General features: G+C 47.6%; 1 protein-coding gene across 2 annotated transcripts; it reads right to left on the bottom strand.

Annotated features, from left to right (window-relative positions):
- Nucleotides 1-32,947: 32,947 nt before the first annotated feature.
- Nucleotides 32,948-127,077, bottom strand: SOBP (sine oculis binding protein homolog). 2 transcript variants are annotated; one of them, XM_032185052.1, is made up of 7 exons: nt 126,924-127,077; nt 117,952-118,090; nt 115,931-116,116; nt 105,915-106,066; nt 71,404-71,499; nt 45,771-47,725; nt 32,948-33,010 (listed from the first exon to the last, which is right to left on the bottom strand). In XM_032185052.1, exons 1-6 carry the CDS (start codon nt 127,017-127,019, stop codon nt 45,773-45,775), a joined length of 2,622 nt encoding a protein of 873 aa, XP_032040943.1. In that variant the 5' UTR covers nt 127,020-127,077; the 3' UTR covers nt 32,948-33,010; nt 45,771-45,772. The 2 variants fall into 2 exon arrangements, with proteins under 2 accessions (XP_032040943.1, XP_032040944.1); XM_032185053.1 differs by lacking the exon at nt 71,404-71,499.
- Nucleotides 127,078-129,081: the final 2,004 nt, after the last annotated feature.

Here is a 129,081-nt window from a genome sequence, read left to right as displayed (position 1 = left end):
ACACAGCGATGGTGTATGCTGAGGACTGCTGGCAGACAAACCGAGGGTCCTGCACCTGCTGCGGGGCCACCGCTGGGTGCCAGCTCCACCACCGGTGCTCAAGGCATTGGGGAAAGGGCGGCCTTTGGTCCTCTGTCTTCTGATGGGAACGACCCTGTGTCTTGCACTATCATCCGGAAAACTTGAATTCTGCAGTTTGAAAATGAAAAGGAAAAAAAAAATATAGAAAAGAACAAAAAACAAGAAAAGAAAAAGAAAAAGAAAGAAACAGTAAAAAAAAAAAAAAAAAAATTAAAATGGAAAAAAAAAAAAGGAAAAAATAAAAAAAAAAAGTGGGATTGAGGGATTTTTTTTTTGCAGCCGAAGTACTTTTTCCCACTAGAGGGAGCAGCCCTAACAGACTTGGGGCTGGAGCTCAGATGACACGGTGCTTTCTGTCTGATGAGCTTTGACCATCACAACTCTCCCAGCCAGCACATCTCCAAATACTGACAAGGAATCGCAGGCTCCCAGCAGGATGAGCCGTCGCCGTTTACAGATAATTATTTCAAGAAAAGCCCAAATGCAGAAAGCATTTCTGACAGGATGTTTCCCGTTAAGCCGAAGAGGGGGTGGATGGCTCCCATGGTGTCTGGCGTGCTCAGCTGTCGTCTCCCTTCCTTGCTGGCTGACGTATGGTTTTTGGCACTCTTTTAAGAAAAAGCAGAATTTCTGTTTTTGGTCTCGTTTGTGCTTTTGCAAAGCGAGGGAGCTGGGTGGGAGCGTTCCCCACGAGGAGCTGGCAAGGCACGGCACATCTCTGTGCTTGTGGGCAGGTCCGGGGCAGATGCTGTAGGGTCAGTGCCTGACTGCATTGCTGCAGAGGGCAATGCACGCTTGCTTTCAGCACATATGCAGATTTTCCTGGCTTTAAGTCTCAAGTGGATTCAAAGTAATGCCCTCCTGCCTCTTAGTGAAATCTAAAAGGTGCTTGTTGATATTCTGTGCAGCCAGGCCAGGAGAAGGACAGGTCGAAGGCCAAGGAGGCAATCTGTGGGGTGGGTAAGCCCTCATCTTTATCCTCCACAAGTAGAGATTATGAAGGGACACATCCATATGGTTTAAAGGCTTGGTGCATGACAAGCAGTGGTGGCAAATGTTTGTTGGTCATGCAGGTTATTTTAGAGCACACCTCAGCCGAACTGGGGAAAGGAGGCCTAATAATATGCAAGGTGTTAAACCATCTGAGGCTGTTTATGAATATTACCAAAAATACTCATGGATTACAATTCAATTTGATGCATGTTGCTAGAATACAGCTCGTAAAAAGGTACCAGTTCAGGACCTAATTATGAAAATCCTTGCAGCCTGCACATGTTTGCAGGATGGGAATTGGAAATCGGACCGGTTTTCAGCAAATCTTGTCTCCATGTCAAAACAACTCCCAGATGAGCAGCTCAACAAGTGTGCTAAATGAAAAGTCATGTATTACCCAGTGACGCCATACACTGAACCCTAAACGTGCTGATTCTTGGGACCCCCACCTGCATCTCTTTGTGTCCATGTGGCACGGAGTGGACATCTGTTCAGTCAGATATCTGGCTGAGACAGAAGCCACTTCACATCAACATGAAAACCATGCAGTTTCTTTTCCACTCTTTTATTTATGCATTTTATTAATGCACATTTTATTATATTTTCCTGGAGAGTCTGTAACCTCACCTTTTGTTCTGAGAGTGGAAAAAAAAATCAAAGCTACATAATTTCCTGAAAAAGAGCCATTCCCATTCAGCTCTGTGTCTCACCCATCTTCTATCCTCCACCTTCCCACTGCGAGGCCCGGTAACACCTAGGCAGTATTCCTAGATTCCTCAGTGGCAACGATGCTCATACATGTAATGTGCTGATGTAGTTTTCATGTATGTACCTAACGCATACGGTCAGTGGTGCTATCTCGTTTGATATGAACCTTCTCGGCATGACAGGACTGTCCAGGCCATGATATTTATTGCGCTGCCTTTTACAGGGGAGGTGTTTAGGGACTTCATTTTACACGTGAGTAAAGTTTATAAACGAAATCCCTCGCTGTGTGGTTTTTTGTTTTTTTTTTTCCACCAAAAGGCAGTTAGGGGGCAAACATTACTGCAGTAATATTGCTACTAATAATCATTGTTTCTCTTTCGAGCCTTGCCAAGGAGGGTGGTTGAGCTGTGCAGTGTGTCAGGCCATTTCCTAGGAACGAGCTCTCGAGAGTCAGAAGAGGCATGTCACCCGCCTCTCGATTAGCTGCTATTTTAGACGTTGCTGGTACAAAATTGCTTTGCTTGCTTTCCTCTTCAGAGCTCTCACTTCAGCCTGCCTCCAACCAAGCTGTATTTCTGAACTCCTGCAAACAGGTGGGTGGATGTGCCTGCCCCCAGGTGTGCGCTGCATGCCCCTGGTTTCTGCTTTTGGGCACTCACAGCTGGAGCAGGAGGCACTTCGCTTGCTTTAAGCAATCTCAGTACTTCGTGGGCATCTGCTTTAAAAAAAAAGAAAACACAAAACACACAAAATACGAGCAAATTCAAGGGGTTTGAGGAGAGCTCTTCCCTTGTTGAGGTTCCTGTTGCAAAGCACGAGGAGCAGCAGGGCTGCTGGTCCCAGGCAGAGCTGCTTCTCCCACCCACCCTCGCACGGACCCGCTGTCACAGCCTCTTCTCCCACGCTGACAAATGCCTCCCTCCCCTGCCAGCCTTCGCTGAGCTTCCAGAGATGCCCATGGGAACGCTTCCACTGCTCTGAGCCCACTTTCTTGCTCGAGGAGCACGGCGGCCTTTGCAGCGCTAGCAGCTCGGCTCAGCATGATTAATGCAGCCAGGCACCCTTGAGACTGGCATGTAAAGCATCACTCTGGGCTGTTATTGCCCTTAAATTGATTGCCGGATTTCTATAGGTTGTCAGCAGTCCTCAAGAGTCACACATCTTTCTTTCTGAGGGGAAGGATGGCTGCTAAGTGGGACATTATTAGCAAAAATAGCAATAATCAGCAAAAGAATAAGAAAATGGACGATGAACTTTAGGGACGAACAATTCCCTTGTGGGGTTAGCAGCAGGGGTATAAACAAATCCCCTGGTGCTTTTAGCACTGTTTCTGCAAGGCAAGATGGATGTGACAGCATGGGAGCGTGGCTTTGGAGAGGCAGAGGCTGGAAAGCAGGGCCAGAACTCCAGCAACACATCTTCCCTTCCCTTCCCTTCCCTTCCCTTCCCTTCCCTTCCCTTCCCTTCCCTTCCCTTCCCTTCCCTTCCCTTCCCTTCCCTTCCCTTCCCTTCCCTTCCCTTCCCTTCCCTTCCCTTCCCTTCCCTTCCCTTCCCTTCCCTTCCCTCAAGGAAGATCCATCCCTACACAGATTTTGTCTCTGCTTTCCACCTACCCACCCCTCTGAGCTGGTGTCAGAGGATTGCTCTGCTGGCTCATGCTGCTTCCCCATCAACAGGCTTGGGGTTGCTACGGAAATAGTTCATTACAGGCACTTTGGGGTAAAAATCCAGGGAAACGTCAGGTCAGCAAGAGCCTCTCCCCCCTTCCAAGCGTTTCTGCGTGTAAAGCCTTAACACGACAGCTCCGGAGCAGGTCCCACGCACTGCTGCTCCCCTGCCACTGGTAACTGAGCTGGCTGGAGCCGTGCGGATTTTGCTTCTCACACCAAGAAATGCAGCCCTAAATTTGCACCCTTCCACCTGAGAAAGCAGGCGAGGCTGCGCGCACGTTGCCTCTTGCGATAGTCACACGCTGCCTTCTAATCCGTGGTCCCTTCATGGACAATTGGAAACCCATTCCCTTGGAAATGGCAAATTCTGCTCGAGAAAGAGCCGCTTTCATTCGCTGCCACGAGTTAAATATTGTGGAAACATGTCTGCTAACAATTTGCTTTGTGTAATTTGTACTAATGCTAATAAGCAACAGCTGCGACGCTTCCTGCTGTAAATTCTTTTGTGGCTGCAGTGGTATTATCACATATGTACTTCGCAAGTACGACGGGCTCTAGCGCAGCTCGCGTCTTCTGGCACCGGCTCCGGCGAATCCCCTCGCCTCGGGATTACAGCTCGGGGGACGGGAATTTACGGCCTCGCCTCCCGTTGTTCCCCGAGCCCCAGCTCCCTGCCAGGTGCCTGAATCCGAAGGGACAGGGTGAGCATGGGGCGGTCTGAGGGATTGATGTCCCCCCCAGCAGCCAGATTTAACAGGGTTTGGGCATAGAGGTGCTGGTCAGAGGCTAAATGTGGAAGAAATAAAGATTTGCTTAAGGAAGAGAAAGAAGTGATGGTGTGCGATGCCCTGCCGCCACAAGGCTTCAGCTGAAACGTAAGAATCTTTCAACTTAAGCTCGAGAAAAAATGTTTCCCTCATTCACAATGCTAAATAAAGCACGTTAGGCCAAATCCAGGTCCCACCGAGGTCCACGCAAGTTTTCCTCTTGGATTCCTAAGGGCTTGGCTCACAAAGCAAGTCAAGCAATCCTTGTCCTGCTCCCGGGAGCTCTGCGAGCTTCCTGGTGGAGAGCTCTTCCAGCTGCACGCCGACCTGATCCCGACACTTTCTCCTGTTCGTTTTGGGTTGGAGCTGCAGGTTTCGCCGTGCGTGGTTTGGGTTTCCCGCCCAGCAGCAGAGCAAAGCGCCGAGGATCGCAGCCGTGCTGCTCGGCAGAAACTCGGCCCGGCCGGAGCATGACTTCACTGAGCGATTTCCACAAGTTCTCGAGGCGAAGCCCTCGGTGGGATTTAAAAACGAAACTTTTCGAAATCAACCCCGCTGACCTACGATTATTTGGCTCCTTTAGCATCTGCGGCACTTCATCATGCTTCAAACAGCTGAGTCTCCTGGTGGTGCCACAGCCCAGCGGGGCCGGCTGACGGGACTGCGGGAAGGTCTCCATCTCTGGCTGCACAGCCTTGCTCCTCCTGCCAAAAAGCAGCGTTTGAGGCTGGCCGGGGGGGGTATCTGTGTGTCTGTGCGTGTGGCTGTGTGGCTGTGCACGTTGCCTGCCCGGCTGCATGGGCAGGCCGTGGAGAGAGTGAAGGAAAAGCACAGTGGAGCAGCCAGGAAGGACGGGCTTCAGAAATGGGCAAGTCCCAGGCTTCAGCGGTGTTCCCCTGTGGTTTGTGCCCTTTTCCAGGGCACGTATAGAAAGAGGAAACCTTTTCCTGAGTAGAGAAGTATGTCTTTATTAGCCATGGTTCTCCCTCGGTGATATAAAGGACTGGGACCGTGCTGTCCTCTTCTTTCTGAGCACGCAATGCAGGCAACCAACGTCCTGTCTAGATCTCTAAAAGGATGGGGAATAGGAAAAAAAAATGCACCCCAATAAATACAGAGATGAGGACATTTCCAAATGGAGCCGTTTCACAGCTTTCAGTGTCTTTCAGGTGAAACATGGGAGAAGGGGTGGGGAAAGGGCTTTTGAGCTGCAGTGAATCCAAGCCAGTGAAAGGCTAGTGATTAATTTTATTCCTCACTTTGATGGTTTCCTGATCTGTAATGTGTTTTATGGCCCTGAGCATTTGCTGTAGTGGCAGTATTGTGAATTGATCCATGTGTCCAGGTTCCACTGAAACCAAATGACTGTTTCTAAAACCTATCCATCTTCCTCATGGCACTGCTAATATGTTCTAGCATCCAGAAGGCTTCTGACCAGCTTGGCATGAGACAGTATTAAAAGAAAAAGATCTTTTTTTGATTTCCTTTGTGGCACAAAGGCTTCAGAAAGCAGCTATAGTCATGGCTGTTTAGCAGGTTAATATTTACCAGCTTTTCCTTTTATGCCCCTTAGAAATCTTGTAGTAAAAGAAAGCCTCTTGTTTATACAGTCTGTGTGCCTACAGGAAGGCAATCTAAATTCCAGTCTTCCACTGACACTGTTGTAAATTCAGCAGACTTGTTCCACATCTTTACCAGTGTCAATGAGGTCTGTGTCCGACACTAAAACAGCTCAACTATAGGCACGTTAGGCTGCTGTTCTCAGAAGTTACTACGGGTATTTGTGTTACAGAGGTGTGCAGAGATCGTGCCTCGTGCTGTGCAGATGGATTAGGAGGGACTCAGCCTGCCACTGAGGGACAAAAGGGACAACCTAAGGGGAAGGGTCTCCTAGAGGCAGTTTTCCTTCCCTTTTGCAGATAAAAGCAGATAGAAGTCAATGGCATGAATTACCTCTCAGACACACATGGTAAAAATAGAGGAAAAATGGTAAAAATAGAGGAAAATGAAGCAAAACTTCCCATGAAGGGGAACCTTATTGCCTCCTTCCCAACACTGTTAATCACCTTTGGTGAAGCCAGAAGTCTGATCCCAGACCTTCTGGTCTGAATCTAGTGCCTTAAACACAAGACCATCCACTCTCACCACATCCCAGCCTTCCTCTCTGTGCTGTCCACATCTGACTTGCTCCTCACATAGCCCTTGCCTACAGCTTCTTTATGTACCTACATGGGCTTTTAAAGGTCAGATAGTCCCTCATTCTTCTCCCTCTTAATCATCCTCTGCCCTCTAGTCCTTTCCCCTGAAACTTCTCAGCCCTTTCCCTTCCCATTCCACCACTGCAGTTACATTCAGTTTTTTTTTCTCCTCAGTTCCTCTCTGGCAAGATCTCTTCTTCTCTCCCTTCCTTTCCATCTTTCAGGGACCACAAATGTGTCTCCTTCACCCCTTTTGCACCACCTTATGGCTCTTCTCTGCTCTTCCATTCTCAGATTTGTTTCCCCTCTCTTTCTCCGTAGTTTTCTGCAACCCTTGCTTTCCTTTCAACCAAGTGCCCTTTACTAGTACCAGTTTTTTAATCTTTGAATTAGGTTGTCTGTATTTTTTTTTAACCCCGTCTTTATTTTGCACAAAAAGCTTTCCACTGCTTTCCTTCACCAGCACGAAAGGCACTTTTCGGGGATGGTTTTTAACCAGTTGGCTGATTCCTATTTGCAATAAATACCTCATTAAAGGCTCAGCACTTTTACACAGGGTGGGTGCAGTTCTCCCCTCTTCCTTCCATCTTTCCCTTGATGTCCAAGCAGCTAAAATGCTCATAGGTTGGAAGGGACCTGGCTGCACTGTTCGGTGGGATGAATCCTCAGCTCCTGCCCCGTTGCTGATGCATGTGGAAGCCAAGCCTGGCCCCACGCATGGCACACCATTAGGCAGGTGCAGGCAACCAGCGTGCCAAGCTCAGAGCCACCAGCATCATTCCCGTGGTCTGGAGAGGGGCCAGCTTGCCATCCGCCTGGATTGGAGAGTTGCTTGGAAAGAAGAGGTGCCCACTGCCAACCATAAGGACAGCAGGAGGTGGGAAAGAGCCACCCAGCTGGAAGAAGAAGGGGAGCGGTGTTGGCCAGCTGGGAGGCGGAGGTGGGACAGATGAAATCAGCAGTGAGGGAAGGCCGTGCTCGTAAGCCGACATCAAGCGGGCACTGCAATGTGTGCAGCATCATCCTTCATCCCGAAATACGTGCAGTAACGCAGGGCCGATTCACACGTGGATGCACAAGTGCGAGTCTAGAGTAATGGCTGTAGCTTCTGTGGGGCTACTGCATACTTCTACCAGTGGGAATGAGATCAGGTTTTGGCTCTAGGGCTCTGTTTCCAAACAGTGTGAAGGATGAGAGCATAACAGCTCTCTTCCAGCTGGAAAGGGGCAGCCTTAAGTCAGGCCACAGAGCAGCGCAAGTCCCGCTCACACTTCTTTTTTAATGGTGCTCCGAGCTCCCTTCCAGTTCCTCAGCTTTAGCTTCCAAGGCTAGTGAAGCATGCAGAGGTTTTTTTTTAATGTATGCACAGCTATCAGTTTTTCTATTGCTAATTGGGCTCAAAGTGTGTTAGCTTTGATTTTTAATATGATCTGTAATTTGCTAGATAAGCCTCGGTTTCTGCAGCAGCTGGATAAGCAGGGCTGCTTTCATGGCATCTTGCAGGTATTTTTACAATCTTGGACTTTTTAACCTATCTGCTCTATACTAATCTTGTCCCCCTCGAATGGTGAATGACATCTCTTTCATGGGACTGTACAACCTTCAGAAAAGGGCATCGCACATCAAGCAAATACATAAAGCTGTTTTATTTTCTTCATGCCAGGGAGAAAAAAAAAATAATCTGAATATACAAACAATTTATTTATAATCAAGGGTTCAAACACACACTGCCTTTCACTCAGCCACCCCCAAACTTATTACAGTCCATACCGCTTAATACTGACACAGACAACGTCTCCACACCTCACATCATTCGAAAAATGCGTTTGTGACTGCTCTCATCCAAACCCCACAGGAGCTAGCAGGAGCCCGTCCAGCATGCGGCACAGGCTTCTCCTCCGTGACTGCTCTCCAAGCAGAGAAATCAGCTGGCATGCACTCGCTCACCAGGCTTCCTTCCTCTGCCAGTGTGTATATGAGAAGAGAATGTAAATAGCGAGATTTCCTCTTTAATAAAAATGTGCTGTAGTGATAAGATTACGGGCTTGAATGCTGTTGACTGCGGTCTTAGTCCCGTGGCTCAGTGTCAGGTCTGTATAAGGCAGATTTATTTTGGAAGTCCGTGGCTGGGATTCTTCCGCGTGGTTTCATCATGCTGCCTGGTTTTGCTCCACACCAGTGCCACCAGGCTCCAGCTCTTCCCGACGGCAAAAGGCAGCTGGGTTTATCCCACCAGCAGCGGCACTGTGCTAATGTATGACATGAGTGATGCTGTCTGGGACTCCAGTGGAAAGAAAAGTCTGTGTCCACAGCCCGCTGGTGGTGCCTCCTGCCCCATCTGCAAAGCACAGCACCATCCACCTTCTCAGGGCGTTTTGCTCCTGTCCTGCTGTGTAAACCTGCCCAGGCTGCTGCTTCTCTCACGCGAATGTAAATCCAGCCAATCCCTACCAGAGTCAGTCAGGATTTCTCTATTTTACACACTTTTGCCTTAGTACTGATTTGGTTTGCTTTCTTTCAATCAGAGAGAAACAAAAAAAGCGTCTTATCGGATGGATGCTTTGGGGTCCCAGTCCAGCCGTGCAGCTCAGTGACATTTAATGCCAAGCACACACCTGCACATCACTGACCTCAGTGTGTCTTGAGCTTTGCTCCAAGTTGGCCACTTGACGTGCTTTTCTGAGCCTAAGCAATTTCTGATTCTGTGAAGCCTTTGTAATTCTTTCACTTAATGCTCGTTCTGCTACCCATTCATTTTACTTAGCACAATATTCTAGCATTCATTTATTTTGCCGTTATTGTCAGGAGGAGCTAAATAATTGGGGATTACAGAAACAGCTTATATGCCTGTGACTTTTCCTAATGCGAGTCTTCTCCATTTTCAATCAAGAACAGTTACTAAAGATGATACACAAGATATATGGTTGATTATACCAGGGTTACCATATGATGCTAACAATAATCAGGGAAAAGACATCTGCCCCTTAGTTCTACTTACTTAAAAAACAAAGCAAGTCCTTTAATACTTTGCTATTTATCAGCTATTAAAACCTCCCCTAATAAATAATCTCCAACAGTGAACATTATATTATACTGAATAGCTCTCTATTCACTTTGCAAATATGCAAACAATGGAGAGCTGAGGTGAAATGAATGTGGAGTTTATGGATAAGAAAAACACAAGAATAAAATGTGTGGAGCCCTAGAGCAGCACGCTTTTGACAAGCAGCATATTAGTATTACTCTCAGCCCACTTTAAAGGGTTTTATTGAAGTGATTTGTCTTCAGCAGTGGAGGTGTGTGCCTTTCTATGTGTATGTACATGCAGGTCTGATGTACGTGCACAGATAATGCACCTGCCCACCGTGTGTACATGTCATACACATTCACACATCCAAACAAAATGGTAACTGTCGAGTTAGCATGTTCTGTATCGGTGGGTCCAATTTATCCATTCTTAACACACTCAGTGTCTAAGTACATACACAACCATTTTGCAAGCATAGTGTCAAACTGTGATTCTTCTATTATTTCTACAGGCATTTTTTTTTTTAATTATTTGTAACTTACTCCTTCCAGTGGATTCTCCATCACTATATAGAGGCATGTTTTAATGTATAGCTGTAAATTGACAGTTCTGTGTGCTGTATGCTACTGTTTGCATCGTAATTAAACTGAGTATTACTGGACTTAACATACTTAATTTTGTACAACAGACTTTTGCTTGGGTTTCACAATTTGATGCAGTATGTTTAAGAATGTAGAATAGAGGGGGACCGGCTATGATAAAGCAAGGATGTCCCATACTTTCAGACTTATGTTTCATAGAAAAAGCCAGTACTTTCTTTTAGTATTGCAAAATTATTTCTGTATTTTTAATAAAGATTTGGATTTACTTGGTTCTATGTATGCTTTATCTAATAAACTGTATTTTTTAAATAAGTGCCTGGTCTCAGTCTTTACACATGTATTATGCTTATGGACACACAAAGCATTTTTACCTACCAAATTCCCTGTGGCTGAGTCTGCAGCTCTGCTAATGCCAGAATTACCTCCTACCCTGGCCAGTGCAGAGCTAATCTCACATCTTTTATTCACATTTCTCTGCTATGCAAATAAGAGATGGCTACTGAGGTGTCAGCTTGTTGATAAATCTCCACTGTGATACATTAGCATCAGTGCTCATTTGCAGGGCAAGCAGTTCCTTTGGTTCTCTGCTGAATTAAGGGTAGGGTGTCAATTTGAAGCAAGGGTGCAGCACGCAGGCAGATGCCTAGTCCCACAGGCTGCATCTACATGGGCAGACCCTGCTCTCATTTATGCTGATATAAAACTGAAGTGGCTCAGCTGAAGTCATTACTGTTATTCTGGATTTGCACTGGGGAGAAAACAAGAACAAAATTTGTCCCAAGACCGTAATATTTCAAGGTTGATCTGCCCACTTTACACACTGGCAGCTAGTGGAATACTCTAGCAATGTCTCAATAAAAAGCCTGAAAAAGAGCCAAAAAAATCTCAGCTCAACTACTATTAAAAAACTTCCCCTAGAAAATAAGAAATGTTTTCCCTGTTATGTAGAGTCAGCTCTAGCTATCCAAGAAATACATTGCAGTGAATGATTCCCCTCTTTTTTGCCCTTTAATTACACTTTCCTCTATGATGCTATCAACACTACAGCATGATGAAGTTTCCCTTGAAGTCAATTTGCCATCCATGTCACTGAAAGCGAGAACAGGCCACTGGATAATAATCTTTGGGCCCTATCTTCTTATTACTCTCCGTAATCGGGTAGAAATCAGCTGCAAAAAGTGGCATTATTGAAAGGGTAGCTGCACGTATCCAAGAAATGATAGCAAAGAAAAGTGGGTTCAGGTCACCCCTTGATTTCTGGCCCCTCTTTATGAACCCTGAATATAAGGTAAACTCCAAAAAATGTTTTGAAGTTGTCTTTCCTTTCACCATTCCTTTCTGTGCTGAGACCAAAGATGAAGCCTTGTGAGGTAGGTGCTGCTGCTCATCCCCAGCTGGGGCTTCTCGCTTGTGCCTCCACTCAGGGCACAAGAGAAAGAGCAGGAAAGAACATGTCCCAGTGATGAGCAGCAAAAGGCCTCAAAGATGTCAGCACAAAGTCCTGGGCCAGCTCCTGCCCATGGCCACAGTGTCCCCTCCCCTGCCATGATGCCACATGGATGGGCAGCGGATTGCTGCGCTAGGCCCCAGCTGGTACATCAGGCCTGGCCTCAGTCACACACCTCCCTCGTGGCCCTAAACAACACTTGGGCTCTTCTGGCTATGAGAAATTTGCCTTTTTTTTCACCAGACTGCTCTTTTATCTCCAGACTTTAAAGCCAGAAGGAAGGTTTCCTTCAGACTGGATATAAGCAGGAGCTGTCTGAAGTCACTCAGAGCCTGGCTTCTAAGGTGAAGCGATTCAACTTCAGAGTTGGTTTATGTGCCTGCAAAGTGCTCGGTCCTCTTGGTTTGCAGCTCAGGCACCGTCTGTAATAAATATTGGAGGGAAAAAGCTTCTTCCTTTGATTGTAAGAAGCCTATGGAGTAGACTGGACTTCGGGAAGATCACTGAGGAAGATGGGCCGTGCAGCAGTTTCCTTTGCTCTTCTCTCTGAAGCTCCCAGCCAGGGCTCACATCCCAGCTCCATTAAAAATCACACAGGGAAATAAGACATCAGTATTCCTGCCCTGCCCAGCTCACAGGATAGGAGTTACCCTTCAGGCAATGGATGAAAAAATACATATCTACACGTATATATTAAAACATACACATACGTGCATATACATATACACATATATATAAACACCATGTGCCTGTGCTTGTAGTCCAAAGGAAACAAAAGATCTGTAAGCACTTTATTATTGCTATGTATAGCAGGCTCTTTTCTCTCTCAAATCACTCGGTGTGATGCCAGCAGTAGCCTGACTGTCCTTTCCCATATGAGAGGATGCTCCGTACAGGATCAGTCAGTCATTTGCTCATGTAGCTGCCCACCTCTCCCACCTCTGTCAGGAACCTACTCTCCAAAAAACCAGATATGGGAGGTGATCAGGTTTTATGTAGCCCCCATGGGACAAAATTGAGCTGCTCTGTACCAGGGGCATCTCAGCCTGTTCAGGTCTCTGCAAGGAAAGCCTGCCCACCTCTCCGGTCATCACGTACACTGAACGTGTCCAGGAAGGCTCTTCATTTGCCTGTGTGTTGAGGAAAACTTCTGGTCAGAAATATGTCCAGGCAAGGTGAGTGATTAAGCTGGAAAAAGCTGTTGAGAGACAGGAGTGGCTTCCCATGCCCTTGACTCACTCTGCACATCCATGAGAAGAATCAGAGAGATTTAGCGGGGATTTACTTTGGAGGCAGCGATACACACTTTCCCAACCCCATAAATGATTCCAAGATCCATCTGTGTGAGAGCTGTTGAGGGAAGAAAAAAGCACCCCCCATTCATGCCCTGGCAATGAGACTGGTCCTAATGAACACATCTATCTGACAATGCCATCTTGATGGCACACATGCCACCGACGGCTGAGCAGGACTTTCCTTACCAGCTGTTTATACACCACAGTGACATCTGGCACAGAAGCTCGGAGGAAGAACAGACATATCCCTCGTGCACTCGCTCAATGCCCTGTTAGTGCCGAAAGAGCGTGAAGGAGAAAGAGGCATCCTCAGCAGGGATGGAGAGCTGGGTCTGAGGGACGGGGTGGGTGGGAGGCAGGGACAAAACCCCAGAGATAAATCAGAAGCTGGGAAATGCTGCAGGGCACGAAGCCCTGCCAGGCTGCAGACAAACACGCGCCCCCATGCCGCCGTGCCGGCGACAGCCTCCCCAAGCGGGGCTGGGGGCCAGGAGTGCAGATAACCCCCGGCACCTTGGTGCCACTCCAGCACACCCTGCTCCTCAGCAGACCCTCTCCTGGCTTTCCATGGGCCCCACACCTTTCTTTCCCATTTCTCAACCTCTCTCCTGCGTTCATTTTTATCCCTGTCTCCTCCAACAGACTGGAGCTCTTTGTTCGAAAATAAACCATCTTTTGAAATACCGTTACTTCTCTCCTTGAACTTTTCCCTGTGAATGACTTGACATTAAGCTGATAGTTGCTCTTAACTAATTGTTAACCTATTAGTTGAGACCATAAAAATTATTGAAAGGCCAAGGCTAAAGCTGTTTAAATGAGAAATATTTCTACAGAACTCCCCCGAGATGAAATAAAAAAGCTCCTGCCGACAGAGCGGCTGCCAGTTTCAGACTAACGGGCTTGAAGATGATGTTTTGCTAACAGCAGTTAATCAGTAAATTCCCATTACTAATAAGGCCATCACTCTTGGCTGAAGCCACAAATTACATGTTATGTTTCTCAGTGCTGAAGATAAAGAGTTCTTTAAATTTTGCATCTGCAAATGTAATGTTTAGCACAAAACGCTATCAGGAAAAACAAGAGGAAAATTGAAAAAGTGTCATATACATTCAGCATCAATTTACTTCTCTGTCACTGAAATTACATATCTTTTTTATTCCAGTATTTATTGCCATCTTGCAATTTATATTTAGGAGGGGAATGGAAACCTAGAGGGCTGAGCTTGATCTCAGGCACACTGCTGCTGCATGACAGCCATCAGATAAAAAAGTGAGAGCAGAACATGGACCAGCCGCTTAGGACAAAATTAAAAAGGAAACAACCCCAAAGTTTCATTATAATGTTGCATCTTGATTGTCTGCCAGATCTTTCACTCGCTTACACTGCTGCAAGCCTGGCTTCCTTCCACTGATGCAATAGACATTCCAGATTTCAACTCTCTGACTAGAGAGCTGAATTTTTGCTGTAAGTGTCCAAAGAAGAGTAAAAGAATGTGCTTTATTATGGTTAGAAAGCTGCAGGGACTCCTTGATTACCAGTCCCTTTGGAATTGCTTTCCTCATCCCAGACACAGCTGAATTCAGAGTCCAGCCAGGTGCTCAGAAATGGAAGTTGAAAAGTGCCAATAGCAAACTAGACAGTTGTTGTTTTTTTCCCAGTATGAAGTGCTCTTTATCTGCATTCCTAGAGACATCTATACAAAAGTCAGCTGCTGCAGGCAAAGCTCCTCCCTCCCGTGCCACACGGTCTTTGTGGGGACCCAGCAGCCTCATCTCACCTCTCCATACGAAAGCCTGCTGCCTTTGCACCCTGGTACCCTGCTACTACCTTCAGCAGCATCCCCAGACTTATTTGTCTGTCAGAGAGAGCAGAATTTTGCCCTGCTGTCTTAGACCTGCATAGAAATGAGTGCACACATACAGGCAGACACACGCCAGCAGCAGCAACCACGGATGAACACAATGTCCGTGCATGTTGGCCTGGCTGTGGAGCAAATAGTTCAGCCTCCACGCTGAGCATAGGTGGGCGCAATCCTGCAGCCCCTGGCATTGGTGCTGATGGTTGGTTCCCTTCTTGGTGCTACCAAGGTTGTGCTCAGGACCTGACAGCCTGTTTGCCTCCAAGGCTGGGGGGCAGACCCTTTCTGGAGCACAGACAGAGCCACGGTCCCCCAGGGAAGGAGAGATGGTGTAATGGCGTGCAGGCAGCAGACAGGAAACACCGTGCTTCAGTCCAAGGGAAGCTTATTCCCTCACTGGGAAAAAGCTGAAAGACAGCAGTTATTTTGATGGAGAAGCTTATGTGGCCCAGGAGAATACCGAACACGTTGCATGTGCCGCCATGCCCTTGCCAGCAAGCGGCGTCCGTCAGAAGTTGAGAAGGGCTCAGCACCAGGGGGCCAGAGCCTGCTACCACAGCGCCTTCTGAATTCCCGGTGCTGAGTTTTCTTGGCACTGAAGAGCTTGCCTGTGAATTTCTCAGTCAAGATGATGCCGGCTGGTGATGTCTGGTGTTTTCTTCTCCACTTTCTTTTCTGTTAACACATCTTCTGCTTTCTCTAGTACGTCTTAGAGCTATGTACAGTTTCCTTTTGGGTGGAACTGTGTGTTTTTTGGCCGTGCTCTACTTTCTACATTTTCTGCACATATTTTCCCTCTTTTGCTAGCACCTCTGTATCCTTCCTTCACTTAGCCATTAACATTGTTGAAATCACGACTTTCCTCTCCCTCACTCCCCCTAGCTAGATAAACAGCTTGGTTCTTCTCTTACACCTTTGTATTTTCCACCAGAAAATCCCTTCAAAGTGGATCTTTCTCTCACAATCCGTGTCTAGGAAACAGGATCTCAGCTGAGAGACTTCTCCCTCAAACCGGGACATGCTGACAGGCATGAAGGTCAAGTTCCAGGTCTAGAAAGCTGAGAACTCCTTTTCTGCTGCAGCTGTACAGCATGAAAGGGTACGTGTAGCCTCAGGGCAGGCCAGTGACCTCCACTGCAACTGGTCCCTGAGAAGTGGGGCTACCTGCTTATCCTAAGAGATGAACAGATGCTGAGATCCTTCCAGTTTTACCTACAGAGTCCTCATACTGACACAACCCCCTGTCTGTGAGGGATTCAGCCTTGCCCTTGTCATGACTGATGTCTCCATTGCCATGAACAGCTACTACTGCATTAGGGACACAGGTCCCGAACTGTGATCCTCAGAACTTTCTCCACAAAATAAGCATCCTTCTGGCCTCTCTTGTCTGCAGGGCCTGGTCTGGCAGGGATTTTTTAAACTTTCTCTTGGCAGACGTAGATTTGAATCACGGGGGCTAAGATTTATTCTGGTTCATTCCACACTTCAGCTAGTGATCTAGCCACCAACCTGCCAAATAAAAGACCCGCCACCATGGCACCAGGTTGTCTTTTGAAAGGACTGAGCTCCTCTGAGGTTTTGAACAGGCAGGCTTTAGCCCTTGGTTCGAGAGGCTTAGGGCTGTGAATCTTAATTCAAATAGAGCACCTCCTTCAGCTTATAGAGCTCATCCACCCTGGAGGGGCATAACATTTAAGACGAGCCCATAACATTTCCTATCAGCAAGCTCCAGGTGATCTCTTCCTTCGTAGACCCACAAATTAAGGGGCTCTGGGGCCTTGTGCAGTGACCAGGAACATAAAGTCGGATCTTAAAATTTTCAGTGCTGTTATGAAATGGGTCGTTTACAAATCTCCTCCTAAGTAGTTAACATAGTCAGCTAAGCCTGGTGTGAGCTGGGAGAAAGTCCTCATCTGAAAACAACAAAACCGCAGTGGATTGGGGGTGTGGGGGAGGCAGGAAGGGGATAGTTTTGCTGTAGTCTTTTTCTTTTCTAAATTTCCATATCCCAATTTTCCGTTTCCACATGTGAAGCCGTCTATCTCCTGTGTTTTAATTATCCAATTTGAAGCATTTTGACTCGGTCTTGATTTTATTGACTTAGGTGTTTTTGTTGGCTCCACCACCAATCATCAGCGGGGACTGGGAATGGATCCTTCACAGCCAAAACCATATCCCGTTACTGCCCGAGTGCAAGAAGCATCACCAATAGCTACGAGCAGCAGGGGTCTTCTATCTCCTCCAAAGAAAAACGACCCGAAACAGGACGCAAACATCCAAGCCAATGTGTTATATAAGAAAAAAAAAAAATCCATTAGAGTGAATGGATTACTCCGGGTTTCCTTTAGCGGTTACTGGAAATGTTAATGAGATCACTGGCTGTTTCTTTTGCAGAGAACTGTGAAGTGTGGGATTTCAAATCTGAGCTGGTTTATGGTAAGCCAACTGTATCGCTCCATATAACTGCATGGACGTAGAACTGAGACCCTTGTTTAGCTCAGAGCAACCTCAGATGAACAATCCGGGGAACAGACTCCCCAGTTTAAGAAGTAAACTGAATTAAAAAGCGTGATGAATTGCTACAGATTATTTAGCGTCAGACTTCTCTGCTTTGCACACTTATCAGAATAATCAAAGCACCTACACTTGGTGCTAATAAAAACTCTATTAACGTTAATTGATTTTTAGATTGTAAATTTATTACCTAGAGTTTCGTGCTACATGGCCATGCAACATAATAAATAATATCCTACTGTCTGTGAACCATGTACAGTTCTGAATAGATGCTGGCACAAGGAGGATACTGCAATTTCTAACCCCATCCCCACAGGGCCCATAACAGTAGAGGTCCCTGAAACCTCATGGGATCGATGCTCAGGTGACAAAAATGGTCACTAGGCTGAACGCAAAGGTGCTGGTCACAGGAACCACTAAGCCTGCTGTGTGTCTGTGAGGAGTTTCAGGTCACAGAGCCAGTGCCAAGCCTGAAGCCATGGAGAAGGAGCTGAGGGAGTTGGCAGAGGAAGCCACGGGCAGGCAGCACTGGCCGAATATGCCTGGAGCTGAAGGAAAGGACACAGCAAAAAAGACCAAGTGAAAGTCAGCTGGACCTGTTCAAATAAAGAATAAAAAATAAAATACTGCATATTCATCCAAATTGTAAATTGTCACTCATTTCTGAGGTTGCAATAGTTCTGTTTGCTTTTATTAAATTTTGCTTTCTTAAATTATCACCTCTGCCTGTATGCTGCCATTTCAAAAAGAGCTGAATCCTTTTTTTTTTTCTTCTTCTCCCTCATTTTTTTTTGCTCCAACCTTCCAAAAACAACCCTTCACCTTTGGGTAGAGAGGCGGCCTGGAAAATTTCAGCCTGCTAGGTGAAACTTTTGGATGGCCAGGAGCGAGTGAAAACAGGGAGATATAACATAATGGAAACACTTTGGCAGCCTCAGCTGTGGCTGTCACTAACACTCCAGCCCTAATGAAAACTTTCCTGAAGCAAGGCTGGGGTGGACGCATTAACCCAATGAGGGCCTTTCTCATCCTCCCCACTATTTAACGGAGGACTGAGCCCCCCAGGACCGCACATGGGGCACACTGGTGACCCTCCTATACCTGTGTCAGCCTCCAGCTCCATCACTGGTGGCTCCAGGCTGGTGGGAGGCAGCGTCCACCTCCTTACAGCCACCCAGCTGCTTCGTGGACACAGCGTTAATCTGCCTGGGTTGAGCTTTCTCCTACGTGCACCACGTTGGATGGGGCCTACACGTGTAAATCAGAAGGTTATTTCTCCCCAGAGCTTAGCCTAGGAGGTGAAGCGGCCTGGCTGTGAAGATTTGCCCAAGACAAGAGCTCTCCGCGTTCCTGGTTTGCAGAGGACCTGGCCTGGTGTTCCCTGAGCACCAGCAGCGCCGCTCTGGACAGCTTCCCTGGACCCGCTGCCCCGTCACCCGCCAAGTTTCCATGGAAAGGACACTCAGCCTCGCCTGGCAGGAGACACAGAAGCCGTGCGCTAAGCTGTTGGACTCCCGGCAGGGCCAGAAGCCCAGACAAATAACCCCGTCACACTCTGTCACCCTGTCGGGTTGTCCTCCCTCACAGGGCAGCACCAGCAGGGTCAAGAGCATGAACCCAAACGCAGGTCCCCAGCCAAGCGGGGAAGGCCCCAGGAAGGCCTGTCATGGCTCTGCCACAGACACAGCCACCCCGGCCGAGGAGACAGAGCCTCTTGGTGCACCCTTGGCCCCCAAGAGCTCTGTGTTTGCTTGACATGACCAACAGCCCTTTCTGGAAAGGGTTCATCTGCAGGGTCGGCTGGTTTGCAACATGAAGAGCCAAAATCTGCTTTGATTTTGAAATCTTCTTTCTTATAATGTATCTAATTATCTCATAATGCGCATATTTCATGAGAGACCTCAGGGTTGTGGTTCTGAAGAGAATTATCAGGCTTCCCTGCTCATAAGGTGCTGGAGAGGTGAAAGACTGTTGCCAGCACTCAAGGGATGGGTTTAGGCAGCTGCCGTATGAACATGCTGACCATCCTTCCCTCTTGTGGGATCTCTCCTCTACCTACACATTGCACAGGGCCCCATTACCAATCTTCGGAGACCACTGCAGGAAAACCATGGTTTTCCTGTAGTGAGTAGGCATGTCAGTGCTGTCCCAGCTAAAGTGGATGCCCTGTGTCTACCCCAAGCCCTATTTTCCAAAAGTATCTGGCCATGCTCTGGGCCTGTACCACCACAAAACATGGAGCAGCAAAGGTGATTTTGCTCTGCCTGCATCCAGAGCCAGCCAAAAGCCAGGCAGCCATAGAGCAGGGCATATAATTTCAAGGCCAGTGCTGGACTACATGGCCTCGTGGGTTTGGGTTAGTTTAGTGACAGGATGATGCTCACATACTGCTGCCCATAGGGTGTCCCACACTGCACTGCCCTCCTGTAGAGCTCAGTCATGAGCTTGGACTTCCTAGCACTAAGAGTAATAAGCCTTAAGATGCCTGAGGGGTAAAACAAAGCTGGGGTAGGTATGCACGGCCCTGAGCTGAATGAGGGCTGAGCAGCTGTGACCCCATAGTTCTGGTCTCGGAACCTTCAGAACATCAAACTTTGTGCCAGCTTTGTGGGCCAAAAGGGCTGCAGGGCAGGCAAAGAAAAATCTGCACAAACACCACAGCCTTGGGGCAACCACCGAGGGCAAAGAAAAAGCAGGTCTGGTAGCTATCAAAATGCCCTCTTGTCACTGGCCTGGAAGCGATGCACGCAGTCCCAAACCCTGTCAATGAGAGGCAGAGCAGGAGGAAAAACTGTCCTTTTGCCCATGGGCAACAGTGAGGCCTGAGCTTGCTTGGCATCTCATATTTTCATGTCTGCATGTACAGTATGTACAGCTGTATAACTCTTGCATCTCCATAAACGGATGAGTATGGATCTATATCTACATACATAGATTTTTTTTGGTAACTATCCATCAGGATTGAGTCAGATTGAGTCAGATTTTCAGTTGTTAATTTTGCTCTGGAAATGCAATTGTTCATTGATTTGGGAAAGAACAATAAAAAATGATCATTTTTGAGTTTCTCCTCCTCTCAAACGCAGGTTTCTGGCCCCACACCTGGAGTCAACACAAGCAGTTGACTTTGCATCCAGCGTGACTGAGGCATGGGAAAGAATCTGTAAAGGATCTTCTAACAGCAAATCTGCCACCGGTGGAGAAAGTTTCTATTGTGTCAGAAGCTGCCTGACACAAGGCTTCTGCCTCGTCCCCTTCCCTTAGCATTTCAGCCTCCCTCCTACAAATTCCTGACTCTCCCAGGATGAACCAAATAGCAAGAGCAACCTTTGCAGAGCTACTCCCGTTCATGGCTAGAAGCTTCCAGGAGGGGTTAGGAACAAGCAACTGCAGCTGCTGGCAGAGATTAGAGGGAAATTTAAAACGATAATAAAAGTTATCATTCGTGAAATTATAACTGGTTAGTGTTTAGCAAACCTACCCATGATTTGGATGACACTAATATTGAAAACAGGTATATCAGTGGTGGCATGTCCCTGGGAAAACACTACATCTGAGCACAAAGGCCCTTAGAGGTTCAGTTCACAACATCTCCCTGACACACAGGTATCAGGCCACTCACAGGCCTAGATATATGAAGCAATTGAAAGGACACATACTGTAATTACTGCGATATACAGATATGCACATTTCAACCTTCGCTTCAGAGCAATAAATCTTTGTTAGGTAGATAAATCTCTGGCTGGTAAAAGAAGACTCTTGCAGCTGCTTTCTGTAAAGCAAATGTGCTCTCACATTAACGAGCCTTAACAGTGAATAGTTCCATTAATTTTGTTGGGGTCCCTTGCAAAAGAAAAGATGCTAAGGTTTCTCCTTTGGAAGAAATCTGACCAGGACACATTTTGCCAATGTATTTCGGGTATATTGTCAGTAAAATTACTAAATTCTCCAAACTGAGGGTCCATGACTCTCACAGAAATGCCAAAAAATGAGTGTAAGTACCTTCAGGGCTTAATACCACATAGGTACAGGATTGAATTGCTCTGGTTTTGTCTCATGCAAGTGGTTGTCCTACCCACAAAGAATTGCCTAGAACCTCCAAGCCCATTTCAAACCATAACACCTTTCTGACTGTCACTCACTGGGAGCATCAGAAGGCGCAAAGACCACGAATATATCCAGATGTTTTGCCAGTCACAACCAGCTAACAGCTGGCTAGTGCTCTGGAAAACATAACTCTGAATGTTCTTCCCGGTGGAGACACGTGTCACCCTTTTAAAAATTCCTCTGGCACCAAAGTCCTGTGGCAATAGATTTTTCAGGTTTAGATGCAAGGCTAAAAAACCCCTTGTACTGATTTTTAATTTCTTTCTGCCATTGTTTCATGCTTCTTTGTAGTTACACCCCTTCACGTCTCCCTTTGCATGGAAGCCTGCTCATGCTTCCAATCATTTTTGTTACTCATTTTGTTATCCACTTATTTCTCCCACGTTTATGGTCAGGTGAGCAGCTCTAGCTCAAAAACAGCACAGTCATACTTTTTTCTAGTATTCCTTTGCCAGTTCACATGTAGTGGATGACATTTATCTTACACTGTGCCAACGAGCTCTTTGGAGCTAGAATTGCCTTTCCTTACTGTTTGGACAGTCTGTGACCAACCCTGAGGGGCTTTGTCATCTGTAGAGGTTATTTAGGCAAAATAAGTAATTAACCATTAATAAGCCAAATAAGTCTTACCAAACTCAGCAGTGCTTAAGTTAAACTTAGCAAGGTTCAGGAAGATCAGTGGCTTGTAGGATTGACTTCTTTTGCTCTGAAGCACTTTCCCCAATTAAGCCACAGTTCAAAAGAGGCTGTGGGATTTGGATCATTATACGTGACACTTCTTGGGAGTTCTGAGGAAAGGGCCAGAGGGAATAGTCCCTTCTCTCACTTGAGCAATGAGGTGACTCCCCTGGAAACCACTCCTTTTAGTGCCCTATTAGTATTCTGACATATCGTTCATCCTATTAAAAATTACCTTGTCACCCGTGCCTTTACTAACTGTCATCAGCACAGATGGGGCATTAGCAGGCAATTCGTTAGCTCGGCCCTGTCTGAAGCTATTTCACAGCTGCTGAGGAAGGGTGTGTTCGATATAGGACAGAGCCTGCCCTAGAAATATAAAGATGCACAGACCTTTGCCTGTGTGACCATGCAAATGGTCATGATGCTATTTTCCTTATGGTTGTGCCCAGAGCAAGATCAGATGGGTTTCTCCCCTTAGCCAGAAGAAAGTTTCCTACACTCAATTTAGGTTAATTCTGATCCTAAAATGAAGTTTATTCTATTTGTTTAAGTTAGTGGTGTTTTGTACATCCTGTCTGACATGGGACATGCTACAAGAAGGCATATTTATACATCTTTTTTTGTTGTTAATTATTTGGTTTCTACGGTGTATATATTCTGCAGGAAATCTACATGTAGCTCTTTATTTGGGACAAGGAAACTTCATTAGTGAGGCCTTCTTTAAGCACAAATACCTCAGAGAACAGAGTAAAAAGCATGGACACAGAAGTCTGACCCAGAGTCAAATGAATGGGAATGAATGGAAAATCCTGGAAACCTTACTGTTAACTGCAATGTGGCCTCCTCTGCCAAAAGCATCATCTCTGCTCTCTAGGTGTCACAGGCCATACACAGGGGAAGCAGCTATCATCCTCTTGTCTGCAAGCTTAAGACGAAAGGAGAACCATGGAGAAATCATCTCGAAATTATGTGGGACTAACAGATATAATAATAATAATAATAAAAAAAAACCTTCATCATATGCAAAGGATTCTTTGGATCTGGTAATATTGCTCAGATTGGAACTGCTTCCTTGGAAATGTACTGTTTTCCAGGGCTGACGTTTCCCAATGCAGACAAAGCATTTTCTGAGGCACTGCTCAGCCGGTCGTAATCCTGCAAAGGGGCAGCCACGGGTTTACTCACAGCAGAGCTGCATGTCAATCTGGAACGAACTCTAGAGTTCATAAAGAACAGCTAAGAAATCTGTTTCCTGCTCCTTACCTAGGGAACAAGGAACACTACTTTGGGACCTGGCTCCTCTCTAGACATCATAAATAACTACACATAGCAGGGGGAAAAAATTTCCATGAGTTAGGCACATACTTTAGGAATAAGTAAATCATTCTGTTGTTTCCTGTCTTCTACCAATAAAAGGGGACTTATTTTAAGTATTATGCATGCTGTTCTACAACAGAGCCGCTACATTTTTACAAAATACCGGAGTAGTTTTAGCAAAGTCCACCAGCACGCTGGTTCCAGGCTTGCTGGAGCTGCCAGATCCTGTGTGCTGGCTTCCCAGCAGGGAGTCACAGCCTGGAGAACAGAAGACTAGAGGATTGCCCACGGGAATGAGAGGGATCAGATGGCTGGGCCCTCGGTGTGAGATCATTTATTTGGAGATCGTGTGTGCTGTTTGAGCAGCCCAGCAAGAAATTCACCTGCTCACCGCGGGTGGAAAGCTCTGCAGCCCCGCAGTGGTGGTGGGGCTTCACTGAAGGGGGCCACCTGACACAGTGCGATTTCAGAACAACGTGGCAGCACTGGTCTTAGGGGTTTGTAGTGGCATTTCTGCTCCTAAATTGTACAGATCCAGCGTCCCACCCGCTGGCCCCCCGGAGCCGGCCTGGCCGAGGCCTCGCACCCCGGGGAGGCGCCGCCCGGCTCGGCCCGCGGCTGACATCTTGTGGCTGCCGGGCTGCATGTGGCGGCGGCTGCCCCGGGAGTGGGATACGATTTTACCAAAAAAATTATAAAAATAGATCTCGGTGGGGCCAGATCTACAGCTTCAGGCTTTCTCCCTGCTTTTTGTGCAGACCGCAGGAGCGAGCAGCAGAGCCTGGCGGAGCAGGCTGGCAGCGGAGGGGACGCGATGAAGCCGGGTGGCTGCCAGGCTGCGGGGTGAAGCTGTGGAGGGGCCTCATCAGATTTTGCTCATGCAGCGTTTCATTAAAGGACTTTGCACACATCAAAATGATGGAGCATAGGCCAGCGCGTTGGCTCCGCAGGCTAATTAGTCTCTCAGACCTTCTGCTCCTCTGGAAGTCCCAGCCCTGCTGGGCAGGATGGGGCTTTGTGCTGCTCGTGTCGAGTGGCCAGGTTCCACATCTGTGGTGCTGGTATTTCGCCGGTCTGCAGGGCTCTCGCTTGGCCTATAAACCGCAAACATCTGCTGGGGTTATGGTCGGCTTGTTGGCGGGTTTCAGCAGGGGTGGTGACCTGCTGTACGGAGTCGATCAGTTCTGGAAGAGCAAACTGGATGCGATGTGGAGGAGTTTGGGAGAGCAGGGAAAGCTCTCAGCCAGTCCAAAATAAAAACTAGGTGAAAAAAAAAAAAGAAGAAGAAAAAAGAGCCGTAGAAATAGTAAAATGCTGCGGCTTGATATTGCAATGTCCTTGGTGTTTCCCATGCACACTCTCCCTTGACAGCTAGATATTATTTTTAAATGTGTGTTGACAATTGAGCAGGGTACTTTATCAACCCAATAAGATAAACAAAAATCTAGAGTCACTTAAGAGGAAGTAAATTATGAGAAGAAAATGTGCCTCATGCCTGCACTGATAAAGTACCCTTAATTTGATTTAGTCAGGGAATAGTTTATTTTAAAGTGATATAATAGCAATTAATTCACCATAATAGCCTTGATCACAGTGACGTCTTCTGCTATTAATGCAGATGTCATGTGCATCTCGGAGAAATGTCACCCTAGTTCGGCAGGCTGAGGAAGGAAATGTGTAAAAGAAAAGACTGTTCTCCATCGCAGAACAATCCCACTAACCTTTCCCTCTCGTAGCTGTGGATTGACACAGAGGTAAATGAAGGCAGGACTGGGCTGTCAAACACTCAGTGTGCACCTTTGTTCCTTTAAGAGTAAAGTCCCTGACACCGCTCTGATTCACCTCCCTCCCATACCAGATCAGACTCTTTCCAAAAATGTCGACGGATTTGTGCTAGCTGAGAGGAGATCTGGCCTTTCTTCGGTGAAACATGCACAGTTCTTGCCATATAAATTCAGTTTAGATGCAGTCGTTTGGGTGAACTGTAGAAGATACTTATCCCTCCAGTTATTCTATAGTCTCACTGAGCATTTATTTCCAGGGCAAGTAGGGCAGTACATGCCGAGAAGGAGTGATGGAGCACAACTCAGTGAAAATAATACGCTGGGCCTGATCTGGACCCATTTCTGCTGGCAAAACAGACTCTTTGTTCAGGAACTTCGTCCAGTTGGGATTATTCGACAAATGGAAGTGTTTTGTAGTGCAACCTTGTAAACTACTCAGGGATTTCAAAAATAAACAAATACAAGAAAAGGGCCTGTGGCTGATCCTCAGCGCCTGGTATTTTCTCGAGTGAGTGGACGGCAGAAGACAGATCTCTTTTCTCGTGGTTATGAACCCTGCCATTTCAGGGATGTCACTCACTGGACCGCATTGTAAAAAAACATTTAGTGAAGTCTCCCCTTGGGTTTGCATTCCTGAAGAAAGCCACAGCAGCCCGGAGCACAACTCACATCGACCAAACAGCTTTCTGAGCCCCTGCCCATCCTGCTGGGAGAGCTCCTCAAGGGCACCCATGCAGCCAGCCTTCCCCAGACCCCTGCTCTCCCTGGGACCCCCAAAGATCCCGGCCAGCATACCCGCTGGTGTGTGTCCCTCTCAGAAACACTCAGGGGGGGCTGGACAGCAGCAAGGTGAGGAGACTTCTGTAAAAAAACAGCCTGCCAGCCCATGAACTTGATGGAGGGTGGAAATCATGTGTTGTTATTATTTTTTTTAATCAACCGTTGTGAGTCTTAGAGTGAGAATAAAATTTTCTATTAAGTTGGGTATGATGGAAAGGTTATCACTTTCTATCAAATTCTCCTGGATTTTCCTGTGAGAGCAAATGTGCCTGACTGATAGTGCAGGCTATCAGACACGAGGAAAATTATCTAATTTATAGCCAGTATCGAGAAAGCCACCAACAGCAGAATAAAATAGTTCTCCATATGGTATCGTAAAGCTTCCAAAAACTATAGTTAAAGAAAACAACAATGCTGGTAGACAAATTCCTCTTTTGTGTATAAAGTAAAGGGTTACAGCAACAAAGCAGGTAAAGGCTGAGAAGAAGGAACAACATCTTTGTTGTCCTCTATGAATTTATGGCTTTTGCGCACAGGATTACAAGTATTAGATGCATCTTTGTGCTAACAGGGCTCATGTTTTGAAGTACAAGAAAACTCTACAGTTACATTCTGTGGAGGCTTCGGGACACAGTTTGCCAAATGGAAAAACATTTGGAGGTTTGGAAAAATCTTGCACATAAATTACTAAAGGCACGAAGCGCCTGAAAGATGGATGAAATCAGAAGCCAAGGAAAAGCAGTGTGTGTGCCAAGGAACAAAAAAAAACATGTAATGATTTCTTTTAATGACTCTCCTGCAAAATGGAGAGCAAGCTTCCAGGGCATGTCATATTCTCATAAAAGCAGCTTGCCTGGGTGATGAGAAATACCCTGTAAGTGGTCAGACCAAGACCCAATTTTTCATCCTTTCTGCACGTAGCTCTCCATTGATTATGTTAAGTGCTACCCACTGGTTAAAAACACAGAAAGCTCATTGTCTCTGCCTGTGGCAAAGGGCAGCTACACACTTGTTAATTTCCTGATTTATGACACCCTATAGAAGAAATTGAAAGTGGGCACATGGCAGGGGGAGGCGAGGGGGGAGCGCTATTAAAACAGAAGGAGATCAGGAAGTTTGTGATAAAGGAAAGGCAGGCTCTCGCCTGACATGTAATCTCTCTTTTGGCTTGGAGTAAACCTGCTCCTTCAAGGCTATGCCATCAGCAGGGTCCGGCTCAAGTTTCACCACTAAATCTGAGTCAACAATCTCTAATCTGGACACTGGGCTCGGGATCCAGGCTCAAGTTGCACTTGGAAGCAGACAACAGGGACATGGGAAGGTGGGGGCCGGGGGGAGTGGGCAGGGGAGGAAAAAGACAATCTTTGTTTCTCATTTGATTGTCCACACAAGGCTGAACTGAGGTCATGTGTCTTTTTTTTTATTATTATTTTTCTTTTTTCTTTTTCTTTTTGTGTCATCTACCAGATAAAACTTCGCACCTCTCTGGCCTGGAAATTGCCTTCCTGACACTTACATTAAGTACAGAAGATATATGCCCGAGAATGGGGGCCGTAAGTTTGTGGAGCAGCTCAGATTTGGAGTTCTTTTCATCTTCCTGACATGCGACACCGCCACACGAGCTGCCTGCAGTGGGGTTGCTATGCAGATATACAATTTCTGAAAAGTTACACCAGGAAAACTAAAACCTACCGATGGATTTAGCATTTCACAAAGAAGCAGGGTAAAATGTGTAGCAGTTAGACTAAAAAGCTAAAAAAAAAAAAAAAAAGAAAGAAAAGAAAAAAAGGTGAACTTTGAGGAAAACAATCTCTCTACGAAAGGATCAATAAGTGTAAAAGGATCGTGTTGCATTCCCAGCCTTTTGGGTTAATCCAGCTACTGTATATGATAAAGGAGACACTGTGCAACAATGGCAGGAACAGAAAGAAGGGGGAAATACTCGGGTACGATTCCCCTAATTCCATCCTCTTCCCTCCTCTTTGTCGCTGCCTTGCGATGGTTTTATTTTGAAAAATAAAGACTAGAATAAAAAATATGTTGTCTGAGGCTTCGAGCCAAAAATGTGCCAGCACTTTCCCTTCCCACCCCACTCCCCCCCCAAACTCCTTAGGCCAAAAGCCTTAACAAAAGCTGTTTTCTGTTTGGAAGATCTCTGGGTCCTTCACTCTCTTTCCTAACCCCTAACACAGGAAATGATTTTCTAATTCACGTTATTAAGGAATTCGACTCACGCTCCCCCTTCTCTCCCTGGATGCCGCCCGACGAGCAGCCTGCGGCCTGGCACCCGGCCTCGCCGACCCTTTTGTGTCAGCTCCTCTACCTGACCCTGCCGTAAATCATCCCCTCGGAGCTTTCCAGCAGGCACGCAGCCGCCAGCAATCCCCAGCATCCAGGGCTTATGCTCGTTCCTACAGAGATACCCATAAACTAGGCAGAAGGATGCTCCCGACTGCCCCCAAAACGCTACATCCCATGTCCCGGTGGGCAGGCTGGGAGAGATTATAGCTCATCAGTCCTGGCCTGGGACATGGGGATGGGTAAGGGACTCTCTCAATGCCTTTCTTGGAAAACTGTTTCAGGAGAGCAGCAGGTGAAGTGGCTGGGACACTCACCTGCTCCAGCTGGTAGGGAGAGACACCAGGGAACGGCTTCAGGAAAAGAGAAAGTCAGCGGCCTAAGGTACTCTTTTTGCCTTGTGGCTCGGCCAGTTTCTCACAGTATCACTGAAGTTGAAGCCCTGACAGGCCTTGACTTGGCCAAAAAAAGGCTGAGGAGCAGCCCTGTGTTGGAGACCCCCATCTCGGAGGTGCAAACATCAAGCTCGAGACGTCTGAGCAGTCAGTATGGAGCAGATTCAGCTCCACTTCTGATTCCTTCATGACTCTCGGCATGTGGAGGCTGCCCCAGTTCCTCATTCCTGGCCTCCCAGATCCCAAACAGAGCCAGGTTGGGGTGGGAGGGGAAAGCAGAGCAGCCCAAGGGCTGCCTCTTTGCTGAATCCAACCTCTAAATCCAGAGCTGCTCCAGGGGAAGCAACCTGCGCCGACCGGCACGGGCGAATCTGCTCCGAGTTCGAGCACCGCGTGTTTGTCATAGTTGTTATTAAATGATGCCTTTACATATTCCAGGCCTATTTTTAAAACAAAGGCAATGAAGTTAGGGCATCCAGTTCTATATATGGACACTCCAAATGGCACTGAAATGCCTCGTGCATGTGTTTGGCTGAGTGTTGATTTGGGTGTCCAAATAAGGGCCTCAGAATGGGATATCGGACTTGGATAAGCATCCTCGTGAATTTGGCATGGGGTGCCTATTTGAACAAAGCAAATTTATTTCCATCATTTAGCACGGAAAAAGCATTAAATCCTTTCATTTTTATGGGACCTTCTTATTCACAGAATTGGGCTAACCACATACTGAAGTGTGTAGCAGCTCGGGAAAAAAAAAAATAAAAAAAAAATGAAGCCCTCAAACCCATCTAAGACAACACCAGGGGTAATTAATGCAGTGTTTGCAGCATGCAGACCCCCTCTTATCGCAAGGGCAAGACTCCCGCTGACAGCAAGAATTCAGTGCCAGCAGAAGGACCGGGGCGGCTTGCTTGCAGCACGCTCCCCCTCTGCCCAGCAGCAGGAGGGGAGGCACACAAGGCTGGCTGCTGGGGACCTGAGGCAAAGCTGCCTCCTCTGCTCACGAGCACAGCCTCTGCGCCTGCAAACTGCACGTGTGCAATAGCTGGAGCCATTTCTGCTGCAGGCAGGAACCTTCCCGTGTATCTCCCCGTGCACTGGGATTTTCTTTGGCTCCTTGGTGGTGAGTTCTCCAGGAAAAGGCTTGGCTCGATCTTTACGTCTTAGTCCACAATAAATAATGTCAGCAGCGAGCGAGCAGCATTCTGCATCCCTTTGCTGGGCTCCTGTTAATTGCAAGGGACCTTCTCACATCCTTTGTGTAATTCCACTCGTTTTGTTGGCATTATGCAAGGGACGGATTTGGCCTACAAAATAAAGCAGGTTTCTTTTGCATAATGTATCATACCATTTGGTCCGCATTTCGCTGAAGGTTTATGTGTACTTGGAGATTTCTCCACAGATACGCAGCTGTAGATATTTTTAAAATAGCAAACAATGAACTGATTCAACGGAGTCAGGCGTTCAGATTCTGGGTTCTGGGGAAAGTCGTTCGAAAAGCACAATGCAGGCAAATTTTCAGGGAAGCTCAGGTAAGTTTGCGATCAGATGAAACGCACGCAGCCAGCTTCAGCCTAGGTTGCTTTCTCTACCTCTTTATGGTTTTTGACAAGCTGATTCCATTTCTGGAAAAAGCGGCTCACGAGAGAGAAAGATTTCTCTAAAGAGTCTGTTGTTTTTCAGAGGAGTGAAAATGTGTGCTAACAATTCTGGACCACTGACAAAAGCAAAATCAATACACACGGCCTTCATTTTACAGCCAAGTTCAGATGAATAAATAGAGATGTAGCAAGCTGTTTACTAGGAAGACAAGCTCTGCTCTGCACGCCCTTCCAAGCAGGCGTGCTTATGCTGTTGTTGTTTTCCTTACATGAGTGGGTAATGAAATCAGTCAGAAAGTTACGCAGCTCACCGGACATCTCAACCTCCTCCATCAGCAGCGCCGGCCAAGAGCTGGGAAGCAAACAGCCTTCTGCAAGGCAGCTCGGGGCCTGCAAATACATTGCTGTTGCAGAGTTTGGGGGCATTTGGGAGGAGTTCGGCGCTTGGAAGAGCCTAGGCTTGATTTCAGGGGGAGCTGATGCATTAAAAACCCCTCTCTCCTTACAAAAGGCACATGGAGCACACTCCATACACCGGCCCCATATGCATGGGTGTCAGCAAATTTGCACAAATCCCCTTGAAATGAGCAGAGATGCAGCCAGAGCACCCATATGGGGCTCTTCTGTAAGATCAGGGCCTACCCCTGCACTGCTAAGTGCATTGGTGTTTGTTTTTTTTTTGTTTGTTTGTTTGTTTTCCCTACACCTGGAACATTGCAGAAGCTGAGAGATGATGAGAGAGGAGCAAACGTGGAAGGGACATAGACACAGACCCCAGGAACACTTCCACATATGTTTCTGAGACTTCAGAGTGAATTTTGCTTGATCTGGGACCAGGCAGGTAGAGGAGTGAATAACTGCATGCACCAAAAAAAAAGAAAAAAAAAAAAAGAAAATAATAATAATAAAACAACAGCACATTTAAGTGCATTTTTTTTTTCTTGGAGATTTATTTTGTTTTAATAAATCTGACACCAGTCAGGGAGAGAGAAAATTGTTGCAAGCCCAAAAGGAAAGCAGAGCACACTGAGGGTGCTTCAGTTTCTTGCTCTCTTGAAGATGTTTCATCAGTACCTCTTTGAACTCTCTCCCTAGACTCAGGAGCTGTTGGATTCCCCCCCTGCCCCCTTTTTTTTTTTTTTTTTTTTTTTTTTTTTTTTTTTTTTTTTAAAAAGCGAGCTTGCTCGCCCGGTGTGTTTTCCAAGCTTTCACAGCTCTAATAAATAAGGAGCACCTGTAAAACAGTAGCTTGACTTAAGTGAATCTGTACAAAGGAAAATATAGAAATACAGTATATACATAGTGCTCATAGTGCACCATCGCTACAAGGCTCTGGTTCGACTGACTCGGATCCCCTGCTCCCAGCACCGCTGAAACCATCAGAGACACTGCTCCTGCAAATTGCTCCTCACTTCCCCGCAGCAGCCTTATAGAAAAGGTGTGCTCTGAACACTCGAGAGTGAACAATTGCTTTATTCGAGTTAGTAAACAGTTACACTGAATCACAAGGTGATCTGATTTTTTTTTTTGATTTTTTTTTTTAGTTTTTTATTTTTTTGTACTTTTTTGTGTGGATTTTTTTAGTTTTTTTGTTGCTTTTTTGTTTTGTTTTGTTTCTTTTTTGTTTTGTTTTGTTTTTGTTTTGTATTTGTCAGAATGGGATACTCCACGACTCTCTTACCAATTCAGTGCCAGTATAACATGCTCTAGTGTACTTTTGGACTCTTGGCTACAACTGTACAAGTGCACACAAGTAAATTCTACCCTGTTATCCTCCACCCACTGATTGAGGATCGAATTGCACATTTCTCTTAACCATGACAGGAGAAAGCAAACAGTGAAACAGAATCATGGGGGATCTTTCTCACTTTACCCTTGTTTTCATTGGTTTGTCCATACCATTCTAATTATCATGAAAGGGCTATGCATATGGAGAGATTGTCTCACTGCCTTCCTGGATCACTGAAAACCATCAGGGTTGAAATTTCATCCAAGTCTTTCGTGACGCCCAGCAAATATTCCCCTCAGATTATTTTACACCTTGAGGGAATTTTGGTCTTTAGTTCAACACTCTTGCTCTGTTCCCAAATGGGGCGCTATTTAGGGGAATTTAAAGAGAAAGCTGAGAAGAATAAACATTTACTGAGTTCTCTTGGCATTCAGTCTCTGAAAAACCACAGTATAAACTATTCATGCTGCTTCTTACATCTGTCAAATCAAAAATTAAAAGCCATAAAAGTGTAACACTGAAAATATGGCATTAGAAAGGATAAAGGTGGCCTTTGTAAAAATAACAAGGAAAGTATATTAGCCAATAAAATATTCTAACTCTTCATTTAAAAGTGCATCATGGGTAGGACAGAGATGACTCTGAAGCGTTGCTACTCCAGTATTACCCCTTTCCCCCATCAAAACTTGAATAGGTCCAAAACCATACAATGCAAATCACGATTCTTAGTGTAGCAGCAAAACCACAGCAGTTTTTCGAAAAAAAAAAAAAAAATCCATATCACTGTCCAGTCTCAAATATCTGAACTTTGAAGTCAGGGAGGGAAAAAGTACCTATGTTGGTCCATGTGGTTTTTGAAACCAGGGTGAAAAATCCCCGCAGCAAGAAACCAAGAGGAGAAAGCGTTCCTTGGAGGAGAAGAGGGGGTGGTCGCAGGAATGCTGAGCACACTGTGTGGGTCCATGATGTGCTGTCTTCTGGGTCAAAGGCACCCGTGGGACTGAGGCTTCCTCAGAGGGACTTCGTGATGGGAAGCTGCTTTATTTGCTTGACTTTTAGCCAGAGGGGATGGTGAGCGGACCAGCTGGTGTCATTCAGTGGAGTGACGTGGTTTGCTCTGCTCCCTTTCTCCATGCAAGGTACCCTGTCGGTGAGCATTCCTGCGAAGCAGAAAAGGAGAGAGGGTCAGTGCCAGTGGGATGGGATTCATCACAGGCAGGGGGGGCATTGCCTGAGCTCACACAGCCCCACCGCTTCCACCTTTGCTCTGCCTCTCGCTGCAAGGGCCATCGGTATGTGATGCCGCCCTCGCAGTGAGGTGGCTGGAAGGGAGAATGCAGAAATCCCTGCGATAAAAAGCTGTAAATTGATATAATAATAGTCCATTCTCTGGGTTTTGTAGAGCTCGTTTCATCCTACAAGACCACGGGTGAATAATAATACCTCACGGTTATGTAGTAGATCTCACTGTGCTTTACAGAACCTGGAGGTATCACTGTCTGCTCTGCACAGGTAGGGAAGTGGACTTGGAGGAGGAAAACACATTTGGACCAGGGATGGCGATGGGACGGGGAACAGAGCCTGCCTTGCAGCTCACTTGTTTTGCCATTAGACCTGAGTGGCTCCCAGAAATCCAGATTTCCCCCAATGCTTTCAAGGCAGATGAAAACAGCACTTCAAAAATTAAAACTGCAGCTTATTCCAATTCTTCCCGTGCTTTTAAAGCTGTCTGTAGTGCAGTCCAAGTGGCAGGGAGCTGGGCTGATATTTCACCTAGGGCCCCTCAAATAACAAGTGGGGTTTCCCTTCTGCCTTCTTGGTGTGCTCAGCCCTGCGCAGAGCAGGCCGAGGGGAGGCCTCATGGCGGCCTGCAGCTCCCTCACGAGGGGAGCGGAGGGGCAGGCGCTGAGCTCTGCTCCTTGGGGACAGCGACAGGACCTGAGGGAATGGCATGGAGCTGGGTCAGGGAAGGGTCAGGCTGGGGGTTAGGGAAAGGGTCTGCACCCAGAAGGTGCTCGGGCACTGGGACAGGCTCCCCAGGGCAGTGGTCATGACACTGAGGAGGATTCAGTGGTCCTTGTGGATCCCTTCCAACCCAGGATGTTCTGTGCTTCTCATGCAAATACCCATCTCCCAGTAAGAGAGCTAATTCCTCACAGGTACTGTCCATGCTACTCATTCTAAACAAAGATGTCCCTCTTGGCCTTTCCCCTACTCATACAGCTGAAAGCCGTATGCTCAAGACAGCAAAACCCAGCTGGGGTGAGGGAGGTTGGTCTGAAGCCCCCATGATCTCCTTGGTCCTCATTTATTTAGGACACGAAGGGGACACATCCCCCAGCAGTTATTCAGACAGCCCCTTGTGAAGCCAGCTGGCGCTTTGACTGGGTGAACAACAGTGGAGCCAACACTACTTCACGGACTTGAGCCCTTCAGAAAGCTGCCTGATAGCTCCCCTAAAATAATGTAAGCATTGCCAGTGGTGAAGGCCAAGACCATGAAAATCTTTGGAATAATGTTTTAAAAAAATCATCTTCTCATCAGTCTAACGGAGCTAAAACACCGTGGTTTTAAATTCCTCATGGCTTGGTTTATCTAGGGGCTACTGGGTAACATGCCATGGCCTCTTCTCCTGCTTCCCTCGTCACTTGGCCACGCAGACTGTTTGCAGCAACTGTCTTCTCTCTCTACAAAGGTTGCTTTGGTCTCTGTCACCTTGGATGGGATCCGCTGTTCCCTAAAGCCTCAGACTGAAACTCAAGTACTATCAGCCTTAATGTTGGTGCTGGGTCACATTTTCCTTCTCAGTCTGCTCCCTGATCTCCCTTGCACACTGACTCCTCTCATCACTGTGCCTGTATTCCCCTGCCAAATCTCCTCCCTTCTCAAAGCAGAGGCTGGAAGGCACTTTGACTGTGTTGACCAGCATAAACGCCCAGAGCATGGAGACCACTCTATCTAGGTTAAGGAATAACACTTGGGCTTTAGGGCACTGTGCCCAGAGGGATGTGCAGCTCTGTGCACAGAGAGTGCTAAGGGGAAGAACTAGACTGAGCATTGGGATGTATCCACTTCCTGAGTACTCCCCATAAAGCACATTACTGCTTTCTGTCACTTTTTGGCTTGAAATCGTGCTCGGAGATTAACTAAAAAGGAAAGCAGAGAACACAAAATTTGCAGCCTCTCTATGAACCCTCACTCTGCACTTCAGGTATTTTGCCTGTTCCTTTCTTAACATGCATCAGTGAAAACGGATTTCCATCCCGCACTAATCAGTCTCAAATGGCAAGGCATAGTGCAGGATGATAAGCGGTTTGGGAAGGAGGGCATGAAGATGTTCCCGAGTTCTCGATGCTTTCTGCTTGGAGCAGTCAGCTGGCTTTTTAAGGCCTGTCTGCCTTCCTCTCCTGCAGATAGAGTGCAGCTTGGAGCAGCATCTTCCCTATTGATTGGTTCACGTGACAGTCATTGTGTTCGATGAATGCATCTTCATAGCAATCAAGTGACAGAACAAAAATCCATATCAGGCATCGCATGCAGAGTTTTATAAAGAAACGAGAACATACTAGTCATCACCACTTCACAGTCAGATGCTTTACACCTCGTGCCAACACCAGAGTGCATGACCAGCACAATAAAATCAGCTATTTATATCTCTCCCCCCCCCCAAACAAATTACTTTTTAGGAGAAAAACATATGCTCTTCACCCCAGTTGAACTTGCACCCAACACACAGCAGAGAGTGCTGATCAGATAGAAAGATTGTGTCAGCTACAAAAGACAATTTTTTGGTAATTATAAAGGCATGAAGTCGATCTTATGTGAGTTGCCCTGAGGTGGACACACTGGTTTTTGCACACTAAGCAGGATGGTGTTGACCTGGGGATGGAAAACCACCCAGAAGTCAGAGGTGTAGTCCTAACCCCACAAGGCCTTATGGAAAAGAGGACAGAAGGAGAACAAGCAGGAAGGCCACGCCGGCAGCACGCTCCTTCAGGCAGCGACAGCAGCCAGAGAGCTGCTTCCATCATGTCCCACCTCCTCAGAGGGCCATGCCACTGACACGGCTTTGCACACACACACACGTACACTCACTGAGTCTTTTTCCATTTGTGCTCCCCCCCTCATTCTGCGCTCCATTGAACATTTCTGTCTCCGGACCCGCATCATATTGTTCAGGAAAGAAATAGACGCTGGGTGGGGAGGGGTGAGGCAGCCGTTGATGTGGGCTGGCGTGGCAGAGTTTCCGTCATTTAGCACAGCAGTTAATTCACCCGGACAATGAATGTTGATGTGCTAGAAGAGGCCTAGTTCATCTGGGACATGCATGGCCTTGGAGAAAAGGCACTGCAATTATTTTCTCAGGGAAACTGCTCTGGAAATAAACCACAAGAGTGCAGCTAAAGTCAGCATGGGAGCAAGCTCAGCCCTGGAAACACTCTGGAGTCATCTGTTACTTGTAATAGTTCTATAATTTATTCTTTTTCTTTTTTTATTCTTTTTTTTTTTTTTTTTTTTTTTTTTAGCAATTCTTAAAGCAGTTCAAGCTTCTTCATTAAAGCCTTCCCCTTTGAATACTTGATGATTTATCTTTCCATGAAATAACTGAAGGGATGCCACATTGCAAAAGTCAGGGAAGTCCGGGGAGGCCTCTAGCACAAATGGAAGAACAGCTCGACTCCTTAGACACCATCCCTCAATTTTGGGGGTAGCAGAAGGCCTGCTATGTACCGGCTTCTGCTTTCCTGCACCTACTCCTTGAAAAGCCTCCAGGGAAATTTCACTGGCTCATGTCTACGTTTGGCCCTTGCTGGCACATCGAGTATCTTCTCTCACCGAACTCATTCGAAGAATGTTAAACTGAACCCTCAAACTAGCCTGTGACATTAGGAACAGGGATGGATGTCACCATGCCCTCGTGAAGTAGCAAGGAAATGTAGGAAATCCAGTTCCAGGGACTTTTTTATGCTACTGCACAGCCTAGATGAAACACACATCTTAAAAAGAGGAAGCAAAGGAATCATCACTGTGGAGAGACCCTGAGAGTGACCAAGCAGATGTCGGCTCCACTCTCCTGAATTCACGAGGCAGCTGGTGGCACTGAGGAGAGATGAGACAGAAATCTGGCCTTCTGCCACATTGGTAACAATCATTCCAAACCTTCCCCAAAACATGAGTACAATCTTGGTCTGGGCAAGCACACAGCTCTTTTTCATAGCCACTGGAATTAGGATTCCTTAAACTTAGCAGGTTAAAATGGCACATCCTCTCCCCATCAGGTCTGTGTATTCCTAGGTAAAACAGAGCTCACCAGGAGCTCCTCCTCCGGCATCTTCACCTTCTGTTTCCACATCACTGGTGTCCTTGTCCTCCTTCCCAAACTCAGAGGTGCTCCAGAGCAGGTGCTACCTTAGATGCTCCAAACCATACCTGGGGAGAGCCTCTCTATCCACCAGCCAAGGTGGGTAGAGGGAGATACCAGTCTTGGTGGGCTAAACTGAACATTTGGGTTCGATTCCCCATGTTTCAGCATCAGTGCTGCCATCAGGTTTCCTTGCCATCGTCATCCTTCCATACCAGTCACCTACACCACTTTCTACTGCTCATAGCAGCAATTTCCCCAGAACCTCTGTAAATATTTTCTTCATATAAAGTTTAAAAAAAAAAAACTATTAAAAAAAAAAGAAGGAAAACCAAATCCAGACACTTTCTCCTCTCCTTTCCTGAAAACAAGCAACCACAGTGATGTGATAACCCTTCTTTAAGTCTCTGAGTTTGCCCAACTCAGAATAGAAACTTAAACTTGAATTTCAGCAGCCTCCCGTGCGTGGGTCCAAACCACCAGGCTTTTGGCTATTCTAAGGTGCTTCTCAATTTTCTTCAAGCATCATTTTAGTGAAATGTGTTGGCCTCCCCTACCGGGAAGCGAGCAGTGTTTCCCAGGAATGACCCCTCTGACCATCCCTACCCAAGACATGGATGTCTGTGGGGCCAGGGGCTGCAGCCCTCATGCTGCCACGCTGGGGCAGGACCAGGGAGGTGGTGATGGGAGAGAAAGCAAGAAGGGCTCAGCGCCAACCAGCAGCAGGACCTGGGTGCAGGAACATCAGCCTGTCCTGGGGGTGGCAGAGCTGCTGGGCATAGGAGAGGCCGGGTGGGGAGCTGTATCACGCAGCACGGATGCTGCAGTTTCCCCCTGATATTCATGGCCCCATCCTGACTCTTTTCAGCCTAAGCAAGAGCAGGTGCAGACTCACCCAAGGGCAAGAGGGGAGTGCTGAGGTATCCAAAACACCAGGCAGATTATACTGTGGAGGAAGGAAGGGGAAAAACTCGCACAGAACACAGCAGGAGCAAGTGGGAGAGAGCTGGCATCCACCCCAGTGCAGTGCCAGGCACCCCAGGGCATCTCCTGTCCCCAGCACTGCTGGCCACCCAACAAACTGCATCAGACCCAACTGGTGTTTCAGATTTTTACCTGTTCCCCACCTCCTCCTCAACCCCAGGGAAACAGAAACATTTCCGCCACCGAGGTAACTCGTCCAGCAATAATTGGTAAGCTGCTTCAAATAAAACAGAAGTGACATTTTAATTGTACTTTGAAAGTTAGGGTCAGAATTCAAATCTGCAGTGACCTCATCTTTTCTTTTACACGAGCCTTCCAGCATCTCTCAATTGGAGAATTCCTGTGGAAAAGTGTATTTTTTTAATTTTTTTCTCCCCCTTTGAATAAGAAACTTAGAAGTGGCAGCGCAAGTGGTTCACGAAAGCTTATAAATATTTGGAGCATAAGCAGGCAGCGGATCATAATGACACCAAGTCCTGCATTTTACCACGTGGCCTCCAAATAAATCGCTAAAAATTGCTCTAACCATAGGTTTAAATATCAATCGGCCGATGATGGGATGCAGATCTTTCCAGAGAGGTTGCAACTTGATAGTTGTTTTATTCTGCACTACCCAATCCCTATTTTTTAAATTTTTTATTTTTTGGGGGGGGGCAGAGGGGAGGAGGTGGAGAGAAGTGGAGGGAAGACACTTTACATTACACAGCCTGAAGTCCAAACCCAGGGCTGGAAGAGGGAGTGCAGCAGAGGCTGGGGGTGTCCTCTCCGCGAGCGCAGCTCAGCCTCTTTGCCTCTAGATAATTTGTTGTTGGAGGCTGGCTCAAATTGAAGACAGTAATGCTTCAGAAACACTTGGAAAAGCAAGCCAGCTGCAGGGAGGATATCGTTACAAATTGAGACACATGTTGTACAGGAATCCCATTCTTTTCAAATACCAGAATCGTGTCTGGGGAAGTAAAGCCATGCAAATGAGTCAGAGACAGAACCTCATTCTGTAGCGTGCTGAGAGCCTTCAGCTTTCATTAGGGGCACCAAGAGCTGAGTGCACCAAATACTTCACAGGATCAAGCCCAGGCATTTAATTAGCTGTTAATTTCACGGCAGAAGCAAATGCTGAGTATGTGAGGGTTTTGTAAAATGCTGGAGTTTGCTTTGATTCACATCTCTCATGAGATGATCGCACACACTTCCAAACACAACCTCTGGTCCCCGGAGTGAAATGCAGCTCCTTATCAAGACAGTGTAAACATGTTAAGGTCACAGCTCAGGTAAGGCTCAGCTGTGAGGCCTCAATTGATGGAGACACCCAGCAATGTGCTGAACTCCCCTGTTTTGCCATAGGAGACCTAAAAAATAGACAAGGAGGGACTCAGCAAGTAATCTGAAAATAAATAATAATTAAGAAAATCTTGCTTGGCATGATCTTGATTTCCTCCTGATTTCTTGCTCAAGCAGCTGTGCTTCTGCTTTTCTTGATTCTCCCATAGCTTTTTGAACAGGAATTCATATTTTTTCTTAAACTCTACTGCTCACTGCTTGATTACGTCCAGCTCTTTCACAACCACCGTCCTCAAAAGTGTTTTGCTCCATTCTAATCCACTTTCAGGTATTGCTCATGATACTGAGAAACAGTTTGCAAGCTCTTCACGGTTCTTCAGCTCTGAAGCTGGCCATTGTTGTCTTAAGGTTGAGCTTCTCAAAGGCAGTGGGGTGCTTAGCTCCTCACCAGATTTCAGTGGCAATCAGACACATGCTGTCCAGGATCTTGTTCTCTTAATGTAAAGGCAATCTTATTATATTTTTACAAGGGTGTCGTCTGTTTTACTGTGATCTTTGTTGTTATATACTCTATATTCAACCACGAATTGTACTTTTTTTCCTCATAAACTTTCCATACACCACTGACTTTGATAGCTAACGGCACAAGAACACACTGATGGCGAGCCTGAGCCTCCCCCTACACCCATTTTACACCTCACACTTTTGAATCCCGCCAAGTTTGCTTTGCGTTGACTTAAATGAGAGGAACATTAGCCCTTAGAAAAGATCTGATGGTTCTGGTCAGTGGGACTTGAACATGAGCCAGCAGAGTGCCCTAGAAGCCAGGAGGGCCACCCGTACCCTGGTACAGCACTGCTACCTGGTCGAGGGAGGGGATGGTCTTGCTCTGCTCTGTGCTGGTGCGGGCTCACCTCAAGTGTGTGTGCTGTTTTGGGCACTACAGTATAAGAAGGACATAAAACTCTCTGAGAGTGTCCAAAGGAGGGCTACAAAGTGGTGAAGAACCTGGAGGGGAAGACCTATGAAGAGTGGCTGAGGTGCCTTGGTGTGCGCAGCCCCATGCAGAGCAGGCTGAGGGGAGGCCTCATGGCGGCCTGCAGCTCCCTCACGAGGGGAGGGGAGCAGAGGGGCAGGCGCTGAGCTCTGCTCTCTGGGGACAGCGACAGGACCCGAGGGGACGGCATGGAGCTGGGACAGGGGAGGGTCAGGATGGGGGTTAGGGAAAGGGTCTGCGCCCAGAAGGTGCTCGGGCACTGGGACAGGCTCCCCAGGGCAGTTTGGACAGCACTCTCCGACACATGGGCTGGTTTTTGGGTGGTCCTGTGTGGAGCCAGGAGTTGGACTCAGTGATCCTTGTGGGTCCCTTCCAACTGGGAATATTCTGTGATTCTGTTCTATGCTTATATGTATTAAAGAGCCTGGGCAGTCTTTAAAGCCTGACAGACAATTATGAGTGTCTCCTTGTTTCAATAGTAATGTTTACCAACTTAGAGAATGACATGGATGAGTTGCTTAATTCAGTTCAAACAGCTGTCATGTCACAAGACAATGCTAATAAGCAAGCACTGCAGTGACCTCTGAAGTCAATGGCCCCAGAGCCTGGCAGCTACCAGGTCGGCTGCAGCCTCCAGGAGCCCTCTACACTCCTGCGGGTCTGTTAATTGAGCTATGGCATTTCTCTGCTGGCTGAAGATCTGGCCCCGTGTTTTATTTGCCAAGAGCCCTGAACGTTCACCGCCTTGTGAATCAGACCAGGTGTGGCTATTTTCTAAACCGGGATCAAGAATCGGATTTCACATTTAAAATATTCACCCTGGGAGGTTTGATGGAAAAGCAGGAGAAACCCATCAGAAATCAGCACTTGTTCCTTTGATTTCAAGGCATGCACAGCGATCCACAGCACCGTACCACAAGCCTGCTATTTACTGCCACTGAGACGGAAGTCAGCGCTCCCACACCCCGTCAGCAAGATGTGGGAGCTGAGAGCTGCTCTGCAAGCATGTCATTTTATACTTCAACATTTTGAGAAGCCTTTTTTCCTTTTTTTTTTTTTTCTTTTTCTTTTTTTTTTTTTTCTGGGAAACCCTTTTCTGATTTAATATATCTGAGAAGCTACCCAGGCAATTCTGAAACCTAAGCTCACCCTGCTAGAGCCAGGCAGCTCTCAAGGGCAAAGCTGCAGTTCCAAGCAAATGTGTTTAAGGCTTTGTGGTATTAACAGTCTCTCCTTTCCCCTGTAGAATAAATGGAAAAATTCTGTAGGCTTCTAAGATGCCAGGTGAAGGAAAACTTCTGAACCAGAAGAGTAGGTGTTAAGCGTATGAGTCCGATTACTCTGTTGATTTTAATTAGTTTAGCATCAGCGGAACTACATCCAGTTAAAATTAGCTAAGGCTCTGGCCCATAGTGGTGTGTCAACAAAGATGACTGGCACAAAAATGTGTGTAAATATATAAAATCTGTTTTCAAGCATACCTTTAGGGTCAAATTCTGTTCTGGTCAGCAACGAGGGCAGGGTGTGATGCTGGTAGATAGATGCTACAGTGACTGGGGAGCTATAAAAACTCTTAAGGCAGAAAGGGAGGTTAATAGCTATGGCCCTTGCCTCAGGAATCCTGACCAGAGCAGGAAATCTTGTGCTGGACCATTATGGGCAGGGGAGTTCACAGTGGGATATATATTACTTCTGCCCTAAACTGGAGCATTCTGCTCGTTGTACATTTTTACGACTACAATGTATGGACTAGACAGCTGGAAGTTTGGGCCTATAACTCAGCAGATGCTGACCCCAGGACATATGGGTTGGCTCGGTAGGTGGCCATGCTCCTACTATTTCTATTACTTTTGGGAGAAATTGTGCTTACACAAGCAGGAAAATTCCTTCCTTTCCTTACCCCTCTGCCCCCAACACAGGACTAGTCAATACACACACACACACACACAGAAGCTAGTTTTGAGTTTAGCCTGTGCCATTTAATTTTCCATTTTACCATAACTATTATGTTAAAGCCGAGCAGTCCTTAGCATTTTCAGCTATTTGCTTAAGAAACCTTGCCCTACCCCAAAACTATGGGGTTAAAACTGATCCAGCCTGGACACAGAGCACACGGGTAGGTGACACGAACACTAATTTGAGAAACCCTTGGTGCTCAAATTTGAAAAAACTGCACCCAACAGATCAGCCTTCCTTGCTTCATTGCTTTATCATAGTAGGACTTTGGCACTGGGACATCTTTTGCTGGTTCTTTGAATTGCATCAAACTACAACAGCTTGACAGTCCACATCCTGATGGAGAGACTAAACTTTAACATCGAGGATTATGTTGCTGATTAGCACTTCCAATAATCAAGTAATTGGTACATTAAATAATCTGGAGTTTGGCGACTCGCCCAAAAGGGTCATGCTTGCATTGATTCCTTTTTAGAGAGTCCATGTTGCCATTACACGAATTCAATCTGTCTGTCCAGAACTCTAGCGTAAAAATATTTGGCTAATTTCCTTCATTTCATACAATTTGACAGGAAATAAAATCCAGGAAAAGCTGCGCGTTATGGCAATGTGTTCAGACTTTCCAGCTGGGGGATGGGGAGCGGGAGAGAAGAAAACTCTCCGGACATTTTCTTCTCCCGGCTCAGCACGGCCAGTACAAAGCACAACTCCAGGGCCCCGAGTCAGCACAATGAGTAGCGCAGAGCCTACCCTCTGTGTGTTTTATTAGCATTTCTGTCAGGTTGGGGGCCTGGTGAGGGATGTTGCCCGCAGCTGTATCGCTGACAGACACCTAGGCTGGGCCTTGGCTCTCTCAGCTTCCAGCGTCTATGGGGGCATGGAGGTCTGTGCCAGCAGCCCCCGGTTTCCTTCACAGCAGAGAGGAACAGGCGCTCCTAGGGCACAATTCATCTCGGCTGTCTCCGTTGTCGACTCAGGATGAGCTCAGCTGTCTCTGAAGCGCCTGCTTCTCTAGGCTGGTTTTAAAGGGGGTTCAGACAATTAGCTCAGCTGTGCCTTCCTCACCGATGTCTGTATGGGGTCAGATGAGTCTTGCCTGGCAAACTGAGGAGTCTCCTGTAAGACGATCCTTACACCGAGACAAAGGAATATGTAAAAGTCAGTGAATGGGAAAATGGTTATTCCTGAGGATAACCAAAGTGGCAGTTATTGACATTTAGAGACTACAGCGAGCCGAGGACAATAACCTCGGTGATAAAGCATCCCTCTTGTCTTTTCATTGCAGTCTGCTCCGTTTACCCACTCTCTCTGTCAAACGCCATCCCCGATGTCATGTATAATTGTGTCAACAGGCAAAAAAACACAACTCGGTGAAGCCAGAGCTCGCTCTCGGTTTAAAGACTCTGGCTCTGGATGACGATAAAGCCCTCCCGGGACCAGGACCTCAGCGAGGTGGCATTACTGCAGCCTGGGTGGTCCAGGCAAGCGGCGGGCACATGGCAGGCAGTGCGCGCTAAGAAGCAGCCGGCCTCAACTACAGAGGCAGCACGCAAATGTGCAGGTCTGTTAGCACTGGCTTGAAACAAAACACAGCTACGGGGAGCCCGAGCAAGGGAAAGGACGTGTTAACCATGGCTGTCCTAAAATTAAATAAAAGGGATGCAGGCAAGCAGTGGGCTTCTCACCAGATCAAATCACTACCCCGAGGTAAAAGCGCACGTACGTTTACGCAGAGACAATTTTTCAAGCACCAAAGGTGGCACGCTGGGGTTTGCAAAAAAGGTCTTGCTGCTGAAATAGCCAAATACTAGAATAGACGGGCATATAGTCCGTCTGTACCTGGAGGGGCTTAGGAAAATCCCTGCCATCAGCACCTAAGCGAGTGTAAAGGCCTTAAATATTCATTCGACGTCTGAGTTATTGTATATGTTGGTTATTAGTCCAAGAAAGTTACAGACATCCTCTGTTCTTACAAACGTGTCTTTTAAATGTGTCAGCACATGCCTGCAGCAAAGAATAATGGTTCTGTTCCACCGAAGAAAGTAAATAAATGCTGCGCCTGATCAAAGGGGCAACGTTTCCGGCACTGCAGCCAGCACAGGGAACGCGACGGTAACAAATAAAAAGGGAGCCCCGGCCACACTGCAGTACCTTTGATGCTGCAATTAGTCTGCGCCGATGGAGCGGGGAGATACTGCAGCATCCCGGCTCCCACCGCACGCACAGCCCACGGCTGGAGACGCCACGCTGCTCACGGCAGCGTTCACATTGCACTGCTGCAGCCGCTGTTTGTGCTACCAGGGACAGGGCTCGGCTGGAGGCTGCAGGATATTGCAGGGATTGTAATGAAACCTGGCGCCTCACCAAGCCACATCCGGCCCAACGTCAGTATTTTGCTGCCGAACAGATTTCTTGCAACACCCACCATTTTCCCTTTCCCTGAAAGAAGCTCTCCGTGCTCGTGAATCGAAACAAACGCAGCCACGTTTGTTTCTCGCTCACAGGTCTGAAGGAACAGACACGTGCTGAACTCACAGGTTTACAAAGGCGCTGGTGTAGCGGGGGGACTCAGCGGGCTGGAAATGAGGAATGAAGGAGGGGGGAGGAAGGGGTCTGCCTCTGGGGCATCGCCCTTGGCCAAGCCACAGTTGTTGGTGGACTTGTCCCCCTCCAAGGGGCTGAGGGAAACCTCAACTGCTTTTCTAAAGGGGCAGGCTTGCCGAAGACAAGCACCTCGGGTAAGGGAGCAGAGCCACATAGGGCAGGTCGGGCAGCAGGCAGCCCTGAAGCTCTGACACCGAAAGCAGGGAAGCTCGGGGAAGGGAACTCACCCCGGAGAGAGAACAGCCCGGCTGGAAGCCAGGGCATGGTCTGGAGGCAGACCAAAGCGAGATGGTTGGCGATGACCATTTGGTAAGTCAACTGGATCCGAGCTAGCGCTAAGCAGCTGGGGTGTCCTGCTCTACGCTGCGCCGCAGGGCAATTTCAATCATCATCATGAAGGCTTGAGCTGCTGTGCAACTCAGCTGGAATAAGTCAGCAGATTAATGGCCCGGACCTAAGCCATAGCCTAGGCAGAAAACCACCGCCTTTGACGTACGCCACACACAGCCAGCAGCGCCACAAAACGTCCTGTGAGCAGCAACGCCAGGAGGCTGCTGATGGACGGAGCACTAAGGAGTACAAATGCATAAAGAACAGGATCAAAGCATAAATACCAAGGGTTTTCTGAGAGTGCTGATAAACCTGCATCTTTCACAAAGGCCACATCCGCACGGGCTCGGCCTCCAACCTGGAAACACCCATTGTACTCACACAGCAGGCGGCAGCGGGTCACACAAACCTTTACTTATTCTGATTTCGAATTCGGAGGCACCTCCTTTTCAGCGGTGGCTCCAGCTCCTCTGGCCCTGTGCTGAGAAGTGGCGCGGACATAATGCACGGCGCGATGGCAGTCTTTTCTGCTGGTTTTGGCACAGGCTGGATCACGCAGCCTGCCTTGGGCAGCATCCGCAAAGCGTACGCGTGGTCCTCGTCCGCCGGGTTGTTGAGGTTGGGGTCCTGCTTGTCTCCCCCGGCCAGGGGCTCCTCCCCGCTCTTCTTGCCGGCGTCCCCATCGAGGTGGCAGTTCGAGGCGCAGTTGTTCTCCTTCACCGACTCCAGCTCGCTCACCGCCAGCTCCTCCGGGGGCTGGGTTTTTTTGGGCTCCGGGGGCGGCTCCGTGTTCTTGGAGCCCTCGCTGCTCTTGGTGCCGTTGACGATGACGTTGCACACCGCCGCTCCGGCTTCCAGGCCCGGCGTGCCGGAGGCCAAGGGGCCGGGGCAGCAGTGAGCCGCCTCGCCGCACGGCAGCGGCTTGGAGTCCACCGGGCTGCAGTTGTCCCTGCAGTCGCTGCAGTTCCTTTTGTCCGAGCCCCCGAAAGCCAGGTTGACGACGCTGCTGGGCTCGCGCTCGGCTTTCACCTGGGCGTGCAAGGCCCGGTGGATCACGTTGTGCAGCCGCGAGCGGTGGCCGACCGTCAGGTCTATCACACCGTCCTGCGGGCCCTGCAGCACGCTGGGGAAACCGAATTTACTGTTCACGGGGCTGCTCGGTCTGACCGTCAAGTCAACGACTTCGTTTTTACCGTGCTCCTGCAGCACTTGGGCTTGGTTTAGGGACTGGCCCGAGCAGCTCGGCGAGGAGTCGGAGGATTTGGATGATCCTTGCTTCGACTCGCGGGGGGACGAGGAGCTGTTGGCCGGCTTCGCCCCCGGCGTCTCGCTGGAGGTGCTGGGGATGAAGCTCTCGCCGTTGCTGGAGAAGCCATTGGGGGGTTTGGAGTCGTTGATGTGAGGGATGGGGATGGGGATGGGGATGGGGACGGGCAACGGGACGATGACGGGGTATGGCACTAGTAGAGTCGGGGGTGGCACCAGCGGGGCGAGGGATGGCAGCCCGAAGTTCATCATCTGCGGCATGGGCATGGGACCATTTGGCATCATGCTGACGGGGGGAAAGGGGAGGCTGGGCAGGGGGGCTCCAGGAGGAGGGGGCGGCAGCAAGCCCGGCGGGTTCCCGGGCATGGTGGGGGTTGTAGGGGGGTGGATGTGAGGGGAGAGCATCGGCCTGTGCATGGGGCTGGAGGTGGGGCCCATATTTCGGGGCCCACCCGGCGGCGGACCGATGCCCGGGATCATGGGATTCGACAGGGGGCTGTTGGGATTTGAGGCGTGGTGAGGCGGCCCGCGGATGAAGGGCGGCCGGATTTGCTGCATGATCTGCTGCTCCATGAATATGGGCAGAGGGACCGGCCCACGGTTTGTCATCACCATGGGAGGGCTGCGAGGCGGGACGCCGATGGGAGGCACAATGCTAGCAGGGGGCTGGACAGAGACCGGGGGAAGGTTTGGGTTCTCACTGATGGGAATAGGTTTGGGAACTGGCGTGGGGATTTTAGTGACAGAGCAGTTGGCAGTGTCAGACGGAGAGGCAGTGGTAGACGCTGATGGTCCAGGACCTTGAATTTGGCCAGCTGCAGACGCCGGGGATGGGGCTTTTCTCCGAGCATCTGCTAGCGGTATATTCCAAGAATCTGGAGTCAGCAGCTGTACCCCAGTGCCTTCTGCTTTATTTTCGACTGGAGGATGTAATGTACTGCACAGTCCAGCTGGAAGGTTGGCCTGTGTCTCTTTGTAGAAAATGTCCATTTTGTACTGATTGAGACATTTTGCACTGCAGAACTGAAGCCTTCTTTCCCCGTCCCCAAAATCCAGATACTCTTTTGTGTGTCTTATGTGCTTACACCAGTCACATACCTACAACACAGTAATAAAATCAGATCAGGCAAGAAAAGCAATCTTCTCTTCATAGTGTTATTTTTAAAGTCATTTTTTCAGTTGTTTTCTAACGACATTGTTTTTCTAGCAGAAAAATAATAGTTACATTTCCGAAAACTATTTTTTTTCCCAAAAAAAATATTGGGGAATTGAATGCTACCATGGTCTCAATCCTACCATATACAGTTCATTATATATATTATAGCTATACCACAGAGGAGACGCCTCAGCTGGCATAAACTGTTATAGCATACATATGTACGTACACAAAATCCATCTGAATATGTCTGTGATTGCTCCTCGGGGGTAATCTAAGCACACCTTTACCTGCTCTGATGCAATATTACACGGTGAGTGCGATAACTGGGAAAGGGCTCTGAAAGTTGCTGGAAATGAAAGCAAATCATCTCCGCACACTCTGATATTTTGTATTGTGTTGTACTGTATTAACAGAATTAAACAGCGACTTGGAAAAGGTGCAGAGTTTTAAAATGGCATCACTAAGCAGAAGTATCAGTCACCCGTTCATTTCTTGCCCATTATTCCAAGAGTAACTTGGAAACAGGCAGGAAATTTGTGTAAGGTTCAAATAACCCCAATTTGTGATGTTTCGGCAAGCTGGAATTATTTTCGGAGCTGTTTGCCCACTTTTGTATACCAGGCACTTTGAGTAAAACTTGCTGGCAAGCAAGGGCCTATTTAGCAACTTTTCAAATACTACAGCAAAAAGTTTGCATTGCAGGCTTTATTTTTTATTTTTTTTATGTTTCTCTCCTCTCCATTTAATCCTTTTCTGTATCACTATTGGTGTGGTAAAGGCACAGCCAATATTTTATTTTATTTTATTTTATTTTATTTTATTTTATTTTATTTTATTTTATTTTATTTTATTTTATTTTATTTTATTTTATTTTTTAAAGTAAGGCTGCAGAACTAATTAAGCCGTGAAAGGTTTTCCCAGTTGTAAACCACTAGACACCAAAGTTCAAAAAATAGTCATTCTAGGCTTCAGAATCCATTACTTCAGAGAAATTATTGTGATTTCATTAACACATTAATTTTGCAACACCAACAGCTCTCACAGATGGTGAAGACATGATCTACAATTCAAATATGACTCTTGTTTGCACAAATGCCTTTCCTTCATATGGCATTTTAAACAAGAATTAATATGAGTAATCTTGCCATAGCTATAAACAGATAAACAGATGTCAGATTTTTCAGTGCCTTACTTTTTTGACAGAATTTTACGCACACACACAGAAAACCATTTTTGTCATTTACATTAGCTCTCAAAATACTCCACTGACAGAGATTTGTGGTGCTCTCTATCAGCACACTGAGCCCATGACCATGTCAGAATACATCACGGTATTGTTTGCTCTGCCTTTTCCAAACAGCCAAGATTAGCTTGTGTTGAAATGACTATCTTTTGTAGGAAAAAAAAAAAAAAAAAAAAAAAAAAAAAGGAATACGATTGTGAAAAGACTGCATTAAAAGGATAATTAATTTTAATAATGATCGGCCATATAAACAATTCAAAACAACATATGTCAGGCATCTGATTACCCATCTCATTTAACTCTCAGCTTTCCTTTAATATAAACAGTGGTGACATTTTTGAGTTTTCAGCAATATATCTTTAATATATATGTACGCACGCACGCACGCACACCCCCCGACAGGCTATTAGACCGCTGATTTTGACTGCGCAACCTTTGGGTTACCCGGTGTGGTGGCTGCTCCATACAACGTAGCCTGCTAAAAGTCTGCCCAGGTTTTATGGGGGTTTTGCGAGGCGCCAGCTCTCCCTCGGCTCCCGCAGCAGGGATCAGCGCTGGCGCAGCTAGCACGGGGGCTTTGCAACCCCTCACCGCAAAGACGTGGCCGTGGGCACTGAACCATCCCGGGTATTTGGCAGGGCGATGGATTTTGCCACCCGCCCGGCAAATCAACACCGCCCCATCCCTGGATGAGCTGATGGAAACACCTTATAATTGACCTCCTGAAATTTTCTGGCTTGCCACAGCCTTCCCAAGCAGACAAAAGGGGAATTTGTGAGTCTATGCCGTGAATTAATAAGGTGCCATTCATCTCAGTAACGCTGCTTCATTTACCTTAAAGAAATTTTTGCTCCAAAGCTCACTACTGCAGCAACAAAACGCTATCTACTTTGCACGTACAGTATTGGGATGTAAACCACTGCACTGCTTTTGCAGGGCAGGCTCTTACTGCACGGGATGAGTAAAAAAGCAGGGGGTCTCCATGGGCAGGCTGTGGCAGGATGGAGCCCAGCCCAGCCCAGCGCCCATCAGAGCAGTGCCTGTTTGCAGGGGAGACACCAAGAGAGCGGTCCCGGGATGGCGAGGCCAAGGCTTGCCCTTCCATACAGGCAAAGGAAGCAAACCAGCTCTGAACTTGTATGCCTGGTGCTAAAGAAGCACCAATAAATAGGAAAGAGTAGAAACAGCCCCCATATCTTTCTAGGAAGAGCCCCTTGGTGACTTTAATTAAGCAGCCTGAAAGAAAAAAATAAAACAAAAGGAAAAGCAAAAAAAAAAAATATCACTTGTGGATTCTTTTCTAATCATTTAATTTTATTAGTTATCAGCTGAAAAATTCACAGAAATACTTTCATGTTTTATTGCTGTATTGATTTGTTTATCTCAAGTGGGCTCCTATGTCACTGGAAGCTAAACAAATATTTTCTCTTCCTGGGTAAAATATTTCGAAATCCTGCTTAGAAATTCTCTACTGATTTCTCCTGTTTTCAATAATTCACTGCGGTACAAGAAGCCCTGAAGTCTGCCTGCCTCCCTCACGTATTGATCACAGACCTTTCTGTATATTTTATCACTAGATAAAATTAATTAAAGCCACAGAAATTAAAGGCAGTAATTCTGATCCTCTGCACATCCTGGCTGGGCCAAATATCTCATCATTATCTCATTGATTTTATGCAACATCCCAAAGTGTTGGGGTTAACATTGGTGAGAAATGTCTATCTGCTGCATCTATGTGTTTCGTTACTTTTGTGTCTAGTTATGTGAGCCATCAGTCTATGCAGATTACTTAAGATACGAGTATAAAATGTGCATGTCTCATGCAGGCATTAGGACACCTTAGGATACCACACTAAAACACAGAAAAACAGTCCCTGCCACGAGGAGGAAATTACTGGAGGAGAAAAAATATCACTTAAGAATTAATGAATCAAGTCTGTCTTACAGGATTGATCATTTAAGATGAGGTCAATGAATTTATGATACAAATGGCTATATCACTAGAGGTAATAAAATGGAGTAATATCATTCATTTTACATCTAACTAATGACGTGCTCAGAGTAATTACAGGCTGCTTCTAAAAGCCTACACTGATTAGTTCAGATGTGATAGGTGAAACATATATATCCTTCAGTTCAATACAATAACATTTTATCTATAAAATACGCGGCAAATGTCTTATTTTTTAAGTACTTGCATTCCGTACAGAGCATCATTACTCTTCATAAGCAGCTCAAAGCCCCTCTGTTCATCTATTCCTTTTGCTTCCTTTTTCCTGCCTTACCTTTCCCCTTCACTGTGCAATAAGAGGGGAGCTGAGCTGGTGCAGAGGGGCTGCAAATGCCACATAGGATTTGGCTCTGCTTCCACCCAGCTCCCCCGGATGCCATACGTTGGCCAGGAGAGTTGGTGCTGTGGGATCATGGCCATCAGGTCTGCCCCAGCACCCATGAAAGCGATGACCAGACCCCTCGTTATCGCAGTCACCCAGCTTCGAGCTTAACGCTGGATCCTGCTCACACTACGGCCAGCTAGAGCTTGGCCACCGGCCTCTGTGGGAGCAGGCACAAGGCTGGGGCATTTCCAAAGGGACTGAGAGAATACGTGCTGCAATGACAAGTTTCAGCCATTTCCTAACAAAGGCAACGATTTTGTACGTTTCTACCCCAAAGGAGGTGTGACCCTTAGCGCTGTGACTGACAAGGGACATAGGGCTGTGAAGCTGTCAGAGACGAAGTCTCCGGCCTTGCAAGGCAGTGCCAGACCCCCACAGCACCTCCATCTCCCTTGGAAAATACTCACAGCACTGCTCTGGGGCAAGCCCACAGCTCACCACAAGCGCCAAAGCACAAAAACTGAGTGACAGGAAGATCGGTAACGAGATAAGTGCCTATCTCACTCAGCCGTAACACAACAACCCTCAGGAAGATTGAATTCACCACACTGGGGCATGTCCAGCGCTAAACAACAGAATGAACATTTCCTTCAGTACGTTTAATGTATTTATATTTTGGTGGCGGCTTGCCAGTGCGCTACTTATAAGCTCAATGACTTGATACCATTCATCCGCTTGCCTGCGAAACGCCCGGCAAACCTACACCGCGGGGCTGCTCGGAAGACACCGCATCAGCAGAAACCCGACTCGCGCCCGATACGGGAACACCAAGGGATCCTGTGACGCTCACACTGCTCCAGCACAAAGAGGGGATGAAAGCCGTTCCCGTTGGCATCCGTATCTTTATTTTGTCAGAGACTTGGCCGTGAGGCGACCCCGCGGGCACAACATGGATGCCCTGTGGCGCTGCACGGGGCTGGGCCTAGGCCTTCAGGCGCAGGGTAATTAATGCTGTAACCAGCTGTCAAATGCGGGTGCAAAGTTCATCCATTAGTGCCATCCACCAACAGCCTCTGAATGATAATCTCGTATCCGACGCTATTTCATTAAGAAATACGCTTGCTAAAAGATATTTGCAGCAAAGGCTGTCAGGTTTTTGACGCCTGCCAAAGGCTGGATGTGGCAGCAGTCTAGATAGCAGGAAATGGCTTGAAATGCTCAGAGAGGTTTCCAGCAAATATCCACTTGGGTCACACCAGCACTCTCACACACAACTCAGCCTCACTCCCCTGTGCCCGGATCACCCAGGCTGTGGCACAGACACCACAGTGCCTTGCCACCCAGTCTCAGCAGGGCAAGGCGGCGAAGCACCGCCAGCAAGACACCAGGGAAAATCTCAGTGTGTTTAAAGGAAAGAAAGCAGACCTGCATGTCCTGAAGCACCAAGTGCCTAGCTGTCTTTAAAGGGTGAAGGAGTATAAAACCTCCCTCAGCTACCCTCACCAGCACCCTCAGCTTGTTGGGCAGCATGGCTTCCTGCTGCCTTGCTCCCTTTCTCCACCATCAAAGCTTCTCTTCAGAGCAAGCCACCCAAAAGGCAATAGTCATCTCTAAGCAAATCCCCTCACAGATCCCACCCGGGGTGCTAAATCCTGTGCAGAGCTCCATCTCCTCAGCCTGTTGCATGACCAAGCACGGAGAAGAAGCTTTGGGCCAAAAGCCTTATCTTGAGCACTGATGCATTCAACACCTGTGAGCAAGGAGAAACTCTGGGTTGGACCAACTCCAGCAAACAGCAGCAGCCACCCAGAGGTCTGTCCCAACACTTCATCCCCACCCCATTCACCTCCTGGGGGCTGCCCCATGGAGATAATCCCTCAGAGGGAGGGCAGGAGGGCACCCTCAGCTGTGTTTGCCTCAGCTCCAAGGCGCCCGAGCTCCCTTTTAGCATTTTCTGACTCAGAAAGAAGATGAATATTAAGAAGCCGAAGCTAGGCACCCTGCTGTGCCGTCTGGGAAACCGAGCACGTGGAGACCTCCAGCAGGACACGGCCACGCTCTACTCAGATGTGCAGGGTCAGAGTGAGGAGGAGGAGGTGGGTGTGCTCCACCCAGAGACAACAGCAAAAGACAAACTCCTTTGAGAGGCTAGCAATAATCAGCACAGTGGAATTCATAACTGAAAGGCTTTCTTTATTTTCTTTACAAAATGCTGTTGTGCTTTTTTTTTTTTTTTTTTTTTTTTTTTTTTTTTTTTTTTCACAGGGCTTCCTCAGGAGGGCTTCCTCCTGAGAAAAACATAGTGTCTGGGGAGGGGACGCAGAGCTCAGCATGTCCAGCACCATGTGCTGGTCCCCAGGGAGGGACGCAGACTGCACCAAGAGGCAGGAGCAGCTCACAGCATCTACTTTCAAGACAGCTGTAACCAAAATTCATGCCTCAGCCACCATTACTGAGAATTAATGCTCTTTCACCACCAGCTCCCAAATAATAGGTGGCATCCAGCACGGTGGCTCTAAGCAGTTATCCAGGCTGGATCACCATTTGCAGCGTGCTTATTGCACAGCATTCGGCGTGTTTATTGTGTCGGGGTTTTGCTGCCCAAGATGCCTCATGATAATTTTTCATTACGATTGTTCCACTTGAATGGAATGATTATTATAAAAAAATAAAGAAATAAATAAAAGTCATTCCAGCTGAAACCTGCTGCGAAGGAACCCTGAGGCAGGCTCTAACTGTGAATGTGGTTATAATACAGCTCGTAGCAATGCTAGGTGTGAATGGAAACAGATTTTTACAATGTTTGTAGCTTTGTGCAAACACAGTTTACAAAACAGAACACTGCAGTCGCCTGCAACTTAAAACCATCCTGCAACAAATTTCAAGTTTTTTCAGCCTTTTCTGCTCGCTTGCTTTTCCTTTTGGTGATGTAACCCCCCTCAACTTTTCTACCTGAAATCCTTTACTGCAGCTTTTTGAAGAGCGAATACTGAATTTCTGTCATTTAAATGCAAGACCTACCCTGTCTCCATTTTTCACTCTAATTATGCAAAACTCTAAGCTACGTGAAGCATAAGGAGAAAATAGAGCTATTTGGCAATTAATGGCTAATGATAAACTGATTTCATCTTTGAATCATTGCGGTTGTCACCTGTGTTATTTAAAACACAGTCTTTTCACTTGTGCTCCTTTGTTTTGAAGGGCTTTTTAGTGCTTCGGGCCAAAAGCAATGAGTCTAAGTTATGCTAATGCCCGGTGGAAATCCAGGTTGGTTCTCGTTTCATCAGAGTGGCTACGTATTTGATTTTGCATATAAACAGCTGAGCTCTGTGTTTCCAGCTTCAGTCTGAGGCTTTGAAACCGCAGGAAGAACTCTGGATCTGAAAGCAGTGGTGAAGCCCACAGCCTGGTGGGCAAAACTTCAGGGAAAATGGATGTAGTGTGAAGGGGGATTTGCCAAGAGGGAAGTTCTTCTCCCCAGAAGCCTTCCTGTCTGAAATAACACAGAATGGGACAAGAATAGCGTTTAAAGCTTAAAATCTGTAATGTGGGGTTTTTACACACATGCTACAGAGGAGCTGATTGCAGGGCACGTCCACACTGCTGTTTCACTACTGATGGCTATGGCCATCATGCCAGCAGTGCCATAAGCCCTGAATACAATTAACAGGCTGCAGAAGATGAAAGAAGGGAAAGAAGGTGATTTTCCTTTTCTGTGATCCTTGAGCTGCTCATGCCACGGCGAGAGCTTTGCTTCTTCCTAAAGGTGACAGGAAAGCGCCTCCTCAAACTGCTGCCGCTACAGCCCTGCAAAGCAGGAGCAGTGAGAAGTGCTGTGAACACCTTGAGAAGAGGACAAGGACTGTCGGCGCTGAATGCTCAGGAAACCAAAAGAAAGAAAACAAAGCCAGCGGCTGGAAAAAACACTTTAGGGGCCTGTAAGTACTCCTTCACAGCGTCTCATGCCTGCCACCTCTTTGGGGCAGCAGGGGAAGGTTGCAGTAGGACATCCCCATCTCACTTTCTCTCAGAGAGTGGAAATGCCTTTCCTCTCCAGCCCTGGAGCCCCACGCTCCCAGCCAGGGGCTGCAGGACACGGCCGAACACCACTGCAGGTTTCTTCTGCAGGGCAGATGTCAGCCAGCAGAAGAGGAGGAAATAATGGAGCCTGCACGCTTTCCAGCACTCCCCGCAAGAAGCCCCAGCAACCACAGAAAGGAAGGGCAACTGCGAGCCATGAACACTGCAAATGCTTCCAGCAAATTGCTTTGAGAACCACAGGTGCTGTTAAGCACAGGAAACTTGAAGGCAAAAGAGGAGAGGAGCACTTTGCTAACCTTGACTAGTGTCTCCCTTAGAAAATGACCAAAGTCTTCACTTTTAACAACCTCACGCTACTGCGTCTGCAGACATCTTCAGAAGCCAGATGAAGATTTATATTCTCTAATTAATTCACTTTCTTATTCAGTGCCCAAATAAACATGTTCACCCTATTTTTCTGAACAAAACTTTATTCTGGTCATATAGCAAAGTAACATTGTGAGACGGAAAATAACCCATGTGGCTCATCTGTCTAGAATTTATATCTAGTAATATCTTATATGTATTTTTTCTCCAATATATTTTCCTTTTAATATTCAAGAGAATATAAAAATAACAATAAAACCCCCTCCATTATGTTTCCAGTGGCTCATAAGATGGTTGACAGGACTATAAATGTAATAATGAGGAGGTTTGAGGGGCAGGTTAATGTTTTTTGCTAACACATGATGCTTTCGCCTAAGGCTTTGCTGGAGGCCAGTACCACTTCACCTGGACTGAAATCACCACTGAACGCCCATTAAATCACTCAGACTTAAATGTAACACCACTGGGTCCAGAAAATATTACTGTAATCCAGATTTGAAATATCATTAGTCTGAGGAATAGCAAGTAGGAATGCAATCTGAAACCTCGAGAAGTCTTTATTTACCTGCAATGAAGAGTTTTAGGTCTAATTCTTCCTCTCACCTCTGCCATTTCAGTGTGCTGTAACCCTCACAGTGTTGTTTCTTCTGATTTATGCCTGGACAAGCAAGAGGCTTACAGAATAGAAGTCTCTGGGTGCTTTGCACTACATATATACCTTCAAATATATGTATGTGGAGTATACATATATATATTTTCCACCTGTCTATCTAGGTCAGGGATCTTCAGACTTTATTATTACATGGTAATCTTTGTCATGCAATAACATCTAGAGGCCAGGACCACTTGCTATAAAATTTACATTACCACAGCGTGGGCTGCAGCAGAACTCTCGCCACCTACCTGGGGCAGGCCCCCTGCACACTTTTCCCCACCTTTCCCAACCATATAAAATCCTTGAGGGACTACATCAGCTGCCAACTTGGAAAAATAGCGTTAGGGAAATATTGACTTGATTAGGGAAAGATTGACTTGAGCGTTAGTAAAAATGGATGAGAAAAAAAAAAGATCAAAACTTTCCAAGAGGAGCTTTGCCGGGTTTCGGTCTACGAGGCTTTGAAGGGAGTCAAAACTGTTCCAGATTTGACTGCTTGTGATTCACACGTGGGGAATTACTGGTTGGTGATGGTACGCACCAGCCCGCACCCCAGCTTGAAGAGCAGCCTCCTCTCTGGAAACCACATCTGATTAGAGCAACCCTGGGCCAGATCCAAAACGCGCCTGGATCAAGGGAAAGTTTCTCACATCGGTTTCAGAGCGGGGCCGGGACGTGTCCCATCCGTGCAGATTGGGCATGGAGAGTGGAACTCATTTTCCTGCTTCCCCTGGGGTCAGGGTCTGGAGAAGATGAAGCCAAGCACGTGCAGTCACTCTGCCTCGCACACAGATTCTGCATCCCTCCAGCTCCTCCTGCTCCAAAGCTCAGATCCTGGCTGAAACCCAGAGCCCACTGGTGCGGTCCCGGCTCCCCTTCCCCTTCTCTGAGCACGAAGTCACAGGCTCAGAGAGGCTCCCACTGAGAGACTGCTAGACTTGCTCTACGCACTGCCACGTGGAGCAGGTATGGCTGAAATTAGGGGCAGGGAAAAGAAAAGGTGGGGAAAGCAACAGCATGCATGTCCTCCAGATTGGGAGAGAGAGGAGAGGAGAGGAGAGGAGAGGAGAGGAGAGGAGAGGAGAGGAGAGGAGAGGAGAGGAGAGGAGAGGAGAGGAGAGGAGAGGAGAGGAGAGGAGAGGAGAGGAGAGGAGAGGAGAGGAGAGGAGAGGAGAAAAACAAGAAAAAAAAAAAAAAAAAAACAGAAAAGAAGGGGAAAAAAGGCAAAAGAAAAGGGCAAAAAAGCAAAAGAAAAAGCAAAAGAGAAAGAAAAAAAAAGAAAGAAAAAAGAGAAAGAAGAAGCAGAAAAAGAAGAAAAAGAAGAAAAAGAAGAAGAAGAAAGATGAAAAGGGAAAGGGAAAGGGAAAGGGAAAGGGAAAGGGAAAGGGAAAGGGAAAGGGAAAGGGAAAGGAAAAAAAGAAAAAGAAAAAGAAAAAGAAAGAGGAAAAGGAAAAGGAAAAGAAAAAGAAAAAGAAAAAGAAAAAGAAAAAGAAAAAGAAAAAGAAAAAGAAAAAGAAAAAGAAAAAGAAAAAGAAAAAGAAAAAGAAAAAGGATAAAGAAATAAAATGTTTACTCTGTTGCTGGTAGGAGGGTTTTACCATGACTATTACGGCCACTACCTATCTTAAACCACTGTTTTCCAGGATTTTAGTCTTAAAACCAACAAACGAGGAGTTACGCAGGCCTGAAACTGCAGCCTAGAGCCGAACACACGGTGAAGTACTGTGTGTGAAAGCTTCCCAGCCCTCTTCCACTGCTGCCCCTCGTGTTTCACCAAGGCCATTCCTGCCGTGCGGCCGGGCCTGCTGTCACAGCAAGTGCTGGCCGTGTCGAGGGGCAGCCCCTCCGACAGAAAACAGAAAATCCCTGAGTAACTTTGCACAGGGAGAAGGGTAGGGGGTGAAATCATCTGGATGGCCCAATTTTAGGCATTGCTTTTGGTCACCCAGCTCCGGGGCAGGCTGTAGGCATCTCTGGAGGGTGGATCAAGGCAGCCACGTAATGAGGAGCCTCTGAATTGGTGCCGGCAGGCTCTTTCTCTCCACTGATTACAGAAGGAGCAAGTTAACAGGCTCGTATGCTCTTTACCTTCACTCTGTATCTTTAATCCTCCTCTTAAAATGGGGAGAAGGCTTCCCCTTACCCAGCTCGCCTACTCGGAGCATGAGGTGTTTGAAACGGGGATCAGGTTTTCCTGCAAGTGTTTAGGGCATTGCAGGGTGGCCCTCAAACCACCACTATCACATGAACAAAGTGCAATCACGAGGGGCTTTGCCCAAGCCCAGGCTTTAGGATTTGGTTCTCTGCAGTGCGTGTGCACACCCGCACCCTCGTATACCCCTTGCTATATGTGAAATGCTCGTTGCAGGACGCCAGACAGTAATTGGGGAAAGGAAGACAGAGTTTAGTGCAGAGTTTAGTCGACGTGACTGGGAATATCGGCTGCTGTTCACATTCACCCTGCACATTTATCACCCTGCCATATAGGAAGGGAGACGGCTGGGAGGTGGGGACATGCCAGTTAACCTCAGGCACTTGTCCAAGCACAACGAGAGAGCCGAGGTACGCACGAGGGCTGAAATTCCATTATAGGTTTTAAATAATTAAGCACGACATGTTTGGGAGCTCATTCCTTCGTATTCCTTGTTAAATAATTAATCTGTATTTACATCTATTGAACTTCATGAAGCTGTACACATAACAAATTTGCGTCAAGTTGCAGAAGGAAGATTTGCTTGTCTGACAGCACCACAAATGTTTCCTCTTCTATACAGTAGCTGCGGATACGTGGGATCAGTCATAATCCAATTCGGCTCGATGCTGCACATCGCAGACACGCGTGCAAGGGGCTTTCTAGCAGTTATTCACAAGTAATCACAACACCAAGAGAAGCTGCAAATCCCCAGAGGACAAAATGTGCTTCTAACAAACGCCTTAGAATAGCAAGAAGTGATTTGAGTTAGAAAAGAGTAAAAAAAATATATATATAATGTGTTGTTCCTATTGAACATATGCATGACATTCAGGCTAATGGGACGTAATGTATAAACCTTTACCTAGAGTGCTTCTCTTCCTATGTTATTTCCCTCTGTTTACCTCAGGCTCGAGCTGAAGAAGGTGTCACACACCCTGCAGGTCCCACCTAGCTGGAGCTGCACGCGATGCACCCAGCCAGCGCTGCTCAGACCTTTGGCACAACGAGGTGCCGCAAACGGGCTCCCGAAACCCCAGCTCTGCCCTGGGAGATGGCTCTGCAGCAACGGCATCAGGCTTACACGCTTATCGCGCACGTGATTTCCAGCTCGTGTTGGCTCCTATTTATAAGTAAGCAGATAGATGTGCATTCACTTAGGCAATTCTAGCTGGCATTCCTGCAGACTCGGTCCGAAAGCACAACGGAGTTATTTCCGTCTCAAACAGAATTACGCCTAATAGAAATGCTGCTGGCCAAACAGTTCCTTCAATTATAATAAATGGAGCAAAGCTGCCTTCAAACTGAGATCTCAGTTACACCTGCACAGTTATTCTGGAAGTTAATTAGATTGCACAGGGGTAAATATGGACTTAATGTGCTCTTCAGAGGCCTCGTAATGGCAGAAGACGTATTAGGGATAGAGTAAAGAAACCGGCTTCGCTTTCAAATCCCTGGCGGTCTTTGCAACGAAGGGAGAAAAACCATCTGCACCTGGAGGTGAAGCAGCCCGGTGCTGGAAATCATCGAAGGAAAGCCAGTCGCCATTCTGCTCCGTGGCAATCCCACACCGGCACCTCGCAGGGTGCACTAAAACACTTCTCCCAGTGCTCTTATTTTGTAATTGTCTAAAAAAAACACACACAATAATGCATAAATCAAGGACAGCCACCAGGTCCCAGAATGACAACTCTCCCATTTGCTCCCGAGCTCCATTGTGGACAATTATATGGGAGCCTCATTGCAGTAGGTAGACAGGGTTCTGGGACTTCTATCAGAGGTGTTGGTTTAGAGATCGGTGCTTCTTAAAAATGCCTCTCTCCCCGCCCCCAGAATTCATGTTTTCACATAAATCCTGATTTTGGCATCCTCCTTTATTGTGGAGACATCTTCTGTGTGCTTGCTGGCTTATGCAAATCAACCAAATGTCCTATAAATTAGCCTGGAAATGCCGGGGATAATGAGCAGCGCGGTGTTAGAGGAAGGGCCCTGCCCAGGCGGGGAGAGCAGGAGGGCGCCGAGCCGCACAGCAAGGCAGGACATGGTGCCTCCCATCCCAAAAAGCAAGGCTGACTGACCAGGATTGAGAAAAGGAGATACCTACAGATCAAAATCCGTGGTAATTATGTGGGGGGAAGACAACGTGCCCCTAGCTGCTGAAACGCAAGCCCGCAGATCTCGGCTGTCTGGGCCAACACGTGCCACACCTTGCCCGTCTCCCCTCCCTGGGATGGAGGCAATACCTGGAGCCTCCTCCCCGCTGGATTTTAAGAAGAAATGTTTCTGTGGGTTGCACACACACAAAGGGCTGGTTTCTCTGCCCCCGGCTCGGGCGGTGCGGGCGGAGGGGCGTGAGGCGACCCGTAATAAATCAGCCGCCGGCTCACAAGCGCGCCGCTCGCTCTCGGTGCGCGCCTCGTTGGCACCGCGCACAGAATAATTACAGCTAGATTGAATTGGTGTGTGGGCACCTCAATTTGCAGCATTACAATAATTAAATGACGCCGGTGTTCGGAAGGAGGGTATCTGAGAAATAAAGTGCTATTAGCACGGCTCGGCAGGGACGGCGCTCTCACAGGTCCTGTACCCCGTGTCCTGCTCTGGCTGTGTCCTGCAGCCATCCGGCCCCGGCCGGCAGCAGCGTGGGCAAAAGGGGTGAGATGAGGGCAAAGCAAGCAGGAGAAATTTATCATCATGATTCCATATCTGCCTCAGAAGGGCAAATATCTCCCTCGTACGAGCACGGGGCAGAGACAAAGAGAGCTGAGGGGACTTGGCTGGAGAAACGGGCCGAGATGCTGGCAGCGGGGCAGGTGAGAGGCAGCAGCCGTGCTCAGCGGTGCTGGCAGCAGCTGCTTCAATAACGTTTGAAACCCTCCTGCCCTCCTTTCCAGAGCTTCCACATGTAGATTCAAATCCCTGGACGTTCACAGGCAATTATTTTCTAATGATGCTAGAAGCGAAGCTTCCAGGCCGACGACTTCAAAAAAGGCTGCTGCCCAGCCGCGTTCTGCCGCTGACCTTTTCAAGACCTCGATAGCTACGAGACACCTAGGTAAGATAATTGGCCAAATTCAATGCTGGTGTAAGGCAGAGGTGACACAAGGCCCCGGCAAGCAGGAGAGAAGCTGCAGGAGCTAAGGAGCAAAGCTGATGGCTTCCGCACAGGCAAGCGAGCAGAGAGACAGCGCTTGCTCGTTTCGATCTGCAAAGCCGACTTGTTTAAATACAAATTTTAGTGACAGCAGCCCCGTGGCATCTATCACTGCTTGCACTTTGGCTAAAAATAGTTGTGCTGGCTGGGGAGCTTTTCGGATGCCACATCTGCAGGAGGTGTTTGCTCCCCTCCCCTCCCTCCCCGTTGGGTTTTCCTCCCCCTCCTGGGGACGCTGCACTCGGAGAGACATCCAGCACCCACACGGCGTCACAGCAACCTGAAGTCACTTCCCTGTCCTCACCACAAGCCCATGCCCTTTTTTCCCCTCTTTCCCTGGGTTTCTCTTGTCTCTCTCTTCGTTTCGGCTAGGTCCCAGGGAAGGATTTTGGTAACAAAGGCAGAGAAATGTCTCCCTTTATGTGGGGGCCGTGCGGCCAGCCAGGCCCTCCGGTTATCTCCCTTCTCTGCTGATCTGGGGCGACCTTTGGGCAGCGGGCACTCACCCAGGCCTCAGCTTTCAGCCCCGGTTTGTGGCTGGAGGAAAAAAATTAAAAAAAGAGACCAAAAGCTGGGCTGCTGGCCTGTGCAAACACATCAGCGACGTATCCCTCATTAAATGAGCTGGGCACGGTGGCTGAGGAGGATGACAGCGCAGCGCCCGGTGGCAATGCACCGCGCAAACCCTCTGGGGAGAAAAAACATTTGCGCAGCTCAGCCTCCTGCAGTCGCTCGGAGAAGAACCGAAATGTGCACACGAGGAAGCTGGGGATGTTTTCCAGAGCCTGCACAAAGCCTGTCCCTGCAACAGCGGGCGGGCAGAGCCATCCAGCTGTGCGTGCACATCTGGGGCACTGCCTGCCTGCTGCCTCCCAAATACCTGCTGACTGAGCTGAGGTTTATTAACAGCAAGTGGAGAAGAGCCGACGAGAGAAGCATTTACCTTTCCTCTGTCCTTAGCCCGTTAGCTCTCTAATATCTCAGCTTCAAGCAGCCCTCACGCCTTACGACTTGGTAGGATGGCAAGGCTTGGATGGAAAGGCATCCCAGGCTCAAACCAAAACCTGGCCCCCCTATTTAATGCATTTAACAAGGGAAGCTGCTGCTGGAATGGGCACAGAGAGGGGCAGTGACTCCCCTGTGGGTTGGGAATCTACCCTGGTACAACGTAGACATGTGCGGGATCCATAGTGGAAAGAAAAAAACCAGAAACCTCTCAGGAAACGACAGTTTCCCCGTCTTGACATGAATTTCAGTGGCATGTGCAGCAACGCTCCTTCAGGACTGGGCACAGGTGGTCAATTATTTTTCTGCCTGTCTCGGAGAAGCGTGTTTATTCCTCATAATAAAAAGTATTGGTACAATGCAGAGTTTATTGCTCAATTAGGAACGTGACGTGCAAAGAGTTACAGCCTCTTGCAGGGAATACAAATAGCAAGGAATTTGTGCTGCTGAATGAAATACCACCCTCCTCCCCAGCAGACGCACAACCTCAACAACCTAAGAGCCAATTGACAGCTTTTTTAGGACCCACATTTAACTACCCCGTGCAACAGGATATTGTACTGTGTATTAAAGCTCTGTAACATCATTGGGTTCCCTTCCCTGTTTAAAACATTTTTAATTGATCGTTCATGCACAGATCAAAAAAAAAAAAAGAAAGAAAAATCAACCCAAGCACAGAATTTAATTTGGGTCCCGAGTATAAACAAAGCTGTGCATCGAGCAGAATTTGAGAACATTGTACGCACGCACGGTTTGATCACTTTGTGGGATCTACGCTGCCTGCTTCAGCTCCTGTGCGCTGCCTGCGCCGCCAAATCGTTTTTAGACACCTCGAGGTAAAGCGGGGAGCCTGCTTTGCACCGTGATGTCGGGTAACAGCCCGTAATAAATGATCCTGTCTGCAAACAGCGAGGGTGCTGCTGCTAGCTGCTCGGAGTACCACACAGCTTTAAATAATAGATAGCACTTTGCACTTCTAACGTTTTAATCTCCAGCTCCGATTGCACGTACGAGTAATTAAATAACAGCAGCCTCGTTCCGGAGCTGGAGACACCTCAACCTAAAGTTAGCGGGCACCTAACCGGAGAGTCCTCTGCTTGAACTGCATGGCTCTGTGCGTGAGCTCGGAGTGGTACAGATGCAGAAATACCCTGCTCAACTGGTGATTACAGCTGCTGAAAATGTCGGCGTCACGTGGAAAGTATTTATCTGGGTAATGGGCAGATGCAGGCACCTCCAGAGGTGCTGTAACCAATCCTAGATCCGTGACTGATTGCTCGGAGTAAATCACGCTCCGGAGGTGTTTGCCTTCTTCCATCTACTGACAGCGGGACCTAAACAGCGAGCTCGGCCCCACTGTCAAACCCTGAGATGCTGCTACAGGTAGGGACGTGAAGCACAGCGTGTCCTAAGCCAGAGGGTGCTATGGGACTGGGAAGACACGGCTCACGGGTGGGAACCAGAGTGAAACACCCCCTGCCTCAGCTATCAGTGCACCTGGGAGCCACGTCTGACCACCTGAATACCAGTGACACCCTGTGGGACACCTACAGCAAGGCCACCATCCTAAAAAGGGATGCGGCCTCCAGCACTATGAAGGTTTCACCGCAGGCGCTGATACCAGTGTGGTGCCAGGCGTGCAGCAACGAAATGATCTGAATTCAGATCGCTACCAGCAAAACGGACCCCGTGTGCCAGGAACAGCTGTGCTCGAGGTACTGCCGTGTGTTAATCTGCATCTACACCCACCTGAAAGATCCCCAGCTCGAAATGAAAGCAGGAACAAGAACGCTTCGTGCAGGGAAGCAGACACCGCCTCTCGGAGCGAGCCACAGCAGCGCAGCAAAATCACGCTGTGCGAGACAACATGGATAAAAACACTGACAGATATCACCCCCCGGTTTGACTTATGGAGCCATCACAGGCTCGCTTCCACGGCGTGTTTTTGGGCCCTTCAGCTGACTCCACCGCCAATTGAGAATCTGTCAGGCTTCATTATGCAGATGCGGAGCCTCTCCTGCCTTTCATTTGTTATGCATTAATAAGGGAGCGGCGGCGAGCGCAGCCCCTCGCCCGGGCGCAGCCTTTGTGCCACTACATAGTCAATTTTGTTCTTTCGAGCGCTCGCAAAAAAACCCCGGGCACAACAGCAACACGGCTTAGTTGCTAGGCTCGGGCTTGGAGCCTCTGCATAGGGATCAGCTCCGGAGCCTGCCCCGAGCCCGAGCACGCCGGGTGAATTATTCCTGGATGTGAGCAGACGCATTTTGCCTCTTCCTCCCACCCACGGCACCCCCACCCAGCACCAAGAGGCAGATTTATTACGAATGCTGCTAGGGCTCTTTTATTTTTTTTTTCTCTCTCTCATTGACTAGATGTGACTCAAAAAGTTAATGGTAATTGCTCTCATCTTCATTTAGCGATGAGAGAGAGAGAGAGAGAGAGAAATGGGAGCAATTTGCAGATCTGAGAACAGGTCATTACAGGTGTGTTATATTAGTGTATTCATGAGCCCCCTGGGACAGCCATGCTGAGATATCCAATAACTTTCTTAATGTGTAATTACACACCATTGGACTATAATTGATTAATTGAAAAGAGAATGTAGGCAGATGCTAGGCCAAGGCTTCTGCTGCTCATTAAATGAGTGTGTCCTTGCTTCTTTTTAATAAGTTAAGTGAACTACTCAAAAGCAATTAAGTGCGAACTGAAATTCATTAAATTTTAAGTAATTATTGGTATTAACTTCTGTAATAAAATGCAGGATTTATATTTGGGGATTTTTTTTTTCCCCCATCCTGAAAGCGACACAGTGAAGACATGTCACTGGCGCACCACAACACGTCACAGATGTAAAAATGACAGGAGGGACACTCCTTGCGGACAGGCTCTCCTCGGAGTGCTCAGCCACGGGCTGGGCCTTAATTCTGAGAGCTAAAAAGTGTTGGCTACTGATTGTCAAAACCCCGCTGTCTCACGTTTGCTCCCTTCACTTGAAGGCTGGCGAAGTGGTGACACTTCAAACTCTTGTCCTTTTTAACGTGGAGGGCAACGTAGCCAGCAACACGAGGCAGAAGCCAACTGCAGCCTGACAGGCGCTCCCCCAACCCATATGGTGTCTTCTCGGACCTTACAAACCCCATTCTCACTGCACCCCTGTGATGGAGGCAGCAAGGCCCAGGACCAGGAGCTGGTTTTGGGGTCTGACCCTGGTGCTCCAGGAGTGCAGGGCTCCCAGGCTGCCCCCTGGCATCTCCTCTGCGGAGCCGTCTGCCCCTTCCGCACACACCCCAAAAGGAAAATAATCCAGCTCCGGGGGGCGACTGTGGGAACTTTATGTCCAGTTTAGGTGGAAGGAAATGCGATGAATTTTATTTCACCACACTTCCCTTCCTTTTGGAACAAGGCAAATCTTTATTCTTTAGCGTTCTATAAAAACTGTCTGAATTTTATTTAAATCGGCTCTGAATGCCAGTTTCATAAAGCAAGGCTCCGATTCACAGCTTGTTTTCTTTCCAAGAGATACAAACCCATGGTTTTTTTTTTTTTTCCAGTTTTATAGAGGTTTGGGTGGGGGGAGAGCTAACTTTTTTTTTTTTCAAGCATTTTTACCTTAAAATTTATTGCAATCATTATTAAAAAAAATAGCCTACTAAAATGCATTTTCAGCTAACAGTTTCTTAACTTCTTAATTGTCCAAATTCCCAGCCAATAAGAAGATTGGTGTTCCTTTAAAATCATTTTTGAGAAAGCAGTTTTTCAATGAGAACATGCTTAATATGAAAATTATAATTTCAGTGAACACAGCAAATGAGGAAAGCAAGGAGTAAAGCGAAAAATAAAAACAGAGCAATAAAACACAGCGTTGCAGCGAGGAGAAATTAAGGGTGGAGAAATGATTCCGAGGTCACCAATAATTGCACATTTATTAGTAAAATATCTAGTGCTGGTTCTGGGAAGGAAGATGACAGAACTGGAGCAGTAATGGGGTTTTAATTATTTGCCTTTTTAACAAATGCGTGTTTCTTCTTTGTTTTTTGCAACAATAATAATGCTAATGTCAAAAACTAGCAGGCTGCCTCCTGCTGAGGACAGCCAAGCTCGTGCTCACCCAGCGCTAAGTGTCACATCCTCGTGTGACGACGCCACCTGGCTGGAAAATGTCCCAAGTGGGGACGTGCCTTGAAGGCTGGAGGTGTCCCCAGGGCCCTGTGAGCCGTGGGGCTGCGGGCAGAAAGCCCCGGTGTCCCAGCCTTGGATGAGGCTGAGGAGTTGAGGCCGAGGAGGTGCTCTCCCTCTCCCTCTGCTGGCTTGAACCTGAAAGCAGAAGGGAGAGCTACCCCAGGTGGGCTCTGCTTTTGCACCTCTCTCCGCTAGGGCAACAGAAAGGGGGGAAGGGGAAGCGAGGGGATAAGCGTGTGTCATTTTGTGTCTTTTACAGAACAGCCTCCAAACACCAGGACTCTCTCCTAGCTCATCGCGCACTGGAGTCCCAAATTTATCCTCCCCGAGCAGAACTGCTAGGAGCACACTTTGATTTCAGAGAGAAAAAGGCCACGCTTTTACTGCAGCAAAACCACGGCTCGCGGCTGGGTGTGGGCCTGGAAATGATATTTTTTTCTTTTTTTTTTCAGGGTGTTTATATTTTGTTTTGTTGTTCGCTTGCTTTACATCTAATCCCAGAGTGGTGGGTGGTGCTCGGCTCATCTCCATAAACAAATGATCTGGAAAGCAACCTGGCGTTTCATTTCCTTAACCCATCAGGCCCTCCTGCGCTCACCCAGCAGTGCGCCGCTCCGAAACCTTGACTCCATATTCTGGGCAGCCAGGAGGGGGGAAGGACGAGCCGCTGGTTGTTTTTTTTTTTTTTTCTTTCCCACTTTTGTTAAAAGGCACCCAAGCATGGCTCTTCCTGCCCTGACTAACCTGGGTAGGTGCCAGATGGATTTTCCCTTTCTCTAGGCAATGGCTGAGGAATTTCAGCTGGCTGGGGCTGGGGCTGCGGTCTTTTCAGCGGCCTTTTCATCCCAGCCTGCCCTTTCTCCGCAGCTAATCCCATCTCTCTGCCCACATCCACTGTGCGCTGGCCTGCACTGCTCTTTTACAATCAGCTTCCAGAGGACGAAATTCTGCCTCTGCCGCGTGGAAGCGAAGAGATGGGCCTAAAAGGAAAGCTTCCAGCCTAACAGGAAAGCTTCCAGCCACTCGTGGAATAAGAAATTACAATCCTGAAGCAGCGCCTACGGCAGTAGGGTGGCTGGCTGGCCAGAACAGCGCGCTGGCCCGGCTCTTTAAAAAGAAATTTTGTATTATGCAGTTCCCAGTATTTATCACGGGTAGCTAACCTTAAGAAAACGGGATCCTCAAAGCCGCTGAAAAGCTCACAGGGGAAATTTTATGTCCTCAATGACTGGAGCATCTCATCCGCTTTTGCCTTCCGTGCTCTACAACACCCAGCGTGACACAGGACATATCTGGATTTAACACGGGGCGTGAATACCCTCGCCTAATCCCATAACCGCACAATGGCTTTCTGTGCCAACCAAAACCTTGAATTGTCTCTGCTTCTCCTCACGCGCACAACCACCGTAAGCACTCAGGGGGTTATTTTGCCCAAACTGTAACTCGTTCTTCTTCCCATTTCATCTCTCTCTGTCTCAAAACAAAGCACATGGCTGAGCAGCACCTCTCTGCCCAAAGCACCTCCTCCTCCAAGGTACGAGCAAGGAAGAGAGCACACAGCCTGCAATACCGTGGGCTGCTGCGCTTTCAAATCCCTCCAAGTCGTGAGGAGTTAAAGCTCTCGCTGCTGCCCGTGACCCAGGCTATTAGCATGCAGCCCGTGCAGCTCGGCTCCTGGCGTGCAGAGCCAGCAGCGCCCGGCCCCTGCATCCCTCCTGGCAGCGCCCCCGGAGCACGAGCATCTCCCCAGCCCGCGCTCGCTGGAGCAAGCCCTGCTGGAAAATGGCAGCTCAACCCTAAAGCAAAGAAAGCACTTCTGAGCCTCGGCTTTCCAGCTCACCTGACAGGCTATCACTGCACTTGCTCTTGGCTGTGCTAAGAAAACTCCAAGGATTTCCCGGTTCTCCAAAGCACAAACGAGTTTCAGTTTCTCTTTCCTTCCAAAATCTCAGCTATCCGCTCCTCCAACAGCAAGAAGTCAGCATCTGCCTTGCACTGGTAGAGCCTGGGTAAGGTATTAGCACTGGAAAAATGTTTTCTAGAGGAAGCAGCTGTCCCCACTCCTTTCCCTCGTATTTTTTCCCTCTCCCCACCCGAGGAGATAGCTGCTAGTGAAAACACAGGAATACCAACTAGCCTTCAGGAGAAAGACACCGTCTTACTGACCAGTTCCCGTGCAATTCATTTGACTCTCAAGCACATGTTAACATAGCATTGTTTCCAAAAAAGTGCAAATACAGAAGGCAAACCACTACCTCGCTGCGAAACATGGAGCATCTTCAACAAATAATAACACCAGACCCCCCCCACCAAAGCCACATCACAGCCCAGCATTGGATATTCACTGAAAACTCCTAAAATACACCTTTAAAGACAGCAGAGGTATATACTCATCATTTGTCTATTTTTTTTTCCCCCCCCGCATGCGAATTGAGCACAGGTTCCATCCCTGCCAATTTTGTTTCCAATCGCATAGGAAAAATAGAGCTATGACAAATTGCTTTTATTACTTCCTTAAACAAGAACTGAAACTTGTCCAAAAAAGTACATGAAAGACTAACTTGGATGATTTGAGCTTTTGCCAGGCACAGAAGCGCTATAACAATGCAGCAACTTACATGCATACTGATGGAGGAATAATTAACTGGGCACCGAAAGAATGCTTGATTTTAACAGTACAAGGGGGGTTAATTGGTTCTTTGATAGCTTGCACTAAAGATAAAGCAGATTTTCAGTCAAAATAATACATTTCTTATTTTGTATACATGCCGTTGTGTTGTCTCACGACCCTAGCCCTGAACTCCTGCAGCACTGAGAGCCCTGCTGACTTCAGGGGCATGTGGTGGGCTGCGATGGTTCCTCAGACCTGGCCTGAGCTGGGGCACAGTAATTAAGCCTGGCCTTGAAGAAACCGCTCCACTTGCTTGGCACAGTAATTGTGACTACAGCAGGGAATCCCTTTTTGTGTTTGCCTCGTGTCCTCGCCTTAGGACGCAACCCTGCTGCCCCTGAAACCAACAGGAACTTCGCAAAGGATTCAAGAGGAAGCAAGATTGGGTCGTAAGGCTCAAATCCCTTTTGGTCTGGGGAACTACACGGGGAACCTCTTGACCCTTCCGAGTGACACATCTGGCTCTAAATACTCTGTCACAACCCGGTGGGGGATGGCTCAGCACTAGGGATGCTCTGGGGGGTACACCAGCCTATGGTCCCCCAGTACAAGTGCCAAGCCTGTCTCAAAGGGACAGCAGAGTCTGGACATCCCTCACAAAGTTCAGTAATCTCAGAGCTGGTTCCCATGCTGGGTCACGCCAGCTCAGGGGCTCAGCTCCCCTGGACATCCCCCCTGGGCCAAGGCTGGCGTTTAGTCCCATGTTTGCTGCAGGGGAGGCGGGCGCAGGTTTCGGTGCGGTGGGAGCGCAGCTTACTCTGCCACCACCACCCCCCTCCCGAGCATTAAAATTAGAAAAAAGGCGCTGTGGGTTGTTCCAAAATCTAACCCAGCGTTACAGTTCTCTGCAAATGTTTCCAGTTAGCCAAGTGACACATTTTACTTAGGTACGGCCAAGAAGAAAGGCGAGTGTGAGGGAGAGACCTACCGCTTCATCTAAGACTCCATTTTCAAGCGCAGTGCGTGAATCTCTTTTAAATATATTGCAATTCAGTCTCTGTTTACTTTAGGTAAACAGAAAAACTCATCGTGGAGCACTCATTTTCGCAAGCTAATCAAGAACATTAGGTCCCAACAGATTCATTTAATAGAAATATAATAGGCATTCCTGCTTGCTTTTAATCTTGCCTAGCTGCAAATGCTAAAATGAACAGCGAATTAACCCTGCCTTGGAACAGAGATCCTTTCGCAGCTGATATCGGCTCTCCTTCGGCTCGTAAACACTCCAGGCTCCCTGTCAGTGCTTTCCTGGCTTTCGCTCTTTCCCCGCAGCAGAGGAGAGGCGAGGAGAGGGCTGGGAGGTGGAGGAAGAGCTGAGCCCTACGGGAGCGCTGCCTGCCAGCCCTGCACAGCCACAGGCGCCCGAGGCGATGCAGAGCCGGGAGGTGGATGGGGGCGAGGGGGCTGGAGGGTCTGAGGGATCTCAGAGGGTTTCCAGGGGTCTGGGGGTCCTCGGAGGCTCTCCCAGCCACCCCCGACCCAGCTCACCCCCATGCACCGTGCCCAGCCAGGCAGGGCCACAAGGCCGCTCACGTTCTGTCATCAAACACACGAGATTTTCAAGCAATTTGAGATCTTAAAATTATTGTTCACGGATACCAGAACTAGCATGACAATGCTAAACAGGAAAAAAAAAAAAAAAAAAAAGAAAAAAAAAACTGTAATATTTCATAATGTATGTCATAATGAACAAAAGCCTTTCAGAAAAAAATAAAACGGTTTTCACTGTGCTAAAGTAACAATCTAGACTTGTTGTAAGTATGTTATTCTTACAAGTAGTTCGCAGTTATTCTTGAAGGCAAGTCTTGGAGTTTCCTTAGCATAGTGCTGCTGGGGAAAATTTTCAGCATGTCCATCTTCATCTCTAGCCTGAAGGGAAATATAATGGCCTATTTAGGGACTTACAAATAATGGAAGGAAAAAAAAAAATAGCTAAAAGCATAACAGCTCAGATCATTAAAACAGACGGGAATCCCCAAATACAACATTATTAAAGAGTTTGCTTAAATACGCAGTACCCCTCTTAGATACGAGAACTTGGGGTGCTGCTTTCTTACCCAGCGTAGGTTGAACATGCAAATGCATTGCAGTGTAATAATTAGAACAACAAAAGACAACCCCCAAATGAAATATGTGAGCTGGAAACCGTGAGTAACTTCAGGGTTTCAATACACTCCATTGCATTTTTCAGGATTACATTACATACGTACTCGTTCAAACTTTTTGACATGCGTAAGCAATCCCTAGAGAATGTATTTTTCAGTTTAACATCAAGGCCAAAAAAAAAAAATAAGTAAGTTTTCATACTTCATGGTTTACATGTAACACTAGTGGAGATCAATGGACTCCCCCTCCGTGCTTAAGCGAAGTCCTGAAAGGAGCAATCATCTAGCAAGAGCAGCGATCCTTCAATCAGAGGCGGTAAAAATATTTAATTACGAAGATGCATGAAAAGTTCCTGCTTATTTGGAGCTGCACCGTTAATTAAGAAAGCCGAAGTTTAAATGGAGACATTAACAGAGCCCATTAGCACCACTGCCTGCAGACGGCATTTGCCTCCTCGTCTGCGGCGCTCTCTGGTTTCGGGCTGAAGCGAAAGGGAGCCGTGGGTGAGAGGAGGAGTGTCGGCAGCGCGCTCATTACACTGTTCATTTGGGTGACACTTGCACTCTGTTCCGCTCCGTCTCATCTGATCCCTGCCTGCTCGCTCTCTCCCTCTCGCAGCCTCCCCGAAATTTCGCAGCTGAGCTGTCTCCCTCGCATATGGCTCGCATATAATTATGCGCGTTCCCTTTTTTACACTGCATTAAAATGATGAGATCCTGGCTCCCTGCCAGCCTGCTTATTTAAATAAGCCCCGACGAGCTGGGGGGGAGGAGGACGGAGGGCTGGGAGAGGGGGTGACAAGGAGGGGACATGGCGGGGGGCCCTGTGGTGAGGGTGACATGTGGGGACCTAGGCCTCAGCGCTGCCGACCCGTCCCCGCCTCACGCGGCTGCCTCTCGCCGTGTGTCACACTCCCGGCGCGGGGACGTTTTTAGCGTTGGCATTTGTGGAAGATATTTTGCACCTCGCACTTGTTTGCCCCCAGAGAGGCTCCTCTAGAGCAGGGCTGGGGAAGGGGAGCAGCGGGCTGGCGGCGCTGGGGGGTGTTGGGGAAGACGCGACGCCATTAGACCTCATCGACTAACACCAACTGTGCCTCGGGCCTCTGCTCGACCATCCTGGGGAGTTACCAAACTCTGCACGCCAGAGATAATGCGATTTTTAAAAGCACCAAGCTTCTCCGAAAGTGTATTTCAAGTGGCACCTACACCTGTGTGTTCGTACAAGAAGCAGGCAGCTTGTTATGTGCCTATCAGAGCAGCTTGTGGGTTTTGTCTTTCACTGCCTCAGTGGCTGCAGGGTGGGAAATGTTTAAATATTCTGCCTTCGAACCACAAAGAAGAGGCAGAGCGTTCCCGAGCACCTGAAATCCCTTTTCTATGGACAAAGGCAGAAATGTATTCTTCTAGTTGTTAGCCTGAAGCTGAGACCTCTCCCACGCGATAAGGCCACCTCCCATACTGCCTGGAACACCCAATCCAAAACTGTTTCATGAAAAATGATAATAAAAAATAATTAAAAAGCTCATTTTGCAAACAAATTTTGTCCTTTTTTTCTCCTGAGTGAAGGAACACGGCCAGCTCACTGAAGCCCTTCCAAGCACCCTACAACTCAACGGGGGGACGAGCGGCTCAGCAATGCCTTGCGCAGACAGAAAGGCAGCTGCCAGCCCCGCAAAAATGCTTGTGGAGGAAGAAAAACCTGCACGTGGCCAGGTGACAGGGGACAGGCAGGACCCTACGTGGGGCAGGGATGCTGTCAGTGCCCCCAGGCTCCCGAAATCCTACCTTGGCACTGCGGTAGATGTCGTGCACGCGCCGGGCTGCACGTCGCAGCCTGTCCCGGGGGCACGGTGTCGGCGCAGGCACCTCACAACGTGAAATGGATATCGGGGTGTTTGCGGTGCACGTGTCAAAATACAGAGACAAAGCCCCGCTGACCTTGACCCGCTTGCCAAAATTGCTGGTTAAACAAAGGCTAGCTGAGGTCTGCTGACAGCAACGCGCTCCCTGCTTACCCACCCTCGTGTCATTTAACTCTGGATGCCACCAAAATTTCCTCATCTTAAAACCAGTTTAGCTGCATACTGCTATCATCATTTACTCAGGCAGCAAACGTATACTCAGCTAGCTCCTTTCCGTGGTAAAAAATACCTGTCCTGAGCCGTCAGAATTATTTCCCCTGTTGCCTTACAGGAATTCATCACCACCATCTTCCCGTTGTAAATAATTTGTAGGAGGAAAGACTCTTACAACGTTCAGCGCTGTTGGAAGCGTGTTATGAGTGGCTCGGAGTTTATCTTGTCATTGCAATATTGCGATATGCCTGTATCTGTACTGGCTCGCCCTCAATCACTGCTGCACGCCAGCAAGCACCTGCCTCAGCCCCCCTGCACACTGGCACCTACAGCTTCTCCAGCAGGCCCCACTGCCGTGGGATGTATTTGGTTTAAAAGGAAGCAACCGGGGGGAAAAAATGCAAGCCTAACCTGTCATCCCTGTGATGTTTTAAGTGCTTTTCAACTCCTCAATTGTTACAGAAATGCTCTCATCAAAAATTGCACGCCCAAAGCGCTCCCTGCAATTGATTGCATGTATGCAATGTATGGTACGACTGCTCTCACAGCACGTTTCGTTCCAGGAGAAAAAAGGTTTTAGGACTTATTCTGAGCCCTGGGAGCCCACAGTAAGCATTCGAAGTTTTATCACCAGACATCTGCTGCAACTTTTCTGTGGCAGCGCCTCTCCTGGGACTTCAGGTCTCCCCCTTCGATAGCCTGAGCTGGCCAGCTGGGTAGGATCCGAGAGGGAAACCTGGCCACCGCCACGCCAGAGACTTCTGGCAGAGGAGAGCACGTTACCCAGGGAGTGCTGATGGCAGGGAAGATCTACAGCTGCCTTGGTGGAGCTGGCTTGACTGCAGGGTCAGCGTGATGACGGGTAGCACAGGAAATCACGGCCTTTAATTGCAGGTTAGATATCAGGAAACCCTTCTTAATGATAGGTACAGCAAAGCTCCAGAGTAGATTGCCTAAGGAGGCTGTCAAAGGCCCATCACGGGAGGTTTTTAAGAGCAGATTAGGCGAACATCTGTCAGGAATGACATGCACGGCGTAGCTCCTGACTTGGGGAAACAGGATGGAGGAGCACATCTCCTCTCCCAGGTCCCTTCCCTTGCTGTTTCCTGCCCCCGAGCTTTGAAGGAAGATGGCAGGAAGGGTAAGGAAAAATAATTTGAAAAAGAACAGAAAGAGCGATCTGAAAGGACCTCTCTGAAAATAGCACAGCATTTGATGTTCAGAGATATGTGTACTCATTAATAAGTGCATCATGACAACTATCTTTGGCTACACAAACTGTGCTATCTGTTCCTAAGCCAAGCAGCCTATATTTGTGAAAGATGCCTGTAGTTTGGAAACAGACTATATATTAAGTCGAGATTTCTTTTTTTAACAAGAAGGAGGAAGAACAATCTACAGCAGAATTTCCTCCTCTCCACAGTGCTTCAATTTCAGCATGGATATTTGTTTCTCCTTCTCAGAGAAAAATTATCTTGATCCAGACAGGGGATTTCTTAGCTTCAGTGGCTTTTCACGCAGCCTTAGTACTGGGAGAGGAAATCTGTGCTTGCATTTTAATATTAAGGGCAGGATCTTCAGAGAGCGTAAGTCACAAGGCAGGCTGAACAGAATAATTTATCAAGATGGAACTTGTTAATGCGAAGCTTTCATTAAAACGGGACAATGCTTTTGCCATGAAATCCTACTGCTCGGTCCACAAAAAGTTTGATGCCACTTAACCGAAACCACCTAACATCTAATTTCTTGGAGCGACGGCCAATTGAGTAATGCAGAGCGACAGAATATTAGGCTGCTTACTCAGTATAAAATTGCCACCTAATTTCCCGAAATGTCCTTTAAAACGGGTGAATCATGTGACGGTCACCCCCAGACATATTAGCTGAGCATCTCTGGGAGGACAAAAAAAGCTGGGAAAGTCAAAACACCGCTGCTACCGAAGTGCAGACAGCTCCTGCAAGGCTTGCAGCCCGTTGCGATGAGCGGAGGAAGTTCACATCGCCCCTAATACTTGTCCTGGGAGGCTGCCCCCTCAGATGGGGGCAGAAAGCCCGGTTTGTTCTCCCCACAGAGGTTATCCCTCTGGCCAGAGGGGCGAGGAATTCCTCCTCCTCCAAAAACATCTCGCTGCAAGCCGCAGCAATCCTCGGGGAGACCCTAATCCTTGAAATTCTAGTTCCCGTGGGCTGCTGCTGTCCCACATAATCAATTGACATGGTCCCTGCATTTGCTGCACCAGCAACGGTAAAAATAGTACTCAGCTTCCATCTGTTGAGCATTTTCTTTCCAGAAATGTTAACGTACTCGCTCTGGCCTGGCCTGGGGCTTGGTGGCAGCCCACGGTCAGGAGCGGAGCCTGGCCAGGAGCACAGCCTGGAGAGGACACCGCAGGGAGCGAGCCCTTCCCTTGGGGAAGCCCCTGCTAATATTCTACAGGAGGTTTGCTCCTTGCAAGGACTTTGGGATTTTCCCGAATCGCAGAGCTTTGGAGTGAGCAGAGACCATTAGCTTGCTCTCTGCCCCGTAACCCCTACGGCTGTGATTTCTTTGCCCAGGCAAGGGGTGCCCACGCTACTCACTGCTCCCCAGCCCGGGGGCTCCCTGCTCTCTGAGCACTCGGTGGTGGCCTCTGGAGAGCCTGCAGGTCATGTGGTACTAGCTCCCCTTGTTTCCAGCTGCTAAAATGCATTTAAAGACAGCTAAAAATACATTAAATACTTTCCTAATGTTATTTTTCCATGTAAGCAACTGCTGTAGCCACCGCAGGAATGTCATCTGATCGCCAAGGGGAGGGGAAGTGGTCCACGAGACAATCTGTCTGCTGGAGGTGATCTACAAAGTTAAAAAGAAATTGGGAACGTGCCCTCTTGTAACTTCTTTATTAAGTGCACGGAAGGAAACCAGGAGGGCTTTGGCCAGCTTCTTTCGCTGCTCCTCTCCCACAGCCTCAGCGCCGCTATTTAAGCCGGGAGCCGAGGTCTCACCTACCCTGGAGGGAGACACCAGCGAGCAGAGGCGAGAGGAGCAGCATCAGCATCAGGACTGGGAGCCCGCAGGCAGTCCCCTGCAGAGCAAGCAAAGCTGCATCACCGCAGAGGAGGAAGGGAGATGGCCCTGCAAAGAGGCCGTCCAAGAGCAGAGCCTGGGGTTCAACTCCTTGAAGGCTTCTTCAACAAGAAATGAGACCCTTTGGTCTGCCTGTCTCTTGGAAAGAGCTGCTGATGCTTTCCTGTGGTATGTCCATGATGGACGGTGCTGAACCTGGACCCAGACTCCAGCCTTTGCTCAAATTTTAGTTGCCACTGAACTTCTACGGCTACCAAAAGCAAATGCAAAGTCTGGACACAACAGCACTGACGGCAGACTGGGTTAGAAAGGCGTTTTGAATCCACACAGCTAGGAAAAGGTTTGGTGTGGAAACGGCTGAGGGAGGCAGGGATCTGGCTCGTGTGATTAAAACGGGAGAAACTGCATCACTCCAAACACCCTGCAGCCTCCTCCACCGTGCTGACACAAGAAATGCTCTCTGACTTGAAAAATAAATGGTCGCCAGGTCGAAGCTGCTCTCCTACCTAAATCCATCCCACTCCTCCTCGTTGTCCCTTTCTGAACAGGTGTGAAAACTCCTGGGAAACAGGCAGTTTTGCTGAGGAAAGCTGCCCCAGAAAAATGCATTACGACAAAGAAGGAGAAGGTGCCAATTTGTGGAATGATAGGGCAGCGTTTCTGAAATTATCCTTGTCAAAGCAACCGAAGAATGTCACGTTCATTTTCTTGCATAACTGAAGCACACCAAAAACTCTGAACAAATGTGCCTGCAAATCTGATAAACAGTTATTTATGGATCTTTTCTTCCTTTAAATAATGCTTTTCCTCCAAGGGCTGTGCCTCAGAATGGTACAGCTTTACGTATTACATTTTTCACTCAATTTTGTGGTACAAAATTATCCACAGTTTGTATTTAAAATGCAAGCTGCAAATTCTATTATAATGTAGGTAATATTATAAGGGAATCAAAAGGAAATACTAATAACAGCGCTACCCCGGTGCCTGCTAAACTCATAACTTTCATCCTACTGTGTTTAAAAGACACTCAAAACTTGCACCAAAAAGAAAAAAAAAAAAAAGAAAAAGAAAGATTCAGCTTTCTGGATTCAGTACACCTTTTTCTCCCCCAGTTTTGTTTTCGTATCCTGTGCAGCAGAACCCTGATTTCCTGCTGGACTCCTCACCCTGCTGGGAAAATATTGGGATTTTCTTCTCATGCAGCTTGCAGTGCTGTACGCTTACAGCCCCTTCTTCTATCATTTAGAAAACACTTGGCCAAAACTGATGATGGATTTTAGTTTCGGTGTATCCTGAAAGAGCAATGGAAGGAAAATCTGCTCCACGAGGGGTGGAAGGAGCGAGCAGCTCAGCGCCTGGGGCCCACCAGCAGGTGAAGGCGGCCCAGACTCCAGCCGGGAGCTGCCCCTCCGCACTCAAACTCCCCGTGAAGCCTCCTCTTCCCCTCACATTCCAGACTTAGGCACCTTTTTCCTTCCTCTCTCCTGGATAAGCACCAAGCAGGCAGCTTCTGCAGCTTTTCCTGGCTTCCCCGGGACCGCGCCGCCCTCCCGGTGATGGACGAGGTGTGTTCAGGTGGCGGCGGCTAGCGCTCGTTTTTCAAAGCCCACAAACCTCTGCCCGCCTCGTAAATTTTTAATAACCCGTTCCGAATTGTCAAACAGTAAATATGACAGCGAACGCATCACACTGAGATAATTCGAAATAAACTTTGTTTATTGCCCCTCTGAACGCTTCTTCGACAAGTCACAGCTGCGTGGGACCTTCATAAAAGTGAGCCTACCCTGCTAATCTCCCCTCTGATTCATGGCAGGCCCGATTCGGAGACACTAATGGACTCTGCCTGACAGTTATTGCAACTTATTCAATACACAGCCTAAAATATAGCCGGGAAAGAAATTAAAATATACTACAGCCTTCCCAGCAGATTCCATTTTGGTAATGGGCAGCTCACGCCGGCGTAGCTGATCGCTCCCGACGAGCTTTCCCTCCCTCTTGGCGTGCCTCCCTTATTACAACTGATGGGGTAAAAGCGTTTTCCAGAGCCTTTTGTGAGGTTCCCTGTCAGGTAGCTCAAGTATTGCTCTGCACCGCTGCTGTCCCTACCAGGATTCCCCAGCGCAGGGGAGAGGAGAGGCTCCCGCGCGGGGCAGGCACGCATTTCCAATCAGCCTGCCAGAGATGCGGGGAGGCAGAAAAACCAAACACAACACGGGGGGGGGAAAAAAAATAAAAATTAAAAATCCTTGACTGTTGGTGACGGTTAGCTAAGGCTCACAGACCAAACAAATCGCTGTCCCTAATGAATTTGTTTCATTGCATCTGCGTATTTCGAGCCCCGGCGTTGTAAATACCCGAGCAACAATGCGGATTTTCTCTGATTGTGGTATCACAGATATGATTAATCATCTTGACTCTGAGCATATTATTTTTTTTTTTTTTAAAGCAATTGCAGGCTGGTTTAATGAACTCCTCTCCCACTGGCTTTTATAGACTAGCAATGATCAACATACCATTAAGATAAACCCCGCGCCCCATCCCTCCCCTCTCCGACAGCTTGCCTTATTTGCCTCCCAACAGTCAATATCCAATTAAGAGACCAGGGGCTTGATCGATACAGAAGATAACAATAAGACTTCAGCAGCTGGCACATTCTGCACGAACCCTTTTTCCTCATCCCCATCTTTGTGGCGTATAAACAGCGCTGCGCTTTGAATAAAGGCGGGGAAGGCAAAACAACGACCGGATCTGGTGGGAAAGGCTTCCCCTTGAATCGGCGGCATCTGTAAGCTGCTCCACGACGAGAAACGCGACGCTGTGATCGATGCCAGGCAGGCAGGAACCTATTCCTGGATTTGTTGTGGCCTTTTGAAGTGTGAACACAGAAATCTCCCCCTGCCTCGGCTACGAGTGACGTGCCACTTGGGCCATTCCCACGTGAAAACGGTGGGGCCGTAATATTTATTAAGGCAATCAGCTGCGAGCTGGGTGAAGGGGTGAGCAGTCTGCTGAGGGGGGCAAAACCCAACAGGAACAGAGCACGTGCAGGAGAACGGGCAAGGAGAGGGTGAAAAGAAAGGAGGGGAAGCTGTGATACAAATGGCATCTCCTCCAACCTTAATATCATCTCCCAGCCTTTCTCCCGGTGATGAATGGCTGCAATAAAGGGCGGGATAGTGACAGTCAGGAGCAGGACAAAGGCAAAACCTGGCTGGTGGTGAGCAGCATTCATTATGCTCCCAGACACCCCCGCTGGCTCTGGCTCTAGCACCACGTCCAGCACATCTCCCCCCACCTCCCCGCCACCATTTCTGAGGCCTTTACTCAAAGCTTCGCTTTCAAAGACAGGTGGATGTAGGACAAATCAGGAAGCCCCCTCCTTTTCCAGGATTTCCACTTTTCTTTAAAGTTAGGGGCACAGAGGATGCTACACTCCTACTGACAAACGGGACATAACTCAAACACCTCTCAGCTTGCTCCAAATACAGGCAAAAAAAAAAGTTATTTCTAAATAACTTGCCTGTGTTTTCCATTTTCTATTGCAACCCCTCCATCACCCGGAGGGACTCCAGTAACATATATCATGCCTAAAACCAGGAAACTGTCTGCTCGAGCCCATAAGTTCAGAGCACACAGACCTTTTCAGGCAAACAACTATAATTTATCTTCCCAGCTTGCCTTGGGATTTGCAAAGTCCCATTCCGAGCTTTCTCCTTTCTGTCACAGTAAGATGAAATCTGCTGAAAAATACCTTTTCCTTCCCCGTTCCCCTCGCTGCCTTCTTCCACGGGGAACAGCTGGGGGTAGATCCTTGGCCAGGCTTCTGCGCTGACAGGAATCCACTGCTCTCCATTCCCAAAAGTTTACTTCAAGCCCTAGTGCCTATCTGACTGCAGTTCTGTTTGCAACTCTGAGCACTGTTAATACACATGTATGTACAAATACGCTATCCTACCTCTTAAAAGAAAAGAGATGGGGCTAGTGCATTCCTGTGAGCACCTGGGAGCTGCCAAAATCACAGCAGCCCCCAGATCTTCCATCCAAACGCTGTCTTTGAGGCAGCCAGGTGGCTTTGCAATGCTCAGAGAGTGAGGTGCTCCTGGCGTTCCTCTACTCCCAGGCTGTAAGGCCAAAAGCTCGACCCTTTGTCACCAGCGCAGAGAATTATGTATCTCATTTTAGGGCAGGGTTGAAATGACATGTATGTCTAAGCAAAGCCTGGAGAAACTTGTAGAAATACGGCCTTTGGCCTCTCATCCTCCACGTACAGCTCCACTAATTCCCTGTTGTTTAACCGAGACGTAGAGGCATTTATCTTGGACACAGTATATCTTACAGCAGGAGACAGCAAGGCTTGGGGGAAACCAATGCTCTTGTTCCTACCACTGCGCGGAGGTAGAGAAGCATCAAGCGAAGAAACAGCTCTAAATAAACACTTTAAGCACGTTGATACTCTACTGAATATTGCTGCTAGCTGAAAAAAAAAAAAGACATAACTTTCTATTTCATACCTGACCCCATCAAAATCCAAGACCCAATTCTCCTGCCTCCATCCAGCCATCGGGTATGTTAAAGCACAAAAAAGGGCTTGACCTTTGCTTCAGTCTGTGCCTCAAGTTTCTTTGAAGTGAAGCCAGCACCTGCGTGCCTGAGCACACCCACCGGCAAAGCCGAGCTTAGACAAAGGCCAGGGCTAGCAAGATATTCCCCGAAAGATGTTCAGCCCTGTTCGGACTCAGATGTTGAAGACGGAGCCTGCAGGCCACCAGGCAGCACCATGGGGCCGTGCTGCCCGGCACCACTGGCAGAGGAGCACCGCAGCAGTGGCCACCGTTGGCTTTTCTTCAGCTGGTCAGAAAGGAGAGAAGCCAAGGAGCTGCCTTTTGGTACTCAGGAACAGAATTACAATTTAAATTAATTACGTCTAACCATGTAATTAGCATGCATGTCAGTTTATTCCAGGCATCTTCACCATCTATTCTGTGAAATGCAACTTGGTGACTTTTTTTTTTTTAATGTGGGGAATGAGATGGAACAACTATTTGCCTCACTTGCATTGTTTATATCTGAATCGTTGAATTGTTGCTATTATTAATATTAATCTGATTACCCTAATTGCATGTGTTGGGTCTTTTTACAGTTGCGTTCCTTCCCGAATTAGACTCGTTCGTGCTCCCCCATTGTTCCTCTTGTTTGTGAAAGCTGACGGGGAATGACTGGCCCCGAAGAAACGAGGAGCTGAAACATCAGCTGCTGAAACATCAGCTGCCTCGCGGGAAGGGGCCATCTACGACGTCCTCCACCAACCGGCACGCTTCACGGCGTACAGCGGCGGAAAACTTCACGCAGCAGAGGCGAGGCTGAAAAAAAACTGGCCTGTAACACATCCTTTCAAAGCAGCCGGGGTCTCTTTCTGAAAGCCTCGGTCATGTGCCTGGCACTGCGTCATATGGTGTCTCTCTTCCGCCATTTGTTTATTTGCTTCTGGCAGTTTTGGCAGTGAGGTATCGGAGTGAAATGCACACCACTCCATACATATGGTGGGAAGAATCTAGTGCATCAGCTGAATGCATGCCGTACTGTATACACATTCTGTTTTATCTCCGCACACAGCTGTGCTGTAAAAGCTTACAAAATGTGGAGCCTTCTGTGCAGCAAAAACATCGACAGGAGAAGCTGGCCTCTAACTTATTAGGTTGCGACACGAGCCAAAAAAAAAGCCGGAGTTAAAGCTGACAACTCCTGGCAGCGTGGTGAAAAGCCGAGCGGCTCCAGTCGAGGAGGGGGTGTCAGCCCCAGCTTTGGGGCACGGCCTGGTGCTGCCCTGGGGTCTGTGATGCTCTAGGACAGCAGCTCCGATGCTAGGGAGGGATGAGGGGAGGCTGTGGGCACGAGCCCAAACGCAGAAGCAGCTCTCTTCCTTGCCCAGCGCGGTGGCCTTCAAGCTGTGCTCAGTCCTGTGCCTCCTACTCCCCCAGCTCTCGGGGCTGAAGGTGGTGGAGACATATGGTAGGAAACTCTGGTTGGGCCAGATGTCTGTGTAGGCTTTTTTTTTTCCCTCTACAACCTTGAAACGGGGACTCTTTATTTCAATCTGAGGAAGAGCAGCCACGCTGGGTCAGATCTAAGGACCCCTGGGCCGGGTTTGTCTCCAGCAGTGGCCAGCATCAAGCTCTCGAGCACGCCCTGAGGAGCCACCAGGCCCCTACAGACCTGCCATGAGGGCAGCGGGACCAGCGTGCAAGAGGTTTGATACACGAGCTTGGCCTGCATGTCCACGGCTACTGGATTTTGCATTTTGTACGTCTTGCTGTACGGCACTGAGCTAGGAGAGACCACAGCAAACCTCCTTTCCTACCTCCTGATGGACTCCATATGTGCGCGTAGGTGTCAGGAGAGGAAACGTGGTGAGTAAGCAGAAGAGGGAAGGGAAACACAAGGTGGGACGGTGTTTTTAGGATGCAGAGGGGCTGCCTGGACACAAAAGCCATAAATGGAGACATCGCTTTCCCTCCCTGATCCCCTAGGAACGAACCCATGAGCTGCCAGGGCTGATCTGTGTGCTTCCCCTCCATGCCGGAGAGGACGAAATCCAAGCCCTGGCTAAGTTTAGCTTCTCTGCCTCACCCCACGGGAGCACACCGCGTGGCTCTGCCATCACCCCCATCCACGGCCCTCCTCCCTGCCTGCTGCATGGCCAAGGGGCAAGGAGACGTGGCTGTCGTGCATACGATCGTTTTTAAGCTGCTATATTTTATGTTACTGAAAAAAAAAAAAAAAAAAACAGATATTTTTATGTTACCAAAAATGTGGCTGTTAACTCCCCATTAACTGTGCATTGTTTCTCACAATGCAGGACGCTAGACGCTCAATACATTTGTGAAACATAAACAAAAGAAAATGCTTCTTTGCAGAACAAGTCCCCACACTGTTCCCTGGCCAAAACTCCACACGAAACCACACGGAGGGCGAACCGTTCCCTGGGGACACGGTCGCCAGCTGTTAGCAGCAACGGCACGAAAGCTCCCACACTTGGATAGTTTCAGGAAACTGGTGCAGAGCTGGTGGCTTTGGCGGACAGAGCCACGAACCTTGCCTGCGGGATGCAGGGGCTGCCAGGCTGACTCCAGCTGGAGTTTGGGGCCATTCCTGCTTCCTTTGGGGCTATTGTTTCTGCTTTCAGAAACTAGTAGATAAATCGTTTCTGAAAGTGGTGACAGGCTTTTAGGGACAGGGGTTGAGTTTCACACTCACAGCCAGTGCACCTGGTTACACTACGTGTTGGCCAAGAGGTGGAAGGGCAACACACGCCTGCAAACCTCCTGATGGCACTGGACATGGGGCAGCTTCGCTTCTTAGACATGCTCTAGGAAAAGATTTTCATTAAACAGCTCTTGGATAGCTAAGAGATCACAGCTTCTCTGGCCTTCTGGGTGTCTGTTCACACCACAACAATTTTTCCAGGCATTGACTTGTGTTGTGAGAGAGTTTGGTGTTGTTGAAACTCAACAACTCAGAACATAAGCCTGCAAATATAATGAGGAGTACGATTTATGAGAGATCAATTTCATTCTGATTCCAGTTTTTCCTTTCTTCTACCTTTCCTGCATTTCTGGGTTCGACTGCATGGTTATCAAGGAATGCAACTTGGGCAATACTTATAGAGACACACGAATTAGCCAGAAATGTCACCACTCTCGTGGTGCCTTTCAGCAGAAGTTTAAAACTTTCCCTCCCCAGCTCAGGAATGCAGAGCTGCTCAGAGGAATTCAGACAATGACAAAAGAGCATCCTAGAAAACACCATGACTGGAGTGGGAGCTTGCTGAAGTATTACCAGTTACACAGGCACTTTCCCTGTAACACAGGAGCGGGAAGGGAAATTACAGACCTGAGGAAATGATTTTGTCTAGACACTCAGCGGGACCCTTAACATTTTCTTTATTAAAACTAGGGTACGTTTTAAAATGAAAATACCAGCTTTGGACACGTGGTTAACAAACTTGGATGCTACAGCTTGAATAGCTCTGCTACCCAGGTCCTTCAGAGCCACCAGCAGCCCCACTGGTTTCCAGGAGACCCCCCCCAGTCCCCAGTTTCTTGCTAGGGGCAGCCACACATTGTGATAGCAGGTGTAATGCAGCACAGAGCCACGGAAAGGAGAGCGTGGTGATGGAAAAGAAGCAAAACCTAGAGGCCGTGCCAAGGTATGGCATTTCCCTTCAGACATTTTGGAGGAAAACACACCGAAGCCTTGCTGTGAGCATCTACCTGTAGCTGGGTGTGAGCCTCTAGCTTCAGCTCCGCTGTCTGTGAGAAGCAACTGGAAACTCTCGAGGCAACTCTCCACGTCCTACAGCTACAACCGAGCTGCTTCGAGAGAGGGTGGAGCTGCCACATGTAGCTGGGGCCGGTCAAACGCCCTGGGAGCTCACAGAAGCCTACGCGGTTTTGTTTTCTTTTTGAATCCTTTCTCAGCCCTCTTGGGCATTAAGTGCTGGCTGCTGCTGAAGGGTCACTGCGGGAAGCAGAAGGATTTTAAGAACAAAGCTGAAAGGGTTTTTTTTTTTCAACAACCCTCGTTGGATCAGTGAGATCAGACCAGCTTCCATTTTTTTTCCACATCCTTGCTCATCTCCCCACACACCAGGGAAGACCTGTGTTATTCAGTGGATTGACTCGTATGGAAAACAGAAGAATAGGGGGCCCGAGGTCTCGGGCTCAGCAGGAAACAGAAGTGCAACACTCACAATAAAATGGACGGGCTCGATGGCTGGGTGGATTTAAGGAACAGCTGGAATCTGAGGAGTTAAAATCACTTCCCGCGAGAAAGCTGATCAGGATGGTAAATCTTTCATGGATTACATTCAATTAAGAGCTTTCACATCACAGAGAGACAGCGAGAAATCCATGCACAACACACACTCAAAATAATTGTGTTTCGGGTTCACCCACCCAGGCTGAATGCACGGACTTCGGATCAACGTGCAAACACACCCACTGCTTCTGGCAGGAGGCTAAACCCTCAGCACCCCTCCGAGGGGATCCTCCGGTGATAACAAAGCACACGGCTCCTTTATACATGCCTGATATGCAGGAGATGGGCTGCCCCCGACATAAAGGCAGGGAATTTTTCTGCTCCTTTTAGCCGTGGAGCCGAGCAGAGCCTGCAATCCAGGGTTTTCTAAGCAAATCTGGGTGCTCTAAGCAAATCTGAGACAGCTCTCCTGGTTTGGGAGCGAGCCTCTGCCGTGAAACTTCGTGACACAGCAAAGGCAGAGAGGCAGGTCCTGAACTCCCAGCGCAAAACAAGCCAACAGCTGATGGGAAGGACAGCACGTCCCTTAGGGAAAGTGTTTGGATGTGGCTGGTTCTATAATGATAGCATTGAGATCAAGCAGAGACTAAATCCAGGGTTCTTAGGCTGAACTAGCAAACAAGCAGTGTGTGTACTTTTATAAACGCACGCTTTTTCAGCACTGGATGCCTATAAAGGGGCAGACTGAAAAGTGGCCGTCTTGTTTTGGTTTGGTTTTTTAAGGAAAAAAAAAAAAAAAAGGAAGTAAAAGGAAGATCACATAAACATGAACATGAGGAGAAAATCACAGCCGCCAGAATTAAGTCTTTTACATCCATTTTTCACCAGCAGAAAGTTTTAAGAGGGGATGATTTCTTGCAGAAATCTCCCATTAACATCATGTCCCAGCAGTAATGAAGGCATTACAGCGAGCAGTTACGATGTGGGTTCTGGATTTATAACCAGTGCTGGAGCCCAGGGCGAGCACGACCCCGCTCCCCCAAGCTCACCCGGGCTCCCGGCGCAAGCGGCGTAGGTCAGGCAAACAAACCCCATTGTTTGCTTTCCTTTGGGGAAACTGGTTGCTTCATTTTGTCACGTGCTTTTGGAAATCCCAGCGAAAAGGAAACATTTTCACTCCTTCCAGAGCCGCGCTGATGACCGTGGTGCCCTGCAGGGCCGTGGGGCATCCTCCTGCTCCCTCCAGGTGCTCCCCGCTGCTTGCAGACCTGCAGCACCTGACCCCATCCAAGCCCCTTTTATCGCTGGTGATAAAAACCTGTGTGTCAGACTTTCCTGGCTGTTACCCTGCGGATGATAACCGAGGTGGGAAGTCATCGAGTCGCTCCCCAGTCGTCTGACAGGGCCAAGATGTCTTTGGGTCAACGCAGAGCCGCCGTGGAGGTGCCATCTCTGCGGCACCCTCATTTCAAGCAGAGGTCGCTTGCCTCTGTCCTCCAACGCACAGGAGCTCTGTGACAAAATCGGCCCCAAGAAGGGCACAGGGTTAGAAACAGGGAGCGGGGATTTAGGAAGCAGAGAGGGTCCCTTCATCTCAGAAAATGCTCCCTTTCCCAAAACAAAAAATCTGCCATTGGGGCCTTGAAATCCGAGCCTCAAGGCATGAACACGGGCTCTGTCAAACCAGCCGGGTTTCCTGCAAGTCTGGTGAGGAATTCAGTGCAACAGCTCGCCAAAACAGGTGGTGAGTGTCCAGTTCGGACTTGGATGCAGTGGGCTATTGTACGCGTCCCATCTTCCCACCCCTCGCCTTCCGAATTCCCGTGTCAAAACAAGAGGGTCAGCACAGCAAAAAGACTGAACCACGCCGTAAAAGCCGGGTCTTTTTAACGGCAGCAGTTGCAAAATGCAGGTTTTACAGTATGGGAAATGCAAAAGAATTGAGTTATTTTGCCATTATGCTACCACGGGATCGGGCACGCAGCTTGTAGCAATATTTGATGAATGGCAGAAGGGAAAGACTCGATTTTTCGTTCTTGGGTCGCATTCGCAGCAAGGCAACGGCAAAGAAAAAGCCCTTCTCTCTTTCAAAGAATTGATTTACTCCAATAAAACCTCAGCCCTCTCTCTCCTGCCAGCTGAAAGAGCTGCCTTTGTACCCGTCAGCGAAACCATTAAGGAACGTGTCAGACCGAGGGAGATGTGTTTTGCCCAGGTATTCCTGAGTGCTACAAGCCGGCAATACCGAATCCCTCGCAGCACTCGCTTCTCCTCACAAACAGAGTATCATTGTTCTTATTTAAAGAAATAACCCTCACAAAGCTGAAATAATCATTCAGCCCAAACAGCCCATAGCAAACGAAACAGTCTTTAGACAGCTGTCATGGCTCAGTCTTCCGGAAGCTTTGATTTTAATGAAACTCATTAAGGAAAGAAATTAACAGAAATTAACAGGAAAATATCATCATTTGTCTTGTTTCAGAAAGCCTGAACGGAGACAAAAGGCTCTTTAACGCGACACATCATTTGACCAGTCAAAACTCCCCGTTTCGCTCGGTCTCCCGTGCCGAGTAAATTCCTCCTAAGCCGCCCGTGCTGCAGCCCCACGGCTCGCTGCAGTGAAACGAAAACAGGCGAAGAAAAGCCTGGCTCTGCGCCCCGAGGAGCCCGACTCAGCACCCACGCACGAGCAACGCGGGGACGGCCAAGGTAATGAACGTGCTACCTGCAAATAACCCGGGGTAATGAAAGATGAAGGGTAATGAGCTCTCCGGAGAAGGCAGCCAGCTCACAGGTAGCTCGTGACAACCCTTCCTTACTGTCCTCGGCATCTTCTCTGGCACTAGCTGCAGAGCTGCTCCTTCACCGGGCCTGCTGCATCGCCGCCTGGCCCTACAGAAGGCAAGGCAAAGCCACCTGCACCCGGGGCTCTGCATCTGCTCGACGAGGACGCCTGGGCTAAAATCCTGCTGCTGAAGAAACCAACCCAGGTTTGCTTTTGAAAGGGTCAGGATGTAGACCCCAAAGAGCTCTTAGGGATATGGAATTCATAAAGGTTTTTTTTCTGATTTCTTGCAGAGTTCCCAGTTGGCAGCGTGTTCTGTAGGACCCAAAGAGCAGGTAGCACACACGGGAAGAGCCCAGTGAGTACTCAGAAGCTGGTGGCAGGAGGCAGAGGACAGGCAGAGGAAATCGAGACTAATGGAAACGTTGCTGAGAAAGGAGAAAGCGCTGAGCCTTCGGACAAAGGAATTTTGGAGAAACGAGCAACAGCCAAATGAGTCCCGTCCGGCTCGCATAAATCCTGAATGATGACCCAAGCCATATAGGATATGGTTTTGGAAACTGGGTCCTGTCCAAATGGCCTCGGTGTCAGGACAACCTGCATCTGCCTGATCTGGAATCAGCCCTACCTCTCTTCTTTTATCCCCACGCACTGGGAAATGCTCCCCTCGCTCTGAGTTGGGCATCTGGCAGAGAGACACAAACCCTTTCTCATCAGGAATACCAGCAACATCCTTCATACTAGCAGGTCCATGCCTACAGCAATGACCCACTTGTGAGTACAGCTGCTACAAAATAAATAGTTAATCTGTTAACATCACTTGAGGTCAACTGATGGCTGCTGTGGGTCCCCCAGCTTTGTGAACTGGCAGGAGGGACTTCTTGAAGAACAGAACCCAACCAATTTGTCCTTCTCTCACCTGCGTTGCCTCCTCCCTGACTCCGTGAGGGCACTGCGCTCCTCCCCGTGTGCTGCACGTCTTGCAGCAGATTATTTACCCAGGCCTGAAGACTCTCCTACGTGTCCTCCACCGCTCAAAAATGTTGCACATAAATGATTCAGAAGTACATGCTTTATCCATTCCTACTGCTTCAAATCACGTCAGCCAAACACTGCCTGCCTGCCTGCCACTCGGCTTGGGCTCCCTCTTGCCTTCAGCCTGGCCAGGAGCGAGCCAGAGGTGCCCTGCCTTTCCCAGGCATGGCCGTCAAGCTGAGCCCCATCACAGATCCTGACTGAGGAGGTGCTCACAACACCTACAGAAATCAAATCCTTGCGAATCCTTGCTCCTTACGTGTCGCTTCTGCCGCTGCCGTTAGCACCAAGGATTCCACTGCATTTCTTCTGCTATCTTGATTTGCTTTCATTTGCTCTGGCACGTAATACGCTGTGCGTTTCTAACCTTCATTCACAATAGCTATTTTAGAATTGCTTGCACTTCGTCAAGCTTCCTTTTACACCCTCCCCTTTTTTATTCCAAGGAGGGCAGATCTACTTTATTCACCTTCTCAGGAAGCAAGCCTGGATCCCGCTGAAGTCCTTTGCGAACCTCCCACTGCCCGAGACCTCCCCAATTGAAACGTGATGTTCTTCACTCCCCGGCACTCCTCTCTCTCTGTAATCCCCACCTCCAATCTGCACCTCGGTGACCATACTGCACAAGTGCCACTGCGAACACCCCAAGCACCCCTACAGGAGAGCCCTGAGCATGGGACTGCTCCAGCTCCGTCCTTGGGAAAGGGTGGCACAGCTCCCCGCATGGCAAACAGGGCACAGGGGTAGGTACTGACCTCTTTTAGTCACTGTTCTCTCCTTTACAAAACTCAAGACAACTGGGTGAGGAACCCTTTATTTCCATCACCATTCTTCATACTGCTCAGCTGAAGGGACCTGTCCTGTGGAAAAACTAGACACCCGTACCCAAAAACCCATGCCGAGGACACACCAAAGCAGCCCCCTTCCCCTCCTATTTCCACTGGAAACTTCCAACATCTACCTAAAATTTTGCCATCACTTTGCCTGTTACCAAAGGGTCTGTCCTTTGCTCTCAGACACCTTTATTTTATGCACCATGAGGAGAAACAGCAGTCAAAACTTTTCATTTCTCTCGTCTGAAAAAAAAAAAAAGGAAGCTTTTCTTCTGAGTTATAAAGGAAAAAAAGCTTTCAGGACTTAGTAGGCAGGTTTGTTGATGAAGTACTTTAAATATGAAACAGAAAGCATCCTTCCCGTGCTCCTTTTTACGGGTGCATTTATGGGACATTTTTTAATTCTGGAAGCTGCTGCATCGAAAATCTTCAGAGCAGATTTCCCAATAGTTTACTTCAGTTCCATAAAAGCATCATTCAGCCAATTGCCATGGGACTACTGCTTTGTAAAACCGGGTGATCCCACGGAGAATTTATTTTTCGGTGCCCTTATTGTCACTTCCTGCAAAAATAGCGTTACCAAACCTTACGTGAGGGGCTATTTTCAGCAGGTACTGCACACGCTGCAGCAGCGTATGACAATTTACACATCAAGCACGGGGAAAATGGAAGCACTCAGAGCACTACTTTCATGTACAGCTGGCAATTTATGTGTGGATGCGATGTTTGTTGGTCACCGTGACTCTGGTGGCCTCGTTTCACGACGAGCCCCTACCTCAGGTTGGTGCAGCCGTGCCTCAGCACTGCCAGGCACGCACATCCTTCCCGAAGGGCTGGTCAGAGCCAACTGAGCCTAGCAAATGTGTTTGTGCGTGGCTCTTTAGCAACACAGCACACACAAAGCCTGCTCGCTTTTTTCCCTAATACTCACGATTTTTGTAACTGCTGATTATTTATACACAAGACCCACAGACTTTCTTTCTTCCATCTTATCCTCAGCCGTTGTAAATGTGGCGTTGTTGCCACTTGCTCTGGTAGGCACGAATTAATGCATCAGAGGCATGTAATTTATGCATGCTATTTTGTCAAGTCTGTTTGTATGGAATCTGCTCCGGAGAGGCAAGCTGCTCTCTACTCTGTGGCCAGAAATAGTATTATTTTTTTTATTATTTTTTTTTTCCCCCCATCGGTGCCGTGGACCGAGGTAACTTCGGAGCAGTCAGCAGGAAACCCCTGACAAGATGGAAATTGCAACGTCCCGTGTTTTATGGGGCTTCAGGTAAAGATGATTTGCGTGCATGCAGAAGTATGACACGGCTGTCAGAGAAGGAAACCCTAGATGACACGGATGTCTGGGGGATGCCATTATCGGGCCAGCCAAAGGACCAAGGACAAAGGAGTGATTTACCCCGTCAGACCACGGCTCTGAGCTTCTAGGCTTTAGGAACAGCCGAGGAAACAAGCGGGCTGCCTGTCTTTCCCAGGAAGCAGCGTTACAACAGCGACAGCTTGTTCCACTTAAACGCGCCCCCCTGTAATAGCAGAATTACTTGGGGAATGAAGACACAACACACAGCCTCTCCGCAGCGCTTTACAATCCTCAGGTCAAGTGCTAATGCACACTACAGAGCTCTCTCTGGCAAGTATTGTCAGAGCTGTCATTAAAGACCTCCAAAAGTCTTAACTGCGCTATTGAAAATGTTTCCAAATCCTCCTAGCCCAAACATAACAAATCTCGCTGTTGTTAACTCTGATGTTTGGTAAATTCGACACTACTTGGCTTATCGAGGGGGCTGGAGAATGTTTTTGTGCAACGGCACAGATCCACACAAGAGGCATAATGCATCTTCGCGGATCTCTGGGAAGGGATTTAGGCAGGGCGAAGGAAAAGGAGAAATCAAAGACCACCTCCACCACGGTACGAGGACGGTTCCGGGATTAAAAGGCACAATAATGCCACCCAATTACAGCCCTGCCTGGGTCATGCGCTACGTGTAGCAGAAAGAAGCAAGATGGCAGATACCCTGGGTTATTTTAATTAATTTAATCATGTGACTAATTGGTCTCTGCTGGGTTTCTGTGGTAACTGCTTCCTAAGTGCTGATGGGCAATTGTGTTAAATGTAGCTTGGAAACTGCACGTAGGGTGCAGTGCCTTCTAGAGAGCACGGGGAATTGTGCAGCTGTGCTCGGAGGGTGCTCCTGCTGGGGCTCTGATTAGCTGCGAGCAGGCTGCTTACAGCTGTACCGTCCTCCCCGCTCCTCCGCGGGCACGCTTCCCCTGGGAACATGCTGATGTGCGGAGAACACGCGAGACCTTCTGCCCCTTGGTGCGTGAAGGCAGGTTTCCTGCGGGGCGACGTGGAGGCGCACGGCCACAGCAGGGCACGCGCCGTGTGGGAACAAAGGGGGAGCAGCTCTGGAGCCCTGCGTGCAGGGCACGAGGCCCCAGGAAGCAAAACCATCAACCAGTGGCTGCGTTTGAGGGTAAATCCGGTGCTGAAGCCCAGCAGAAACGACACACAGACCTGCTTGCTCTGGCTGCTCCTGCCCCTCATGTTTTATTCACCAACTCCCTGCGTCCGCACGGGTTGCAGACAGTGCGGAGCCCTGCAGGGGCTCAAAACTGGCAAACATGGAAATGGCTCGTAAAAAGCCATTCCCTCAGCCCTTGTGTTGAGGTTCGTGCCACCACGAGTAAGAAGTTGTCATCCTGCTGGACCCAAACTCACACACTCTCATCTCCTTGCATGATTAATGGAAGAGCACGCGTGGAAAGCTGATTAATAAGAGCAGCCTGCATTCCAGCAATCACAATCACACGTAAGAAATGACTGTTTAATGGGGTGGTAACTTAAACCCTGTTAAGCATACAGACACACACAAAAAAAAGAGAGAATCTCAATGGCACCTTTCAACAACAACAAAAAAAAATAACATCCATAAGACAATACAAGACATGCAGCAAATAGGGAACACAACGTGGAAGAGCCAATGCGTACCTTACCCTAACCTTGCTGGTGAAAATGCAGAAACAGGTAAGGAAATACAGCAAGACATAGCCAGGGGGAGGTAAAAAGTTTGGCAGCTGCACTCTAAAGGCTCAGAAGGTTCAGTTTAATAAAGCAAGGAAAGGAGAAGGCAGAATGGGGAAGGAGGAAAGACGCGCATTACCTCACTGCCTTGGGCGACTGGAGAATGAAGTATCCAGCCTGAGTAAGTGTGGCACACCTAGGCTTTATGTTATTTAATATGAATTAGGTTAAATTTAAAGTATCTTACCCAGCTTTATCAGCAAAAAGTGCTAGTTGTAGGCCACGAAGCACACAGACAAATACCTAATTCCTCATTTTTCCCGTTAAAACAGCACCGCTGCCTCGTATCTTTGGATTCAGTCATCACCCCGCTGGCATCGGTGGAATCACTGCCCCTGACATCAGCACACCCAAAGCACCTCCTTTGTTGGGACTTTGGCGATCACTGCCTCACATTCAGTTCTGCAATCTGTACTGAGATAGCCAAACCTCAGTTCAAGGCTGAAGGCACAGAAAGCTCGAAATAACCCCATTGGATCCACCGTTGCCATTAGCTGCCTTTAGGAAATCACTTTTAGGAAGCACCTCACGAACCATGCAACGTGTTCTACTATCTGCTGGAAAAGCTTAGCATAACAAAGGTAGCTGCACATCACATTTTACACTGAAATGTACAGATGCAGTGAATTAAAGTCACTTCTCCGCGACCCCTCTAAAAATAGCCCTTCCTGTGACAGCCTGAACACAACCTCGCATGCTGCTTTCATCTGTTTATAAAAAGTCTCCTGTACTTTCTATATCTGCATCAGTAAATATCAGGAAACACGGGAATTTTCAGACCATCTCAGAAGAACAGCGTGGTGGCACAGATAACTGCATTACCAATATTATTGAGAGATTTGAGGATGACTGCAAGTGAGACAAAATATTTTCATGTTAACAAGAATAACAAAATTTTCTTCTGGCGACACTACAGCAAATCCACGGATTCTCCAGATCAAGTAAAAGGTAAATGGAGCTATTACAGTTCCTGGGCCAAAATCACGACTGGTATTTGTAGCTCCAGCGATATTAACAGAGCGATGCAGCTCACACCAGCTCCGTGTTTGGCCAACCAAATGGGACGCATCAATTTAGATCTGGACTGTGGCACCAAGTCCCTCGAGCTCGCTGTGCCAGTGCAAGGATGGGGTCTCACCTGAAGGAAGGAGTGAAAAATATCCTATAATTTTTGCAGTTATAGGATGCATCTGAGGCTTGGCCTGGCAGGCAATATCTCTGGTGGATGAGGTTTGGTTTTTGTTCCTGTCTTTCCTGGCCTAGCTATATATTTTGCTAATAATCATCAGTTTTATCAGAACTATGCAACTATTTAATGTCAGCCGTAGTTAAGCCTAAAAAACTGGCACTATGATTTGAGGAATTAATACTGCCCATGAAATGTGAGCGTCAGCCTTTAGTTTTTGCAGGAGCAGGAGATGGAAAGCACACCGAGGACAGAGCACCTCTTTTTTCTGCTGGCACCAGTCATGGTGCTTGCTGGGGTTTGCTCACGCCAACCCATCCCCAGCAAAGCTGCTGATTTCGGGCCACAGCTGCATGTGCTGACACATGAATTATTATACAATGAAACTGCAATGGATGAAGCTCTTCCCAGCCTTCTCTGCAGGCTGAGCACCTTCCCATTCCCCAAACCATCTTGGACAGCACGTTCCTTAACTCTGCCCTCCGAGCCCTGCTGCTCCTGGCTCCATCCACGTGTCCCAGCCCCGTGGCTAGCCCCACAGCCCTAACACTGCTGACCCCGGCCATGGCCCCTTAACTACCTCTAGATCTACACGGTCCAATTGATTACCTTTAATTAGCCTCAGCTCCAGCCTCTTGTCCAGCTTTACTCATTCCACCAAGATATTTGTTTCGGCGCTTTTCCCTAGATACATTAACTTGCTTTTGTCCAAGCAAAAGCAATTTAGTTGCTTTTTTTTCATTCTTTCTAATTCCTCCAGAGAATTATTTTGGTATCCGCAGCTCCTCCGAGCTCTGTACCGACTGCAGAGCTAGCGAACACGCTGCTCCTTCTGTCCTGGAGATCATTAATGAAACATGAAACAAGACCAACCTAGCGCACGCCCCCGCGATACCTCTCCATCCACACAACCTGGTAGGCTGCTCTTCATCTCCACCCTTTTTACTCCTTGAGCCTGTTCTCAGGCCGCTTGACGGCATTCACATCCGAAGCAAGCTGAATTAATCTGAGGGTAAGATTTCATGAGATGCTCTTTCGAGGGCTTTACTAAATTCCAAATCCATTACAACTTCTGATTTCCCTCCCTCGGCTGATTAGCGTGTGTGTGTGTACACACTCGCTGTGTTTGTTTGGCAAAACCTCTGCACGCCCATGTCATTTCTTGCCCGTATGGTTTAACTGCAGGCAGTGGGGATTTGGTTAAGCGGGTTTCGCGTCTTGAAATATCTGCATTTTGTCGAAAAAGTCAACTTTTTTTCCTAGAAACGATTAATGTTTCCGCGGCAAAGTGAATTAAAAACTTTTGTCACGCATACAAAGGCATTCCTCGGCAGTATAAAGTAATTTTTGCATTGGCACGACTCGGTTTATGCAATCAGCCTCGTGTTGAAATGTCCAACCTCGTGTGGAGATGCGGACCGAGGTATGCTGCTGTGCCAAAACACATTCATTGCTCGCATCAAGCTACCCATCGACATCAAATCGTGCATCAGAAATAAACAACCTTATCCAGCAAACGTGATCCGGAGGCCAAATAGCTATGTTCACCTAAATATCTTTCTCTACTTCCAACAGACAATATTCTTTACAGGGTTACAACCTGCCAGGTCATGTCTAGCTGAAAGTTACCTTATTCTGCCTTTCCACCACTAAAATAAAAATTATTTAGGAACTCTCGGCTTCATTTCCAATGCTCAGGATAAAGCAACCTTCTTATCTCTTTCTTCTCTTTTTCTTTCTTCCTTTCTTTTTTTTTTTTTTTTTTTTTTTTAAACACCAGACAAATGACTTCCAAATTTTCAGGAACAGTTGCTGCTTTTAATGATATATTGCAGATCCTTGTCAATATCTCTGCTGCTTCACACTTTTATTTCCTTAGGAACACTCGGATGAGTACCATCTGGTCCTGGTGATTTACTGCACTCGAGTTGCTGAAGTTGCTCCGTAACTTCCTCCTAAGAGACTTCAATTTCTCTTCTAAGGCCACACTCTGATTTCCTGCGAAAAGTGTCCTTGGAGCAGGAATTTCCCCATCATCCTCTGTGGGGAAGGCGGACACAGAAAATTAATTTCACTTTTCTGCTGTTCCTCCCTTTCAGAAGGGGCCGGAGTCACTGCTGGGTGGCCTACGGGACCTGGGGACTTAGAAGGGGCTGTTTGCTTTATTTTAATGGAGATATTTTTTCTACCCCATCTACAGAGATGTGTATATACATCTTCCCAATAATTTCCTTGTTAAAACTGACCTGCTCGTGTTTTTAGATTCTCTGAAGGAGGAGCTTTGCCTTAAAAAAGTCACACATTTGGTATTTCTGGTGCAAGCGTGCCTGGGACCCCACTGGCGTTTCCATAGTTTAACAGCCACGCTTCCAATGTGGAAAAAAATGTTTTTTCCTCTCTTGCTGTGTGAAAAACCACAGAAACAATGCGCAAGCAGACCGCATGCTAAATACCGAACGGGCCTGTACACAATGTACAGTCAACTATGCACAGGGCCTGATCCAAAGCTCAGGAAAATCGATGGGAAGTCACCCGCTGACGCCGATGGAATTTGGCCCAAGCCCAAAGTAAGCGCACGGAAAAGCAGAGCGGGTTTTTTTGTCTCATCTCTCAGCTACAGTAATCATAGGTGTTGTTTGCAACAGTAGTAGGTAACAAATTTTCCCGTCGAAGTGTGATTTTTGCAGTTGACAGTGTCCCTTTAAGCTTCTGCACTTCTTCCCAGAACTATGCCAGATTTACTCTCCCCTTTCTACTTTCTCCTTGCTCAGAGGTATACGTACCATCTGTGCATCTAATATGGTGTTCTTAAATAGCCTCCTGAGTGATTCAATGCTGCTTTTTCCTTTTTTAAAAACTTTCTCTCGGTTAACCCTTTTCCTCGTTATTTCAGGGCCTTCTCCAGAGTTCCTCTTCCTTCTCTTCCTCAGGATGAAGTCACCGTACGGTGGCACTGCAGGTAGGAGTGCAGTCACCTGCTGTTTTACTGCCTATCCATTAGACAAAACTCAGTAAGAGTTGCCTTACCAAAACACTGGTATTTGCAAATTGTTTCTACAAATGCAGGCATAAAAATCAACCAGCTGATGACAGCCAGTTGAAGCTGACCACTCCCACCAAGCCACGAAATTATTCAAACCCATCTCCTCAGAAAAATCTAAACGTCATTTTTCTTTTTAAATCCCTAGATTAATCTTTAAATACTTGTATTATCAGACTGGAAGCTTTCAAAGTCAGGCTGGACGAGGCTTTGAGCAACGTGATGTGGTGAGAGACGTCGCTGCCCATGGCACAGGGGAGGGGCTGTGAGGTCCCTTCCCACCCAAACCTTTGATGGTGCGTAGTTCCAGCACCTCTCATCAGAGACAGAGCCACGTCCCCACGTCCCCACCTGCCCAGGACACTTCAAAACCTGGCTACCACCTGAGCAGCACCACCGACCCAAGCACCCCTACGTACAACGAAGGCAGAGCCTGGCCGTCGACTCCTTAGGCAGGAGATGAAATAAACCAAAACCATCTGAAGCCGCATAGAGGCACGAAACCCTCCCACCCCCAAACCCAGCAGATACTTTATGACTGCTTCTAAAAATTATTAAACAGATGAGTACATTTACTTGAGCTACAAAATTGCATCCAGGCTGGCAACTTGCAACATATGTTTACTTTCAGCCCAATTTAAATTCAAATGGGTGAGTTATAAATGCTTGGGTTTTTGACAGAGAGCAGCCTGTAATTGCACTTAGCTGGCCAGCAAACAGTCTCTTACTATTGCAGAAATGATTTTCTACAGGAAAGATATTTGACATTTTCAGACTTCTGCCCTGCAAAAACCACCTAGCTCCTCCAGCAAGTTTAACACTTGCACATCGAGCACCACTTGATATATGGCAAGAAGCTGACTTTAACTAACAATTCCCCGTAGTAGATTTCCCTGTTCCTCCGGCAGCTTCTAAATCATATCCAGTTGGCCTCTCCTAGCCTCGTGGAGATTCATGAGGCCAAATTCAAGGTTAACATGTGTACGGGCTCCTTCCATCTTCCCATAAACCAGCAAGTGTTTGCAAACCAAGCTAAAGGGATGAAGCTTTCCTACCTGGAAGGGGACAAAAGGCGTGCGGTGTGATTTATTCCTTTGGTCTGACACAGTTTCATCCTTGAATGTGACCCTATGCATGATGGAGAGGGAAGTCGCTGCTTCAGAAGAGCCCGAGAGTAACTAAACACAGACCAGCAGCTTACAACACATCACCATTCCCCTGGATTAGCCACTAGCTAATGCTGGAGAGAATTGCGACAGCGACACGTGCCCCTGAGAAAGGACCAGGAACAACAGAACTGCACCTAGTTAAACCGTGTGGCTAATTGCAATACTCCGTGCATCCTTTTTGGGAGTGTGATCAGCGGGGTGCCATTCACAACAGCGTTCCTAATCCAAACATATTTTTGGAAAACCGTATTTGCTTAATTTTGCTTTTTAAATAAAAATATAGAGAGAGTGAAAAATTACTCGAGCTACTTTTTCAATATTTCCCGACGTTAATGAGCTGACTGGGAAGTGAACAGATGCATTAAGCCAATAATTTATTCAAATGTCATGATATTTTTGAACAAACACATTATTTAACATGCATTTCATTATTTGCCCAGCTCTTATTACTATTAATGATTGATGTGTTCATCAGCAAAAGGGAAAAGTGGCACCAAATATAATCTGTGCAAACTAGATTCACTTTGGAGACCTACCCTAAGTTTTCTCCAGAACGAGAACCGTTTTTGATGCTCATTCTGTATGGATTGTGTAAAAACAAAGCTGGAAGGTGCAGAAATTTATACAGGGTCAAAGCAGCTTGGGCTAATCTAACACAGCGTGGACTAAGTGCAGGGGAGAGTGGTGTTTTATTGCATGACTGTCTCGCTCACGTACTTTGGAGCCAAAGGGATTCAGAGGTAAAGTAAGAGCCCAAGTGTATCGGATCTGCTCATTTTCTGAATGCATCATTGTTGTGCATCTGAACTCTTTAATCAAAAATCCCCTGGTGATATAAAAATGTTCTGGACACAAATCACGAAGCCTACCTTGCCAAACTTTTTAACAAAGCAAAACGTCTGTTTTTCCCTTAGCATCTCTCTTTCCCTTCCAAAAATTCAACCAAGTGATTTAAGACTCCAGTAAAACACGTTGGTAATCTCCAGAAAAATAGCTACCAGCAATCTTTCTTCCTCAGCCACTCTGAGGACATATCCCGTATTCCTTCACGTCTCCAGCGTCCCTGTGCCACAACATCTCCCTGTGTAAACCCACGCCATTAGTCTGAACTGCGTACGGAAACCTTAAAAGCATTTCCAGTCGAGCCCTAACGCAATGAGTGGCGTTTTGTTGTAACATCTGCACGTAACCAGGGCCTGCTTCTGGCACCGAGGAGAGAGGCAATCGCCGGAGCTGTCCAGAATCGATGCGAGGAGCCCTCGCGTCAGCCGGGCGATTCGTCCGAGCCAAGCGCCGGCTGCCCACGAGGCAGCAGGTTCTCGGGTCCTAATGAGCACATTCATCTCGTTACAGCCCGAGTAGCCAGCCTGCGACACGAGCGATGTAATGGGACGTGGTGGTTGACATTAAAAGGGAACACGCCTTTTAATTGTGTTGGATACCTGCTAGCCATTCGGACAATGGGAATTTGATTCAGATTTATGGTATTAAACGGCAGCAGATGGACAGTAAAACGTCCATCGAGTTTGCAAACTGACAAGCACGCTGGTTTGCCAGATCCCTTCATTAAGGCACTGGTGGCATCAGGCAGGTGCTGATGCATTTCGTCGTTAGCAGCGCTCGTGCATTTTGCCTTGGTGTGGGGGAGCAGTGAGATACGCTGACTGATGTTCTCGGCAGGTTAATTTGGGACTTCCTCACCTCTCCAAACCACGGAAAAACCTTCCTCTGGTTCAGGGAAGGAATTTTACGAGCTTTCTGGTTTCGGTGTCCACTAAGCAAAAAGGCCAGCTGATAACAGCTGGAGCACGCTGCACACTCCTCCTTCTGCCTAACACCACCCATCCCTTTCAAGGCTCAGGATTTGCTGTTTATCTCAGGGCCTGCTCCAGATTTTTGGGCCACCGTCTGCGGCCTTCTCCCCTTCGCATACTTTAACAACATCCTCCGAGGGAGGATGTTTTCCTTTCCCCCCCTTCCCCGGATAGTTCCTCAAAGAAGTTTGCAACCGTGCCCCACGCTTACACTATTTCCTTATTTCCTCTGCAGACTCAGCGTCTCATCTGCATTCATTCATCAGCACTCATTTATATCCCACCACAGCAATCACAGCCGTGGAGATGCTTGTCATCCTTTTCCCCTTCCACCTTCAAGCCTTAGCAAGAAACCTTATTAACTGGCTTCTGTGGCAGCTCTGCATATTGGCACCTGCAGGCGTGCACACCCAGACACGAGCAAAAGAAAGCCACGCGCACGCATCCTACGGAAACCCACATCAGAGCGAGCAACTTTGTCAACTCTTCGTTACGTTTCCTTCCTCTGCTGCTCTGTCAAACCAAAAGGGACCTGCATGCAAACCAGGTAGGACACCTGCTCTGCGCTGACCTTTCTCAACACCTAATTAATGCAGGGTAAATCTCCAGGAGCAATGGGTTTTCCGTTCAGAGCCCCATGTGTTTCAGAGCTTATTATGGAAAAGGAGTCTAAAGGAAGATGTAACAGCTAAGCTTTTCTTTTTTTTTTTTTCTTTTTTTTTTCGTCAGGGGCATTACTCGAATGAAATTGCTTTAAGCAATTTTCAGAATTTTCGTGAATGATCATCATTTAACAAATTAAATCTTGCAGGTGCCTAAGAAAGAGACGAGAGCAACACTTTTGGCCATTACTCACTGACAGAGCAGGGAGATTGTTAAATATTTCTTCTTCGCTGTTAGGCTGCGTAATTAAGCTTGAAATCAGGAGAACTTTCTCTGACGATCCTCAGGAATAATTTGGGGGAATGAGAGCTTCTGTTTACTCCCAGTTTTCAGCATGTGTTTGGATATTCATATCCATACTAATCACATGTTGTTACATATTAATTAACCAAAAAATTATTCAGGCAAGAGTACTAAGCCTTTACGACGCTGCGTGCAGTTTATTGTCTTGAAATATAATTTGAAAACGTAAGGAGCAGAGGACTAAAGAAATGCCTGTGACTCCCTACAGCCCCATTTGATTGCTCACCTGCACCCCTGCCACACCGATGGGACAGAAGAGGGGAAAGCACACCCTGCCCGGGTCTTCATCCCTGCAATGGGAACACCTCTTGCTGCGTTGGGAAGCAGGGAGGGCAAAGCCAGATGCTGCCTGGGCGGATGGTCTGCACTAAGGGCTCCTTTCCCAAGCCTGCTCGGCAGGCATCACGCTGGGTGCCACAAATCCCCATCCCCTACAGGGGAACGGACCCCTCACCATTTATGTTTTCGTGCTGCTAAACAGTAATTTGCTTTCCCTCATTGATTTACGCCTTTCTGTTTGTAGGAATGAAACTTGATTGCGCTGTAAGCACAAACATTTATCACCTTTTTGTCCTGGTGGTAAGGCAGTGCACAGCAGGGCCAAGGTCAAAGATAAAATACTGGCTGACAACCTCGCAGCCACTTCTTCTCCGAGATCTTAGTCAAATCAAGTAAATTATTCTTTATTGTATCTGTGAACAGAGCCTATAACCTCTACGAATTCAGTCCTTGTGCTAGGTTTGGCCATTTGGTCACAATAAATTTGTTTTCTGACCCATTGATTCAATAAACTTAATTTCAAAATTAATCTTTTCAGGCTTCAAACTCACTTTATCCAATTACGTATCCAATAGTTCCCTTTAAATTTAATACTCTGAAACTTGGTGGTCTGATGCTTTTTGCCCTGATGTGCCTCTTTGGTGCTTAACTTTCTATTAGTTGGCCTACAAACCTAAATCTCTTAGGGAGAGAGTGTCAGAACGGCTCCCAGTCTTAAATCTGTTCACTTACAAACATTGGTAGGAAATGTTCCCTCTCCTGCAGCTCTTCCTTTTAATTGGTATTATTATCCACAACAGGTTATCATTGTGCACTGGTTCAGGATCTGTATTTGACTACACAAACCACACCAAGCAGAAACAAGAAGTTAGGTTTGGATTACTTTTGTTGAGGGGGGGAGGGAGGTGGTACTCAGAAGTTTCTTCTAAATCAGATACAGTCTAAACAATTCACTCTCTGCCTAAAGGGGTAAGAAAAATCAATTTTTTCTTCATTTATTTCTAGTAATTTAGATAAAATTACGGTCTGTGGGGAGAGTCATTATAATTGCAAAATATATATATTTCCGTTCTTGGGAGGCTCGGTTGCTAAATTTAAATGGTCATGACTGCAGGATACTCGGGGCAAAATTTGCATTTCTTACGAGAAAAGCAGCTTCCATTCGCCCAAATCTTTCTCCTTAGAAGCTCCCAGCCTGGGCCACGAAGCCCCCCATCCGCCCTGACCACGCACCCACACGGTGCCTGGAGCTTGAGTGGCACGGAGGGAGGGATGCACAGCTCCCAGCTGGGAATCTCTGGGGGTGCACACTTGCCCTGCCTATGGGAGAGGATTTCGTTATTAAGGTGGCGACAAAAATCCCGATTCTGAGCCCAGCGACTGGCATTCAGGGCTGTGGAATTTGCAGTGTTACTTAGTGGCATTGCAAGACATCAGAAACGACTTAATTTTTACTGTTTAAACAGCCCCATTGTTTTAAGCAAGTGCTTATTGCAGCACTTCTCATCTGAGGGAGAAAGGGAAGACCGCTCAGCCTGATCCATTAGGAAATTCAAGCCTTAAACCCAGTGACCACAAAGTCCTATCAGCTCCCTGAAACGCAGCAGCTGTCCATATTTAATGTAACACAAGCCCGTATTGTTGCAGAGGTCCGCTGTTTAAAACACACATAAGGCAGGTGAAACGTGACTGTTGTACTCCTCTGTTTGAAAAACGAGAAAGTGTGGAGCAGGGGAACTCCTCAAACACATAAATAAGCATTAGGCTCGTGGAGAAGACAGGTAGGCTGCCGCACCAGTACTCACAGATTAAAGGTCAGGGGGTAAACCCGAAACTATCCCAGCCTTGCTCCTGCGATCCTGTTCCTCAGCACGCTGCTCTGTTACCAACAGGTGAAGCGCAAAATCAGAAGCACGAGGGGCTGCTGAGCTCTCCCATACCTGTCCTAATTTAAGGACAGCATTTCCTAAATATTCTGCCCACTGATCATTTCATGCCACGAATACACGTGCAACGGGCAGCTCCAGGTTTCCCCGGCTGGGCTGGATTCTGTGCAATTACCGATCCCACAGGTGCAAAGAGGGAGAAAATCTGACTCACTGCCTTATTTTGAAGCAGAGCCAATGAAGCAACCAACATGATACTGACTTTACGTTATCTTGTCGTGTTTTGTCAAGCCCTCTCGTATGACATTTTCTTAATTTGCAACCTCTTTAGTGAAGGATAGGGCATTTCACTGGGATAAAATTCTATATGAAAAGATTAGGAACATCTATTTTTATTTAGCTACATACTAAATAATAAATGGTACAGAGTTTTCTGGATGAAAAGATGAGCAAAATATCCAGAACTGTTTAGCTTCCAGAAGTTAATAGAGGTATAGAAAAGGGAACCGGGGGAAATAAGATGATCTGAGTCATCCTTTCTCATAACACAAGGGCAAGGAGACATCCAACAAAGCACATGGGTAATAAATCCTAAGTTAGGTAAAAGGGAACTTTTTCAAATTACCTGACTGATTAAATTCATGGCCATAAACTGTTACTGAATCATACTACTTCAACATCGAAGTATGCCTATGCACTATGTTAACCATTTATTTATTTGTAATTAGCAGGGGATCTAAACCTTCCATACCAGGATCTAAACTATAGATTAAGGAGCATCCACCATCAGCTGGATGTACTTTCTCAAGGTTTACTAAGTGTGCAAGCGTGCACATACACACACAGTACATGGGAACTCGTTCTGCAGTGAGGAGCATCCTAGGAGCCTGTACTTCCCTCCTCTACACTTCCAGGCAGAAGATGTAAACACCACTCCTGGCAGAGGCCTCCACGTGACTCTGACTTGCCTGTCTGCTCCAGTAGACATTATGAGCTTGATTCTCCAAGACTGCCACCGAAATTCCACTCTACTGATCTTTGCAACCTAATTCTTCAGGCACTTTTTTTTTTTTTTTTTTTGGCAGGAGGATGTGACCCAAATTTATGAAGGAGGGTAATTTGCTCTAACAGTGCATCTTGAGTCTAGGATCTCCGTGTGTTTATTTGTTATCAGCACATATTTAAAATACCAGACTTGGAGACCTGAATTTTGTTGCAACTTGAAAGGCCTTGAATGTTTTGTAGCATGAGGGAAAACAGTACCAATCAGAAAACCAAGATGTAAAAGGTTTTATGAAGAAAAAATATTTCTAAGACAACAAAAGCTATCCAAAGACTCTTCTTGCACTAGTAAATACCAGAAGGACACAGCTACTTTTTCAACAACTAAAAAAAAAATGCTGGAGTGCTCCTTCATTATTTTTCTTTACATGACATATCGCACATACTGCTGCAGAAAAACAGCTGCTGAAGTGGCCTAGAGGGCATTTTCAGGCACTGTACTTCAGCGATTACAGCAATTTTGTAGGCATTCGATATTAGGATTACATTCTAATTTTAGACAAAGTTAAATTTAAATGGAGTAGGAGGGGTTTTCGTGCTACTTTGGATGTTCTAACATCACTTACCCCAAACCAAAAACTGTGTAAGGTCTGAATTTTGCAGCTATGATCATGTATTAGCTGCAGTACACTTCAAAAGAACGCAACTACAGCTCGCTAGTCTCGGTGGGAAGATGTCCACTGTCACGATGGGATCCAGACTTAGGCCTTAAAAGCATTTACCTGCTGGCCATGATCCCACTGCCATGGAAATTTGTGACACAACTTCCACTACCTGGTAAAGCTGACACAGTCACACGCAGCCACCCTCTGCTCTACTGCACGGTGCCTCCTCTTAGTGGGGTGTGTGCAGCAAGCATCCTGAGGCCAAATCGGGACTCTTAGGTTTTTATTATTATCTAAACTCAACTGCCTCTCACAAAACCCAAGCATCAAGCTGAAGGAAACTGAAAGAAACAAGGTTAGTAAAGGGCTGACAGTGCAAGAGACAATACAGATGGAAAGTGGAGGGACTGGGTGAAACAGAGAAAACAAAAGAAAAGAGCTTCTATTAGATGCTAAATGACACCCGGGCTGGGCTCAATTAAAGCTATGTCTATGCAGGTTACATCTTTCCTTATTTCTCTTACCTTGTTTCTCTTGAAATATGCTCTTCGGCAAGCTGCAAAGCACTTCTCGCTGCAGAAGCATTTCACTTCACTTCCCATACTCAGGGAATAGCGCTTGATTCCAACTTTCTGGCACCAGGCACACATTATTTGTACATTTGACACATCATCTTCTACAACAAAAATATAAGAACAATGTTTACATGAGATGCAAACACCTTCCTCAGACATCTGCACACTTACTCTTAGATACAACCGGCGCCGGCTCATCTTATTTCTAACCTCTCAGTGTTTGGGAGTGCAAATGTGCCTGCCTGCGACTTCCAGCTCCTTCCACAGGTGACCTGTGCCAGGCAGGCTTAGCAGCCTGGCAGAGCTTCTAGGAGGGCTGGAAAAGATTATTAGCTTCAAAACGGTGCATTGCTGAAAAGCTCGGGAAGTCTTGAGAGCTTTTCAGCATGTGTACGAGTGCACAAGTCTTTATTGAACAAGCAACCGGGAACAGAGGCTTAGTAAATCCTGCTGCTCTGCTCTTGTTGCTTACAGCCCTCTGGATATTCTGCTCAGCAAGCTGGTGACCAAACGCGCCTGGACAGCACTGCACCAAAGCAGGTCTCTAACAAGAGCCCTCTGTTAAATGAGAAGGCAAATGAAGCGCCCCACTCCAGCGCTGTTTCGCAACAATGACAAGTGTGTAAAACGGGAGCTTGCACTGGAACACAGCAGCCACCAAAACCCGGACTTGAGCAAGAAGGGAGACGCAGCACTGCCGGGCTACTTCCCAGCCTTCATGCTCATCACCCCAATTTTAATTCAGCCCCCCCCGAGCAAGCTCTTCTCAAATGTGCGTTATGAATGGGACGTGTACGCCTCCCGAGATGCACAGCTGGACTTGTTACTGAAGTCCCAGCGACATCCTTGGGCAGTCAGCATTCTCAGCCAGCTTTGCAGGCAGGGGCAGGGAATAGTTAAGCCTCCTGGGCAGACGACTGCAGTGAGTTAGCAGGAGTCATTTTGACTCAAAACCCCAAACTCTTCGGTCCCGATGTCCACTCTATTGTACAGCCCGACCTTTTGGTTACAGGCAGCAGCCATTGTCTAACTGCTGGGAAAAAAAAAGTCCCCGAAGACTAATTGTTAAAGCAGTTCCTAGTCCATGAGCTGTGGAGAATTCATGGCTCAGAGAGTCTGTCATGCAGCCATCCCATTTCCCTATAAAGGATTTGTTTTTGAAGCTACACTGTCATCGTTCTGTAAAATTATTGGCAAACTAATTTTTAGCAGAGTGATTTGGCTCCTTTCCCCAGCTGTCATAACTCAGGACTACGTGCCGCGTTTTATTCACCTTAACGGAATAAATATTGCCCGTTTAATAACTTTTTTCCTTCCACAAATTGTGTTATGATTTACAGCCATAAATAAAACTGTACAATGTTAAAAAAAAAATAATGACCTTTTAGTTTTAATCAGACCGTCTACCCTTAGAGCCGTATTTAAGACTAAGTTGTAGCACAGATTTGTGCTTAACGCATTTCATCATTTACTCTTTAGTGGGATTTGTCAATAATATAAACGCTTTAATACACCGAATATCGAGGGAAATCAAACCAATTTGGCCAGGACTCGGGGGGGGGGGGGGGGAAGCCCAGCCCAGCAGCTCTTACCATTTTCATCCCGAGCCGTTTGTAGTACCAAGCTTTTACAAAGTTGTCCCAGTTTGGCTGGTTTTGCACCATAACCATGCAATTCTTTACACACCAAGCTTGCCCCTTTGAATGCATCAGGACAAGAGGAGAGCCTGCGAGCCGAAGGGGAAGAGCTGGTTGCCTCCTGGTTCAGGGAACACCAACCTGTTTTTCCTACTGACGGGAAGGATTTTGTCTCGGGAAAATAGATCTAGCAGTGATACCTTTCTAACAGCCTTCATTACCGGTGAGAATAGCTGTCATTAATGAAAAAGGAAAATTACAGAGCTGAAAGAGAGTTCACCGGCAAAGCAGGTGCCGGAGCACCTCTTTTCGAAGCAGGTTGGCTTGGCTTGGGCGGAGTTTTAAGGAGAAGCAGAGCTCTGCCACTGGGATTTCTCAGGAGTTTTCATGCGGGACTGAAGAGGGGAAAACCCTCAGCCACCACTCAGCTCCTGCCCGTGGTCACAGACTAACTCTGCCTCCCATGGACCATCAGCAAGACCACACAACCATCCCGTTCCTGTCACACAGCATCCCAACAGCGACTGCACGCACGGAAAAGCCACGTCACATGCTTCTCTGCATGCTGTTTTGCAGGATGGTAGGGCTCATCCACCTCCTTCTGCCAAAGGCCTCCTTTCAGACAGACCCCAGCGCAGAGAGGAGAGGGGAGGGATGATGCCTTGCTCAGCATCGCTTAACTTGTGGTCCGTGGATGGACACGCAAGTCAATACACCAGCAGAAAATGGTCCACAAATTACCACCAGCCACTGTCTGCACCTCCAGGAAGAGAGAGCTGGTATCCAGAAGGCATCATCTATATTAATCCTTTGAAAGGAGGAAGGGCAGAAGGGAGGGAGTCTGCCTAAATACGAAGAACTTCAGTTATTTCTCTCTTCCACTCCCTTCTCCCCAAGTCATTAAAAAATTGTCACATGCAATATCGTCCCTTTAACAGTAACAGTAATAATAAAAGTAGATGCCTCTTCCATTTGTAAGGCTCAGGAACGCTGCTACAAGAGATTTACCTGCACGCTGAGGGGTCCTGGCACGCCTTCCCTGGAAGAGCACGCTGATGTATCACATCTAAGTCACATCTGCCCTCTCAGGTGTAGGTTTGGCCAACTAAATTTTTGATGCAACTGCATCTCCTCGTAATGCAATTCAGAATTCAGCAGGTGAAAAAGGAGAATATCCAATATCTAGTTCCCTATGGATCGTCAGCAAGAGCTGCGTGCAGCCCTGGGAGAAGGGGACTTTGCTCTAAAACCAACTCCTTTCTTTCATCTTTAAGAGAAGCTACCTAGGGATAGGTGCAGAGCCAGGCACCATGGCTTGAGCAGCAGGGTATGTGGACAACAGCTGGGGACAATAAAGGTCCAAACCTGATAGTGTGCTTTCCTTCTTGACAGTATTTACATATATCTGAGCAGAAGCTGTGCAAATACTTGCAGGATGTTTCAAAACAATGTATTAAGCCCAGTGACTGAAAAAGAGGACTGCGACATTAACAGAAAATTAATAGCCCATGTATTTCTACCACTACAAACCACAGCAGCGGGAAGCAATAACTTTCAAAAAATCCATTAAGATTGTGTGAAATAAGGAAAGCCAAAGGGTGGTGCTTTAATTGCAGTCTTCCTAAACACAAACTGGAATAATCCGAAAGCAGTAATGCAAAATTTCCATTCAAGATAAGTTTCCTCTCACTTTTTCACAGACCTTGGTCTCCTCAGTCCAAATCTTTAAAAACCACTTCCAAGACCGCATCCTGAATCTTTCTTCTGAAGCCTTCTGGTTGGACAAGGCCCTGGGCAACCTGGGCTGGTGGGAGGTGTCCCAGCCCATGGCAGGGGGTTGGAAATGGGTGGGCTTTAAGGTCCCTTCCAACCAAACCGTTCTGTACGGTTCTGATACTCATTTATTCTTGCGTATCTCCAATATATCCTCTTGAGTAACATGAGTTCACCCTGACTGCATGCCCATGTCCATCACGTGAGCTCTCGCTGGATCCCCTCTGCTGATGAAGCTGAGCACGTTCTCAGCTTTGTCCCACCTGTGAGAGGCAGCACGGGTACTCCTACAGGCAAGACCAAGGGGAGCTGTCACAGCAACACTGAATAATGATGTTGAGTTTTCAGCAGAACATCCCCACGGCTGCTTCCTGCAGCTGCATCAGGCAATAGGAAGGCGTATTCCTTCCACACGTAGCACAAGACCTGAATTTGCAGCCACTCCTCATAGGAAGAGCTATTGTGGGAGCTCCAGTACCGTGTTTTCTCTGCCCCCGGGTTGTGTCACTACAGGTGGAAGGAGTACTCCCTGCACCCCCTGCACAGATACTGTTCAGATACATCTCCTTGTGGCTTTTTGCTCCTGCATTTTTCATAATGAACAATGCAATAAACACGGTGTGTTTGCAGTGTTAAATCATGTTCCCAAAGGGAGCAGTTTGTATAACAAGATAAAATTATCACATTATAATAACTAAATATGCATCACTCTAAAGCATGCTCCAATTAATCATCAAAAGTTTGCACCGCCTCTTTAGGTCTTAATTAAGCAGAATGTTTGGTTTGTTGGTGTTTTTTTTTTTTTTTTTCTCCTTTCAAACCAGTGTGAGGGAGCTGCAGAAAATTGTTCCTCTAAGACCAACGAGCAGCAGTTTAGACTAATCGATCTTATACGGAACCGTAATTCGGAGAGGTGGGGAGAAGGGAAGGAAGGCAGCGAGCACAATAGAGCAAATCCATCACGTATAGCTCTGCCCCTTTATCTAGGCAAACCAGCGTGGCCTAGAGTGCTTAGCAGGATGATCCTAAAATCCCTACAGTTCTGGAGTTAAACCCCGATCAGTTTACTAACTTTGAGGCTGCAACATTCTGCTAATGCTGTTTTGAACTCGCTGATAGGCATTTGCAACTTTGGCTTCGTGAATCCAGACAAAGCTAAATGCAGTCACAGCTCTAATCCTGAAGATTACGGTGATCCCTGGACAGGTGCTCCAGAATCTTACTTTCCACATTTCCTTGCAAGAAATTCAGCAAGGAGATGCTCGATTGTTCTGGCAAGGAGAAAAAATTACTCCTGGAGGTGCCCACCTGCAGTACTGCGACGGTGATGTTGAGCAGGAGGAGGATGATGAGGACGCAGGGTCAGGGACAGAGATCTCAAAGGGTACATCCTCCAGACCAGGCGAGCCCATGCCTTGGAAAGGAACCTGTGCCTTGGCTGGGGCTGGGGCTGTGACCTGATCCAGAAGATATTCTGGCAGCCCATCCTCCTGCGTGTCTCCCCACGGCCCGACTCTTCCTGGCATGCGAGTTTCCTGCCACCACGGCTATCAGCAGCCAGGCCTCACCACTACTGCTTGCTTATTTGTTTGTTTATCTATTTATTTTTAACCCTGTGTTTCCTCTTTCATGCATCCCACCCCCTCACGCTGGCAGTTTGGATCCCAGTTTTTTAGGGGGGGAGGAAGCTGAAGGAATCCACCAGAACAGCCCCTCAGCCCCATGCTGGGAACTACGCCCAATCCCCCAGCACACATCTTTACATTTTATAGCTCTTTTCATTCATGCTTTCTAATGAAAAAAGACCTAAAGACATGAGATCTTAACTTGACATTTGCAGCATCAACGGCAAGCCTTTCTGGTTCCCACTGGGACCAGTCAGGATTTCATACTGGTTAATCCTGAGTTACCTGGTTGGCACTCTGGCTTTCCACTGAAGACAACCAAGCAGCACGTGTTCAGATTTTGTCACCTCCAAGCACTTCCTGAGGCAGATGTGCCCAAGCAAAGTAGAAGCACCACTTCCATACTTTTTCCTATATCCAAAACTTTATCTGATTAAACTTAAAAAGCGAACAAACAAAATGTGTGCAACGTTTCTGCAGAAACCTTTGTTAAGCACTGCTCCTCGATATAGACGGGGCGTGTGACACACTCAAGGTACAAAAAGTACCTTGGAAAACGTAATTCTGAGAGGAAGATTAAAAAACAGGGCTTACAACAGAAAGCCTCTTGCTGCCACAGCCATGGCAATACCTCATGGGGTCCATAGTGCGTTTCCTTTTAAAGACCAGGCTCCTCAAGTTCAGTGCTCTGCCAAGAAAGTCAAGCGTCCCAGCTCTTTTCAAAAACTCATTTGGGGGAGCTGTGCCTTGCCTATGTTTACCATGCCCGTGTTGAGGCGTATTCTCAAGCGTAGCTCAGCAAGAGCTGAATGCCCACCACAAATAAAAGCTGGCGTTTAGGCAGGTTTTAAGCATGCAAAGAAAAAAGCACCTATTTCAGCTAATGGAGGGGGAACTCCCTGTGCGTTTCTAATATATGCTATTAAAGGGCATATGTGGACTTTGTGATTTTCTCTTTAGCACAAGGGAAACACTCAGCCCTCCACAGAGAGCAAAAGACATCAACAACGGGCTAGAAGAAGCAGGCTGATGGGCAACCATTGGCATTTTAAAACACAAGCACTAATAACCCTACGAGCGGTGTAAATTAGATGATTTTTCAAACCCAAACCAAAGCAAGTATTTGAAGGGCAGTGACTCAGGTTTGTTGTGGCAGCCTTTATCAGAGCACTAAAGCCACAGTTAAAGGAATTGTAAAACTGTTCAGCAACTGCAATAAGATTTGGAAAATACTGAAGCGGGACGCAGAGTGCAGTAAAATGAAAGTCACCTCAATATATAGGCTTAATTAGGCCTGATAATGTGGTCTTTATTTAAGGGAAACTGCCACTGGGTTCTGCCTGGAATCAGCCTTCTTGGTAATGCAGTCGTGGAACCAATTCCATGGTGAATTCAGACAGATAATTGTGGGATCCAGCTTTACTGCCCTGCTAACTGCCATTTAAAAATCTTTTATGCTTTTAGAGCCCTCCAACACGATTTAAATATTGATGCAATTTACAGCATGCTGCTCCAGAGCAGTTCCAGAGGATCAGGGAAGCGGAGACACTGCAGCCTGCAGCAGGTGTTGGGGGAAGGAGGGAGGGAGCATGCTCTCGCCTGCCTTTAAAGAACTTTTTGCATTCTTCTTCTGCATTCTTCTAAAACCGAGAAGCCCAGATCTCAGCCATCCTGCATCCCATGCAGCAACAGATGCCCACGCTCGTCTGAGTGGAAGGGCAGAGTCACCGGCGCCCTCCCAAATTTCCTCTCTGCTGCTAATGGCTGCAGAACAAACGCTGGGACGGTTGGTACTGAACACTGCAATCACACAGCCTGCCCAGCTGTACTCCAGACGAAGCCTGAAGATCCCTCAGGCCTGTAGATGGCCCGTGCACCACACAGGGCCCAGGTGTTTACCTCAGCCTTTTTTGGGTGTCATCGTAGGGTACGGCAAGGAGAGAGCCCCTCTGTCGGAGCCATTTGTATTTGGTCAGGTGGGAGCCTAATGCTTTCCGGGACTGTATATGATCTGGTTTTCAAAACAACAACAAAAAAAATCATAAAATAAGAATGAGAGGGAAAAGGGTTATTTTGTTAACTATTCACAGTTTTAGCCTCTTCTTTTAAAATGCAAGTGTAGATAGGAGACTGGTTGAAGTTTTTTAGCACACTCAGGTAAGACCTAATCTACTGAAATCTTCAGTGACTGCTTCCTAGACGTAGTTCATGACCAGGACTCCTTCCTCCTCCTCCTTGAGCTGGTAGCTCTCTGATATTAGGAATTATACCTGCCTCCTTGGAAAGATATGTCTTTACCCTGTGCTTTTTCTACCTCTGCAATTGCTCCATGTGTGCACCTTACAGAGTATCTGTCTCATTGCTCCCTTCAGGCTCCTGTGAGCATCCCCGGTGCTCTGTTCTTTCTTTTCTCCCTCTCACCTCTACAGAATCTTACCTGCAAGAATTATTCAACTAATAACTCCTTGTGGCTGTTTTTTGGATCTGCATATCCTCTCCAGACCATTGCTCTGCTGTCCAAGTGAGTGCCTCAGCCTGCCTCTCTGACACTTTGTTATGGGTTCTGACCCTTCAGTTCCAGATCAATATAGCAAGAATTAAAGTCTTAATATTTTTTTCCTTGAGCGTTCACTCCATATTCTCTGCTTGGTAACAGCAGACCACAGCATCATGTCCTTCAGGTTCATGATTTAGATATCATTTCCATTTGTGGGCAGACTCTTTTGAGCTAGAATTAAACTTTGTTGACTTTTTCCCTATTCAACATCCAAAAGTTCTGCCCGTCTATCAAGTAAGTACCTTTGTGCTGCTCCCCAGGTTGCCCCCACGCTCGCGAGGGGCTCCGAGAAAACATCCCCCCAGTTACCCTTGCCTGGCTTTGCATCACTCTGAAGTTCTCTGCTTTGATGCAGTGCCCACGAAACGGTGTCAAAGTGCGGCGCCAAGACCACTGCCTCGCACGCTGGCTCTCGTGGCTCCTTTGTACTCCCTTTTCTACTTGTGTTGACCCGTTGCTTCTTGCCTTGCGCTTCACTGCGGGCTCTTTGGGGTGATCATGACTAGGGCTCCTACGCCCGAAGATAAAACACAGCAATTACTACGTGTGCCTATTGCAAATCCCACGGAGGTTGTGGTTCTCCTCCCTCTCCAGCCCTCCCAAACTTTGCTCTCTGAGCCAAAGGTGAGATAAATATGTTCATCTGCTCAGAAGTCGTGGTAATCTAGTGCTCATTACTGATCACGCGATAAAAGTCAGAGGAGGCAGAGATCGTGCATTTCATATCCTTTAAGAGAGTACAACATTGATTTTCATTATGAACTAATGAAGTAAAAACCTAAAGATGGCAAATACTTCATGAAAAGCCCTGTCTGTGTACTACCTTTACGGGGACATCTGAACGCAGGACCACACGCAGTAGGTGGAGAGGCAAAGAACAGAAGGCAGTGGAGTTGGCCAAGGTTCCCCTGTGCCCACTTAACTACTGTTGCAGTAATTTGTTTTTCTACTTCATCGTTCCATCTCCTCCTGCTTGTTTGATGTCATAAAAATCCAGTCGCTGTGGCAGTTTGCACAATGCATGTTATAGCCTTGTGTTCATGTCCCACAAATTCAGCATTCTGGATTCATTCATGACTCAGATTGGAGGAGAAAATAGCTTGGGACGACACAAGCCCTTGATTAAAGCTTTAGGGCCAAATCAACAACAGCTGAGGATCCAGCCCATATGGCCCGAGATCTTTAGCTGCGTAAGGGCTGCAGGAATGGGCCCAAATAGCTTTGGTAATTAGCAAATACCGTATAAAATAGATGAAAAGTCTTTGGCACGGAGCGCATATTGGGTAACATCTGAAAATTACTCATGGCATATTAGGATACTTCTTTGGAGAAAAAACTCAATGGCATACAAATAATTTGGGAGGGGCCACTCTATCTGTCACACCGCTATCGACGGGCAAACCGTCTGTTGGACCGACCAGGATTTTATGGTTACCTTCAGGAAGTGCAGTGAAGGGCAGAGGCGACCACCAACCCGTGGGACCTGCCCCTACGAGCTGCTCTACCTCTGCAGGAGCATCCTCGAGGCTGGTGGGGACTCTGTAACCAGGCTGCTGCCCTGCGTGCAGCAGGCTCGCATCTTCAGGAGGCACCACGGGTCACCTTGGTCACCCACAAGCACCCAGGTGACACCCAGGGACTTCTGCAGAAGCAGGCCCGAGCCTGCTGCTACCTACACTCACCCGTTAGCGCACCGTGTAGGACAGCAAACAATAACACCGCAATTCATCGCCCTAGCGGAGCTCTACGAGTTACTCGCACGGATTATGGTAAGCAGCACGCGGAGTGGAATAAATCATTTTTCACATAAACTCCGAGGAATGGCATGTTATGAAATCACTCCTGATACAAATCTAATGAAAATGTAAAACGTTTCGCTGTGGTCTCCTGGGTAGAGTCAAGATCGCATTAAACCCTCGGGAGACAATGGTCAGGGATTTCAATGAGAATCAGGAGACAGTTTTCCCAGGATGAGCTTGTTAACCTGATATAAAGACACGATATTGATTTGATGGCTTTGTCTCTTTCACTGTTTCCCTCCTGGAGCCTATTTTTAATTTAATCACCTTTCATTAATTTACTTAAAAGGCTTTATTCATCAAAACAATATCATTTTTTTAAAAAGCAAATGTTGCTCAAGTGCTGCGGGAGTATAATCCAGCTTGTGGGGTGTCCCAAGCAGCAGAAGAGCCTGTTGACATTGAATTTGCAGAAGTTTTTAAGGAATATTCACAAAGAAAGTCACTCCCCCACCCTGTCTTAAAGTTCCCTGTGAGCGGTTATTAAAGCACTCTTACAGATAAGTCACATCCTAGCAATCTCAGGACACGTGTCAATGACAGGCATCATTTTTAAACGTTCGTGAGGATTTACCTGCTGGTGGCTTTATGAAAGGTGGCGGAATTAATGGGACAATAATAGGTACATTCCCGTGATCCTTTGACCCTGCTGGTGAGTCTGAAAGTCCATTTCCTGTGGCAAGCCCTGGGTAGCTTGTGTTTATATTGTACGGTGAAATAACACTGTCCTCGGGTAATTTTGGTTTTGGCAAAGAATTTTCTGTAAAACACAAAGAACACATTGTACAGTATGACAAATATATTTCTTAGATGCTTTGATACTTTCACCAACCTGCTCATTACATTACTTACCCTAGTACAAGAAGGGTGCACAAAAAATACAGTTACTTTCCCCTTTAACAAATGAGTACTTTCAGCTATTCCTCAAAAATGTTCCCTTTCTTTAAATCAAAGTCAAACTAAAAACAACTATATTAAAAGAAAAAGTGGGATTATTTTGTTGTATATCTCTCTAGCCTGTCCTATTTAATAAATGATTCCATATTCCTGCCCTTTACATGCACTGTTTTCACCTTGATCACACTCAGCATGCTGGGGGCTTCACCAGTGCAAGAAGCATAAACTGAAAAATAAAAGAATTCCTACTTCTTGTCTCAATAATACAATGAGTAGTAAGTAGCGGAAAGGATTTAAATAGAGGAACAAAATATTGAAATCAGAGCAAAGTGTGCATGCAATGATGACAGTCACGATTCTAATTCTTTAATCCCAAAGCACTTCTGGATTTGCATTTGTAGGAATTTCTCTAATGCACCTCAGGTAGCTATGGGGCAGGACTTAACTGTTCTCGTTCTCTCTCCTCCCATCACTCAGAAAAAGAAACACACTTTTTTCTCTCCCACAGACTGCATACATCAAAAATCTCTACCTGGCACAGGTATTCGACATCTTTGTTTGGTACATAAAACATATGATTTGTATCATGTGCCTATAGAAAAAAAAGGACGTTACAGATTTCATTAGGCATAGACTGGAGCCACAAAGCATTCAGTAGAAGATCTGTTTAGGAAAACATAAATAAATGAATCCCATTACTACACAGAAATAAGTTTCTTCAAAGGTGGCTTAACGATACTGCATTCTCAGTGAAATATAAATATTGATCACTAATGTCACTGCTACACAACTAACAAGCTGCAAGCGTTCATTTTTAACACAGTTATTGGTTCACCTTACCTCTAGTTTTTCCACTTTTTTTCTAGCCATTTCTTCTTCAGAGCTGGTCTCTCTGGTATCAGTCCTCACTGCAACACTCAGTGAGTACAATGCTGCTGCTTGCCACCAGAGCCTCAATGCTTCTGCAGTTTTCTCTCTCTACCCCACCTCTGCGAAACCCTTGCTGGGAAAGCCAGGATCCAGCAATGTCCTATACCCCTTTTCCTGCTGACCCTACCTACCTGCTGGGGCTGAGCAGTCAGAAGGCTGCAAGTGAACTGCTCAGAAACCAGGCTGAATCCCATCATTTGCACGGCGAGTAATTTCCTATTACATCATGTGAAGATCCAGCAGTATCCCAAAAAAAAAAACCTCCACCCCTTGAGAACTTGTAAAGTACTTGCAGAACACAGCATATTACAAACATCGCCGAGAAGCCTTTTATGAATGTTCAGGATGTTTCTTGCATGAGTTGTGAATATCCCAGCTCGAAACCTTTTGGGATTTTAGAAAGCCTTGAGCCAAAAGCCTTTGTTTTGAAAGCAAAAGGGTTTCCTTAAATCCACACCGCTATGAAAACGCTCTCTCTTTTTCCAGTGGCGAGCAGTTTATTGGTACTGTAGGAACTTGACTTTCAGCTGACTCACAAAAGGCATTATTTGTGAAGATGTGTTACTAAGTGCCTACCAACAGCAATTTTGTTAAGTGATTTTCCCTGTACCCTATTGGCTTCCTCTTACTAGGAGGCACTCGCAGGTATTTTTATTTAAATCAACCACAAAGCAAGCAGCGGAGCATGCTTCCTAGTCCCCGCCAACTCAGACAGGTTGAGGTATTAATCCTTCTTTGCGTGGACACAGAAACATTAAATCTCATTACCTTTGAGAACAGAAATGTGCTGGCGGCTTTCCCCATCTGCAGAGTAGTTCCTGAATTCAATATCTTCTCCATCTTTCAGTTCAACCTTATCATAACCATACCAGCCAAGGAGCTCATTCATAGTGTTTTCTGCGAAGTTCTGAAAGAGAAAAATCACCTACTTATTTATGTAATCAATAACCATCTGGAATGAAGGGAGGACTACATAAATCGAACGGTATCTTTGCTACACGAGGAAGTGTCAGGTTTGTCCCACCTCCTCAAAGACTAATGTGCATTTCACAAGTCAAGTGTATAAAGTGTAATGCGTTTAAATCTCAGACTGGCACATGTAATTATGACAAAGACTCATACATCTGTAATTTAAAGAAAATGAAAAGGAGAGTTATTTATGCTTTCCTGCTCTGGCATTCAATGTCAGAAATGCTTCACCATACATTCGTCACAAAAATGTGTCTGTGTTACCATAAAATATTTAAGACTGCAGCAGAAATGTAAGATATGAGTAACAGAAAACGACGATTTTTTCAGGCAGCAGTTAATCAATCTCACTGCGCTACAGCCTTTTCAGCTGGAGTAGGTCACCGACACAATTACAGTTCCTGGAGAGATGCACGTGAAGCAAGTGAAATAAAATCGCAGCGAAGACATTTTTCCTCAGAGTTATAAACCCCTGTATATTGAAGGCACTTAAAAACTCTTTACCATGAAGGCATTTTACCACAGCATCTCACATAAAAATCTCTTACGTTTGTTTAAGAAAACCCTTTTTCTGCTTTGCCATCTTTATTTTCAAAACAATTTCCAAGCAGCAGCGTGCTTGCGTTTTATGTTTGTGTGGAAATGCAAAATACAGAATGCGACTGTCATAACTCTCAAACTTCACTAAAAAACATGTCCTCCAGGTCATGTGTCAAAAATATTTCTGTGGAAAATGCTCATTACCGGACCAGGAGATTTAGTGGAGTAAGTCAAGAGCCCTGCAGCCAGGCAATGAAGCTTTGTGAAACTGGATGGTACCACGGAGGCACGGCTTATGGGTTTAGGAAACTCCTGGGGGAAACTGGCTAATGAATTATCGTCACTGCAAAGGTCAGTTTGAAGGAACATGACAAATGAAAAATGAAACGAAAGAGCCACAAACAAAGTCTTTCAGTTCGGTCTCTCTGTGTTTTTATTATTATTATTACTTTAAAACAAATTCCAAACTTGATTTTACCGTAAAATCCTGACATCCGAATAACGATCCTGACTAGCAATCTTCCTGTGAGCCCAGCTATCGGCAGAGAAAAAAGCAGAACACAACACCCATCCAAAACACATGCCGTGTGCCAAACCCACAGGTTGCTACATCTTCTCTACCAACAGCACCAGCTTAGGTTTTGAGTGGGAGCGAGCCTAATGATAGAAACACAGCGATCCTCGAGTCCTTTAAATAAAGAAATAAAATTAATCAGATCCGAATTGCTTCCGAATCCCAAGCTGCAGCAGGCACCCTGCCCCGGACCATCCGAGCCACGCTGCTGCCGGCTCGTTGATCACACGGGATTGCAGAGGGGTTGCTGTCACCCTGGTACAGCAGCTACAAGCAATACACACGGGCAATTTATACTCTACCAGGAGTATCACCTGTGCCACTGTGCTACAAATACACCTTCCAAGAAAAGGAAATCCAAAACAATAACCCCAAAGAGCATCGAGTTTCCCAGTTTTTCCCCTTTCACTTGACCTCCTGCTGGAAGGCTCCATTCTGTGGCTCCTTTGTGCAGCCCCAAATTGCCAGCAGACATCGCACCGCTCCACACCTGCACCCAGTTTCAGCATTACAGCTATGCCAGCCTGTTGCGTCTGAACTATAAGACCACAGCAGTTTGCAACAAAGAGCACACTGCAGTGTAACGTGGCTAATACCTATCCCCATTTCTAAAATACACATTTAAATTCTCACGTCAATGCTGCTGGTCTGTGAGCGTTTTAAATAACACCAGAAATATTCATGATTTTTTTTTCTAAAGGGTTTCTTGTTTATTTATTTTTGTTTTTGAGATGACTTCTCCTCTCTCAGTGCTGAAAATCCTGATGCAATAACCCCATGGGAATCCAGCACTGAAACAACCCGGAGACAGCAAGTGAAAGCTGGCCAGCGCAGCCCACCCAAAATGAGCAGAGGGGATCCGCGAAGTCCCAAAGGAAAGCTCCGCCACCTTCCCTTGCTCTGCCACGTTTCAGCTGTGGAGACGTGGCCCTGGAGATTAATCCAGCAAGGTGTAGGCCAATTGACAAAAGGCAGCCTGACTTAGACTCCATGCAGCCCAATTAACTGAGTAGCTCTAAATTTGCCTCCTGCGGATGCTTTGTGTTTTATTTGCACTGTTGATCAACTCCGGCAATGAATAATTTTTAATTACTTGTCAAGGAATATGTAAGCGAGGCTGTGTATGTTTATTCTTTCCTGCAACAAGCTGCTGTCCCTCTTCAGAGCCTCGTCACAGGGATTGTTGGGCTTGCGGTGGCACAAAGCTTTAGAACCTTTCAAGGCTCATTTTACTGTTCATGTTGAGTGATGCACAGAAATGAACAGTCATAATGAGAAGAAATACATTTGATTTTGAAATTAGTCATAATAGAGACTTGACTCGTACAAAATAAAGAAATTAGCAGGGTCTTTGCTATTAACTTCAATGAGAGTATAATGAGGTCACGTATCAGCAGTAACAGTAGTAAGTATCTTTCTCACACAGTGATTTCTCCACAAGGATGCTTGAATTAAAAAAAAAAAAAAAGTTAAGCCACTCTCCTTCATAGTTTGTCTTACCTATTACAATGATGGTTATCACTCTTAATACTGTTCTCTCAGTGGCTAACACCGGGGCTCCATTACAGAGCACTCTGTACATACAGAACCAGGAAGATGATCGCATCCTTAACAAGCCGATGGTCAAAGCTGAGAAATGTGGGATTTTTTTTTTTCCACACTGACTCCCATGCATAAACAAGCATCCACAGAGCTACAGTATCACCTTCCTTCAGACTCCGGATTAAAATACCCATCCACAGTGATGTCTGACATCTAGATGATGGTCGCACAGGTCAAGTGCTCATTGAGGCTCCTGCCCTGAAGCTGACCACCATCATTTCACTGTTTCCGTACTTTCTCTCTTCTTTCCTTATCACTGGTAGGCCCAGCCTAAGCAGATTCAAGATACAATAACGAGGGGGATGTGTAAAGACCATTGTGGTGCGATGGCAATAATCAAAATACAAACAATGAGGCGAGACAATTTTTCTCTGTATGAATGCGGGGGGGGGGAGGCTCAGTTGTTGGTAAAGTGAAGGAAAGGGAGCAAGACGATCAACACACAACCTGCACCTGCAGAGCTGAAGCTCACTGAAAGATGTACAAGCTTCAAAGGCTTGGTGAAAGGAAGGGTGATGATTGTAACCACGGCGCTTGAGGAAAGCAAGAATGTGGGACCTGACATTGGAGCAGGAGAGCTGAAAGAAGCAGTGATGAAGCATGCTAGAGAGGAACCAGCTCAAGTGAGAGGCGATGGAGATGGACTTGCCAAACCCAGGCCGAACGAGATGTGAAGACAAGCATGGGTGACAGGATGCAGGATGTGCCTGGAGCTGCGATTCCAAGCTTCTGCAGCACCAGGACAGCAAAGGCACCAAGCTAGCCCAAACACAGACCCACTCCCCGAAAGGACGTGGAGGGTTTGCAGGACAGAGACTGCCAACACAGCTCTACATCCCTGCCAGAGGGCTGAAATGCCACAAACAACCAGCATCCCAGGAAAAACCTCACCTATCATCCCCAAATGCCCGCTCAGCCACCACACTGCTCGGCTGGAACCCGGCAGCCCAGATTCACAGGTTTCCCAGGAAAACGACAGCACTGAGCCTCACAATACCCTGCCAGGAGGTCACACGCCAAGCCCCTTTCCTCACCGACAGCGCTTTCTGCCCCCTACCAGGTCCCAAACCACTTATCCCTCCCGCGGGACAATGTGTAATTTGCATGTTTTAGCTGTATGAGCTCTCCATTCTTGTACGTGCAGAAATGCCCTCCCCTTTGGAAGAGCCAGGCTAGCTAACCGACCATTATACTCCTTATTTTGACTTGAATTTGCTTCCTATTCACGGGAAAGGCGAAGAAGAGTGCACTGACTTGCCAGGCTGTGGTTTCTCTCCTTCGCGAGGCTGACTTATATGTGAGGCAGTAAAAATATAATCACACTCGTTTCCGCTTTACCATTCGTTTCGTCGTAACAGTACACCTACGGCTCGATTTTTTTTTACGTCGCAATGCATCATTTTCCCAAATTTTCACTAATTAATAGGCTGTGAAGCTAACCCTTGCTTCTCTTTCCACCCCGCAGCCCTTGCCTTTCCTTCTTCACGAACCCTATCCACAGGGGGCAAGGCCTGGCCTCGCAGCCCCAGGCCTGGCAAAGGCAGAGGCAGGAAGCACGCAGAGGAGCGAGTCTGTCAGACTCATTTTCTTCTAGGTTTTACTGCCGAATGTTTATTTCAGATTTCGGAGGAAGCGCGGTGGCTCCCTTCCATTTCCCTGCACGCACAGCCCCGCCAGGTGCGGAGCCCCACAGATCCGCTCCCCGCCCTCACCGCACTGAGGGAATAAAAATGTGCCCGCGCTCACGGGGCAACCTCCACTCTGTGGTATTTTTTTTGCGTGCTTATGCTGTCGCCATGTTGAACAATATGGTTAGACCCCTGTGCTAACAACAAGACTATTTTGGGGATGTTTTAATTCCCTGTGCCCTACTAGGCGGGCGGGGAAGCCCTCACAGGTAGGCCGGCAGCGCATCTCCCCTCCACAGCCGGCCCACAGAGGGCACTGCAGAAAAACCCGCCCCGGGATCCCAAAACACCACAGCTGATACACCCTGTCTGCTTTTCCACTTTTCACGAGAGCGTTTTTTCGCTTTTCAGGAGAGAAGGGAGGAGTTTCCTTGAAATCTCTTTAGCGTCCGCAGCTCTCTGGCTCGCGGCGAGCGCGGCGCGGCCGTGCCTGTCCCACCGCTTTCCTAATCCTGACGGTAGTGCTTCTCAACGCCAAACGGGGAATATTAGACCGCTAAACTGAAATATCTTCCGATGAGTTTACTATTAAACTGTAACAGATGGGGCTGCCTTAAGCTTCTAGGCATCAGGAATGGAGCCCAATTTTAGATCCGGATTCGTTATTGAGAATATTTATAGATGGTAAACTCCTTGGGCGCACGGAGCAGCCCTGGGAAATGACGGCTTTTCAGCTGACAAGAGACTCTGAACATGTGGAGGCACTGTCTTGTTTGTTCAGGGGAACTTCCCGTACAACCCACTTGCTGCGACATCTCCAAGCGACCCCAGCGCTTTTCATGGGATTTCGGCACACCCGGCCGCTGCCCTCGAGCAGCACTGCTGCCTGGCAGCGGGGTGAAGCACAGGAATAGGTTCAGGGAGGGATGTGAAAGCCTCCAAGAGCACTTTCATCAATAAAACCGTAAAAAAAATACGTTAGTTTTGAAATAGGGCCAGCTTCCCCGATTCTGCTGGCTTTGGGTCTATTGGGCGTCCTGGTATTCACCAGCACGTGAGGAATGACACAACTGAATTTCAGAGCTACTCTGCTCTCCTTCCAAAGTGTGCAATGAGCAAGGCTGCCTCTGGGCAGGGGGAGTGGAAAGCATAATCCCAAGAAGGAATGGGGACTAAATAAAAAAAATACATGAGAAAAAAAAAGAAAGGCTGTCACTGAAGGTCACAAAGAAACAAAACCAGTTGCCCCAAATATATTTTTCATTGAAACGTAATATCAGAAAACTGTGCAGAGTCATGTACTTTTCGCACACAACAATGTATCAAATTAAAATTTCTTATAACCATCGTGTACATTCGGGTAGTGATAACAAAAACGTAACTCAATCTCTGGCACAAGGCAGCAGCGAGCACCGCGAACGCCCGGCCGCGTCCCAAGCGAGCGGTGGCACCACTGCTGGCATAGACCAGGCGCGAGCAGTTGGGCTGTGCGATACTTCTTGAGTAAATACCCGACTATATCGAACAGCAAATCTTGAGGGAAGTCTCCGTGATGAGGTAATTTTATTGCTCATTCATAGCGCCTCGCATTTGCTGTACTTAAAATAGACACTTGTACCAATGGCCTTTTTATTACCCGAAGGGAAAAAAAAAAAAAAAAATCACATCTACACCAGCCCTTTTTCTTTCTGCTAGCAAAGGGAGGCAATTCGATCCAACGTGGGCTGAAACCTGAGTAGGTCACTGTACACCATGATAAAATTCCCTAATCCCTGAGCCAAATTTCCCTGAGGGGGCCCTCCTACTTCTCCTTCACTTTCCAGGCTGACTTTTCCATTCCCTCTCTCGTCTTTTCCTCCCCTTCATCTCTTTCATTTCCCCTACCTTAAAGCCTTGATATCTGATCTGCTGCTGATACTCAGGTTACAGTTTTTACAGCTTAGGCTGTCTATTGCTGTATACATTCCTTTCTTTCTGCTCTGCCGTGATTACTTACCAGAGCTTATTTTACACTGGTCCAGATGAAAGCAGTTCAGATGAAGGGAAACAGCCAGGCTGTTTGAACGTTACAGATACGAACCTACACAAGGGCACATTGTGTTCCCTGTGTCATTTTGCTGCACACATTTTGCACAATGCCACCAATTTGTTACATTATTGTACTCCTCGGGTTTACCAACAGCAACCAGACATCTTAACTCATCAGGAAATAGAAAGTGCAGGATTTTAACTTTCTCGACGAGCCAGAAATCTGTACGGCTGTCCCCCTCACCCCCCTTTCCTTCTAGGATTAGAGCAGCCAAGTGTCCTACTAAAAATGCCGTCTCCCAGCATAATAGCAGCGTTTACACTGTAAGGTGGCCTGCGTTTTGCAGGGGGGTCTGCCATCGGCTGTCTCACCCTCCACCAGAGACCCGACTGGTTCAAAAGGCTGTTTCTATCTGCCTTTAATTACTAACTCGGTTGAAATCTTGAGGTCTATAGCCTTAAGCAGCTACCAATGATTAAAAAAGAGAAATTCTCTACACGAAGGCTAACGCCAGTGCTTAATACCAAAGCATTAGTTTAAAATTGTGTAATTTTTCTCCTTCACACAATGTTGTTTTTGTTTCTTCCTCACCCTTTCAGACAAACATCTGTTATACTGTAGAAGAACAACTATCTCCCAAACCGCTGAGTGTGCCTGCAGCCAAAGTAAACAAAACAAACCCAGAGGATCCAGCACAGTCAGCCTTTATATCCAGCCAGGATAACATTTCACATGTTTTGATTAAAATTAGCTAATTTGTAATCCTAGAACCTATGAAACTTAAAAGCTGCAATCCGTATAGATCGCATTAAGCCATGTTCCGAGGGGCCAGTGCCCCGTGCTGCAGCCCTCCGCAGCCCTCACCACCACGCAGGACCACGACAGCACCGACTCTCGCTCCCCGGCGCCCGTACCCAGCCCCAAAAACAGGCTGTGCCATACACCTCGCAAAGCACAACAAGGCTCCTCAGGGCTTGAAACTCGCCCGGTTTGTTTCCAAAGAGCTGCCACGGCCACGCAGGGCAGCGGCGCCTTGTTTTGTTCGCAGCACCGCTCCTGCTCCCGTCCACATCTCCAGCCCGGGCGCACGGGCAGCACGAGCAAGGCTGCCTGCCTCCAGCAGCAAAGGACACTGCTCCGACACCAGTGTTGTGCAGAGGAGGGGAAGGGGAGGGGATGGTGCATTCCTGCTTCATTTTACAGGGGGAGATGGGCGCTCCGGAAAGCAACGATATTTTCACTAGCCATCATGCATGTCGATACACTCGCCCATATAGTATACACACTACGCGACCGTGTGGTGTTTTCCAGGCAGACCTCCACTTACGACCAGTCTTTTAATAAATGACATATTCGGATTAAATGACAGCAGCCTCATCCCAGAGCCAGGCTTAAGGCTGCTTTAATCACTTCACACGCGCATTGAACAACAAGTTCGCCTCAAGTCTCGCAATGCACCTTTCCCAACTTTGGGGAATCAGCGACGCAAAACAAACACGGAGGTGGCACAGGCATGGAAAAACAGGCGCAGAATAACATAAAATAAAATAATAATAGGACAGGTTAAGCCTGGAGCAGTGACCTCCTGATAAAAGAAACCCCGAAATGTGGTTTAGTGCAATCGCAGCCATCCTAACATCTGGAGCGGCCGCCTCAAGCGCTGCCGCTGAGCACAGCTGGGTTGGCAGCGCTTCCTCGTGAACAGGACAGCCCTGGGACCCCCAAACGGGCTGCCAAAAACCAGACCCTAGGGCTGCCACCCTCCAGCTGCCCTCCGCCGGGTGGGGAGGAGGCAGGAGGGGAGGAAGGGGGTCTCCGTGCCCAAGTGCACGGGAGATGCGCGGCTCAGCCCGCAGCGTTTCACTTTGACAATTTAATTACACAGTTGCAGCTGGCTACTGAAAAAGGGGGAGAAAAGCGGGGTTTCAAGGAGGGCCCCTTCTTTCCTAACTTTAGGGGCTTCCCCCGCTACCTGAGGGGATGGTTATGGGGTGGGGGGGGAGGAAAAAAAAAAAAAAAGGGGGGTGATGACTGGCACCCAAGGAGCTTAAAAGCCCAATGAGGGAGAGTTGTTGTGTTTTTTTTTGTTTTTGTTTTTGTTTTTGTTTTTTTTTAAATAAATAAATCAAAGCTGGTCAATGAACAGGATTTGCAGCCTGTGAATTCGTCTCTGTTTTCAGCCCAGGAGGCGGAGTTGAGACACATTCAGTGCATCCTACGGAAAAAAAAATAAATAAAAAAATAAAAAAATAAAAAAATAAAATGACAAGAGATCCTTTCTTATTCCATTTCCATGCACGGCGGAGAGCAGAGAGAGAGGTGTGGGGGGGGGTGCAGGGGGCCGGGCACCCCCCTTTTGCTTTTCCTTTTCCCCCTTCCCCATCCCGGTCACCTTTACCTTCATCTCCTCGTTGATCTCCCGCTTGACCGGGTGCGCCGGCTTCCTGCTCCTTTTATTTTCGGGCGGTCTCCCTTCTTTCTCCATTTCTGCCATTTTTTGCGCCTACTTGGTGCCGGAGATGAAATGGCTGCTGGTGCTCTGGGGGGGCCGGGAGGGGCTTTGGGGGGGGGGGGGGGGGGTGTAAAAGGGAAAAGAAGGGGAGGGGGGGGGGGGGCGGCTCTCAGTGGCGGCGGCAGCAAGAGGAGGAGGAGGAGGAGGAGGAGGAGGAAGAAGAAGAGGAGGAGGAGGAGGAAGCCCGGGGGGAGCGCGGCGGGCGGGCGGGGGTCGCGGGCGGGTGGCCCGGCGAGTCAGCCATCTTCTGCCTCGCCGCCGGCCTGCATCGGGAGCGCCCAGCCAGGCTGTGGCGGCCGCGGGGAGGGGAGGGGAAGGAGGGGAAGGGAAGGGAAGGAGGGAGGGAGGGAGAGAGGGGAGGAAGGAGGGGAGAGGAGGAGGGGAGGGGAGGGGAGGGAGGGAGGCTGGGCTCGGCACGGCGGAGGCAGGCGGGGCTTGCGTGCACCGAATGGGAGAGGGGAGAGCCGGGGGGCTGGGGAGGGGAAGGGGAGAGGGGGAGGACCCCCGAGGGGAAGGGGCGAGAGGGCAGGGGGCGAGGGAGAGGCGCTGAGGCAGCGCCGTGGTGCTGAAGGGGGGAGTGTGAGTGTGAGTGAGTGTGTGTGAGTGTGTGTGTGTGTGTCTGTGTGTGTTTGGGGGTGCTCAGGGGGAGCTGAGGGGGGAAATGAGGTCTGTCAGGGCACGAGCAGGCTCGCCCCGAAATCCCCGCTTCGCTTCGCCTCTGGAAGCTGAATTCACCCCGCACGCAGCGCTGTCTCCTCTGCCCTGTGCCGAAACCGCCGGAGGGTTTTTGGGGGGCAGAAGTTGGGCAGGACGCCTTGGTGCCTGTGGCGACCGGGGTGCGCCTGGCTCGCTCCGCTTGCCTCTCAGAGGGGTGAGAGGCAGGGAGCGCGTTTCCCCCAGAGGCACTGGGAACTGGAGGGAACTGGGATTTTGCACAGCATCAAGCAGACCTGGGCTGTCCTGGTGTGCATCCATAGCAGTAAGGCCCCAGCTGCTGCAAAGCAGAGGTGCTGCTGCTCCCCTCACAGCCCAAAAAGCATCAGGCAGGAGCTGGGGAAAACAGGTCCAAGAGTTTGTTTTTGCAGAAGAGCCAGGCCCCCAGTGAGCCCTCAGAGGGCTCTGCCACGCTGCAGGGAGTGCTGCACACCCCAGGAGCCTGAGGTCCGGCCTCAGACCCACCAGCAGCAGCCACGAGAAGAGACCGAGGTCTGTCTTCTCTTGCCTGCCACATTTTTCAATACAAGGAGTCCTGAAACTTTTGGAAACTCTCTTGTGACTGGCCCCATAGGTAACTTCCAGTGTATGGTGATTAGTCACGCTGCGCCCCATCACTACCACCACTGCCAGAACCTTGTCTTTATTCTTCTGTTTTTCTTTTTTCTATATTTATTTCTGCATTATTCTATTGCAATTGAATCGGTACAGCTGAGCTCTCGTTGAGCACAACAGATATGCCCAGGATCCCCGTGTGTTCTCTCACATGGCAGGGATGAGACATGCAGCGTGAGGGGAAGTTGCTTATAAACATAACCCCATGCAGCATCGGAGCTTTGTGAAACCTCCAGCTTCGGCAAGAAAGCCAGCCTCAGAAAACTCCTCTGCTTTGAATCACCACCGCCTTGCTGATACACAAAGCCGCTCTAATGAAGAAGGCAAAACAATTTCTTGTTCTAGGGACACATCACTGGTCTCTCTGTAGAGAACTGATAACACGGTTTTAATGAAAATCTTGGACCTCTTGCTAAACAGAATAACCATATTGCCTTAAATGGTTATTGTTTAGCGAAACATCTGAAAACACATAAATGAAACATCTGAAAATGCATAAATGAAACATCTGAAAACACATAATAGACTACTTCTTCGCAACACTTGCTATAGATATTGCAATAAAGCGCTGTTTCGCTGCATAAATTTAACAGACTGGGTTGATAATCTGACAAAAAGATTAACCCTGAACTCCCAGCGCAAACAGATCTTCCTGTGGTGGTGGAAGGGACTTGGTCACTGCAAGCCCAAATGTGCCAATGGTCTTCAGCAGGTT

Source organism: Aythya fuligula, chromosome 3, assembly GCF_009819795.1.
Source record: "Aythya fuligula isolate bAytFul2 chromosome 3, bAytFul2.pri, whole genome shotgun sequence".
In the NCBI taxonomy this organism is placed as follows: domain Eukaryota; kingdom Metazoa; phylum Chordata; class Aves; order Anseriformes; family Anatidae; genus Aythya; species Aythya fuligula.
Note: the sequence above shows the minus strand (reverse complement) of the source record. Positions and strands in the feature narration are given on the sequence as shown.

What these genes read in the sequence shown, in the direction of transcription:
- SOBP (XM_032185052.1), bottom strand. Translation starts at nt 127,019, where the DNA reads ATGGCAGAAATGGAGAAAGAAGGGAGACCGCCCGAAAATAAAAGGAGC. An exon ending in AGATCAACGAGGAGATGAAG is followed by an intron (nt 118,091 to 126,923) that starts GTAAAGGTGACC and finishes TTTCTCTTTCAG; the next exon opens with AACTTCGCAGAAAACACTAT. An exon ending in AGAATAACTGCGAACTACTT is followed by an intron (nt 47,726 to 71,403) that starts GTAAGAATAACA and finishes ACTGTGTTGTAG; the next exon opens with GTATGTGACTGGTGTAAGCA.